Source organism: Notothenia rossii, assembly GCF_949606895.1.
Source record: "Notothenia rossii genome assembly, chromosome: 7".
Taxonomy (NCBI): domain Eukaryota; kingdom Metazoa; phylum Chordata; class Actinopteri; order Perciformes; family Nototheniidae; genus Notothenia; species Notothenia rossii.
In genome coordinates this window covers 18,371,938-18,511,137 of record NC_136905.1, presented here as the reverse complement: position 1 = coordinate 18,511,137, position 139,200 = coordinate 18,371,938, and the positions used below count along the sequence as shown (strand labels likewise).

The 139,200-nt window shown below is 39.6% G+C and overlaps 16 protein-coding genes across 26 annotated transcripts in view; 7 read left to right on the top strand and 9 right to left on the bottom strand.

Moving 5' to 3' along the window:
- nbn (nibrin) overlaps positions 1-7,522 on the bottom strand; it is a 13,257-nt gene extending 5,735 nt beyond the window's left edge. Inside the window, exons 1-10 of one of the 2 annotated variants that reach the window (XM_079641019.1) lie at positions 7,325-7,522; positions 5,988-6,109; positions 4,435-4,562; positions 3,923-4,082; positions 3,730-3,833; positions 3,498-3,615; positions 771-961; positions 538-638; positions 310-442; positions 1-189 (exon numbers count right to left, since the gene is read on the bottom strand). The exon at positions 1-189 is cut by the window's left edge and continues 14 nt beyond it. In XM_079641019.1, the coding sequence (XP_079497145.1) occupies positions 1-189; positions 310-442; positions 538-638; positions 771-961; positions 3,498-3,615; positions 3,730-3,833; positions 3,923-4,082; positions 4,435-4,562; positions 5,988-6,109; positions 7,325-7,355 (1,277 nt within the window). In that variant the 5' untranslated portion in view covers positions 7,356-7,522. The remainder of the gene's footprint in view (positions 190-309; positions 443-537; positions 639-770; positions 962-3,497; positions 3,616-3,729; positions 3,834-3,922; positions 4,083-4,434; positions 4,563-5,987; positions 6,110-7,324) is intronic. The other variant, XM_079641020.1, reaches the window with a different exon arrangement.
- Positions 7,523-8,943: 1,421 nt separating this feature from the next.
- Positions 8,944-9,984, bottom strand: LOC307045966 (prostate-associated microseminoprotein-like; the record flags this gene model as incomplete). The annotated part of the gene is made up of 3 exons (XM_079692046.1): positions 8,944-9,118; positions 9,214-9,322; positions 9,876-9,984. 3 exons carry the CDS (start codon positions 9,982-9,984, stop codon positions 8,944-8,946), a joined length of 393 nt encoding a protein of 130 aa, XP_079548172.1.
- Positions 9,985-16,733: 6,749 nt separating this feature from the next.
- LOC307012952 (uncharacterized protein) lies at positions 16,734-19,644 on the bottom strand. The gene is made up of 4 exons (XM_079640161.1): positions 19,103-19,644; positions 18,395-18,449; positions 18,069-18,183; positions 16,734-17,949 (listed from the first exon to the last, which is right to left on the bottom strand). Exons 1-4 carry the CDS (start codon positions 19,394-19,396, stop codon positions 17,694-17,696), a joined length of 720 nt encoding a protein of 239 aa, XP_079496287.1. The 5' UTR covers positions 19,397-19,644; the 3' UTR covers positions 16,734-17,693.
- A 954-nt stretch (positions 19,645-20,598) lies between these two features.
- Positions 20,599-23,094, top strand: LOC307012953 (uncharacterized protein). The gene is made up of 4 exons (XM_079640162.1): positions 20,599-21,104; positions 21,525-21,579; positions 22,437-22,554; positions 22,677-23,094. Exons 1-4 carry the CDS (start codon positions 20,808-20,810, stop codon positions 22,708-22,710), a joined length of 504 nt encoding a protein of 167 aa, XP_079496288.1. The 5' UTR covers positions 20,599-20,807; the 3' UTR covers positions 22,711-23,094.
- An 11,681-nt stretch (positions 23,095-34,775) lies between these two features.
- On the top strand, positions 34,776-39,087 carry them4 (thioesterase superfamily member 4). Its single transcript, XM_079691631.1, has 7 exons — positions 34,776-34,850; positions 34,984-35,107; positions 36,127-36,316; positions 36,430-36,592; positions 36,958-37,068; positions 37,324-37,448; positions 37,571-39,087. Exons 2-7 carry the CDS (start codon positions 34,991-34,993, stop codon positions 37,612-37,614), a joined length of 750 nt encoding a protein of 249 aa, XP_079547757.1. The 5' UTR covers positions 34,776-34,850; positions 34,984-34,990; the 3' UTR covers positions 37,615-39,087.
- Positions 39,088-40,931: 1,844 nt separating this feature from the next.
- On the top strand, positions 40,932-58,408 carry rorc (RAR-related orphan receptor C). Of its 8 annotated transcripts, none has more exons than XM_079691624.1 (13): positions 40,932-41,243; positions 41,353-41,444; positions 46,408-46,434; positions 53,724-53,809; positions 54,627-54,768; positions 54,853-55,206; positions 55,299-55,400; positions 55,485-55,606; positions 56,015-56,147; positions 56,239-56,346; positions 56,472-56,582; positions 57,170-57,279; positions 57,384-58,408. In XM_079691624.1, the coding sequence occupies exons 1-13, from the start codon at positions 41,197-41,199 to the stop codon at positions 57,546-57,548; spliced, it is 1,599 nt and encodes a 532-aa protein (XP_079547750.1). In that variant the 5' UTR covers positions 40,932-41,196; the 3' UTR covers positions 57,549-58,408. The 8 variants fall into 8 exon arrangements, with proteins under 8 accessions (XP_079547750.1, XP_079547749.1, XP_079547752.1 ...); XM_079691623.1 differs by having other exon boundaries at positions 46,405-46,434; XM_079691626.1 differs by having other exon boundaries at positions 41,349-41,444.
- A 5,112-nt stretch (positions 58,409-63,520) lies between these two features.
- On the top strand, positions 63,521-68,925 carry ecm1b (extracellular matrix protein 1b). The gene is made up of 9 exons (XM_079691336.1): positions 63,521-63,752; positions 64,821-64,883; positions 65,094-65,159; positions 65,253-65,533; positions 66,314-66,519; positions 67,236-67,518; positions 67,607-67,806; positions 68,093-68,180; positions 68,365-68,925. Exons 1-9 carry the CDS (start codon positions 63,683-63,685, stop codon positions 68,536-68,538), a joined length of 1,431 nt encoding a protein of 476 aa, XP_079547462.1. The 5' UTR covers positions 63,521-63,682; the 3' UTR covers positions 68,539-68,925.
- Positions 68,926-69,800: 875 nt separating this feature from the next.
- Positions 69,801-86,195, top strand: LOC307013852 (phosphatidylinositol 4-phosphate 5-kinase type-1 alpha-like). 3 transcript variants are annotated; one of them, XM_079641396.1, is made up of 17 exons: positions 69,801-70,391; positions 72,719-72,757; positions 74,284-74,318; positions 74,495-74,578; positions 74,782-74,912; positions 75,385-75,502; positions 76,324-76,476; positions 76,640-76,939; positions 80,701-80,936; positions 81,034-81,117; positions 81,392-81,440; positions 81,687-81,771; positions 81,869-82,039; positions 82,687-82,819; positions 82,911-82,964; positions 83,044-83,143; positions 83,258-86,195. In XM_079641396.1, exons 1-17 carry the CDS (start codon positions 70,346-70,348, stop codon positions 83,270-83,272), a joined length of 1,833 nt encoding a protein of 610 aa, XP_079497522.1. In that variant the 5' UTR covers positions 69,801-70,345; the 3' UTR covers positions 83,273-86,195. The 3 variants fall into 3 exon arrangements, with proteins under 3 accessions (XP_079497522.1, XP_079497523.1, XP_079497524.1); XM_079641397.1 differs by having other exon boundaries at positions 69,803-70,391; positions 83,255-86,195; XM_079641398.1 differs by lacking the exon at positions 72,719-72,757 and having other exon boundaries at positions 69,804-70,391.
- A 90-nt stretch (positions 86,196-86,285) lies between these two features.
- LOC307013853 (serum amyloid P-component-like) lies at positions 86,286-87,612 on the bottom strand. The gene is made up of 4 exons (XM_079641399.1): positions 87,513-87,612; positions 87,234-87,291; positions 86,975-87,077; positions 86,286-86,881 (listed from the first exon to the last, which is right to left on the bottom strand). Exons 2-4 carry the CDS (start codon positions 87,289-87,291, stop codon positions 86,371-86,373), a joined length of 672 nt encoding a protein of 223 aa, XP_079497525.1. The 5' UTR covers positions 87,513-87,612; the 3' UTR covers positions 86,286-86,370.
- A 2,505-nt stretch (positions 87,613-90,117) lies between these two features.
- Positions 90,118-91,438, bottom strand: LOC307013594 (serum amyloid P-component-like). The gene is made up of 4 exons (XM_079641018.1): positions 91,340-91,438; positions 91,061-91,118; positions 90,802-90,904; positions 90,118-90,708 (listed from the first exon to the last, which is right to left on the bottom strand). Exons 2-4 carry the CDS (start codon positions 91,116-91,118, stop codon positions 90,198-90,200), a joined length of 672 nt encoding a protein of 223 aa, XP_079497144.1. The 5' UTR covers positions 91,340-91,438; the 3' UTR covers positions 90,118-90,197.
- Positions 91,439-93,976: 2,538 nt separating this feature from the next.
- Positions 93,977-95,302, bottom strand: LOC307013593 (serum amyloid P-component-like). Its single transcript, XM_079641017.1, has 4 exons — positions 95,203-95,302; positions 94,924-94,981; positions 94,665-94,767; positions 93,977-94,571 (listed from the first exon to the last, which is right to left on the bottom strand). Exons 2-4 carry the CDS (start codon positions 94,979-94,981, stop codon positions 94,061-94,063), a joined length of 672 nt encoding a protein of 223 aa, XP_079497143.1. The 5' UTR covers positions 95,203-95,302; the 3' UTR covers positions 93,977-94,060.
- Positions 95,303-96,174: 872 nt separating this feature from the next.
- LOC307046858 (26S proteasome non-ATPase regulatory subunit 4-like) lies at positions 96,175-100,175 on the top strand. The gene is made up of 10 exons (XM_079693515.1): positions 96,175-96,270; positions 97,296-97,436; positions 97,525-97,639; positions 97,887-97,973; positions 98,089-98,157; positions 98,278-98,493; positions 98,705-98,813; positions 98,908-99,045; positions 99,574-99,629; positions 99,721-100,175. The coding sequence occupies exons 1-10, from the start codon at positions 96,245-96,247 to the stop codon at positions 99,889-99,891; spliced, it is 1,128 nt and encodes a 375-aa protein (XP_079549641.1). The 5' UTR covers positions 96,175-96,244; the 3' UTR covers positions 99,892-100,175.
- A 585-nt stretch (positions 100,176-100,760) lies between these two features.
- Positions 100,761-108,254, top strand: znf687a (zinc finger protein 687a). Its single transcript, XM_079694596.1, has 11 exons — positions 100,761-100,868; positions 101,386-103,359; positions 103,945-104,197; positions 104,287-104,471; positions 104,585-104,769; positions 104,974-105,150; positions 105,243-105,405; positions 105,516-105,749; positions 105,840-105,952; positions 106,238-106,340; positions 106,428-108,254. Exons 2-11 carry the CDS (start codon positions 101,407-101,409, stop codon positions 107,052-107,054), a joined length of 3,993 nt encoding a protein of 1,330 aa, XP_079550722.1. The 5' UTR covers positions 100,761-100,868; positions 101,386-101,406; the 3' UTR covers positions 107,055-108,254.
- Positions 108,236-120,496, bottom strand: otoa (otoancorin). The gene is made up of 29 exons (XM_079694597.1): positions 120,372-120,496; positions 119,182-119,262; positions 119,001-119,062; positions 118,761-118,782; positions 118,452-118,497; positions 118,105-118,171; positions 117,852-117,902; positions 117,565-117,740; positions 117,348-117,481; positions 116,729-116,847; positions 116,482-116,621; positions 115,977-116,091; positions 115,632-115,844; positions 115,049-115,216; positions 114,328-114,468; positions 114,031-114,080; positions 113,470-113,596; positions 113,261-113,379; positions 113,027-113,168; positions 112,440-112,648; positions 112,269-112,359; positions 112,049-112,172; positions 111,783-111,958; positions 111,352-111,495; positions 111,130-111,272; positions 110,642-110,778; positions 110,249-110,346; positions 109,543-109,696; positions 108,236-108,733 (listed from the first exon to the last, which is right to left on the bottom strand). The coding sequence occupies exons 2-29, from the start codon at positions 119,237-119,239 to the stop codon at positions 108,654-108,656; spliced, it is 3,306 nt and encodes a 1,101-aa protein (XP_079550723.1). The 5' UTR covers positions 119,240-119,262; positions 120,372-120,496; the 3' UTR covers positions 108,236-108,653.
- Positions 120,497-120,677: 181 nt separating this feature from the next.
- On the bottom strand, positions 120,678-123,881 carry riiad1 (regulatory subunit of type II PKA R-subunit domain containing 1). Its single transcript, XM_079693450.1, has 4 exons — positions 122,706-123,881; positions 122,544-122,620; positions 121,957-122,003; positions 120,678-121,518 (listed from the first exon to the last, which is right to left on the bottom strand). Exons 1-4 carry the CDS (start codon positions 122,784-122,786, stop codon positions 121,454-121,456), a joined length of 270 nt encoding a protein of 89 aa, XP_079549576.1. The 5' UTR covers positions 122,787-123,881; the 3' UTR covers positions 120,678-121,453.
- Positions 123,882-124,032: 151 nt separating this feature from the next.
- il6r (interleukin 6 receptor) lies at positions 124,033-138,386 on the bottom strand. The gene is made up of 10 exons (XM_079693449.1): positions 138,136-138,386; positions 128,952-129,491; positions 128,372-128,495; positions 127,187-127,365; positions 126,931-127,097; positions 126,632-126,776; positions 125,549-125,589; positions 125,388-125,436; positions 124,964-125,069; positions 124,033-124,799 (listed from the first exon to the last, which is right to left on the bottom strand). Exons 1-10 carry the CDS (start codon positions 138,215-138,217, stop codon positions 124,493-124,495), a joined length of 1,740 nt encoding a protein of 579 aa, XP_079549575.1. The 5' UTR covers positions 138,218-138,386; the 3' UTR covers positions 124,033-124,492.
- Positions 138,387-139,200: the final 814 nt, after the last annotated feature.

The window sequence follows — 139,200 nt, the reverse complement described above, 5'->3', positions numbered from 1 at the left end:
TCAGGCTTCTTCCTCTCTGAGGCCGTGTTCTCTACAGTGTTGAACGATGATCTCATTGTGTCGGCCACGATGCACTGAGTGGTGTTCTGAGCGGCTTTGGATCCACAGAGCAGACTGATGTTCTGGTTTTGCTTCCTCTCAGGAGTCTCAACTACTAACATCTGCTCCGTTCCTTTAAATACCGTTATCCTGTTAAATAACAACAATTACACACATCAGACAGGCTTCCCAGAACAGGAAGAAGAACCAAACGTTTGGACAACTTTCACACATGATAATAGATGTGTGTTTGCGAGTGTGTGTCAGTACCCTTGTGATGTCTCTGTGTTGACTGCGTAAGCTGTGATGTTCTGAGAGGCTGCAGGCAACACAGTCTCCTCCACCGCCATGCTCTGAGACAGAGAGGCACTCGGGATTCTGGGTTGCACTTTGGGTGCCGACTCTGAAACATAAACAAAGGCAGAAATAAATCAAAGAAAATGTATAACGCCTAAAAAAAAAGAGGCAGCAATCAGTGCTTTTCTATCTAACCCCCACCTGAGTCTGGTGTCAGACAGGATGGATTGCAGTACTTCTCACACGAAGCATAGATGGCAGCCAAACCGATTTCAGACTCTGTGATGACTCGGAGGCCTTTTCTGTCAGCGAAAAAAGGATAAAAGTCAGAGAGAGAGTTTTAAAGTCTTCACAAATCATCCCTTTGACAACTCAATTGCCAAATCACATACTAAAGGGATTTTTTTCATTAAAAAAAACAGCTTGTGTTTTACCTTTGGACAATGTTCTTTGCAGAGTTTGCCCACTCTGCAGCAGAAGTAGGAAGCAGAGGCTGGGAGCTGCCTGAGGTCACGTCCACCACACAGCAGTGAGGACTCTCCAGCAGGCTGCGGGGCAGAGAGCCCGCCTCCAGCATCTGGCTGCGGCCCCCTCCAAAACTCACAGCTGCACTCAGGCGCCTGAGCTGCAAACAACATGGAGAGCAAAACCATGGCTGTTTATCTGGACAGTGACCAGAGAGGCAGGAAAGTACAGACAGTTCATGTCTTCTGATATTTCTCCTCATAAGTCTGATTAAAAGATCACTAAGGGATCAATAAATATTTTAGATATTGTAAAAGCATTTGTTCCAGAGGATATTCTTTAATGTCATAACGTCAGATTAGCCGAGGACAATTCAGATTTCAGATAGGCTCTTACCACGGAAGCAAACGCTTTACAGGTTGAAAGAAAATTGGTTCTCTGCGCCGATTATTCCAAAATGTTTAATATTACCTTACATGGAATGTAAATGTAGTTGAGGGAATCTTGAGTGGGTGCTATTTTTTTGTGTGAGATCATCGATACACCTGCAATACATACTGTGGTCGAGCACAAAAGTATAGGTTGTATTTAAGCACTGTGTTCCAAAATGGTGGAATGAGCTCCCCATTGAAATCAGGACAGCAGAAAGCTTACACATCTTCCGGCGCAGACTGAAAATTCATCTCTTTAGACTCCACTTCGAGCGATAGAATTACTAACAAAGCACTTATATACTAATAAAGGGCTGGCTTATCTAAAGCCAGTTGAGTAGCACTTGAAATGTTTGGCTCTATGAAACCTGATGTACTTATATGATTCTGTTTGCTTCAAGGTTGTATCTTGTTGGTCGAACGCACTTATTGTAAGTCGCTTAGGATAAAAGCCTCAGCTAAAAGCAATGTAATGTAATGTGTTCTCTGTTATGCTGTGAGAGGGTCCTTGTGACTTGAACATCGTCCCTTTTTAAATGACTAGGAGATAAGTGAGTGTAGGAAATGACTCGCAAGCAAAATGCTGGAATTATTTGTAAATTAATTCATTACCATTAATAGCAATTTACCACTTAATTGTTTGATAACAAATGTAGATGTTTCTTTTTATATTAAATGGTTGCTTATTTGCTTGCTGATGACACTATGTAAAATGGAGATACATATGAAATGATAGTGATAGTAACATTAGTTCTACATTTGATTAACTATCATCTTTTTAATTAATCTTGAAAATATCTCATCTCATGGAACATCTTTACTAGGCAAGGCAAGGCAATTTGATTTATATAGCACTTTTCAGAACGTGGCGATTCAAAGTGCTTTACAGATTAAAAGCAAAATACATTTAAGAACAAATACAGCATAAATACTTTATTAAAAAGGCATTTAAAAACAGGCATAAAAAGCAAAGATAATGAAATAAAATAAATAAATAAACACAGCAGGTACAGAATACATCACTAGAAAAGGCATACTGTATTGTGAGTTCACAGCAGCTCAATTAAAAGCAGCGGCAAATAGGTGCGTTTTTAATCTGGATTAAAAAATAGGAAGTGTTTCAGCGGACGTGCACGATTTGGGCAATTTGTTCCAAATTGTTGGGGCATAATAACTAAAAGCTGCTTTTCCATGTTTAGTGGTTATTCTCGGAACAGAGAGCAGACCCGACCCAGAAGACCTGAGACTCCTGGATGCTTCTGATGGAGTAGGTCGTCTATATACCTCGGTCCTAAGCCATTTAGTGATTTGAAAACTAGCAGTAGTATTTTAAAATCAATTCTTTGGCAGACTGGAAGCCAGTGTAAAGACTTCAGAACCGGAGTGATGTGATCCACTTTCTTAGTGTCAGTGAGGACTCGAGCAGCAGCGTTCTGAATCAGCTGCAGCTTTCTGGTAGATCTTTTTAGTGAGCCCTGTGAAGACACTATTGCAGTTGTCGAGTCTACTGAAAATAAAAGCATGGACAAGTTTTTCTAAATCCTTTTGCGACATTAGTTTTTTAATCGTTGATATATTCTTCAGGTGGTAGTATGCAGACCTAATAACTGTTGTAATGTGACTGTTAAATCTCAGGTCTGAGTCCATCACTACACCCAGATGTCTTGCTTTGTGAGTTACTTAGTCTGCCGACTGAAGCTCTGTGATTACTTTTAATCGGTCCTTCTTTGCTCCAAAAACAATGATCTCAGTTTTTTGTTTGTTCAATTGGAGAAAGTTCTGACTCATCCAGTCAGTGATGTGCTCAATGCACTTGCTCAGTGTTCTAATTGGAGAGTAGTCTCCCTGTGTAATTTAAAAATAAATCTGGGTGTCGTCTGCATAGATGTGATAGCTTAGATCGCTGTTTTTAATAATTTCAGCCAGAGGTAGCATATAAATATTAAAAAGCAAAGGTCCTAAGATGGAGCCTACAGTTCTTCACTGGAGCAGTTGGTCTCCCAGAGGATCTCCGTGCTGCTCACTGCCTGCCAACTGATGTTCAGCGGATAAACAAGACGCTGACGAGATCATGTAACCTTCCAATTATTAGCGAAGCTAATGACAGAAAAAACAAGCAGGGTACGACGGAGATCATTTCTTATAAAATCTCATGTGTTTTGTTATCCTTGACTCAAGAGGATAATTGCAGAGCAATAATAACTGATCACCTGCAGCCCTGCTGTTCTGTGACCTAGAATAGCACAAAGGAAAATGTGGACGTACTTGTTTGGCACTGAGGAATATGAAGGTCTTTCCGTTGAAAAGCCGTTTCCGAACTGGATTCGGTCCAAGGTTTACATCCTCTTTACTCAGGCTGGGCTCATCGATCTCAGGGATGAAACTTAAAAACAATGAACGGCACAGTTAGGGAGATAATGTTCAGTGTGGCGTCTGATGGTCAGTTAATCCTCAGTGAGCATGTACAGTATATACATAAAGATGGCTGATTTTGTACCTCTCAGATTTAGGAGGGGGCAACTTCTGCTGAACAGCTCTGCTGAGCTCTGAGAAGAACTCCGGCTTCACGATGGGACGGCAGCACAGCAGAGCAGAGATGGTCTGAATAGGAAATCAGGAAAAACATTAAATACATAATTGGGGCCAAATACACACATGTGCTATTGAGAATAAACAAGTTTGGTCCTGACCTTGATGGTGACCTTAGCAGTGGGCATGGCCAGGTGGGTGCAGTCCTGCGTCCAGGTGTTGACCAGCTTACCCCCCACAGCCACCAGGGCCTGGGAGAGCGACGTCTTGCCATCATTGTCCACACATGAGGAACACACTACGGGCTTCTGATGGTCCAAACTGCAAAGAGATTTGGAATTGAGACCTTTCTAAATGTTGAGGAAATAAAACTAAGCTTGAAAGGAATTCAAGGCTATTTCCTTCAAGTCATAGTTTGTCAACAAATGCATTCACAAAATAAAACAAGACATCTATTGTAGATTTAAATTGACCAAAATATTTTGAGGTTTAGTTAAGTAAAATTGAACTAAAACTATTCATGTGACTTTTTCAAAAGACTTTGACTAAACCTACATCAACATTCATAGTCAAAATTAACACTAGTGCAATAAAACAAGATGAAATCAGACTTATTGATCATGGTTCTGTTATATGAAAAAATAACTAGCCTTGTCTTGTTACAGTTATTTACCTGAATTTGCTGTGAAACACCCCAAATGTAACGTTGTCTCCTGACTTCAGGTTCATTGTTGTGTTCTCCGTCACGCGCTGGCCGTTCACAAATGAACCGTACTTGGAGGTGTCTTTGACAGTCAGGGTCTAAGAAATAAAGAAATAAAGCAACTCATGAAATTGTCCATCAGTCAAACAAATCATCTGGACTGTCTGTTCAATTATTCATGTCTCGACAAGAAGCCCATCCTTTCAAATAAGCGTAAGCTGGAAGTGTATCTTAGGCTTGCAAAATCAATTAAAACTGTTAAGTGTAGGAAGTAATGCACAGGACTACAGCCTGCATGCTAAACGAATGACATCCAAAAGCAGTAACCAAGACGGTTACGAAACTTCCTTAACAGATAGAGAATTACTTTTAGAAACTTTATTGGTACAACAGCATTATGAACAAATAGAAATGCACACATCAAACATAACATACCAAGAAGGTTCTGACAAATACAGAAGAAAAAATAAATCTGAGCTAGAAGTGAGTTGATAATCCCCATAAAAACACAAAAAAAGGTAGGAGCTGGTACTTTACACACTTTTAACCACATACTGTATACCTTCAAAAATAAAAACAAGACTTGCCTCAAAATTTACCTTTGTATTTTAAATGTGACAATAAATACACATGAACTTTGATTGTGTTAAGTCTGATAAAAATAGAGTAATACAGGAAGTATATGAATTTGGGAACCACTACTAATCACTTGAGTTGAGCATCAGCCTGCGACATGTTGGCGAGAGTGTGTCACTTTTTCTGATGTGTGCACTATCACTCGTAAACAACAGAGCTCTGTGAAAGTGTCTCTTGTTGACTAATGCTGCTGCTCATGTTTCCATCAGCCTTTACATCTCTCTGTCTGTAAGTGCTTACTGACGTCAAAACCTCACCCTGTAGATCTTTGTTTTGCAGTTGTGAGGGCATTGTGGTATTTCAGCTTATCGAATAGCCCTAGACAAAAACCTGGACAGTATCAGTAAATATCTTATATATATATATATATATATATATATATATAAAACAAGCTATCAGTGCTGATACAATAACAATCATGTATGTTTAATTGCGTAAGTGTTAACACTCAGCAAAGCCTGCATGGTTTGTTTTTAACCCAGTAAATGAGTGATGGAGACCATTTCATGTTTTATTCGTCATTTTTTGTAAAAAGCTATGTTATTTCACCACTGCAACTCTATTGTTGGTCTCTTATAAGTTAAATCAATACCAATAAGGCTGGCATCTAGAATGAGCATGACATAAATTATATATTTGTACTAAATACAGAATATGTCAAATCTCTGAGAAGTTTTATAAAACTGACTGATGTTACACTTGAAAGTAAGTGACACAATTGAGAATCTGTCCGTCATGCTACACCTCTGCAATAGCACCACCTTCTGTGTAGAAGTGCGACCACACTATTGTACAAATAAAATCAGACTAATCATCTACTGTTACACTGTTAGAAGGAATGCATGATATAGTCAAATGAATATTTTGGTCTTCTAATTCCCTCTCACCTGGTCAGTGGCTGTGAGATGAGCGTGAGCCCGGCTGATGGACTGGTCGTTGGGGAGGAGGATGTCACAGTTCTTGCGTCCTACGACATACTCTTTAGTGGAGAGCAGATAGTGTGTCTCACCTGCGAGTGACAGGAGGCAAGTTATGGTAAACATCCGAAACAGACAACCTAACTCTGGATTTAAAAACTCCCATGACAAGTTGTGAAAGTGCACTTTTAATGCGTGGACGTTCTCTTACAGCAGATAAGATGCAAGATACCGAAGCTCAAACTGTTCTTGATGGTTCTGTTAAGACATACACATTACACAATCTGCAATGTTTCCTACTAGTTTAGGTTTTATTTTTAGCAATTATTTGCAGTGTGATATAATTATAAAGGGAACAAAATAACCTGATCACAAGGCTTATGTTTTGGAGTAAGGCAAAGCTCAGAAACATGGTCAAATCAAAGAGGATTACTAAACTTAACGTTATATAAAATGTAATGTCTGTTTAAACAGAGAGGGCAGTGGTAAAAGATCCGTTAAGAACTGATGTTTTACTACTGGCAACTGAGTGTACTGAGCAACTATGTTTTTTCCTGAAGAGCAGTGTTTGTGTGGGTTTTTCTTGTTATCCTGGTCATGTTCATGACTTTCATTTTGCCTTGCATAGCCCTATGTTCAGTGGCTTGAGGAACGAACGGTTTGGGGAAGAAAATCAGTTGAAGAATCCAAATTGTCTGTGGTTTCCTGAAGGTAAGTTGATTAATGAATTTGTCATAAGATATCAAATGATCCCAAAATGGTGACACTCAATTGTTTATGCAGAAGAGACAAAAAACAAAGGAAATAATGTGAGTGACACATAAATAGTATTAGCAAGATTTTAGAAAATACAGGGCAACTAAGGCCGACCACTACATCCAAATGGTAAGACTTGTGTTGTTATTAGAATTACATGATATTGAACATATTCGTTTTCATATTGTGAAATGATATGTTATGATTGGCCCAGTTTTTTTTGCTGTCCTGTGCCATAAAAGCCTATGTTTAGTGCATGACACTCAACAAAACTAATGAATCAATCTTGGCCCAATTCAATGACATCATAAGAACATTTAAAATGCACATGTACTACATGGTTTGCATGAAAACGAAACTCATGCACAACTTGGCACATGGCTAACCAGGATTTAATACTACTCTAAAAACATATGCACTCTCTTTCGGTCAGTTAAGAAGCTTTAGTTGTTTTTATCATAACTGTATCTACACTGAACAGAGATCTGAATTTAATTTAGCTGTTAGCTGTGTGTTAAGCTATCATTGTCGGCCATTACAGACAAAGTTACCTCCAGGCTCCAGGGCTGTCAGTATCCACATCTTAATGCCTTTTGTTGACTTTTCATATGTTCAAACCTGCATTAAGTCACAAGTAAGCTTATTTCAATATTTTAAGACGAGCAGTCCTGCAAAAGTATCAACAAGGCGGATACCCAGCGCGCCACCGCGTGACGTACAAAGATGCGCCACTGCTCTCTTTTCAAAATAAAAGTATCTCCCAAGATACCTTCATTCATCTAAGGAAGGGGTGTCAAACTCAAGGCCCGGGCGCCAAATACGGCCCGCGACTTCATTTTATGCGGCCCTCAAGAGCTTGCAAAGAATATAATATGTTTATTATACGGTTACATGCCACTTTACAGAAGCACGTTGCCCATAAACTACATGTCCCACAATGCATCTCATTTTGTGACATGCGCACTGAAGAGACTTGCAATTATTTGCCCTAGACTTCTGCTTTCAGGCGTAGGCTAGTTCATTATGAAGTTATTACCCTATCCGATAATAATCCAATTCAGAGGAAATAATGTAATATAATGCATCATTTTATATATTATATATTTATATATGTACATTTATATAGTTACAACCGGCCCTTTGAGTGCAGCCATAATGCTAATGTGCATTGTGAAAAGGTTAGTACATCTTTCACAAATTCGAAATAATCTATGTTATTTAAGTAATGTCATTGATTTCTGAAGAAAGGGAATGGTAAAAGGCTTGTTCGGGATAATAGGCTAGATTTACCAAACTACTAGCCTACTGAAAGACAGTTTGAGGTACTTTTACTTTACATGAGTATTTTTACTTTCTGCTACTTTATTCTTCGACTGCCCTACAATTCAGGGGCAAATCTCGTATATTTTCAAGGGATAACTGTGATGATTAGATAGATACACACTCATACCACAAGGTGTCGCTACAGAGTCGTGATCTATGGTTAAATCCAGATGTAAGGTAAAATACCTGAACAAAGATTATTATTAATAAAGATGGCTGAGAGTTTAGCACGGAGCACGAGTCAGTTCATTAATAGACCAACAAACAAAACATTAACTTTACTTTCAGTTTTGCTATCTAGATATGAATATTGATGCGTTCTGGATACAAACCATGACCTGTGAAAAATGGGACATCTTCTGAAAATAAGATATAAGTACATTCAAAAACTGTTAATGCAACTTCGATAATCCCATAACCCTGCAGATTCACCGTCATGTCTTTGAACATTTGTTTTCAGTATTTTTTTTTAACTGTTTTTGAAACAGCGCAAAATACTGTATATTTTCTGCCAAGCAAGCAAAAACACAATTAAATGTGTGAACCAGATTTGAAAATAAAAAATAACCCATTTGACAATCCCCGAAATTGGACATACATTTATTTTCATTTTAAAATATGAACCAAAAATAATCAAGACATTCAGACAACAAAAAAATACATCCACAACACAAGTCTAAAGTGTGTAATTATGCAGAGTTAACAGATAATCTGTGGGAGTTATTTGCAGATTTGGTTATATCATTCAGTACAGTTTAGACCCTCACAAACTTTTTGATAATGTAAAAATCTGAAATAAACTTCACACATTGCTTAATCCTTATTTTTTTAGTTTAATTGCTTAAACTCAAAATAAAGGATCCTTGTCAGAATTCCACGTTTTGCGTGCATCTGGCCTGAGACGTCCTCTTCCCCAGAGGCAGGGTAGTTTGTGATTGACTCTCATCACGGCAACACTCATACATGAGTCAGGTTTACGGATGACCTCACACCAGTCTGGATAGTCCACAGGTTGAGGTCCGCTGTAGGGTAAGATCACAGTAACAGTAGATTTAATCTACATCCAAATAAGTGAAATACTTCTTGGGGAGGATTGTGAATTTAGAAAGAAACTCACTGGTCACAGCATCCTACTCCAAAAGGCTCCATGCAGACACACTGGTAACAGTCACTGGTTATCCAGCTCTCTCCTATCCCGTACATCTGTCCCATGTGTTCACAGCTAGCTAATAATATAAAAAGAAGAAGAACAAATCAGTGTTCATTTCAAACCTTTATTTATCCAGGTGAATCCCTTGAGATCAATTGATCTGTTTTTCAAGGGAGACCTGCTGTTGATTACATATAAAGAATACATACTTTGTGAAATGTACTCTAATGTAAACATCCTGCATTCAAATGTTTTTAAGTACATGCAAATACAGAGGAGTGGTCATTACGCATAATCCTCGCTTTTATCTAATTATATATATAATATTATACTTTTATCATTCGTGATGCATTACCCAGCATTTCATGGTTTCAGCAGGTGTATACGTTTTATATTCGGATGATATGATTTGAAAAATTCAAAATGTTTAGCATTTACAAATTATAACCAAAATGTTTTGCAGGGTGTAAAGTACACAAATCTAAATATATTGAACAGTTATAAAATACCATAAATGTAATGCAAGTAACGCATATACATAATTTAATTACTTTGTTCTACTGGTCAAGTAGAAATATTACACTGTTGGAAACAATATGTCCGGACACATTTATGTGAACATCCTGCACCTTTGGTATTGAAGAAGCACTCTCCACTGTTATACACAGAGGAACATGGCACACCGGCACTCAGGAACAACAGTAAAGCCAAAAACACTGCTCCTGCTGCGAGGGCCATTTCTGAAAAGAAGCAGCGCACAGGTACACATAGAGAAACAGCAGAACATACTCAGCACATGAAAGAATTTCCAGATGTTTTGCCTTACCTCTTGCAAAGTTTGCTCTTTTACTATAAAAACCTCCTCTTGTTGTCTGGATTTTCCTCTTGCTGTCATTCACTCTCTTGTTATTTTTCGTCTGTCTCGTCTGCGTCTCCTCCTCAGCGCCAGTGAACTGATGCTCTCGCTGCCCGTGGGCTCAGATATTTATACTGAACCAGCTCATCTTTATCTCTAGTTTCTTCTCTGCTAGTAGTCCCCCCTCCACGCTCATTACTTACCTTCGATATCTGCACGCACACATACAGTATGCAGACCCACACAAACAAACACAAACAAGCTTTATTATTACAATGTTCGTCATCCCCTCTTGTGATGCTGCACAGAAATTGCTCTAGAGTATACAGTGTGCTCGCTTTCAGATAACATTTGCCTCAGGTTTGCCATTTGAGCCTATCAGTAGATCTCAGTGGGAGTCTATCCCTCGGACAACCAGCCGGTGGCCTTTTGTCCTCCACACACTGTGTGACCCCTGACCCCTGCTCAACGTCCAGGTGCATCTCAACGTATATTATTGTGACCTCAAATAAAAATAATACTTCAGATGCTTTCTTTTGAAAAATGCAATGTCAATGGTCTTATTATTATCTTTCTTTTGATTTAACTGATTTTAACAGTTTTTTCACTATTTTTATCTTTCTTATTTTTCTAGTTTGATATTTTTTTATCTACTACTATCACTATTTATCAATATAAGCATAATTTGTCGCATAACGTGTTCCTATTTTACATTTACTTATAGAAAATATAAAGTAGATAACTTACAAAGCTTATAATTGCATTTTTTCCTATTTTTATTTTTCTTCTAATGTGCTATTATTTCTACAGCCTTTTCAAATTGTCAGCAAAGGAAAGTAAGGTTGCTTTTTAATTTATTTATCGTTTTTTCTTGAACTTTAAAACTCTGCTATGATGTGCTGATTTTCTCATTTCCAGCGTTATAGTATCATGATGTGTCTTTTGAGATACTTCAATCATTGTACGGTATATTCATTTCCCATTGTTATGTTGTGTATAGAAAACTAATAGTTAAAACTAGAAATAAAAAAGGTAAATGTAGGTTTTATCATGAGCAGGAGAGCTGGCAAGATATTGTAGGGCTTGTAGGGAGAATGGGCTTCAGTATCTTTGTGCTGTAGGTTGTTTGAATAAACCACCCTGAGTCCTTTGATAACATTCGCGTATGTAGACCTACCATTGCACACACACACACACAAAGTTTGTTTGCGTATGTATGTACCAAATGAAAGTTTCCGTCAGAGGACAATTGAGTTTTGTTTTTTTCGTTTACAGTGCAAAGAACAAACTGCTGACGAGTTGATTTCGGCAGAGAATGAAGAGTTGAGATAAGCAATCTATAACCCCCCCCCCACACACACACACACACACACACACACACACACACACACACACACACACACACACACACACACACACACGCACTTTACTCTAATCTTAGTGAATCGGTTCTAAAAATAAACCCTACATTTTTCTTTAAATGTGGCAACGGATCAGATGAGTGACATACTGTGTAGACGCACACAAATGGCCTCTTTAGGCGCGTTCACACCAAGTACTTTTCCCACAAAGGTTCCTGAGAACTTTTTAGTTCTCATGAACTAAGTACAGATCGCGTTCACACCGGAAATTAGTTCCTGGGGGTGGATTAGGCAAATTAAGGCGCTGACGTCACTTCTTCTTCTTCTGCTTTGGATTTACTGGCAGGCCGCAAACAATTTCACGGCGTATACTACTGCCCAAAATCCCCGGCCGGAAGTCCCCGGAGTTAGGGACTGGCTCCCAGCAGCTTCTACTGAGGCCTTCCGAGTAAACGGCCAGAACGCCGACACCTCCTCATCTCCACCGCTCCCATGTTTTAGTTTGTGTTGTCATAAATTAGTCTCTCTGCGTTTCTGGGCTGGGCTAATGCTAATGCTAATAATGCAATGCGAGGATAATAAAATGGCGGCTTCACAAAAGTTTTTGGGAGTTTGACGGGGCGTGGTTTGCATTCCGCCCAACCAATCAGACACAGGAACCTTTTGGAACCTTTCCCACGAAAGTCTCTGCTCTCTAGCAGGGACTGAAAAGGGGGTAAAAAAGGTTCTCTAGAACTAATTTAGTTCCTGGGACTTTTTGGTGTGAACCATAGGTGTGAATGCTACATCGTTGTTCTCAGGAACCTTTGTGGGAAAAGTACTTGGTGTGAACGCGCCTTATGACATCTAGTGTCGTCAGGTGACTTCAATGCACGCCGACCGGCCCATCCAGTTTACTATTGTTTTAAAAATGTTCTTAGAATTTCCCAAGATAATCCTTCCCGCACTACTTAGCTCTGTGAATATAACATGTACTGTTAAACAATTACTCATTTGATTGTTATTTCTCACATGAGTGGAATTTCCAGCCAGTGCTCACACTGCCTTTTATTACGCTTCTTGTACTATAAAATAGTAAAATGCCCTTTGAAGATTTCATTGACTGAGAGAGCGGTCATATCATTAGGACAAAGTCCAAAAGCATTTTCCATGCCGATAAATCAGTTCATTCAAGTATAATGAGTATTTGAAGCATACTGCTCCCCATTTTTGTATGCAACGAGGTGAATCAGAGATGTGGAGAGAGTAATGAATCACTGCAGACGATGTTAACATGCTATCAAGCTTTATTTATATCCTGCATGGAGAAAATCACAGATGATGACAAAAAATATGCTTATTTGTACATTCCTCCTCAAGTGCAGTTAAGGAATACAAATAGTACAGTTAGGGTTACTAACCCTAACCCTTCTCTGCTGAGACAAAGGCTGTTATCAGGTTTGGCATTTTTAAGTCACAAACCTGTTTATAGTGCCGGATTTAACACCGGTTTGCTCACGGAACAGAAAGTACTTGCATACTTAGATCCCATTGGTAAAACAAAAGCTATGTTATCTCAGCTGTCAGTCCTGTAAAAAATATTATTGTCTCACTATATGGGTATGGGTGTCTTTAAGAGAGAGAGAGAGTCAAAGACCATTTCTATAATGACATTTGATACTTAATGACATTATTGTTTACTTTTTAATTTAGTACATAAGGATAATGTTAATAATCATCACACCTTCATGATAAAGGTGCTGCTTCAGAGTTAAATACTGAATGTCCCTATGAATAATATGGCATTCAGTCTTTTGAGTTTACGATAAGATACTACAATAAAACTTGAAGAATGCAAATGAACACAACAATGACATTTCATGATATTTAGCAGTAGATAACAATCCTCTGATTGCAAAAGTTACCATACCCAAACATCTGACTTCAGGGGTCTTTTATCAGAGGTACAAGGATCAGAAGTTTTTGCCAGACTCTGTAGGAATATGTCTGATATTTAGTTGACACAATGAAGCACAAGAACAACCGAATATCAAACATATCACACAGCTTCTAGCCAGTTGGAGCCTCGGCAGACTGGAAAAACCTGTCGACAAGAGAGACAATTCAGTTTGTGTAAATAAGGGAAGGACAGATACAGAGTTAAATAAACATTGTCCGTCAGCTCGTTTCAGATCAGAATCTAAACCACAGACAATAATAGGAGAGAATTACATATGTATAATTTAACACTATGAACAAATAAGTGAAAAAGCTGGGATTTGATGGCCTTGAGGGAGGGAGTCACTCACACAGGGAGTCAGATATCCTGTTAACATCTCGTCTCACCCATCAGTGGATATATTGGCTTCAGGAAAGACAGGTTAAAGGGAAACCGTGTACACAGCAAAGGCATAAAAGAGGAAAACACGAGCCAAAACAAATATGAGGATACTTACCAATTCCTTGTATCCCTTCTCAGCGTCCCTGTGTCCTGCCAGTGAAAATTCTAGTAAAACAAGTGGTTCAAGTAAAAAAAAAAAAAGTTGTTACTCTGAGCAATCAAAAAAGTGATTCCCAACTAATTGTTAAATGTGGGTGTGATCTGTGTGTATGAGCTATTCCTCAGTGGGACAGCATTTATATACACAACCCTGTGAGTTTGGGGGGGAACATACACACAGTCAGTGCCCCATGTAATTAGAGGTATATTGATCAGCTGCTGTGGCCTGAAGCCTTTCCTCCCCACATTAGCCTGATCAATAGATGTGATGTTCATCCTACTGTGAGCCCCCTCACACACGACCGCAGATGCAAAGTCAAATAACTCTCAGTTATCGCCTGTAGGTAGGACATGGCGGTCACTTCACCGCCCCTGTTTGTTTCCTGTTACTCACAATTCAGATATCATACGACTTGTATTCAAATAAAACTACCATCACATAGGGATGCACGCATGCAATAAACATAGTAACACTATATTAATTTGTATAATAGCGCTTTAAAATAATGTTTAATTAAATGTATACGTAGAGAAAAGTAAAAATAAATGTATAAACAAACTGAGAGAATATTACGACTTGCCTAAATCTTATTTTCCTTCGCCATATCTCTCTACTTCACCAAAAGCAATTACTCAAGGGAGTTGTAAAACTGCGTTATTCATAGGTTTTGATATTTTCACACAGTGCAGCAAGTTTTGCATCTGGATGATAACCCCAACATTAGCTCTACACAGGAAACATATATTCTTTGAATCGAAAGACTTTCCCTGAATTTTTGAGGCAAGTGGAAGACCGTCAGGAGATGGTAGGGACTTTGGTCATTTATGGTGGAAAGTAACTAAATACATTTTCTCAAGAACATTTATTCTTTATTGAGGTACTTGAACATTTCCCTTTTTATGCTATACTTTACAATTCCCAACCTCCATATTAAAGGTGTTTTTGTTTTACTATACCATATGTATTTGGCAGCTATAATTATTAATACATTTAAAAGCCACAGTTTTTGATAAAACTATGCAGAAGAACCTACAGTAGTCTTTCAAAGTCATGAAACTAATACTAATCATAACTAATAATTATGTTATTCATCACGGAGTAGTAAGGTAATGTATTGTTAATAAGTCGTTACGTTTGTCCCTCAAAGAACATGCATGGTGCTATATTACGTACAGTATGTAGGCACATTCTACTCTCAATACTTCTTCCACCAGTAGTTGTTGGTATGTGTGTCAGTACCTGTCATATCGTTTATTTCTTTGTTTTGTATGTGTTATGTTGATTAACATGTGTCTGTGTCTGTAAACAGTGTCTCCAACTAGATGAAGAAAATTACAAAATTGAGAAACTCCATTAAAAGTGTAGGGAAATTATACATGTTAACATCAGGGCACTGCTGCCAAGGTGACCTCTGGCTGGTGAGGCTATTATCACTCAATCTGTGTGTTAAGGCCCCCCCCCCCTTAACACACAGAGTGGTCGTAACACGTGTTGACTTCACATCAACTGTCACATATGGTGGATTACAAAGATTAAAAACACTTTCACCTGGTGTTTGAGGCCATATTTTTTGTTTTTAAATCAGCAAGTGTAGCTGATAGTGAGAATTTCAATCCAGAATACATCTTATTATTCCTAGGAACATTCAGCATTTGACTGTTATATATATATAATATCAAAGTCATGTCCTTATTTTATCCACAAACATCAAACGTCATCAGTGACAGATAACAGACTATTTTAAAACAGTGGAACATAAATGCTATGTTTTATGATTAGACAGTAACTTTAATGAACAGCAGCCCTCGCTTGTGACATCAGTGAGACTGAGTGTCCCCCCGTCTCTGTACCCTCGCCGTTACGAGGCTGACCTTGTGAGCCTATTGGGGCGGAATGATAGCCCTCTGATTTCCTAATTGCGAGCCTGGAGGGAGTATTTTAATCTCCAACAGATGGAGGGCAAGTGTGAGGCAAAGTGAGAGATAATGATATAGAGCAGAATGATTCAAAAAGAAACTAAATGTGGATTAAAAAAGGAATCCACTATATTCAGACTAATTCACTTAAGTCATTTTAAGTCCAAGATAAAGGTTTTTAAAGGTTCAAATATTACCCATGCAGATTTTAGTCTATATTCTGCTGATAGCTTCAGTTCAACTGATGTATTTAAATGCTTGTAAGGATACAGCACAAAAAAATCGAATTGAATCAAAGTATGAAAGTATTGCCAGGATTATTCCTTTTTGCGTTCTTCTGCCTAATCTGGGATAAAATAAGGTGCTGTTTAAGGTGTAAAAAAAAAATCGCAGAAAATAAAATGTTCAAATCCACATTTTAATATTAAAATATGGGAAATGACTTGTGAACAACAGCTTGTTCGCACCGGGGATTCGATCTTTACTCTATTGCATCACATAACAAAATAACTATAAACAGAATAATATGAACATATTGAAAATAAAGATAAATTGATCTATGCAGCCCCGTCTAACTATCATGACCAATATGTATTGGTAAGTAATCTGAGACCATCAAGCAGGTAAAAACACCTTCTCCTCCTAAATACAAAACCTTCATCCTGCAATAGAAACTAAGATGAACTTATTAACCCTATAGTTACTTTTCGTTCAAATGTTCCAGAATAATATGCTCAAATATCCACCAGGAACTTTTTACAAAGCTGATTTCTGTTAGTATACAATATGAATCCAAAAAGCACAATTAAACAACATATTCAAATAATGTCTTAAAGTACTTTTCCTCTTATCAAGATTATTCTGTAAACAACAGTTTAGGCAGAACATTTTATTAAAATCTCCAACAGAAATACATGATGAAGCTTGAAGCGAGACCACAGAGTGCACATCCAGAGCCTCATCAGGCTAACAGAGTGAAGCTTATAGAGAGAGACGGACCGAGGCTGTTTGTTCTCTGATTGGTCGGTGCTTTGGTCAGTGCTTTGGTCTCGCCCTCTTTCTCTCCCTCTGTCACACACACACATACACACCCTGAGGCAGGGTCACTCAAAAGACAGAGAGGCAGACAAGGTTAACAACGATTATTCAATACCTATTTCTGTGTTTTCAACATTGTACATGAAGGAGTTATCTAACAGAGGGAGAAAAAACTTAACAGAAAAAATAATCATTTACAGAAGCAAAATAAACATAAAGTACAGCGTTGAAACAGTGCAAATAAAAACAGACCTTTTTCCTGGTTCTTTTGCATTTCTCATCAACCTCTATTTACATGCAGTCCAATCGCATATATAAATATAGATGCATAATTACATATTGTTTTAAGCGCATATAAATATATATTTTAAAAAATCAATTGGGTTTTGAAAAGGAAGAATGGCTGCTTTGTGGCTGATAATTAAGTAAACCTGCATGTTTTCAATGAAAAAAGGACACTTGGCCGCACCATGGGATGTGGTCAACTTATTATTTCTACTTACTGTGTCTCGTATGTCTCAGCCACACAGTTTGCCAACATTAAACATTAAACCTGTGCAACCAGGATACAGTTTAGTGAAGCATTACCCATACCCTGACTGTTGTGTGTTTGAGCAGTGTTAATAACTATCCTTAAACACAAGGGCTGAAATATGCACAGTGGTGATGTGTTCATAACAAAACCACGAGTTCACCGTTCTGTGCTGGAATCTCGTGGAAACGTATCAAGAACAGATTTGGTTTTCTTATAGAGATAATGAGTGAGTGGAGTGAGTGGAAAAACAGGTTTAGCTTCCTATTGTTTAGGGGCAACCGCCTTTGGTTCCTCTGGTTTAGGGGCCTCTGCTTTTGGTTCCTCTGGTTTAGGGGCCTCTGCTTTTGGTTCTTCTGGTTTAGGGGCCTCTGCTTTTGGTTCCTCTGGTTTAGGGGCCTCTGCTTTTGGTTCTTCTGGTTTAGGGGCCTCTGCTTTTGGTTCTTCTGGTTTAGGGGCCTCTGCTTTTGGTTCTTCTGGTTTAGGGACCTCTGCCTTTGGTTCCTCGCCACACAGTTTGCTTCAAGATAAAATGCAGTATATAAATACAGTAGCTATCACCATTAATGTTCCAGTGCAGAAAATGGTATGTGTTATTTTTACCAATATACTCTATCATAAGGTAAGTAGTAACCTTACCTTGCATCTGCTGATCCTGCTTTCAAAAAGTCACACACTGCGCTCTTCGCTGCTAATTGCCGTTTGAGTGTTTCCACCTCGGCTGTCCATCCGGTCTGCATCGTATTGAGCTCAGCTGTAGGTATGAAATAACATGAGGAATTTGTTGTGGTTCATAAATAAAGCCAGGGTCATGACTATTACTTGAAGATCCATTTTTACTATAAAGAGAAATGCATGTAATAGCAATCTGAACACAATATTCTGTATAGATAAAGCAGACCATGTGTTCTGATATTTTATACATTTACACTTTTCAGCATTTAGTCCAATACATTGGCACATACCTTTGAGATTCTTTAATAGCGTCTCGACTGACACCAGCTGATCTGCCACCATTTTCTAAAGTGGAAAAGCAAATGTCCATGACACAAAACAAGTGAGTTTTTTTTGTGGATAAATCTTCTCCACACAGACTGCAACTTGTACACAATTAGGCCTAACTTTAATGCAGCTACTTTTTTCTGACATCCACATTACATTTCTGAGAACTCCTGTCATAAAAGTAACTGGATCTGCACAAAACAGTTTGAGTGTTTATTCTATGTGATACCCATTTTCAAGCATGCCTACGAAATCACTAATGTATGAAAAATTAAACCATTGCAGGAGTGTAGGCTACTCTTGTCTCTGGGCCGATTACCAGCAAGCTCTGAAAGAACAAGGCAAGTGTGATTTTCCTTTAAGCAGGTGAAACCGGTTGTGTGTGTTTTTTGCCCTGTAGGTATTTGTCTTGATACGAGTCAAATCAGAAAAAAGATTAGAGTTACATTACAAAGTCTATTCAAATGGCCATAAGGAGCCAGGTGTTGAATTTACAGCTTGTAAAGAAATGCTAGCATTTTGTTTTGTATAGTTAACCCCTGAAGTTTAACTTCCTCTTTCAACAGTTAAACATTTCATCCCCTTTTAGTATGACACAATCTTCTGTACACTAAATCCAATATAACTTGGTGCTTTCCTCTCTGTGCTTGCAACTTTCAGTTTCTCCCCACCTTTTCTCCATTGCAGGTGTCCGCTTCATTCTTCGCTTTATCTGCGTTGGACTGGAGCGTTTTAATTTCTTCCGTGAGGGCCTTCAAGTCAGCTGTGGTCGTCTCCATGTAGTCTTTCGCCTCGGTCACTTCGCTCTGATACTCTTGCAGCATTTCGTTGGTCACCCTCAGCTTGACATCCTGAAACTTGCTCTGTTTTTCCTCTCTGTCGTGCTCCCTTTTCCGTATTTTCGTGAAGCCCAACAAGGCCACAGACAAGGCTATTGTCACAGGTAGCAGGATTATCACCTTCATGTTTCACGGCAGCTGAGAGACTTCTTGGAGAGAGCTGTTTGTCGGTGGGGATGGGTGTCTGCTCTCCGTGTCGCCCAGGTGATAGCTCTCTTTGTGGGCAGAATTAAAGTCAGTGAGTGGAGGAGGCTGACTCACCTGCACTCTTTGATTGGATATAAACGTGTGCTGTGTGAGAGCTCCGCTGTGTCTCAGCTGTCACTAGAAAACACGCCTTCTTCCTGGATCTGAGAAGAGACAGGTGTCACCGGTCCTGTCCTGCGCACCATGTCCTGCAATATTCCCCTTGCAACAAAAACAAAATGCAAATAGATAGACATCCTGTTTTTACTATCACTTTGTCTCTGTTGGCAGAGAGGGCAAAGTGGAGCTCACAGGACTAATTATTTGCATAGTGTTATAATCTCGTTGAATACAACAACGTACTTTGACTCACGAGAGAATTGCCTATCTTTTTCAATATAAAGCCTGATTCTAATGCTACATTATATCTAGAGACAGTGATGAATAGACTGATATTTACACATCTTCTTAACCCTTAACCCACATATAACCTGGGCTATAGGCCTGTATGGGCTACCAAGGCACCCCAAGAATAAATTATTACAGCAAAATGTTATTTCTTAAACCATTGTAGGGGGAAATGTATTTTTACCACCATTTTAAGAAAGTTACACTTATTGTTGTGTAAAACAAAAAAATAGACACAGCTATTTGGAAATATGTGTCTATCCTTTCAAATGACTGACACTCCCTGAAATGTGTTCTACTTAAAATTAGGATTCATGGTAAACATTTTATCTTATTTAAAAAAAAATCCCAAGGCCACAATACATTTGCTCTGTATTTTTCTTTGTAACAAACAACAAAAGTAAAATGTTTAAATTGGAGTACAGAAGGCACACAAAGTATCAAAAGCCTCTGTTATTTCTAAAGCATTATTGAATACATATAAGTCCCAAACTTGATTCAACAGGACAGTGACAATCAAAACTATCATAAATATGTATTTAAGGAGGAGGTTGTGTTCATTACATTTTAACCAACGAATAACAAGAATATTTATTCTGACATTTTGGAAAATAGCTTTTTTTACAATCATAAAGGCCTATGATCCATGTGGCACATTTTAAAATCAGTATTGTTGCAATCCGGAAGTATAATATAATATAATGCCTAACCATCCAAAGTGTTTGTTTGGCCGCCGCAGGAGAGGGCGAGTCACAGGAGGACATAATTAGGACTGTCACGCCCAGCCTGTTGAGCAGGTAGAACAGGTACAGTAAACAGACAGGTCGTACTGAGGTGAGAGAGCAGGTGGAAACACTGCTGCACGGTGGAAGAATTACCTGGAATGACCAACAAAGGGACCAGCAGCTGTATACACCGCTAATTTACTTATTTCGCCGTCAAGATGAAGATCGCGTACGTTTTGCTCTTGCTGGCTGTGGGTGTCATGTCGGTCGTGCTTTTCCAAGCCGGACACCAGGAGATGAAACTGATTAATTTCAGAGCCCGCATGGTGGACAGCGAGGCGGAGACGGTGAGGGAAGAGCATGCCATCGTCGTGCTGAAAACCGAGATCGAGCAGCTGAAGCAAACGGTGTTGCCAATGAACACCAACATACTAAATATGAGGAAGCAGAAGGGAGACACTGAAAAATTAACACAGGACTTCACCCAAAGTGTTAAGAGCTGTAACAGTGAGAAGGTAAGGCACACACAAACACGCATTTGTAGGTTTGCTGTCTTTTTACATTTTAAATCATACCAACTTTAACAGGGAAGGAGCCTACCACTCTCCAGGATGCACACAAGTGTAATATTGACATTGGGAAGTTCGCATGACAGGATCCTCATTATTTGGTCACATCCAAGTTTTTCATTTATTCTTGTGTAAGAGACCCTCTACACAACTAACATTTCTTTAGTCAATTTGATGTTTTTTCAAACCATCTATGAGCAGGTCTCTGGCAGACACAATACTTAAAGTGGTGCTTTTGCATGATTCTATGTAGGTCAATTCATTTTTTTGAAAGCATTTATTTGGTGAAGGGCAGCCCTTTTCTATTTAACCTTATTTTGTTTCTCATATTTGTATTCAACTGCTGACAAACTTTGCCTTTATTAGGTAGGAGCCGAGAACAAGAAGACAGAAACGGAAGCTGCTATTGAAGGCCTTAAAGGTAAGGCAGCTGATATGTTAAAAGTGTGATTATGTGCATTAATATTGGTCAATCCCAAACTGATCAATATACAGTAAGAGAACAAGACTATCCATAATGAGGACCTACACCCTTTAAAGGTGGAGTTCTGGAGAAATACTAATGCTGCAGTTGAATACCCTCTTTGAAGGAGTGAAATTACCAAAAAGTATAGCCTATTCAGAGGAAGCTGTGATAAGAGCTGGTCGAATTTCTAAAAGGTGAAAGAAAAGTACTTCCTTTCTTATCTTCTTTAATATAGGGTACACTGGATCATCCTTTACCAAAGGGAAGGAGATTTGACACAATGCATAATTGAAAACATCCTTCTAAGGGGGTGTCATTTGGTTTTGGACAGGAATTTTGCTTGAATTACAAGGCGTTTAGTTTAGTCACTTTACCATATTCCTTATTACATTGCTTTTAGTCAAGAGTGCAGTGGGATTTTCCTGCCCCGGACGATGTCTTTTTTTAAGCCTTTATGAATGATCTTTTATTTCTTTTTTTGTCATTGTTGCGTTTTCCAACGAGTTCAAAGAAAAGTAGTAAGGAAGTTTGTTTTTCGACTATTGGACTACAGCCACAGACTGGATTAGAGCTGGTATATCAGCATGTCTTGCATCATGAAACCACACTATGATAAACCAGGTGAACCAGATGTGCCAGCAATGCCTGCAGATACACTATCATTATCATATAATTGGTTTCATTCTCTCATCTGAGCTAGAAAAAAATCCAAAAAATCCTAGCACAGTTGCATCTCCCATTTCACTTATTTATTGTGTATTAAATAAGGACATTCATAAAATGTGTATCCCTCTACTCTGTCTTCTCCTCAGCGGGTCATGGAGAGGCTAAACAGAAGGCAGCACTAGAAATTCAGGCGTTGAAACAACAGATTTTGGACAGAGACAACGCTATTTGTGTCTTTGCAGATACAACCAAAGACGAAGCGAGGTAAAATCCGACTAAGTACTTTTATCTTCAGAAAAAGTGTGTGTGTGTTGAGTAGAACTACAACATTATCTCATCATGAGTCTATTGACTAAACTAACATTTTTTTTTTCTTGAATTTGTAGGTCGCTGTGTGGAATGCCTCAAGCTGTAAAATAAAGTTAACTCAGAAACACTGAACTTTGACTTCTTTAAAAAAGGAAGCTGACCACGCAAAGAAGATTAGACTGTAATATCTCTACAGCTCTGTTCAGTTTCTTATGGGAAAATAAAAACTGTAGATTTAGGAAAACAAAACAACACCAAACATACAGGTACATTCAACCTTGGGTCGACCTTGGGTCCCTTGAAAGGCGCTATATAAATCCAAGCTATTATTATTATTATTATTATTGGACAATCGTGGTAAAATTGGTTACATGATTTTGTAGCATTTTTGTAATATGATTGTTTTAATTAGATCTAGTCATGTCTATTGTATCTGTTAACCTCTTTGTTGCTTATGATTATATTTGTTACACATAAAGGATTTTCAGTATCAAATAGATGTCAGCCTCACATGATTGAACCAGTAAAGCTACATTGTGTTGTACGTTAACCAGGCTGGTATACAGCCTATGTTTGTGTGGCCCTGCCCCCTGATGACTTATGAGTGACTGTCCGGAGCCATAAAAGAACACGTTTTGATTGGTCTCTGAGGCCCTTGTGTGCCTGTGAAGAATTTGTTATCTAAATGTTCTGCACCAAGTTGAACAAAAGGCCTTAATGTCAGGGAATAATTTGCCTTGCATGTCCTGCTTCGCCCTCTGATGCAGATGCCCAACCTTGGGCAGCCGCTATCTCCCTTAAGGAGGGGCTGCCCTAGCATATTGTTGATGTTACCAGTTTACCACCGGGCAACTCTCGGTCAGAGATAGTTATTGTTGTGGGACACCTGGAACACATCCTTCTTGCGGTGTAGATGACTCCCAGCCATAAGCGACAACAAATGTGATTCAGTGTCCTCAGCTGTTTAGTCTATCTATTGAAGAATGTTGATTATTACACTCCAAACTAGTTAAAACCTGGAACCAGGGGCGCTGCCACCAGGGATTTTGGGCCCCATGAAAAGCCCCATTGGGCCCCACCACCAGGCACAGGCCACGCCAACCAAGCACAATTGCTGTAACTACACCTCCAGAACCCAACCGACTCATTTATGCTTTAAATAACTCTACCTGTACAGGCTTGCATCTATCTTGTAGTCCAATACTAACTGCACAATATTTACTGACACTGAGCTGTGAAAATATAACACTGTGCAGACGCGCAACATTCTGCTGCAGTAGAATTCACTATTTGATATAAGACTAACATTCCTGACAATAGATCTCAATAGTCCTCTTTTATGGTGTAAATGCTTTTTTAATAATAAGATTTTTAATGGAACATTCTCAACATGAATGCATAAATCAAAATAAATATAACTTAAATATGTGGAAAAATACTGTGTTTGAAATGTATAATTGAAATTAGATGTTAGCTTTTTGTTTTGATATGTATATTCCAGTCTCCCTTCAGATATGTTAAGTGGCATGTCATTCAACACAATGCTGCTCACCTCCTTCAATTGGGAGAAAAGCTGGTTCAGGTTCAGCATTATGGGGGGACAGGGCTGCTGAGGCTAGATACGTTGGTCCTGGCAGGGACAACTGATTTAGTATGAATAGCTGCTAAAAATGTAGCTGCATTTATAAAATGTCAGCTAAAAGAGCAGTGAAATGAAAAACTTCTGAAGTTTCTGTGATATTAACAGTACTTAATGTCAGCTTAATAAATTATTATGTAAAATGGACTACGCTTAGCTAACAGACTAATTTCCACCACTCATGGACACCCACCTTTTCTTTTGAAAAACTGGGTGACATACTGTTGCCCTTTAGTAGCTCTCTCTTGTCTTTCTCTCTCTTTTCTTTTTTGAAAGCCTGACTTTGTTAGTCGTTGAGACATGCACATAAGTAGCATCCCTCCTCACATGATCTCACTCTCTGCTAGAAAGTGCCGGTGCTGCTCCGCGGTTGGAGGCAGGACCAGGCCATTAAATGTAAATAGAGGGGGGAGTACAGAGGCTTTGGATAATTAACTTTTGGAAGAAAATAAGTTAAATGAATTATAAGTTTAGTGAGTACATTATCAATATAGCGTTCTATTAAAGGTGGGGTAGGTAAGTTTGAGAAACCGGCTCGAGATACACTTTTTGTTATATTACATTACATTGCATTTAGCTGACGCTTTTATCCGAAGCAACTTACAATAAGTACATTCGACCAGGAAGATACAACCTTGAAGAAAACAGAATCATATAAGTACATCAGGTTTCCTAGAGCCAAACATTTCAAGTGCTACTCAACTGGGTTTAGATAAGCAAGTCCTTTATTAGTATATAAGTGCTCTGTTAGCAGTTCTTTGTTAGTAATTCTATCGCTCGAAGTGGAGTCGAAAGAGATGAGTTTTCAGTCTGCGCCGGAAGATGTGCCGGCTATCTGCTGTCCTGATTTCAATGGGGAGCTCATTCCACCATTTTGGAGCCAGGATAGCAAACTCACGTGTTTTTGCTGATGGGAACTTGGGTCCCCCTCGCAGCGAGGGTGCAGCGAGCCGTTTGGCTGATGCAGAGCGAAGTGCACGCGCTGGGGTGTACAGTTTAACCATGTCCTGGATGTAAGAAGGGCCAGATCCATTCGCAGCATGGTATGCAAGTACCATTGTTTTGAAGTGGATTCTAGCAATTACCGGAAGCCAGTGAAGTGAGCGGAGGAGCGGAGTGGTGTGGAAACATTTTGGAAGGTTGAAGACCAGACGAGCCGCTGCATTCTGGATGAGCTGCAGAGGTCGGATGGCACATGCAGGTAGAGCAGCCAGGAGGGAGTTGCAGTAGTCTTGGATTGAGATGACGAGAGCCTGGACCAGAACCTGCGCTGTTTTCTGGGTCAGCTGGGGACGTATCCTCCTGATGTTGTAAAGAGTGTATCTGCAGCAGCGGGTTGTAGCAGCGATGTTTGCAGTGAAGGACAGTTTGTTATCTAGGATCACACCCAGATTCCTTGCAGTCTGAGTCGGGGAAACAACAGAGGTGCCGATGTTGATTGTTAGGTCAAGAGTGGGACAATCTTTTCCCGGAAGGAAAAGCAGTTCAGTTTTGTCAGGGTTGAGCTTGAGGTGGTGAGCAGACATCCACTGAGAGATGTCAGCTAGACAAGCAGAGATGCGTGCGACGACCTGGGTCTCTGAGCGGGGAAAGGACCGAATTAGTTGGGTGTCATCAGCGTAGCAGTGGTATGAAAAACCATGCGGGCTAATGACTGATCCATGGAATGCTCTTAACATCCCGATAGCAATGAATATCTTAAGTGCTTTGACAAAAAATCCATACAAAAATGTAATCTGTGGAAGCCGTAGTACTGTAAAAAGCACGACCAATCATCTGAGCCGGCCCGGCTAAAACAACTGGATAGCCTACCTGCCTGTCAGCCTTCCATCTGTGCACAAACTTATCTCGTGCCCTCATTGGTCATGTGTGCGATTTTTTTCAAAATTACCTACCCGACCTTTAATGTTAATTATTGATGAATGATGAAAGGTTACTTAAACGTTTTTTTCTTAATGTTCTAAAATAGTTTGAGCCCCTGTCAGTCACGGGCCCTTAGAATCGTCCTAACGTTTCACCCCATTACGGCGCCCCTGCCTGAAACTACAGGAGAGTTCTTCAGAATTGGTTTGGCATCTCAACCGTGTGGTCAGATCGTGGCCCATGACATGACTTGTGAATTCTCCGGCTGAAGCTCCAAATAAACCGTCAGTGTTTGCCATCAAAGCTCCAGCTCTCCTCGTGTCTCTCTGAGTCCTGTTTCCAATTGCCTCAGAAGTTTCCTCCACACTTAATATATATGGAGATATATCCCATCAATGACAATGTTGGAGTGCAAAAAGGGTCAGGTGATTGAAGGCTCAATCAAGATTAATGTCATGACATGCAAATACACATTTTAGAATCATTAAAGTCACAATGATCTCATATTTCCCAATTTCTTTTTTTTCTTTTTTACATGATGACATATTTTCTTCAAAGGGATAATGCAGGGCCATAAGCACCACCTTAACTTGGAAATAAACCAAATGTGCACATATTCATCATGACACATTATTACGTTTTATACATAGGTTTTATATCTTATATTTAACAGAACTAATATGATAAATAACACAATGTGAATGGCATGTTCCTCTACCTCCCCCTAGTGCAGAACAAAGATAATATACTGATGGTCTTCATGCAATATTTGTAGTCTGGTTAGAGTCTAATCCCTAAAAGGTGTAGTTTTTGTAATTTGTTTTACCTCTGGCAAAGTTTAAACCAAGATAATCTGTCTTAATCAATTTAACAACTCCAAGTCCTATCTGCTGAAGTTCACTGTTAAAAAAAATATGTGGTTATGTCTTCCACGGTCATATACAATCTAAATGGAGTTGAATGAAAGTGTTTCTTCAGTCATTTTAAATAATTGAATGCATTGTATGCTGAAGTGTGGGCTTGTTATAAACTATGGAGTCATCATTTACTGCTATTGTGCTGACTGTGTGAAGTAAACTCTGATTACGTTAAAACATATATAAATGCTTTGATAGGAATAAAGACAGTTATTTTATGTTGTCATGAGAACCTGGATATCTATCTATCAATCAATCAATCAATCAATCAATCAATCAATCAATGTTTCAATCAATCAATGTTTATTTATAGAGCCCAATATGTTACATTTGTCTCAGTGGACTTCACAGTTTGTACAGAATATCAGTATGACAATACGACACCCTCTGTCCTTAGACCCTCACATCGTACAAGGAAAAACTTCCAAAGAAGGAAAAACCCCACAGTTTAAAGGGGGAAATGGGAGAAACCTCAGGGAGAGCAACAGAGGAGGGATCCCTCTCCCAGGACGGACAGACGTGCAATACATGCCGTGTGTAAATCGAAGAGATAATACATTTGACAGCATAGGTAGACCAAATGTTTGTAAATGCATGTGTCTATAATAAGAAGATGAATCCACGAGGATGTCAACAATTCTGTGGGAGCCATCAGGGAAGTAGTATGATGAGAGTCCGCAGTGACAGGTTCAGCCACGACTCGAAGTCCAGGACTCAAATACAGGACTCAGGATAGAGCAGGGGTCGGCAACCCCTGGCACACGTGCCAGCATTGGCACGCGGCACCGTAACCAGTGGCACACTAGGAATAAGTGGAATAAGTGTGCAAAAATATTTAAATTGTATTTTCGGATCCTGAACGAGACCGCCGCCAGAGCGCGTCTCCCCGTTACCTGCAGAAGGAAGCCATGCACGCAACGCAGCCCCGCTCTCTTTATCTCCAGGTGACATTCTGCCGCTTTCCTCCGTGGTGCATTGCTGATCGCTTCACCACGGAGGAAAAAACTTCACTAATTGCAGTACCCATAAGGAGCTGTACAAATGCCGCAGTTTTTGCGTGGCTGTGTATTTAGTTGAAAGCCCAGTGGTGATCTGCTCATCTCTCATCGAGATAATATGCTACAAAGGGGCGGACTGGCCATCTGTGTGTTGAACTTTCCTGTCGGCTCCCAGACCGTAGTCGAGGAGGGCAGAAGCAACAAGCTTTAGGTTCAATAACCCACTTTAGAGAGAGGCGAGCTCTTCTTGGGAGGCCGTTGTATTTATTTAGCTGTTTTTCTGTTTCACAAAATACATCACAGACCTCTGTTTTTTTGCTTCCTCGTTTCACTTCCAGAAACATACACACGTTCTCTCTATAGGTTTTCTCACTGTCGCTCTACCATCCACAAACACGCATGCACAAGCCACACCCCTCTCTCTCTCTCTCTCTCTTAAAGGGACAGCGATCTCATCTCACTCTGCATGACCCTAATATCATAGCATGTGTGCTCTGGAGAATCACAGAACGGACGATCGTCCTTATTATTATGCCGTTTAAACCAATTATTTAAATGTGTTTGTTAAATTCGGTATCACGTGAGTTGCGCTGACAGGTCCACACACACTGCTTCCCCGCAGCGAGGCTCCCCCGCCCTCCTGCTGATAGTTCTCGATCGTTGGCACGCTGATAACAATTATTTTTTAAAATGGCACTTCATATCAAAAAGGTTGCCGACCCCTGGGATAGAGGATCCAGGACACAGGATCCAGGACTCAGGATGCAGGACTCCGGATCCAGGACTCAGGATGCAGGATCCAGGACACATGACTCAGGATCCAGGACACAAGACCGCAGCAACAGGATCAGCCACGACTCAGGATCCCGGCGTAGATAGACACCAAAAAGAAATTTGGGGGAAGCTGGGTTATTCGGAACATGAGAGTACGTACAGACAGACAGAAGGAAGAAGTAAGATGTCCCCCAACAATCTAAGCCTATAGCAGCAACTAACGTGTCTAGTACGTACATGGACTCCCTTAGGATAGGTTGAGGGAAAGGGGTAGCAAGTAAGAAGTAAGGAACAGCGGTGGAGAGGCACAACGTCCATATCAAGAACAATACAACAGCAAGTTGAAAAGTGCTAGGGGTAAAGATATGGGTTGAAAATATACATAATATTGTGATGGAAACTTCTGAAGCAATAGAGACAGGACTCAGAGAGACACGGGGAGAGCAGGAACTCTGATGGCAAACACTGATGGTTTATTTGGAGCTTCGGCCGGAGAATTCGATGCAAGATCGTTTTGGTTATTTCTGTCCTTGACTATGGAGGAACAACTATTGCTGCTTTGTACCTTCTGTGGAACCCACTCATAGGGAACCCACTCACAGCCACAACGATCATCTCTTCCATCTTTACAACTGATCAACAACAGGACGTCAGAGGGACGTCAGAGGGAATCCCAACGCTGATTGGAACGCACCATGTGAATTTGACGCTCGAGTTGAAAAAATTGAACTCTCGCGTTTGACGCGGTCCCCTTCGCCACGTCCACCGCTTCATGCTCGCCGTCGGAGTGAATTTGCGTCTGTCCGCGTCTCTGCATTGCCTTTACATGCCGCCCCCAAATATTGCATCGCGTCCGATGTGAACGCAGCATAATGCCTTAACTCACTCAAATACAGTCGTTTACTTATTTCGGTGAAACGAATGTGCGTAGAGTTTTAAAGGATGCGGATAGTCTCACCTTGATTCTGGCGCATTGCTTATCGTTTTATAGATCTATTCTCATCCACGATCTTTGTTTGTGACGTAAAGAGTGTAAGAGTCACACAAGAGTTTCTGAATCGGACACTGGATGCAGTAACAGCCAATCGGAGTCTGATTCAGAGGGTTGCCTGTCAGTTCCGTTGCCTGTCAGTTCTGTTGCTATGGTTCCGTTGTTATGTGTACTGAAACGAGAGCCGGTATAATTCCACGCGCGAAAACAAAATAAAAATTGGAATACGTTATTTTAGTGTCTTAAAAGTAGACTGAGGTATGAAGGGTTAAAGTTACATCTTAGGATAATTTTTAGTCATGTTCTGTATACATACTAACATATAAGGGTATACTTAGTGTGGTTACTCCATGTTTACTAGCTATAACATTAATGTTACATCACTCTTTTTCACTTCTTACTCAGTCAGCCAGAGTGCAGATATCACCATTAGATTCACAAACCTGAAACATCATCCATTTCTTCACTGCTGGTGATGACATTGTTGTCAGCTGCTGATACTGCTGCTGCTGCAGCTTGTGCCGCCTGCTTCGATGAAAATAACTTTCTAATATCAATAACTTTATAGGCTATTAGCTTAAAACTCGTCATGCACGGAAGGATCACTTCTTCTTCAGGGCAGGGAAGGCTACGCATTACACAGGCTACTGTCCCGCAGCGGCTGCCTCTCTGGTGGACTCCGGTACTGCACATTACTCCCGAGACGTTTTCAAAAAAATGTCTTGGATGTTTAAGTGAAACATCCGGGGCTTTCAGAAAATATCCGGGGCTTGAGCCCAAGTAGCCACCCCCTAGCGCTGCCACTGTTCAAAGATATGGGCCTAGCTAGGAAAATATTTCCCCAACCGGTGGCGAGCCGTGACTTTTATACCTAGGCCCTCTGACCCAACCCCCCCTTGACTAACCCATCAATGACAGCGACCCTCTACCACACAAAACAACAGCATTTATATAAACACCTATCATGACAGGGCACCCACAGCAAAGTAAGAATTAAAAATGAATTAAGTCGGCACGGCGGCCCACATTGAAAATGACTTAGGCCTACCTTTGATGATCAAATCACTTAAACACAAAGCCCATCCTCCTGTCCTTTTGGGTGACGTACTTGATGGAGGGTCATGCAGCTGATTCTTTGCCACTCCAATTTATCATTGTAAGTCAATCTTGAAAATGACTCGGTTAATAATTTCGCAACGATCTCATCACTATCACTGATATGAGCCATCATGAACGAACTTATGCTAATCATAACTCTATCGATCATAAATCTATCGATTAGATTTATGATTAGAAAATTATAAAAGTAGGGTAGACATGCGGATATTATCTGGCTGAACCAAACGGTGCATTTATCTAACACAGGGGTGGGCAAACTTTTTGGCTTGGGGGCCACTATGAGTTTTAAATTTGACAGGCGGGCCGGGCCAGTAGCAGATCGGTAAAAAAATATTTAGCTGTCCACTCCTCATTATACACTAGGCACATGACTTTTCTTTCTTTGGTCCACTCATTGTCACAGATGCAGGTTCAAAGGTGAATTAGTTTCAAAGGTGAATTATTGCGTCATTGCGTCATCGTTTGCGTCATGACGTAACCGTTTACGTGCCTTCTTATGACACACACAGCGTTTTACATCGCTGATTTTCTCCGCAACACCGCTCACAACAACATCAATAGAGAACTGCGTCAGGTAGTTTTTAATTATACGAAGCCAGATTTAATTAAATAACTACTTCGCCAACCTTATACCTTTCTCCAGAGTGCCGTGGTGCATTGTTTATTAATGTGGTTCAGCTGCATTACCGCCCGCTGCAGTGCTGCTATGAAGGTAGATATGGTGGAAAATGCGAGAGCGTGTAAAACCTGATGTGAGCACTTGCAGAAAAAAATTCTGAGCTTGTGTGCATACATTTACACTTGTATAAAATATCCACATAACTGTGAATCAAATTTGAAGTCACAAAAGAAAAAAAAAAGTTGTGTAGCTTGTAGAAAAAAATGAACTTAGTGATGAAATTTCCTCTTGTGGAAAAATACATATTTTTAAAATATATTTTCCATTACAACTGCAACTTGGTTATTACAACCTCTCAAATCAGTCATTACAACTTGACGAATCTGCTCTGTGGCAGTATAAATCGACGAATCTGCGGTCTTGATTTATGCTACACTTCTTGCGATAAATGTGTCGCAAAAGTAATTTTCACCTGTAGATTTGGGGGGAGGGAGGGGGGTTGGAGCGAAGGGGCGGAGCTATCAGAACGACGAGGCTCGGGTGACTGGAGACTGCGGGGCTAAAGGCCCAGATACACCGGCCAGTCACCTGAGAAGTCATCGTTTCTACAAGCTACACAACTTTTTTTTTTCTTCTGTGACTTCATATTTGGTTCAAGTTACGTGGATATTTTATACAAGTGTAAATGTATGAACACAAGCTCAGATTGTTTTTTCTGCAAGTGCTCACATCAGGTTTTACACACTCTCGCATTTTGCACCATATCTACCTTCATAGCTGCTCGTCTACCGGAGTTTATTCTCCCATTAACTCGCGGCAGCGGCCGCGCTGTAAAGTTTTCATTGTCTGACTGTCACACAAGCAGCTGATAAATATCCCCCATCCCCATAAGTGAATGTGTTTTAGTCTGAAAGCTGTTTGGCATCACAACGCTGTTATGAAAGTTTCTCTGGCATTCTACAGGTGATGTTAGCTAATTAGACTATCTTGACTACTTTTTGTTATCATATTGTGGCATAAGCCGTTTTCTACGCGCATATTTTACCGGCGTAGTTTCGTTATGATTTTACTTGTGATGGCCACATGTAGCCCATGTATTGATTCCATCCAATAGTTGCAATAATACAAAACAAAAGGAAAACGTCTGCCTCTTCACAATGGTCAATAACAGTGAACGGATGGTTATTAAAGTAAGGTCAAATAAACAGAATCACACTCAGCCTGGTTAGTGTTGCCTGACTTTATATAAGTGTTGTTATAAATGTGTGGTCGCGTTCTAGTCACTTTGCTCAGCGCTACTGCTTGTTACAACTTGTATTCGCCGATCTTGCCGGGTTTCCGAGTGGGGCCAGCTGAGAGAATAGACCAGACTCCAGCAAAGGTAAATTGTGTCTAGAGTGCGCCATCTAGTGGGATCAACTAAAATGGCGGGTATTGCAGGAAAAAGGCAAAATGAATGCGGTCTTTACTATAATTTGGACAATTTTGTACCAATATTCGGCGGACCGGATTCAAAAGCCCAATGGGCCGTATATGGCCCGCGGGCCTTAGTTTGCCCATGCCTGATCTAACAGGTTCGTTTTCCAAAGACCTTATTTTGAGCTATTTCTCCAAACCCTATGGCGAAATCCCATTGCCTTTTTGTCGAGGGAACCCAAGCGCAGCTTACTTCCGGGTTTTAGAACTGCACCACTATTATGGCGCATTTCCACAACAGTGCGGAGCGCAGTTTAAGCGTGCCTTGCCGTGCCCGGCCCGTTTTTGGTTGCATTTCCACTAGGCGTAGTTCCGGCTAGCGGGTACTTTTTCACAGTTTTCTGGCTCTCCAAAATCGAGGGTCTTTCCGGGCCAACAACCGGGCTGAGTATGCTAAACTAGTGAGAGAATCACTGGCAACTACAACAAAATGAACATATTTTACCGTGATTTAATTGTAATACACGTTTCAAAATGATGCCGAAGTAACAACATACTGATACCGATTAGTAAAAACCATGAATTAATGCTTTGACAAGTCTGCAGACAAGACGGCAGGCGAAAAAACTTATAAAATGCGTGTTTTCTGAATGGAGATTGGCTAAGCTAATGCAGTATGCTCTGACCGTCCACACTCACTACAACGGCCGAAACAGACATAAATAAACCAGCGACTGTATTCACCATGACAACACAGACAGTCTGTGGTTTGTACTTGTTTAACTTTTGTCAAGTTTCTGAACAGATATGAGGAGCTGTGACCTCTGAGGGCTAACAGCTAACGGCTGATGTTGTTTTTCTGGGGTTCTCATTGAAGATGACGTCACGGCTCCGCCTACACTGCGTTACTATAGCTACCCCAGTTCCTAAACTGTAATGGAAACGCAGCATGATTAAAGTGAGCCTGGCCTATCAAGGTCTAACGAGGCCTAGCCATACCATATAAAGCAGAGCGAGGCCCTGCTGTGGAAAAGCGCCATGCATAAACTTCACAGCGGGCGGAATTTATCATAAAGTCCGCGAAAATAAAGCCTACCCATTTAGAGGGAAGATATGATTGGTCAATTGTACTGTCATTTGACATTACTCTCTCATTGAGTTACTACAGCGGGCCCTCTGTGAATTTACAGCAGGACAGTAACTCGCAGAGAGGGCCGGACGAGCTTCTTTCATTTAACCCTTCACATTCCAACAGAAACTGAACAGGCACATTCGAAGGATTTATTTCTTTGGAAATCTTATTTTAAATACTATCAAATCAAATTATGTTTGGTAAAACTAATGAAAAATATAACTAAACAAATATTTTAAAGAAAAAGTCACACGAAGCAGAGGCTCGCCACTGTCCCCAACACATATGATGAAAATACAAATACATAATGTTGGCCAATATGAACACCAGTATACACGGTACAATTACATATACAATATTAACATGGATAGGGGAGCTTAGAAGATAATACATCACAATTATAAAATAAAAATAAAAAAAGCTTTATTCCGAATATAGTACAAAAACAATAATCACTTTGTGTGTGTGTGTGTGTGTGTGTGTGTGTGTGTGTGTGTGTGTGTGTGTGTGTGTGTGTGTGTGTGTGTGTGTGTGTGTGTGTGTGTGTGTGTGTATGGAACAGGGTTTCGCCTTTTGGAACAGCCAATCACAATGCAAGGTGTAAACCACATGATGTCACTGACGCTGTCGATTGGAGGATTTGACTCCCTCATGTCGGAAGTTCACACAGGCACTAATGTGATCACACAAGAAAGTCACCGGTATACGAGCACAGAGGGCGCATTTTTATTTTTCGAAAACTCTATACAACAGAAACATGAATTACAGTTAAAAATGCTTACGGTATGTTTTATATTATACGGTTTATCACTGTTTACTAACACGACTATCCTTAGATACGTTGCTAGCTTACGTTAGCAACTGCCTATCGTCACTGCGTCTATTATCTAACGTTGCCTCAAAATACAGAAAACAGTCTACAAATGGCAAGGAGCGTCGGTCGAATATGTAAGAGCTTTCAACGCCTAGGCTTACTCTCTAAACAGACTCAACTCGTCCCATTTACCAGAGTTCCAGTTGGGACTGTACGGACCATAGTGGTATGTATAATAATCTCACTGTATTTACTAAAGTGCTTGAAAAATAAATGACAGTTTGGGGTTTCCTCTGTGCGCCACGGGAACTCCTCTCACTCCTTCCAGATGATTCTCAGCCCAGTTAGCTGCTGTGATTCGATGGTGTGTTAACGTCATTCATGTACAAACACTGGGGACGTTAGAGGAAGATATCATAACTGTATATTTTAATCACTAAGTGAAAGAAGTGGGTAACATTTACCCAACTCTGTTTAACAGCATATGCCGTTTATATTGCAAAATGTGTTTATTGGGTAAACCTGTAACACACTTATTACAATCCAATACAAAACACTAGACTACAAATTCTACCCCTTTTTAGGTTTTTTATTTGGGTTGTTGTTTGCAGAGCTGGACTGCATTATATTGAGAGGTATTTCTATTATTTTGCCCAACCAATTTATTGACATGAGGGGCAAGAATATTAAAAACAAATGTTGATATCATGTAGTCCATTGCAACACCAATTCAAACTCAACACAGTAAAACATCCCTGTTCTGTCTCAGATGTCAATTACATGTATTTACTACAGCACTTGTGCCAGCAAGCAAAACCCTATCATGAGATATAATGTTAGAATTCGATTTTGCTCAGGGCTGCTCCAAATGACACACTCACACTTCATTGTTTGGGTCTGCAGAGGCACAAATATTAGGCCGGATATACCCAGGACAACAAGGTCTTAAAGAGGGATGTGTAGGTCATTTTCTTTAAACATGCACACCACAAGAAATGTAGGCACACAAAGGTCTTATAATCTTCAGAAGTGGTCAGTCTGTTAATTATCTCGCATCAGAACAGTTCAATGCTCTATGTGGGTTATTCAATAAAGGATTTACTATAACTGTGATTCATCAATTTACATACTGTACATGCAGGCATATTTTTAACACACGAAAAATGGTGAGTTGTCGGTCTGTTAATTCTGCAGGACAGTCTTAACACACCCACCAACGGTTTAAATAATTTGCCTGTTTTGCAGACACTGCCGTCATTCCTATTCCCCCAGCCCCGGGACTTCAGCCTGCCTAACCCCTCATGGGGCTCAGAAATGACGCGCATGTACGAGCATTATGAAAGCCAGTGTGAGGTGGAGACGGAGGGAGGACAGAAACAGAAAGGGCCGTGGCGGAGACTGCCAAGCTACAATCGCCTCCTCAAATATGCTACAGGTAAAGTGTTTGTCTCTCTGCTTGTTTTTGAACAAATATATTATGTATTATGTTTTATTTCCCAAAGATGCCATGTTAGCTGCTAAAAGTTAACATGTGTGTTTTTCCATCAGGTGGAGTATATCTTAGTAAGATGATCCAGTCAAAGGCTCGCCTGTTTACGCGGAACATCAGAAACCCGGGGGCAGCATTTGAGTATGTTTTGTTTATGAACAAAGAAGAGCAGAAGTGTGTGTGCATACTCCAAGCTGGACACCTTTTGGAGGGGCCACCAGGGTGAGGAAATGTTAATGTTGCAAATGTGTGTGTAAAAATGTGTACATGCTTTTACTACTCCACACTAACATCAACATGTTAAACACATTTGCACACTTTATGGTTTTGAATATTTTATCTTTTTTTGGTCGGAATTTTGCTAGTACGGTGCACCTTAGTATTGGATTTCAGCCACAGATCTGGTTGCAGGTCATACCCCTTACTCCCTGCCCACATTTCCTGTCTGCCTCTATATTACCAGCAAAAGCTAAATTCCATAAACAAATCAAAAGAAGAAAGTCTATTTGTATATCTTCGAACTTTGGAAAACTGCCCTTTTTAAACTTTTTGTTTGATGTCTAATATACGTGTTTGTGTGTTTCCAGACATGTCCATGGGGGGGCAATAGCCACTATGATTGATACTGTCACAGGGACTCATGCTACCTTCCTCTCTGGACCTGTTATGACTGCCAATCTCAACATCAACTACCGCAGGTACAAGAAGAACATCATTTTATAGACATGCAACAGTTGATTGGATGTCAAAAGATTTAGTTTTTTGGCGTCCATAGCCCAACTGAATGACTAATTGAAGCTTTATTTAAATCTTCACCAGTGAGAAATTACAGCCTGGAAATGCTTATTTTTAATCGGCTTGTATGATGATAGACAAACTAACATCTCCATACTATATGGCTATTCATCCTTCATGGTCAGTTTCTTCCTGACAAACCCTTGTGTTGTCCCCAGGCCCATCCCACTGGGAGGCACAGTGTTGCTTGAATCCTCTCTGGAAAAGAAGGAAGGCCGAAAAACATTTATTACATGTAGAGTGACAAGCACAGACGGTTCCAAACTTCACACAGAAACATCAGGTAATGTACATTTTTTATAATCACAACGGGACGTCGTATTAAAGTTTGTGGTTGGTAACACCTCTGCTCTTCCTCCTTTTTTAACGCCACTGTCCTGTTTTCTGTCCTGTTTCCTCGTGCAGCACTGTTCCTGTCAATCACTGCCAGCCATCTACTGGGAGGCTGACACAAACACACCGGCCTACCACAGATCCTAACACTGAGGACACAACGAGCGCGCGTGTGTGTGTGTGTGTGAATGCGTTAGTGGGTGAGTGCGTGTGTCTGTACGTGTGTCATTGGTTTGGAGTATTTTTGGGGAATGTGTACTTACTTGCCAGTTATTTAAGAAATAGCTTCTCTACATATGATATTGTTGAACTGTTATTATATCTTTATATTCATACATCTCCACTGGTCAGTATGTATTTATAAACAAGCTGTGCAGCTTCATGAAAAATACCTTTAGACCTCCAGAGTACATATCTAAACATTATTTATTGAACTGATTGTGTTAGGGGCTATTTATTGTAACTTTTACAGTATTGATTATGATTTTATCTGACAATGAAGCCTTACAGTAACTTTTACAGTATTGATTATGATTTTATCTGACAATGAAGCCTTTGAAAGTGATATTATTGCTCAAAACATAGTGATTATGAAGATTTTCTTTCCTCCAATAAAGCCTTACCTAATGGTACTATATGAACGAGGAAAACCATGTGTTTATTCGTTTGTCAACAAGTGAAGTTGTTTACAACAGGGCAACAGTTTTAACTGCCATTATAACTTAACATAATATAACGTATATTATAAGGTTTAATGACATTCAGGTTTTTTTTGTTAAAAAGCCAGAATAGAGAGTGTCGTGTGCTCTTGTCTGTTTGCCATAAAAGGATTAAGGATTTATATACAGTATAAATAAATTCTGATATTTGAGTATGAGGTGTAGATTTGCAGCCATGAGATTATAATGACTTCAATGGGGAACAAGGGGATCAAACTCAAAATCATCTTGTTCATTGGCTGGTTTTACTCAATCATGCTGATACTGAATGTGTTTCTACAGTCAAAAATGACTGAGCGTGCCACGATACGCCATAATTAGTAACACTGTCCACATCACAGAGACCTGTGCTGCTCCTGCAGCTGCTGCAGCCCACGAGGCTGAAAAAGTGCAGTGAGAGACCTGAGACTATAAAGAGAGCTATTTTGGGTTATGTACTGTACTGAATGTGGGTTGAAGGCATTGCATCCTTTGATTTGTAAATGAAGCTATGAAACATCTGAATTAAATGTCAATATCTCACACTAGTATACTACTATACTAGTAGTGTTTACATTGTACTTGACATGTTGATAACCAGGCGTTACTTGTATGTAACTACTCACTGAGAACAAAGCCCTTCTGCTCTTTATTTTACCCAAACTATAAGTGACATCTTATGTTGATGTTCATGAAACATCGCAATTATTTCAGCTGGAACATTTAAAAAAGGAGCTAATATTTGTATCCATTAATGCTTCCTTTTTTTGTTGTATTAGCATCCTCGTTTTTCTTTATATATAGGCCTACTGTATCTTGTATATATTTATTTTTCTTCACAGCCAACCAGCTCTGAATACCCTTGAAATAAATGTGACAATTAGAATAAAATGACTATTTCGTCCATTTAAAATACAAATACAGGAGTGGCTTATATTAGCAGGTTCTACTCTGAAGGTTCTTTTTGTTTTTATGAAGTAAAATATTGGTTAAGAGTATACAAACCTTGCACACATTTAGCTTCAGTTCTCACAGTTTGGTCTGACGTGTGGTTTTTGAGTGTCTGGGCTCAGAGGCCTGGTGGTCTTCTGAGGGCCCCTCACATCTTTAACCTCAGTACAAGTGCAGATGGAAATGCTATACCTAAGTTTCTAAAAACGTGTGTTAGTTGGTGGATGCAGGACAAATTAACAGTTTTTTCTTCTCCCCTGAAGAGTCATGTGGTCAAGTTGGGTTTGAGGAAACGGGTGGGGGCAGAGTGGGGGTAGTTGTTTTTAACTTTCAGTTAAAACCACCTGCAACAAGCTCTGCCCAATGTAGCACTTCCAAAGACTGATTTTTACTTTAGATATGTTACCCTAAAGTGTATCTTCGACTTTGAAAGGTTCATTTGACCTGTAATCCTTAAAGAAAGAATCAAAGAAGGGCTCAACGTGGAAGCATCTGACAGAATGGCGGTATATTTCACTTACATGAAAATGAACCGTTATTTTTAAGGACTTATTTTTTCTACCAATTGTCATCTTTAAGTGTTAGTGTGGGTAGATTTCTTAAGCAAAATAGGACTAATATAGGATGTCAAGCTGTTACTTAATCATTTAGAAGAGAATGTATCAAAGACAGCTGTGCATGTGAACCAAGTAAAGATAACACCAATTTCTCATTTACAGCCTCTCTCCTATGGATTTGGTAAGGAATGGGCTCTGGTAACGTGCAGGCTACTACTTGTGTTGTTCTTTAAGTGGGTTTTACAGTTAATATTGATTAGTAACTTGAATAAATCATTAGTCTAAACTGGATTTATGTGGGACCTATATGGTTATCAACAGATTTCAACAGACATGCATGTTGTATTGATGCTTGGAAAGGTCTCCCTTGAAAAAGAGATCGAGGATTTCAATGGGACCGCCTGGTTAAATAAAGGTTTAATATATATTTTTTAAATGTGCTGAGCTGAAAGAAGTATAATTTTTTGATCCTTTACTTAAGGATCAAATAACTTAAGTAAACAATGCCACGTGGTATATTTATAATTTAAATCCCATATCAGTATCAGAAGGGATTAAATAGATGTCATATGTGATTAATACATAAACAACAGCATTTTAATGTGGCATGTTGATGTGGAACAGATTTGAAAAAACTTTTAAGAGGATTTGTCTGTAAACACTAATCTCAAAAGTAAATTGCTCCAGCTGTCAGATAAATGCAATTTAATAAAAATAAAAACAACAAAAAATATTACACGAGTAAAATATCTTATCCCATTCCACCATTGGCACAGTCCATCCAGCATGTGATTCTGTAAGCGTCACGTGATGGAGGAACATTTACCACAATGATGTAAACTGAGAAGACATATCGATTATTCATCGTTTTCTTTGTGTCTGAAGTTATTCTCCTACTTCAGATAAAATCAAGTAGCCTATTGCAATTAAAGTAGTCTCTCTGCATACTACAAGTGGTACTTGTAAAGAGTCCTGCAGGTGCTTCCACTTGGTCTATCCAGCATAGGAAGAGGGATATAAATGTGTTTTTTGTTTTTCATGTTGCTGTTACTGTGAACATTGAAGTAAAAGGCCAGACGTGCATTCAAGTGTCTTCTCTATGCATTGTACTTTTTTTCGATTAGTGTGGCGGAAATGTGTGGCAGCACCATGGGATTATATTTCTCCACTGAGCACAACAGAGCAAAACCCGATCCGCTGCTATTACGTAACAACCGGTGACATAACTCTCTCCAGCCCGGGACGGTCAGGGCACACGGAGCGCGCGGGGAGGGGGAGGCCGGGGCGCGCGGCTTGTGAACGGCCGGCCGGTCCAGCTGCACTCTCCCCTCTGCTGCTGCTGCCTCGGGGGGAATTAGATTATTTCAAAAATAACCACACATGAGGAGGTGTACTTTCGAGCAAAAAGGGAGGCTGACAGAGAGGGGTAACAAGATGACGACCGAGTTCTGGGTCCCACTGTAAGGACAGGAAGGAGGCGAGATGGCAGTGCATGTTTTCAAATGCCTGCGCCGGCCCGGGCGCTAGAGCAACCAACAGGTAGTATGAGCTCGAGTTTTGTCACGTTACCGTCTTAGTCTAATGGCGGCAGTGGGTGTTCAAAAATAAACTGACTTGCCAGGGGTTTGTGTGTGTGTCTGTGAGAGAGGAGAGTGTGTAGGACCACCCAGTGTTTTGACAGGAGAGTTATGGAATATGAGGAGCTCGACGTGCCCCCCACTGACAACCCCATCAAAAGAGGTAAGGCCGGGGATCCATCACAGAGGTTTATTCTGCAGCATGTCTGGGCTTTGTGAACTGTTTTGCCCCTGGATGTAGCATATGGTGTTTTAGCGGCTAATAGCTGATTTCTTCTTTTATATTTACACTGCAGTGTTACATTGTGTCTTCATGTCCTCTCTCTTTGACATAAAGCAAGCCTTATCTCCCAGCATGCCATGCTTTGTCCACTCCCACCCACATTTATCTCCTCCTTCTGTATCTCACTTTGCTTACCTTTTCCTAAACTGGCTGGTCGTCCCATGTCTCATTGTTCACTTTCTCTCCACTCACATTCATCTTCACCTGTTTAACCCTCCTCATCCCTCTCACTGCAGTGTGGTTAAGGTGCTGCGAGTGGGTAAGAATGGCAGTAAGCCGGAGTAATCCTTAGGGATTACTTCTTATTTTTGCTTCTGTTTTTGGTCAATGCATTACTATTCAAAGCCTCTCCTCGGCTAAAATCAAACTTGCAGTCACTTGATCAAGACACATTGTCCCTCTTCCAGAAGCCCATTGAACACCTTTCCTATTATAATCTCAAGCATTTGCTAGAGTTTACCTGCAGAGCTTCACCAATGGATGAGAAAGGCACATTGAAGAAAAATAAAGTGTACTTTTTTTTACAGTGTAGTAGCAACATCTAGCTTGAGTTAAGATAGCAGGATCACACTCAATTAAATCGTCCCGCATTCTAGATGTTATTCATTCGACAGTGCACACCAGCAATTACGCTAATTTTCCAGCTTCGTTTGTTCATAAAAAGTCATTTATTTTGACATTAATATAGTGATTTGGTGACACTATAGTACCAAAATATATAGATAAAGAGACAAAAGATTGAGGTTAACAGAGAGAACCAGAGTAAAAAAATATGAACGCATGCAAACCATAAGGAATATTCATTAATATTGTCCAAAGTAATGATTTCACAATCTTGGATTTTCACTGCACAATCATTATGGCCAAAATAATAACAAAAACAACTTTTGAAAAAAACGTGTTTCTTCTTATTTGTATGTGGGGGAGAAAGACAAAGCATGAGCGAAGGGAAACATAAATGAATAAGAGCTGGATTATTTACACGATTTTATCATGTGTATTATTAACATGACAAATATTAAAATGTTTATTATAATGGTTATTGTCAATGCCGCTATATTGCAACACTCCTACTATAGTCCAAAGCATTTTTTTTATCTTGTCAAGTGGTAGAGATTTTACATTTTTTATTAAAATGTGGTTAGATACTCAATTGTACTAGAGGTAAACACAGGTTTGTTTTTATATCATACCTAAATTGCTTTTAAACTCCTTAAACTTAACTGCCCTGCCATGGGTGAGTGATGTCATTGCATTACATTAATTTAGCTGACAATAAGTAGATTCATCCATGAAGAAACCAACTCAAAAGCAAGAATCCTGCAGGTACATTTCCTATCTAAACCCAACCAGATTAAGTTCTACTGCATTATCTCAAAGCCAAACCTTTGTAAGTGCTTTTTTTTTTGTTCAAGCCAAGATCATTTTATTTTAAATTATGAAGATGAGATGTAAGGAATTCCGGTTGTACCAAATATGTCAAATGTCAAATATTTCTTGGCCATTTGATTTTAAATCATGTATAAGACATCCGGAGCTGGAACCACGTTATACAGGATACTGACCCGATACTACGGAAAAAAACATTTGAACAACCTTAGAGCTACACAGGAGGTTGAAGATATTTGTAAAAGAACAGCATCAGCTAATTTATCAGATACTGGAATTGCTGTAATGGCGTTTCAATCTGGTTAAAGTGAAGTTTCAGTGTGGTTGCACAGTTTTCCATTTAGCTGAGATGGCTCTTCTTAAGGTGATTCTTGGTTTTAGTGGCTGTTGTGGGTGTCTGCTCATTTTTCTCGAGCGCTGGGTTTGAATCTCTGGCACTGCTCCACATTGCATTTCCTCCTGTCTGTAGAGTAAACATGCTTCCGTTCATTATTGGATTCCAACTGTCTCTGGTGTCCCTCAGGGATCTATCCTAGGTCTTTTCCTCTTTTATTCTGCAGTGATTTGTAAACTTAATATCCGTGTTCGTTGTGATATCCAGCCTCTAGCCTCTCTAAAAATACTTATTTATCATTCACAATCATGATTTCCTTTCAAATTAATTGGTATAGATGTTTTATCGAACGGTCAGTCATTTTTAGGCCAATAAACGGTGTAATGTTTTCTGCAAGACATTCCACAACATCTATTTCTATTCATTTTAAAACGATGAATCCGGCTTGTATTTCTTCGCACCTGGAGCAGTGTGCTTTAACGTTTTATGGTGGCTTTTCTTCATTTGTAAGTAGTTAGTTCTGAGCTACATTTCTGGCTTCTTAATGATTCAACACCCTCAGACAGCTTTGTTAGTGCCATAGATTTGAGGTTAGTTTCTCTTTTGGTCATCACCCTACCTTTTTTATAAGGCTTGCCCTAAACATAGTTTATATTGATGTCTTTTTTATGTATTCCGTTTGTTGTTTTTATAAACATTTATTATTAACCTTGTTATAGCTTTGACTTCTTCTACACTACTTATGTTACACTGGCATGAAGTTGGAGAGTATTTATAGGATTTTTTAAATATTGTTTATATTATAATATTGTATTGTTCTGTGCTGTATGTCATGGTTTATAATAAGGCCAAGCTGTCGGCCTGCTCTCAGGGTTCAGTGGTCTTCAGCGCTGTTATGTAACGCAGCAACTGTCACTTCAGCAGTCAGCTTAGATGTTAGAGTGTAGAGAAGAGAGTGAGTTTCTGACTGATGAGTGGAGTTGATGTTTGTGGCTCTGTAATCAGCACAGTCGTTTACAGTGAGTATTTGTGTGCGTGCGTGCGTGCGTGCGTGCGTGCGTGTTTATGTGTGTGTTTGTTTGTTAAAACTGTGTGGGGTTGACGGCTTGGCTGACAGGTGTGTCTTGTCACGTGTGCATGCTATGTCACATTTAGTTAGTTTGTTTAAAAGCCGATGCTGCTGATTGCATATGTTTTCCCCCTCACCTCTAGCCACCGACCGCTAACCTTTTTCTGTTCCATTACCATCAACTTTAATAACTAGAAATCATTAACACCACATTTCAGAAATGAGCATTGGCCAAAATTCAGTGTGCTGCGGATTACTTTTAATTATTTTTAGTAAGTGTGTAACTTACCACAGTAAATGCCTATGCATGCAGTTGTGCATTTACATAACTGACTAACACAACTATATGGATGCAAGGCCTTTGAAACTGTTTAAAATAATACCTTTTGAAAGGTTAAAAAAAATTATTGGATTAAAAGAAAATAATAATTAGAGTACGATTTCATCCAACATAAATCTTTTTACTTATCAAACCCTCACTTGGGCTTAACATTTATTTACTTTTTTCCGTGTGTGTGTGCGTGCACTGCTCTGCTTTCTTTCCTTGCTTTCTGCTTATGAAGCAAAACTGATTTGATGAGGGAAGGAAAACAGTGGAAACCACAGAGGGCCTGATGTGACACCAGACAAAGACCGGCTAGCTCTACGTCTTCCATTGATACTTATCTCCACTGCCTTCAAACATCTCTGTCTCACACACACGCAGACGCGCACACACAACTCCTGAAATAAACCCCATAGCTCAGAATTGCCCCTCTGCAAGTTTACTCACACTCACTGCAATTCAGACTTTCTCACAATTGTGGTCAAACAGGTAGACAAAAAAAGAGCACATATTGCTTCACAGACACCCACTTTCCTCTGCCTTTATCTCCTGTGTGTGTGTGTGTGTGTGTGTGTGTGTGTGTGTGTGTGTGTGTGTGTGTGTGTGTGTGTGTGTGTGTGTGTGTGTGTGTGTGTGTGTGTGTGTGTGTGTGTGTGTGTGTGTGTGTGTGTGTGTGTGTGTGTGTGTGTGTGTGTGTGTGTGTGTGTGTGTGTGTGTGTGTGTGTGTGTGTGTGTGTGTGTGTGTGTGTGTGTGTGTGTGTGTGTGGTTGCCAAAGAGTCACACTTTTCATTGTGAAAAGGAATTCTTTAATTGAACCTCTATGTTATCAGTAGGGCTTCTTATCTGTCCACAGGTTTTTTTTACATTGGAAACAAATACAAAGAAAGTAATGCATTCTTAAAACCCTGAGCCAAACTGCCATCAAGCATTTAGTGAGGAGTTTATATATGTATGTTGAAGCAGTTGTGTCAAAACACTTTTCATAGCTAATTTAGTCCCTTGATTCAAATCTAAATCAGTGTATTTCAGGATTTAGATACTCATTTGCAAATGTAATAGGTTTTAATTTATTCTAAAATCACAATAATTTAAACTATTGTAAACATGATGATGTGATGCCAAGCTAACCATGCTACAGTGCATGATTTAGTGGGAGAGAAGTATTCAGAAAATGCAGAAACAAATATTAATACAAAATAACAAAAGATTATGAACAAACTCCAAAAATGTAAAAGTATCATATTCTAAAATAGTAGCAGAGGTTTTGGCAACAATACACACTTCAGAATAAATGGTATTATCGAAACACCCCCTGTTATTGTAATATTATATTATCAAACAACTATTGTGTAGGCACTACTTTTATGCTTTAGATTTGGAGTTTTGGGTATTCATTTCTTCCTGAAATGTTGTGAAATAGTGTAGTGAAATGCAAAGTAGCAAAACACTTTTTTAAATAAATATAGCAAGTACTTCAGTATATAAACCTTGCTTCTTTGTAACATGGACAGATTGAACCCTCTTTATGAACATGTGTGCCATTGAGCCCAGTTTGGGGGTTAGCCTGAATTTAAAGTGTAATCTGTAAAGCTCATAAGTACACTGCATGTTGTGTTTTTGTGTGTCAATTACTCTACTGGATGCTCAGCTTGTAGTTATACTTACATTTACAGTAAGTGTCGTGTAGTTTTAAAGTTACTAACTGAGATGTTTCTCCCTCAGAAGGAGCCGTGTCCAAGAAGACTCATTTGAGTAAGTTCTCTATACATTTTTTGTTATCGTGTGTGTGTGATAGTGACATTGCTTGTGTTTGTGCTAGATATTTGTGCATGCATTTGTGGTTAACTTCGTAGTTACTGAACATACAACATGTTGCACCTGTACAGCAAATAGACGCACTGTGGTGTCGCTGGAGTTGGGCCATTAGCAGCATAGTGTGTGTGCTGTGTGTTGCACCTGTGTTGCCCCCCCCCCCCCCCCCCCCCCCCCCCCCACACACACACACACACACACACACACACACACACACACACACACACACACACACACCTATATACCGCACACACCGGTAAGAACACCAACTTCTATGGCTTTGGCATATTGGCATCCGAATGCAGATGACAGCGATAACATCTTGTCTGTTTTTAACTTCTTTGGTTTAACACTTTCTGCCACAACTTTAGCACACCTGGCTGTGTTATCAAGGGTGGAGACGCTGAGCGTAACACACCACCAACCTTCATGTTAGCTGGTGTGATGATACTAAAAAAATAAGCACAAATTATGATGACTTTATTGATTGTTGCTTGTGAGTTAGAGTATTTGATAAATCGTTTTGGATTTTGTTTCTAGGATAGCAGTTAAGAAGTGGTGTGAGATACACAGCCAGGTTGGCCTTGTGTCATTCAGTCAGCTGCTGTAGATGGAGCGATGATAGAGTGAGAGTAGGCACCTACAAGTATCAGAGTTTTAACTTTTCTGCTACCTTTTACTTCACTGCATTCATCAGGGAAACATGTGTCTGCATTTCTCTCATTACTTAAACAATGTAACATACAAAACATAACCCTCTCAAAAAATATGTTAAATTAGTATTATAAACTACCTAGCTGAACATAAAAAGTAGTTATAATGAGCTCCAAGTCTTTTACTTACATGTTTTACCCGGTCCCCAGTTTATCCTTTTGAAAATGGTTAGATTTCAATTCTCAGGGAGATTCTTAAAGCAGTCAGACATCATGAAGTGGATTTTTTTTTAAAATATGTGGTAAAGACTGAGGGGGTGAAGGATAACAACAAAGGTATAAGGAAAAAGTACCTTGAGAAAAAAAAAAAGCAAGGGTAAGGGACAGTCCCCCCTTTCTTTGTCTTTTATCTCTTCTTTCTCTCATGACACACACACACACACACACACACACACACACACACACACACACACACACACACACACACACACACACACACACACACACACACACACACACACACACACACACACACACACACACACACGCATCACAAGGAAGGTGAGGCGGTGACAGACACTCAAAAGTCTGAATGTGTGTGCTGAAGCTGCAGTGAGCACAGCACCCAACCTGACTCGCAAAAGGACGAACGACAAAGAGAAGAAATACTGAGGGAATAAGTTGCGTGGAAAAAAGTGTGTCAAGTATTGTTAGACAAAGTGAGAGGACAAGTGAGTTGTGAAAGTGGGACAAACGTCTGAACAAGTGGAGGAGTGAGGATGATGCGAGGTAGGGATGAAGTTCTTTGGCTTGTTGTCTGTGTGTGTGTGTGTGTGTGTACGTGTGTGTGTGTGTGTGTATGTGTGTGTTTGTGTGTGTGTGTGGCCGTCCAATCAATATATTTTATTATTTATGTTTTTAGGTCAAAGTTTCTCATCTACCCATCCTCATTTCCTAGTTTATCAAACGTGATTGTATAACTGATGCTTCTAATGCACCATATTGTTATGAAGATGCTTTATATGTTTTATAGTTTCACCTTAAAGTTGAATCCGCTTATCTTTTGTGCTTTTATCAAATCTCTGAAATAACTGGGTAATCTTGCACTTCGAACATGTTGACCTCTTTTAATGTCTTTGTTTCACTTTGCATGGACGTGGGATTAAGCATTTTAATTATGGCTTACGCTTTTCATTTAATTTATCCCTGGGTTGAACTTCATTCAAATGTTCACACATTTTTACATATATTCAGCCCTCTCTGCTTTGTTTTTATTCATTTTTTATTGATTAATCAGACATGTTTTGTATTAGTTCTGTGTCATATTACTTAAAATACACACATGCTTTTGCAATCAGTTCAATTTTCACCTTATGAAGGCCGATGTTTTTATTTGTTTTGAAACTTAACTGAATCTCCAAAGTTCTTGATGCGTTCACATCAATACGTGTTTCAGTTTTATGGTTTGGTAACATGACTCAAACCCTTTGATGGATATAGATTTGAATCATGTCTCAGATATTTCTTCCCTCTGCCTCCCACATACAGCAAGGGCAAGAAGCTGAGCTGCCTCTATATGTTAAGAGACAAGTGTAATAAGTGCATTAAGTTCAAATGTATATACTTTTTATATTGATGTGCAAAACAACTTTTGTTTAGAGTCATCATATATCCATCATAAGTGGTATAATTGAAAAATTACACAAATTAAAATTCAAGTTAAGGTTTGTTAAATGTTGCAAACTCTATAGCGAATACTGAAATCTTACCAAAGTGCAACCGAAAGAAACAGGAAAGCAGGATGCTTCATGACTGCAGTGTGTCAGTTTGAATGGACTGACCTCAGAAACATACAGGATGCAGAGGAAATGCTCATATTATTGTCAAACATTTAGAATGATTTCTTTTGCAATGATTTTTTATTCATAGTCATTTAAAAAAACAAAAACAGGTAGAGAAGATAAGGAAACAAACAATGATACACTCTTTCTGTCTTGCAACATGCGAACACACACACACACACACACACACACACACACACACACGTATAGATACAGAAGCACACACTGATCCGCAGCTGCTTTTTAGATGGCGTCTAGATATAGCATATCTCAGCCCTGCAGCTGTGTGTGAATAGTGTGTGAAAGAGAGGCTCCCATCGCAGACACATTTTAACTTCTGTGTCTTCTCTTCAACAGCAAACATTTCATTATGTAAATGTTACACACTCACAGTGGGCTTGACGCCGTCACAATTTACGCACACACACTTTTCATATGGCTTTGTTGTTGAGTTCGGGGGATTCTTACAGTTTCTTAATCTGAGAGGATTTCCTTGTTCCTCTGCACTTCCAAAGCAGAAGCGGTTGGCTTGAGATCAAAGCTTACATTAAAATCGCAGGTGACACATTCCCCCCAAAATATGGTTAAAGAAATACAACATGAGCTGATTCATACGTGTGTCTCCTTTTAACAGCCCCATGTTCAGCCTGCACTTCAAAGTTAGACATGGTAAGTCTGATGCAAATTGGTGTTAAGATTATAAATCCCCTTCTTTCAGATTCTGTAGGAAGATGCTCTCTTTGTTGTTGTCAAATCATGAAAGAAACTCAGTAGTGAATGAGTTTATATGACAACCAGCCCAGTTTGATAACAACCTAAAGATATTTATCACCCGTATATCTGCAGTCACCGTTGTGATGCAACATGAAATATAAAGTAGCTAAATATTAAATACAGGAGATTTTCAAGAAATACTTTAAATAAAAAAATACCCTTTTAGAAAAAATAATGTATATCTTCTGATAAAAAGTTGTTTTGTCAAAGATCCTTTTGTACTTTTTGCCATTGGTTAAGATATTTCTTATATTAAGGTTTTCCCTTTAAGGAAAAATTATTCTGCCAGAAATATTAAAAAGTTGATTAATTAAGTCAGGGTTCATTTGAAAGATTTTACATATCATTTTCCCTTTTCCACTTCAGAACCAATTCATTTAAATGTAAAGATTTGATACAAAATGTAACTATAATCTGCTATATTTTTAAATGTTAAAAGCATGCGTTTGATGTATTAGTCAAATGTATACCTTTTATATTAAAATGCCACAGCAAGATACTTAACAAAAATCTTAAAATTGTAATTTATATGAATTAAAGTAGCCCATAAAACGTATAAATAACAAAGTGCCTGCGTACGTGCGTGCGTGTCTGAGGATGTGATGTGTGTTTACAAAGTTTGTTTGCGTATTTACCAAATGAAAGTTTCCATCAGAGGAACATTTTTTTTTTTTTTGTTCGTTTACAGTGCAAAGAACTGCTGACGAGTTGATTTTTGCAGAGAATGAAGAGTTGAGATAAGCAATCTATAACCCCCCCCCCACACACACACACACACACACACACACACACACACCCCCACACACACACCAACACACACACACATACACACACACACATACACACACACACACCAACTCACACACACACACACACACACACACACACACACACACACACACACACACATACACATACACATACACATACACACACACACACACACACACACACACACACACACACACACACACACACACACACCAACTCACACAAACTCAAAAGCATGTACTCACACACGCTTTCTAGGATAAAATCCAGACATCAAACCTTTTTCTTTGTTTATCTTTTTTCTCTTATGATTGCCCTATATATTAGAGGTATGCGGCATATAGATTTGTATTGCATTTCAGTTTTATTTGGTGCGATTTGTCATACTTTATCGTCTCATTGAAGTGCTTGAGAATTACAAAAATTGGGAGCCAAAGCGATTGTCCAGCAGGAAGTTGTTCAAGAGTGACCTGTGATTCTTTCATTATCTATATTTGCTGTAATACACAAAAGCTTCTGCTGTTTGTACTACGACTAAACGAGTGTCCTTTTCAAGTCATTGATAACCCAAAAACTAAACTAAATGCTCATCAAAACACGTAAATCGGTCCGTCTCTGTGTAGCAGAGTCTTGCTACACTTTGCATGCGGAAGCGTGGGAGGGCACTCTTTTATTTTGACATCAAACCAGAACATTTCCACCACCGCACACCTACTGTAATCAATCATCTTCTCTTCTTAACAATGTCGATTTTACGAACCCTGAAATTGATTGGATTGGTTGTTTCGTTGAAATCTCATTGCAGAATTTAGTAGATGTTAATACAGATTAGTGTGGCATGTTCATGGTTGGTTTCATACTGTAGAAAGAGCGTTACTGAAACAGAGCGGAAATATAAAATGTTGAGGGTTTAACAAGAGATATTGTAAAACATGACATAATGCCACTGAAACTAAAAGTGTTGCTTGGACATTGGTAGCTAAATGAATCTTCAATATTGTTTGAGTAAATACAATCTACAGAAAAACCTATTTTTACTTCAATAATTAGTTAATGCTGGGTTTACCACATGATGGTAAATCAACATAAACCATTTAGTGCATTCGCAATTTTGGTGAAAAAAGAAATTAAACTTGCATGTAATTGTAAAATAGTGCACCGTTTTTCAGTCATATTGTCTGAAACACACAATAACCCCATTCTTTGTCACAAAAAGAACCCGCTATCAGAAGAAGTAAGGGTGGTTTAGTTATTTTTCAGTATTTCATCACTACACTCACACACTAAGAGATGTTGGCTTTGATTGGTCTGAGTCTGTGGCTGGAGATAACAAGGTGAGACCATGAAAAAAAAGCCCAAAGAAGTTTTGTTCATTTCCACTTACTTTCTAGATAAAGGTGTCTTGATTCTCACAGGCCAATAAAAGGCAGATTCCCTGTGTGTGTCATTTGTAAATCTGATGCTGCTTTACATACTGTGCTGTGTGTGGTTGGGTTGTCATATATTTCATATTTAAGAGCTATGCAAAGTCCATGAATGAGAAATGTATGTGATTGCTGTGTGTGTGTGTTGTTGTTTTTTGTGTGAGTACGTGTGCGATCAGTGAAAGGTTGTGGGTCACTGTGGATTTCCTGTTTTTTTGAGGTTGACAATCAGAACTGAAATTGCGAGAAAAAAAACCCTGCAGAGACCACTCATGCTCCCCTGCACGCAATCATAATCACAAGTCAGCTACTTTTATCGCATGACTTTATTTGATATCTGATTTTTATGATATTAAGATTGCAGGAAGTCTTTCAGCTGAGTTTCTTTTACCCAAATGATCCAGTCACGATTACTGACAGTTGAATTTGTGAAATACTGTAATCCTTATCATGGTGAATCTTGAGGTCAATTAATCAGCTCTGTTTGCAGCAGCAATCTCAAAATCTCAATTGTCATTTCTGCTTCATCACACATGTGTGAACTCTACGTGATATTTAAAAAGTGTATTTCACCCCAGACTGGCTGTCCTCCTGGAGCCTTCAGGTGATCCCTGTGGCACCAGATAAAGAGGGCACACACTGACACACTAACACACACTCGTGAGAAAATCTGACACAGTTATGCACGGAAACAAAAATACTACTACGTACCGTAAAAGCATCAGAGAGTTTGTGTCCTAGAAAATAATCACACCTTCAGTGCTTTTGGGGAAGGAAGAGTGACAGGAATAGATAAAAGGAGATTATTTAAAAAAAAAAAATGAAAATACTGTTTGATGTGTCCCCATATAATGTTAAATGTGTTGTATATTGCAAATACACAGTCCTTATTACTTGAATTGGACATATGATTGTCAGGATATACTAAAAAAAAACTGTTCACACCTGCCCCCAACAATGGTGTCTAGACATGTGTGATTCTTTAATGAATCAAAGGACATCCGATTATGACAAAAATCGCCACTAAGCAAGAGACTGATGGGCGTGAGAGTTGCATAGATCAGGGGCAGGGGGGAGAGGAGGGAGGGCCGTTACTGGCAGTGATGAAGGCAGAGAGAGTTCATTACTGGCAGCTGTAACTTATGAGCGAGATAGAGAAGGATTTTTGAAAGACAGTGAAAGACATGAAAGAGGGACAGTCAGAGTGAAAAAGAAGCCAGTCAACCACTTGAAAGGACTCTGAGGTTGACACCTTCGTCTTCTCCGTCTTTCTCCACTTGCAAATATTCCACGTCCTCAGAAAAATGCTCGCCGTATTTGATGTTATTTTGTTCATTATTATTAATTAAGACAGGAGGTGTTTAAGAGGAAAATACCTTTGGTTCTCGTTGGGCCCACAACAGTTGATAGATGTTTAAGGGGAAGTACAGCCTCACTTAAGTTCTCACGGTAGGAATCGCTTTGCAATGGACCACTTTGGGTACAAAAATGAAGCATTATGATGTTTATTGGCATATTTCACCTCTTTAGAAGCTGTGTGATAAGATAAGATTGGTGATATGTGGGTTTTCAAATTATCTTTGAATCAGAAAACGATCATTTTCAATATTATTTTAAAGAACAAGCTTTTGTGTTGTTTAATTTTATTGAGACATTTTAAGCTTTTTTCAAAATGTTAAGCTGCTGATTAAAATGTAATGTGGGTGTGAGGTGGCTGAACTTTAAAATGTTGACATACAGTAAATGCTTTTTCTTCTGTGTTTCAGCCCAGATTGAAATTATTCCCTGTAAGATCTGTGGGGATAAGTCCTCTGGAGTCCATTATGGAGTCATCACTTGTGAGGGCTGCAAGGTGAGATGAACAACATAGCTACTGTAAACACACAAACACACATACATTTGACATACTAGGAACAACAGTCTAGAGAATTAGATGAGGCCATTAAAAACCATGTTTTTCTGTTGGATATGAAGTTGGATTATTTTACCATAACAACTGTGGATGAAACAGCTAACCTTACAACAATTCACCTGTCAACACCTCGAATACCTCGAACACACCAGCTCCTTAGGTTAATCTGTACACACACCTGAAGTCTGAAAACAACGCCATATGATTTTACAAAGGTTTATGTGTCGTACTATTACTTAACCCAGGGCAGTTACATCTTGGAGTCCTGCTGATTGCCAGATCGGGGTTTGCTATTTCCTCCTTTAGACTTTAGGATGTTGACATTGACAGATGAGAGTCGTATCAATCTTTTTATTTAACTTTCAAAAATACAGAAAAAAAGTCTACTTGCCAAATTGATTTATTCTTTGAAAATGAATCGTTCGAGCTAGCCTGGCGTATCGGCTAATATTATTTGGTGATGTTTTTTAATTCTGCATAGTATATTTGGGATGATAACAAACAAGAAAAGTGAGTAAAGAAATGTCCAAAATGAGTTTGATGTTATTTAGAAACACAGTAATGTTTAACGGTTTCTTCATCAGAAAGTACTTTTTTTTATTTTTATAAAGGGATCATTTTTTATAATGTTTTGCGGAGGTGAAAAACTGTTGGCTGATATATCATATTTTTGTAAATCATGATTATCAATATTTGTATCTGCATCAAAGTTTCTGTTGGGCTCTGTTAACGACTTGGTACCTGGTTCCCTCCTCAGGGGTTCTTCCGGCGCAGCCAGCTGCCCACTGTCTCCTACTCCTGCTCCAGGCAGAACAACTGTCAGATCGACCGGGCCAGCCGCAACCGCTGCCAACACTGCCGCCTGCAGAAGTGCTTGGCACAGGGCATGAGCAGAGATGGTGAGACACACAAATGGACAAACTATCTTCTTCACTCACAGCATTTTTTTTATTTCAATGTGTTCATGTGTTTGTCCTCCTCAGCTGTGAAATTCGGGCGGATGTCCAAACGTCAGCGGGACTCTCTGATAGCTGAAGTGGAGCGGCACCGGCAGCAGCAGCAGCAGCAGCAGCTCCAGGAAGACGCCCCGTCTCTCTTGTCCTTCGCCACCAAGGCCCGTCCAGACCGCTCAGCGCAGCTCCTTCAGCCCATGGCCTCCGCCTACTCCTTCAGCGGGGATTCCGAGCTGCTGTCCTACACCGCTGATGTCCACCCTTACCTGATGTGCCCACCCAACGAGTCCCAGGTGTCTGCTATGATCTACCGAGGCTCCGCTGTGTCCCCCACCTTGAGATCCCAGGGGAGGGGAGACAACAGCGGACACCCTGAGATAAGAGGTGAGACACTTGTGTGTACCAATGTCTCTGTGTTCCGATCCCTTCATCCTCCTGTGCTTATTCCTCGTTTGTCTTTTCCTTTCTCATGTCAGGATTTGACTCCAGACAGCCGCCTCATGATCTGGTGGCGATTCACCCCTACAGCCCTCTGGAGGATCCTTACAGCATCTATCCTCACTCTCTGAGAAACGGCGGTGAGCAAACAGCACAGTGGGCTAATGTGTGTTGACTGTATTGAGTTTTTATATTTATTAGGAGCTTCTTTCTTTGATTTTCAGATGAGCTGTGTGCCAGCATCGTGCGCTCCCACAGAGAGACCACTCAGTTCAGGTTGGAGGAGCTGCAGGCTCTCAGATGGAAAGTGCTCAGCAGAGAGGAGATCCAAGTCTACCAGAGCAAAGTAAACCAGCCTGATGACTGTTTTACAATTCTCAGTTCTGACTCTCGTATCTCAGAACAAAACATGCCATTTAAGAAGGCTTGAGGTTAAAGCTACCTTTGATTCATCAAACAGAAAACTGAGAAAACTTGTACCATTCCTCCCTCTTTGATCACACAGGAGTAGTATGTTCAATTTAATGTTAATTACTTTATTGTCTTTTAAGCACATTTTGTATCATATTTAACAAATACAGAGTAAAAATACTGAAACTTGCTATGCTTGATCAGATCAAAGGACATTAACATTTAGGATGAGTTCAAATCTGAGTCACTTTTTCTTTAGATTGATTTGAATTTTTATCTTGAAATAAACGTACCCTTAAATATTGAACCAACATTTTATTTGATTTATTATCCCCACTCCCAGTCGGTGGATGAGATGTGGCAGTACTGTGCCATCCGACTGACCGATGCCGTGCAGTACGTGGTGGAGTTTGCAAAACACATCCCAGGTTTTCGTATGCTCAGCCAGAACGACCAGATTGCTCTCCTGAAGACCGGTGAGTTTCCCTGACACAAACAAGAAGTCACCTTCACCTTCATCAATATCAGAAATAGATTTAACTTCTCTTTTCTTCTCTCTTCAATCAGGCTCCATGGAGGTGGTTCTAGTCCGGATGTGTCGCTACTTCAACACAGAGAACAACACCGTCTTTTTCGATGGGAAATTTGCTGGACTTGAAGTCTTCAAGTCTCTGGGTGAGTAGTTCCTTACACGCTGCTCAAACCTGAAGCACAAAGGCAGTTCTGAAACCAAATGTGCACTGAACAGAAAATATAAATATTTGGTGATTTATCATGCTCTGTGGTTTCTTATCTTGCAGCATGTGGTGATTTAATCACAGCAGTGTTTGACTTCGCTCATGATATGTGTGCTCTAAAGCTCACTGAGCAGCAGATCGCTCTCTTCAGTGCTCTGGTGCTGATCAACACAGGTAAGACCAACTCCCCTGTCTTTCAATTATGTAGATTGTTATTCCCTCAGATCTGAAACATAGAAAAATGGGAAGACAATACAGAACCTACAGTTGGTTACCAACAGGCAACATCTGGCAACATGTATCCTTCTCTATGTTTTCAGATTAACATGGATGGTCCTTGATGATTCAATGTTGGGGTCATATTTTTGAGATTGTTCAGAATGTAATTTATTGATTTTAGTCTAAATCTATCTAATAACAGACACCATTTTTATCAATATTGCAGAAAATGTGTTTTGTATGAAATTAAATGAAATGTATTCTTGCCAAGTATAATCCAATTGTTAAAGAAGCTTCTCAGCATTCAGGTTTAATTAAAAAAAACTACATCAGAAATAAACCTTTTAGCCTTTATCCACCACATGTGTTTTCGCCTTCATTCATTCCCATACAATCGGCCTCTCTGCCCCCTAGTGGCTTTAAATGGACATGGTAATAATAACAGGCAACATTGGGAACCAGTAATATATGTATGTAGGTCCATTTTAATGTATGTTAAGGGTTTAAAAAACGAAAACAATTTTTTTCGTCTTTCTGTGCAGAGCGTCCGTGTCTGGAGGACAGAAGCAGAGTTCTGCGAGTGCAAAGAAGCGTGGAGTTTGGACTGACACACATTCTTCACCGAGACAACCAAGAAAGTCTAATGCACAAGGTACATGCCTCAGTACCGGGCTGAGTTCTCTTTCTCCTATTCTTCTTCCTGAGTGTTCCTCACTGTAATAGAAATCTGATTGTGTGTGTGTGTCCTCCCTGCAGCTGTACCAGAGGATGGCAGTGCTGCGTTCACTGTGCAGTCTGCACATGGAGAAGCTGCGCTGGTTCACTCAGCGTTACCCACTCACCGCTCACTCTCTGTTCCCTCCTCTCTACAAGGAGCTGTTCGCCTGTGAGGCCGAGCTACTGCCGGGAACCACTCACTGATGATTCACTCGATCATGCAAAGACACACACTTATTGGAAGTTTCTTCTTTACTTCCTGACAGAATCTATTTTTCTAATAATTAAAATAAATGAAAAAAAGCACCGTAATCTTAACTTGTTTAGTACTGTATTTTATGAATTCCTGCAGAGTTTTTTTTGATAGATTGCATCAGATAGAAATATCAATATTTTCATAGTTTAAAAGTATTTTATTATCACAGGGACACATGCGTTTTATTGTTGTTTGACGGTACATGGTCAGAGGGGTCCAGAATTAATTTTCTCTGCTACCATGAGTTACAGTGCATCTGGATACAGACATTTTAAAAAGCAGAACACCTTTCATTGTCAACTGAAGTTTCAAATGCTAGTTCAGAAGATTGAAAGTACGACTGTTTATGTATGTGCTAAATATGTCCGAACAGAGACACAAGGCAAGGAAGCTGATGAAGGTTTATGTTTTTCAATTTTCTCTGATGTTCAGAAGTGACAACCAGTTTCTAATTGGCCAGAGGTACTCTCTCAGTCTTTCATGAGCCTGTAAAAAACCTTCCTTCACATACCACACACACATTTGAAGGTTAATATAGTGCGTAACAACTAGCCCTACAAATAATGAAATATTGGTGTGTGACAATTACATACAGAGTGTTAAATACACCCAGAAAACAGAGACAACCTGCCTTGCTTCTGTCGAGAGATGTCTCTCCTCTTCAGGTTCAGAAGTCCTGCAAAGCAGCCGTACCTCTTAAATGTCACCCTTTGTGTTTGAACAAATCCTAACAGGCTGTTGTTTTTTTCAAGCTTGGAAAAAGATGTTGCATTAACTGTATACATTACATTAAAATGTGAGAGATAAAGTAGTGTTCAAACTTTTGCTTTTTTTCTCAGAACTTGTATATGATTTGTTTACATAAATAAAGCCATGACTAAAGAGGAAATTATGAGAGGTTTCATCATTAAATATTGTATGACCAGATGTGGTTCCAGGAAAGGGGAACTGCCTTTCCTGGAACGACTGAGTTTAAAATTAGGCTAATTCCATGTAAATGAGACAGATGTGGTAACTTCATTTGTCTTTTAGTGGTGTAATAAAAACAGTCTTAGACTTATGCAAGAAAAAGATGCACCACACACACACACACACACACACACACACACACACACACACACACTCACACACACGGTTTGCATGCATCTTAGCTCTGAAGTGATTAGCATGATCTCAGCAGCACAGGCATTGTCGTCATGTTCTTGGGAGTTGCTGCGGCAGCACTCAACACACAGGAAATATTAGTCATTGTGGGTTAGTGGAAAGTTATTAGGTTGTCATGGACAAAAAACAGTTGCTAACGAAGTTGAAAGAAGGTGAATTAAAAGACTCTGAGTCAATTGAATGTCGTAATTATGAAATTTTCCTTCAAAAACATTTCTTTGTCAAATGTACCTACAGTAGTCACATTTTAAAGCTGCTTTTATCTTGTGTGTGTCTGCTAAAATAGATAATTACTACAGCAACATGCAATGATTTTTGTTTTTATATTTCAGTTTGAAAAGACTGAGTAAGCAATTCTTATTGAGATATTCTCATGTTGAATAGAGGACAACACCAGCACAAACTTTTTTGATTTAATCTCGTGTGGATTCTAACATACTTGTCTTGTGCTGTTCTGGACCTGTAAAGTATAATTGAGCAATTCAAATAAACTATCTTATTTACTCTTCAAAGTGAAGGAAAATAGCCTACAAACTTTCAAACAGAAACAGTTTTCAGCAGCCTTAAATAAAGTTGCATTTGTTGGATACAATTGCCTCAATACCACATGTTTCTTTTTCCAGTGTGAGAGAGACAGTATTGCAGCCCTGTGTGAGTCTGTTTTTGCTCTCTGACCTCTCAAGGGAATTTCGAATCGGGACAAACACTTCTGTATACAGTTTCCGGCTCCCGTCCCTCAACTGCACCCTCCAAAATGTTGTGATATCTGCTGTTTATGGTGGGAAAGATCTGCTGCCAGAGCAGCAAAGGCAAGATAATCTTTCCAGTTTAAGCTGTGACCTGTAGAGAGTAAACTGTGGAAACTCATTAAAGGACAGCTGCAGATGGGGTTGTTCTAATTTGTTTAGTTTTTTGTTGTTGACGAGAACATGGCGGGAGGGACTGAGTCTTCCTGACCGGAATCTGTAAGGTCACAATAACCCTGGACTCAAACTCTGTGTGCGAGAAAGAAGAGTTTAAGGCCTTTGATATCTCTCTCGAAAAGCAAACAATGACTCAAAAACAGGGTTGGTGGGATGGACAAAATACAGCCCTAGCTATACATTATTAAATGCTTTTAAATCGTATCCTTTATTCATCCTGTTGAATATTTTTGACATTCGCAAAATAATGATGTGTTACAATCATTAGGTGTAGAGTTTAAAAGACATACATTTTTGAATTGTGGAAAATGTAGGCTCCTGTTTTTTTTCTTCCGTGGTCTTTGTTGGGGAAATATTTTCCAAGGCCCATAACTTTGACCCATGTCATACTCCTGACTGATCACACGCACCTGTAACCTTGGCTGATGTGCTCTCAGTGTTTTGTCTCCCTGTTCCTGCCTGTTGGCGTCAGCTGATTGAGGTGTTATCATTCTATCTTGTTATGCACAATGTTGATTATTCTCTCTGGACTAAATACATGGGTCTGGGGTAGAGTTCTTCATAATTGACGTGGCAACTCTGTCGTGAAGTCAGAACCTCTGACTCTTGTTTTGTGAATTCTCCGGCCGAAGCTCCAAATAAACCCATCAGCGTTTGCCATCAAAGCTCCAGCTCTCCCCGTGTCTCCTTTGAGTCGGTGACTCCTCCTGCATTGCTACACAGAAGTTCCCCCCGCAGCCTTTACTTGAATTATTATATAAGAATTTGAGGCTTTGATTAGAATTATATTTTTGAATCTTACTGTGCAATTAAAAAATGTCAACACACCCTTTAAGGCAGGGGTGGGGAACCTCCGGCCTCCGGGCCGTATACGGCCCGCGAGACCATTTGGTACGGCCCTCGGGGTAATTTATAAACACACGCAAAAAAGAAAAACATTCAAGAAATCTAGACCGCAAAATAATTAAACAAGCTTGTTTTTCCTGGCCAAGGTCAGGGTCCTTGAACACAACATGAGCCTAACGTGTCATCACGTGGTATATGTCTCGTCTGACTGGAGTAGTGATGGGATTTATGGCTCTTTGAAGGGAGCCGGAGCTTATGGCTCCGTTCCTTTCAAAGAGCCGTTCAAAAGAGCCGTTTTTTTTGGCGGGGTTACTTGGTTTGTCTGTGAAATAATCACCAGGATAATGATTGACTGTATTGCCAGACCTAATGTCAATAATCTGCTTTGTAAACACGACACAAGGTGGCGCCATATCCATGTCATTCATGTCCGTGAATGTACTACTTTGAATTTACCCTCCGTATGTGTTAAGTAAATAAAGTTGCCTTGCCTTGAATGAAATTCACGCAACTCTTAATATAGATACTGTGTTTTTAAGTGGCGATGGAGATCATTTGTTGGCCCTGCTTTAAAGGATATTTTGCCTTTACAAATGGTGCGCTTTTTTGGTTGAAGTGCATCAAAATGCTGCTGCGTTTTCGCGTTTGGCTCATTTTCCATCCGAAAAACACGTCGTCTACCTGTCCTGTAGCCTACCACTTGTTATGACTTCTCTCTCTCGCGTATTCCGTTAAGACCCACCCCATCTCACTCCTCCTGCTGAAACCTACTAATCAGAGTAGGGGCGGGTCTTCACAGAATACGTTTGGGGAACAAAATCAAGCTTTTTAACAGGCGAGTGGATTTTGGCAGGCAGTGAGTGCGGACTAACAATTGAACGATAACAAGAACGGCTCTCACCAAGTACGACTCGGTTCCCCTCGTTCATACCAAAGAGCCGTTCAAAAGAATCGGCTCGTTCGCGACCGACACATCACTAGACTGGAGTGTAGTTCTAACGGAGAGCACCAGAATGCGGCTTCGGGCCGGGACTTCACAAATTGCAATACCCATAAGGAGCTGTACACATGCCGCAGTTTTTGCGTGGCTTTGTCTTTAGTTGAAAGCCCAGTGGCGATCTGTCATACTGATCATACAGTCAATAACGTTGTTGTTATTAGCATCTGGTTAGCTAGCTATGCTAACGAATATAAGAAGCTTTTTCTCCAACCAGTGAGGTAAAGGCACATCTTTATATGATCATTATAGTTATAGAAAAATAAGAGAATAAAGTAAACAGTTATACAATACTAATATGACAGTAAAAAAAAGTTGTTATTAATAAACAAGAATACAGTTTAAAAGGGAATTGATTTGTAAAATATCCATAAAGAAACAAATCTGCTTACAGTTCTGTTTCATATGGGTGTTGAGAGATGTATCCATAGATCTCTTCATGTTGCTCTCAAAGTGCACCAGATTGATGCTTTTAACTTCAACATTTAAAAAAAAATCTTCATGGTGGTGCATGCCCCCAAACCCCCCTAGATGAGGTTAGGTCCGCCCACCCCCACCCCACTTAAATCATGTCCACATGGATATGAAACTAAATACATTTGCACACATCTTGTGTCCATATCTTTCTGTTTTGGTGGTCATGCCACGGTACATGAATGCGCGGGTCATGGTCAAATATCTGGATTAAGAGGTTGCTTTTTCTTTGCACAGCATGAAAGAAACGCGAAATGAATGGGCTGTGATTTGAGTTTTTTAAGCAGACGTTGAGTTCAATAATTTGTACGGCCCTCGAAGGATGTTGTACAAATTGAAATGGCCCTTGAGAGGAAAAAGGTTCCCCACCCCTGCTTTAAGGTATCACACTCAGACAGAGAATGGGATCTATATTTTCTTTAGAAGTGTGTCTAACGAAAATATAGATGTGTGTCTAAATCCATATGTTGGACATCAATGCCAAGTTAACTGTCTGTATCTGTTTTATGGTGAATGGTATCAGTTTTATTCAATTTATCTTTTTTTTTTTTTTTATCGGTTGGCGTTACACAAAGGCATTAACCACTTAGGCAGAGTATACAACTGGATTTTTAGTCAAATAGGAATCCAACCATTTGGAATAAAATGTACATTTTTAAAAGTACTCCCTACAATCATTGAATATTTATGATATTTCTATAAATTAAATAAATAATATAAAATATTAGAATTTGTTCATTCATTGTCAATAGCCAAGAGGATAATTAGCTGGGCCTTATGGCAGGGCAATAAGTCTTAAACATTGGCGAAACGCCAGTGTTAAAAAAAGAAGAAGTCATTAACACATGTGCTCATCAGAGTTTGGAGAAGTACTCAGATGTTGTACTAAAGTAAAATAAAAGTACCAGAGTGTAGGAATAGTCAGTTAAAAGTAAGTCCTGGTTCTGCAATCAAAATGTTACTTAAATAAAAGCAAATAAGTATTAGCATCAAAATATACTTAACGAAGTACTAAAAAGTAAAAGTAGCCTACTCATCATGCAGATTGGCCCATTTCAGAAGAATATATTACATGTTTTTATTATAATAATGCATTGATGTCTTCATCAAAGCTGGTAAAGGTGCAGCTAGGCCTATATTAAATAACTTTATACTGCAGGGTATGTGAATTTACTCCAGGTGTAACTAAAGTCTGATTTAAGAGTTGATTATATTTCACATCATTAATCCAAACCTGCAAAGTAACTAAAGTTATTAAATAAATGTAGTGGAGTACACTTAGTATTTACTTCTACATCGTAGTTGGGTAGACGTGCAAAGTAGCATCAAATACTTAAGTAAAGTAGGCCTATCTCCAAATTAGTTCATGTTCACATCACGTCCAACAAAGACGTACCCAGGATTTCAACTGAGTAGGCCTACCTATGAGTCATGTTGTAAAAACTTCCTTCCCTCCCTCTTTTCTTCCTCACCCCTTCTCGCCCCCCTGAAACCCCACAACTATAAAATCTGTTTGTACGGTTGCGCGTTTACGGTCTGACAGACAGCAGGGACGTCTCTGTTCAACCAATTACCGGCCGGTGTGTGTGTGTCTCTGGGCGGCCTTACTCTCTCTCTGCGCGAGGACAGACAAACAGTATCTGCGGGACAAATCGTTCACGACGCTATACTCTGCGCCATGGGGTCTCCTGCGGCTCTAGCCTGCTGCACAGCATTGGTCTTGGTGCTACTGAGCTCAGCATCCGAGGGTTGGTACTGTTACTTCCCCGTTTCTTGTTGTTGTTGTTGTTGTTGTTATTGTTGTTGTTTTCATAGTTGATAGTTGATAGAAGTTGCATCTTGACTCCATTTTTGTTCGTCTAAGCTGCTCTGCGTTCATTTCGCAGACCAGCTGACATTAATCCTCCTGTCGCAATAAGGACTTGTATATCACAGTAGCCTACACGCAGAGCTGGCAAAAGTACTCAGACCTTGTACTTGAAAGTACCAGTGTGTAGGAATACTCGGTTACTAAGTCCTGCAATCAAACATTTTATTAAAGTAAAATAGTGCAAACGTTTTAGCATAAAAATATACTTAAGTAGGCTAACAAAAGTAAAATAAGTCATTATGCAGAAAGGTCCATTTCAGAATAATATTGTATGTTTTGATAATTATTGATGCATTAAAGTGTTATAAAAGCTTGTAAAGGTGCAGCTAGCTTTAATGACTGTGTATACTGCAGGGCAGTTTGTGAATTTACTCCAGGTGTAACTAAAGTCTAATTTAAGTGTTGATTATATTTCACATCATTAATCAAAATCTGTAAAGTATAACTCATATTAAATAAATGTGGTGGAGTAAAAGTACACCATTTACCTCTTAGTTTTAGTGGAGTATAAGTACAAAGTAGCATACAATGGAAATACTCAAGTATAAGTACAAGTACCTAACATTTTTACTTAAGTACAGTACTTGAGTAAATGTACTTAGTTACTTCCCACCAGTAAAACGTAGTCCAAGCACTTTAGTGCAACTTGAATATTATAAATGGCAATTCTAATTTATTCAGTGTCAATATTAAATGATGAGTCACTGACTAAATAAAGTGTTGTAATTAACATTACTCATCACATTGTCAATGATTCAGTACATGTCTCTGATGTTACATACAAAACTTTACTTTAGTAACATTTGAAAGACTTTTGAATATAATGGTCACCACTGGTTCTCAGTATAATTTGTGCAATAACGGTTGCATAACTTTTGGCTTTCTGCCTCTTTCTCTTTCCCTCTCTCCCTTTCCCTCTTTCTCTCCTTCTCTTTGTGTTTACAAGTTCCAGAAGAGAAAGACTTCGAGCAACGCGAGGTCACCTTCGACATTGACGAATTCATGCAGGGTGCGAGTTCACAATACTAGTGCAGTATCTATCTAATCAAAATAATCTTAGATGTTCAGAGCGGATTTTTTCCAGCTCTTTAAAACATAAATCATATACCACATCATTATTTCTGTCCCTCTGGTGCCCTAATATAGGTTGACACTGGCAAATATATATATACTGTATATATTTTGTAAATACTTGTTTTAAAATCGTTTTGTCTTTCAGAAATGCAACATCACAGTTCCTCAAATACCTGGCAGGTCAAGGAGCTAGGCTTGACATCTAGAGGAGGTTCGTATGTATTTTCCTCCCTTGACTTTTAATTGAATTCACCTGTCGCTGTATTTGTATCAAATAACAGTAATTCCTGTCTTTTCCACTAAGGTCAACCAAGTTTTGGGCCCCGTTCCGCTGGTGGTCCTCCACGGCTGGAATATCCTGTTGAGTTCCCCCTCGGCCAACCGACTTTCGACAATATCCAAGCCATCTGTATCAATGGAGACCATCGTCCCCGCTACCCAGACTCGTACTTTCCTGTCAGTGGTTATGGGAAGTTGAAGCGAATGGCCAGTTCTGTCAACGAGTTAGAGTACCTCTTAAATGCATGCTGCGGAAGCAACCACACGTGGGGGACAGAGGTGACGTTGTGTTGCGCCTCAAGGGCGGTGAGTCACCTTCAGCCAATTCAGCAATTTCTTCAACTCAGTATAAAAGTGACATTATAGGATATCCTGCATCTTTTAACTTTAATTGTGCTACAATTTTTGTACTCCACCTTGTTGATAATGTTTTTGCATTATCTTGTCATTAGACTCAAGATATTGGGATCAACCGAAGCTTGATCCCAATTCGTGTTGATTTATAATAAAAAAACAAGATCATTTTAATGTTATCCACTTAATACTTTATGTGGAGGAATGCTCTCATAAATATGATCTTAATTGCCAACTTCAGTAACTTTATATTTATATTACCTTAGTTTCTGAACCTTTGTTTTATCATTTCTATAGCGTATAGTACTCCAAACACATTTTTGTGCGTGTTTTTGTTCTACCCTGGACAGAAAAAGGGCACAACACATTCTTCACATTGCTGAGATGATGGTACTTGCTTTTTGGAACGAGGATAAAGGCCTTGGGTGTTTTCAGTTGATAAGCCCATTATATGCAGCCCAGCCTGGCATAACAGACAAGCCTTGGCATGAGAACCAGAGGATCGGTCTGAAGGCCAAGCAACAAACATGCCTCCAATTCTTTAGTGAAAAAAGCCTTTTCTTAATCTTTTCGCCTAATATTTGTTTTTGAGATTTGTGTAATTGTGTCTTAAAAGATACTCTATATATTGCAGCTGGCCCATTCACTTAAAATACAGTCGCATGCAGACTTCATGTCACTATTAAAAGACGAATGCAGAATGAACTGTCTGTGGTTTTGTTCCAACTACAGTGGAAGTTTGCAATAGATTCCTACTGTGAGGAGGACGCAACCATAAAGGACCATCAATCTGAATGCTGCAGGCCGAGGGGCAGCGACAGGCTAAAGTGCTTCCATAACCAGGCTCCGAACCCAAACTACACGGCGACACAGGAGCTGCCGGTGCCACGGATTCCCTCCACTGAAACCTTTTACTTTACCCCCATGGATTGTCCGCGGTATGAATCGAATTTGATAAAATAACCACCAGTAAACAGTTGATTTTGAATGTTAACAAGTTAAACCTTCTTAAACATCATGTATGCTCCTATGCATAGGATCAAATCAGAAATCAGTTTCAGCTTTTACAATGTTGTGAAAACATTTCTCAATATTTTCTAAATAATTTACATCCCATGAAAAGACACACATTTGGACACATTTCTGTCTATAAAACTATTTATATAACTTATATTAAATAGGCTCTTCAGACGCCAAAACACATCAAATTGTTTTATAATAGGCCTAGTATGAGGAAGGATTTTACTGCTCTGGAAAGTTATGTTTACGGCAATCATTTTACATTGTACACTTGGCGGTATAGTTCCTTGAACAATGCAGGGCTTTGTCCGAGAATGCTTCATTTTGATCTAGCAGTTGAGCTAGGTTTTATTGTTTTTGCTGAACAACCCTCTGTCTATTTAGCCTGAGCCATCTGTATAAAACCCACGCTGCATGAGTGGACTGGTCCCATTCTTATGAATGACAGGGTGGCTATTTTACTACAAGGCTTAACTCACTCTGAAAGCAGCCTAACACATTTGTTTGAATCTTTTTATGGAATTTCAATACAAATGAATTGTTTCATTGCAAAACACACTTAGTTTGGATAAATACACCCTAGAGGTAGAAGGAGGTCCGGTTTCACTCTGACCATGTGCCTCATACTTTACAGGAAAATACAGAGTCCGCACGTTCCCAGAGCACCCAGAGGACAAACAAATGTTATACAATCTCCTAAAAAAGACTTCAACTTTCCTCCCGGACGACCCTCTGCTGACAACATTGAATCACTGTGTCGCGACCAGAAACTACGCCCCCTCTACAAAGTCAATTGCCTCCGAAATTCAGGCTATGAATTGATGTCCCGTCAGGCAAAGACCATTAATCGTGTAGAGAAGGGATTCAAACAGTGCTGCAAAAAGAAGCAGGGTGTGCTCGAGTGTGCTGACCAGAAGGTAAACCAAAAAACCTACAAACATAAATATTTTCCTTAATTTAGTAATGTTCCTGCCTTCTCATGACCTTTCTCTATTTGTGTTTAAGTGGCGTGAGGAGCTTAGCAAGTTTTGCTTGAACAAGAACGGTGAACCAGTGGATTTCGAGTGTTGTTTTGACAACGTGGAAGATAGCCGATACACCTGTTTCAAAAACATTTCTCCTGACCCATATTATAATCTGACCTCCGCTGCTAAAGAGCTCTCCCTTCACAACCTCTGTGACACTCACCAGATCATCACTAAGAAGTAAGAACATTCTTCCTACATCTGGCCTTGGATCTGTTATTATCTTTGTCTTCTTTATCATCCTCTTTCATGGTGCTTTTTTTTTGTGGCAATGGTAGTTCCTTTCTTTCAGTTTCTTTTGATGCTTTTGGTCATTTCTTGTCAAAGAAAATACATTGGTACCAAGCAGCCTCATCTGCTAAAATATATTTGATGTTGAAATGTGCTAATACCACCTATCTACAGTATGTTTTTGGTGTGTCTGCATTATGTACAGAAACAAAGTAATAGCTTCATTGTGTTTTAGGTTCCCTGTTGGTTTTCCTCTCAAGAGCTTTGTGAACCAATGCTGCCCCCTGTCTGAAGAAGAGAGGGTCCTTTGTTTTGCGCAGGAGGTGAGTCAAACAAGGAAGGGTGTCAGTACAAAATCTAGCAAAAAAAAATCAGATGACAAAGCCTGAGCAGTGAAAATGTAAATGAAACATTTGAAAACAAAAGTTTTGGAGCTATTAAACAAAATGTCAGATTTTCAATTGGCTTTTTATCATTTGTCTGATCTTGTACTCTCCATCAAAACAGCTCATCGCAGTAACAAAGCAATGTTGGAATTCTCCTCCATCTCTCCGTGATTGTTGCCGCATGTCTTCACACGAGCGGCCGCAGTGTATCTCCAAAATTCTTGTGAATGCCATCACCAAAGCAACCAAAGCCTCGAGTGAAAAGAAAAAGTGCCCTCTCCACTCTATACTCTGATGACCTTTGGCTGCTGATCCTATGGCACTGGACCATTCAGGGAAACATCAAGCTAGCAGCTGAGATGACCTCTGATCATAAACAGGACATATTTGAAGTCTGTAAGGGAATGTGGACCACATTCTAGCTTCTGCCAGTTTTCTTTTCATCTTTTTATCTGAGATCAAATTAGAAGCTTTGTTATCACAAGAATACATTTAAAAAGAAACATACAACATTGTTTAATTCTTGTTTTACTGTACAACTATTTTTTATGGCTACGCTTTACATATTTGATTATGGATGCATTTTATTGATTGATTTGGAAATGCAAAATCAGTTTTCATCCTTGTTTTGTGTGTAGAGATCATATCTACAACAGTTATAATAAAAACGTATTGAAATGTACCATTTGTGTGGTCTACTGTCTTCTTACATGCAAGGTTAGGTTGTGTGGGTCCTTTGTCTTGCCTTACTTGTAAATGTCTGCCTGGCTAAACTAGATTTAAATTGGCAGTAATAACAACGCTTGTCAATTGAATAGTTTGAACTGCTTTTCACCTGTTACAAACCCTTGTAAAAGTAATCTAGTTATATGTAGTTCAATTATATTTTACTTTGTCACTAATGACACACACAAACATAAGAGAAGAACTTGCAAAGACTTAAGACATAATGAAACAAACATTAAATAACATGTGACTCAAAGAAGGTGTTGAGGCATGATAAACACAAAATCAGCCCTTTATGAATGTAAAAATATTTCAACAACATTGCACATATTTAGTTAATTTGGAAACTATGTCTGATATACTCTCAGCAGTTGAATTATACTAAAGTACCAAGAGTAAAAGTACTCATATATATGTTTTGGTGATAATTATTGAGGTATTGATCAAGCTAGATAGATATTGTTTAAACTAATTGTGAATTTAAACCAGGTAGCCTATGTCTAAAGTATTGAGGGTTAATCCTATTGTTTAACATTTACCTCGAATTGCAAAGTAACTAAAGGTAGGCTACTGCATAAATGTAGTGGAGTACAAGTACAATATTTCACTGCCTTCCAGTAAATGCTAGAATCCACTTCAAGACACTGGTAATTGCGTACCATGCTGCGAATGGGTCTGGCCCCTCCTACATCCAGGACATGGTTAAACTGTACACCCCAGCACGTGCAACCGCACTGCGAGGGGGACCCAAGTTCCCATCAGCAAAAACTCGTGGGTTTGCTATCCTGGCTCCAAAATGGTGGAATGAGCTCCCCATTGAAATCAGGACAGCAGAAAGCTTACACATCTTCCGGCGCAGACTGAAAACTCATCTCTTTAGACTCCACTTCGAGCGATTGAATTACTAACAAAGCACTTATATACTAATAAAGGGCTGGCTTATCTAAAGCCAGTTGAGTAGCACTTTAAATGTTTGGCTCTATGAAACCTGATGTAGTTATATGATTCTGTTTTCTTCAAGGTTGTATCTTCCTGGTCGAATGCACTTATTTTAAGTCGCTTTGGATAAAAGCGTCAGCTAAATGCAATGTAATGTAATATTTACCTCTGAATAGAAGTAGCATAAATGGAAATACTCGAGTAAAGTACCTCAAAATTTCAGTCAAGTACAGTACTTGAGTAAATGTACTTAGTTAGTGAACACCAAGGTTATTCTAAACTTTTAAACTTGAGGTACATGAATATGAAGTGGAGTAAAAGTGAAAGTGAAGCGGTTCCTCTTCGGTCTGCTGGCGGCGCTGTGGCGCAGCTGCGAGCCGAGCATCAGAGCCCTCTGTGTCGGCTCTACAGTCTGGGATGAGAACAGGCAGACCGTAATGGCGACTGCTGGGACGGCAGACTCGGGATCAACAGCCCCGACAGGTATCTAGTGTATAAATACTCCTCCTTTTGTCGTCTTCAAACGAACATAAAAACATAACCGTGTGTCATTTTATAGCGATATTAACCGTGGGACTCGGGGACTGTGGCTTTCTCACGTCCCGGTTAGCCACTTAGCCAGTTAGCATCGAGGCTCTCAACCTAACAAATGAAACAAGCAATGTGTAGCCTGTTAAACTGCCTTAGATAAACCCCAGTCTGGTGCTAATAAGCTTTAGCCAGCGAGCGGACAGTATTTATATATAATTGTCTATTAGGATGCATTAAAAAAATAATTCCCTGGACCACGTTGGCTCAAGTGGTCTGTTTTGTTATCAAGCCGGTGATTTGTTAACGCTGTTTGAATGCTAATGAGTTAGCTGGAAGCAGGAGGATAATTGCAAGGTTTATTACACTTATTTTGTAAATGTATAAGAAGCTGCTGTTTGAATAGGGTCTGTCCATCCATGGGAAACTACCCTGTTATAGCCCGTTACACCCCTCCCTTTCCTCTATCTGTCAGGGTCTGTGGTATACAGATAATTCATCCCAAATTGGGAAATCCTTTTGTTATAGCAGCAGTATATTCAGGCATTCAAATATACACATATTCAAAAGGTGGATTAAACTACAAACGTGATAAAAAAATAAACAGCAAATATTAACATATCTACAGTAGAAAATACATTTATCACAAATGATACACAATATAACATTTCTGGATACATTTAAATGTTCTATAAAAGGCCAACAGAAATATAGATGTTTACTACAGGAGCAGAGTAGCAACAGATCCATTTGTCATTTATTTCACTCAACACCAGCCCCCTGTCAGTTAGCGTTAGTGTCCAAAGATTCATAGTGATATATTATCGGAAAAAATATTGATCTTATTGATTTCCTACAAGTTTGTCATGCTAACCCAGATAATGAACAGTCATGTCCCTGTTAAGTGTATGAAATGTTTGTCCATCTCTCTTGATTTCACATTTTTGTATGATGAATCGCTCATGAATTGGTCTTTCTCAGTTTTCAGTGACCACAAAGAAACATATGGGTCTTATTCTCTAGACAGGACAGATGATGGGGAGGTTGCATCTTGCTAATCCATTTAGTTTAGTGTGTCACTTATTATCTTTCCTGTCTAGAGAGGAGTTGCTTTTGCTGTGGTAACCACCCAGTCTGAATCAGTGAATAAAAATAGTGCCTTCAAATGACTCTTGTGGCTCCCACATGGCTGAGAGCATAGACATTCACAAATACAAGACACAGCAATCTGTGAAATACACACTCACAGACATTTGAGTGACAGTAACATCATGTAATATCCAGTGTAGGAGCCTTGATTTGCCTTGTTTCCTCATCAGGGCAAGATCCTGTAGATTCATGTAGCTATGATAAGAAGACAATTATGTTAGGAAACTGTGCGTGTCCCATATTATTGCTTTGTGTATGCTGCGGGCTACATGTGAACAAGGCTGGCAGGGAGTTGTTTAGTATACAGAGAGGAACAGATGGTTTGCTTATTGTCGTAAGGCCTCTAACTGAAGAGCTAAAGTCATTCTTAAGTAATTGGGTTGAGTTGGGGTGGGTAATTACTACCCTGAATCTTATGCTCAGTGTCGGTTTTTATCGGTGTCTGGCTGCAACTAAAAGGTATTTTCATTAATGTAATGATTATAATCTAGTTTCATTGTTTCTTTGGTATGTCAAAAAAAAAAAAACATGTGTTAAATGTCCATCACAGTTTCGATAAAGACCAACTGGTTTATATAAAGAGTCCATTCTGTTAAATATAAGGTAATGCAGGAAAATGTAGGGCATGTTCATATTTTATAGGCTGAAAACAGTACTTTTTTGTACATGTAAATGTACTTTTACAATGAATTGGTTATAAAAGAGTTGGTTATTATTTTTCTATTGATCTAATAATTGATTACTGCAGTGTGTGTTATTACCAGGGCCAGTTTCATATTAACTCTTGAAAACATTGCAATGTGATAAAGTTAGGGTAGTTGATGGTTATGTATGTTCCTAATACATTTTGCTGCTAATTATTCCAAATTAATGAATCAATAAATAAGCTATTCTGTGTATAAGATGGGTGGAAAATAATTAAAGTACTCATTATGATTTTCCAGATCATTTTCCAACTATCAGTCCAATACCCAGAGATATTACTTAGCACTAATATTCGTATTAAATTGAGTAATCATTCCAGCTTTACATGGTACATTTCCTCGTACCTAAACACGGTCAGTACATGTGTTGTTCAGTGCAGCTCCGTTTCTGGGTTAAGCTTTTAAGGCTGCCTCTGTCCTGCTCCACAGATATTAGGACTCAGTTCTGGAGGAGAGCATTTCAGCGAGGTACTCGCGGCATGGGTGTGCGTGATCAGAAACTGCACGAGTAGTGATGAAGATATAGTGTGTGGTTGTGTTACATAATGAGAGTTGGGAATGTGTGCAGAATGATGCTGATTGTTTCCCGGTGGATTGCAGTGTGTCCCTCCTTGTTAACTGAGAAGACGTGCATGGCATTCAGTGAGTCTGCCTTATTATTAACACACCTACCTTTCCTGGGTTGCAGTGTCCACTTACTGTGCATCTCCTGGATTCATGCTGGGCGTAGATGCATTTTCACACACAGGAAAGGTTGTTTAATCTACCCAACATCCTCTGTATATATTGACCTGTGGCACTGCAGCATTGAAGTACATATTGCCATTGGTTACAGGCTAGAGGTGCTTGCAAAGTGGGTGAGAAGTAGGTTCGGACAGCAAGTTTACGTAAGGACATAGGAAATCATGTATTTCTTTGTTTCTACTGGACATATCTTACAAAACTGTTATGTGCTGTGATTGTTACCATGCTTATCCAGGAGGATATGTTTATTTGTTTGGGGCATGTTTTTAACCTACCTTACATTTTGCTTCTTGAGGTCTATAACTCTCAATATGTGTTTTACTGTACCTTAACGATACTAATCCTCTGCTATCAGTACGCGCAATAGCTCAATTCAACAAACAATAGTTACGACGGCATTAATCAAAAATAAGAAATGCAAAGTTAAAGTCAGAAGCAAAGTAGGCTGTTGCAGAAAGAGCTAGGAATGGCAGATTTTTTGAAAGGAGGCTGTGACTGTAGATATACCTCTTCAGGGAGCAGATGAATCTGGAGCAGCCAGCTCAGGGGAGAAGTAGTTCCAGTTCACATTGAGCGGAGGTATCGAGGGCAGCGTGACTGCAGCCACATTTAGGCCTGGGCTCATCATTGGCCTCATAGCCGTCCGCCGCTGCTGGAAATAGCCCTCCTAATTAACCAGCAGAGGGTTTCTTAAAACAGTCTTTAACAAACTCTTTTTAAAAAGCATCACATTTACACTGACCGTACTGGTTGACATTTACAAGAGTTGCATTGAAGGGATGGTTATTCACCTTCAAGAAAGACCCCTTGAGTAGAAAAGCAACTCCGATGTTCTGCACTTTAAAATAAAATGTAAGGAGTTTGAGTTTGAAGAGAGCCTAGATAACTGCTTCAGTTCACAGTCGGAAAGGACTGTAGAGGTGATGTAAAGAGGTATAAAAGAGCATAAAATAGAAAGGTGACAAAATAACGTTTTGCTTCTTCCTGTGTCCACAGCAGTACAGTGCTTTGCTTGTGTGCGTCATTCTGATTCTCCAAACTGGGGGCGTGCAAACCTCCATTTACTCTAGATGATAAACTGACTATGGACAGAGTATTTCATACAAAACAACCTAACTTTCCCTTTAGGTTGAGTCTAAACAAGGGGACTAGCCGCCCCTAAAGGTTTTACTGCCTTTTCACATTTTGTTCTCAAGTGTTTGTGTCTTTGTCCCACTGTAACTCCTAATTGAACCTTTTTGTGTCCTTAGGGACCAGTGGCATCCGAAAAATGGCCCCTTCAGAGGTATGGATGTCAAAGAATGTGTTAATAATTTGCTTCTCTATTATGTACCATCCGAAGTCAAGTAAATGTTGATCCAGCAAACCCATCTACATATCGGATTCAGCTCGATCTTCTGTGTTCACTAACACACTCACCAGACTATATTTAAATGTTTTCCTCTCTGCCCCTCTCATCAGTTGCCTGGCACAACTCAGAGTATGAAGAAGACCATCGGACACCGGGGGGTGGAGACCACCACCGGAGAGACCACCTATAAAAAGGTCAGAACAGGGTGGGGGTTGGCCACACCAGTGGGTTGTTTTATTACATGTAGCAGAGTTGAAAAGTGTAAAAGGTGGTCATACTTTCAAATTAGTTTGGGACTTTCTCTCATTAGATGTACCAAGAATAGGGACGAGTGAGTCATGGGGGAATATTTAGTTTGTTCTGGGGTTTACTATCTTTCCCTCTCCGACCCCTCTAGACTACGTCATCTGCCCTGAAAGGTGCCATCCAGTTGGGCATCACTCACACCGTTGGCAGCTTAAGCCAGAAGGCGGAGAGGGACGTTCTCATGCAGGACTTTGTTGTGGTCGAAAGCATCTTCTTCCCCAGGTTGATAACCGAAGTTGTTGTTGTTGAATAACCTTTGAAAATAACAGTGAACAATTAGACGTTAATAATGAGTATTGATTTGGTAATATCATGTTGATTGACTTTAAAATCATCAATTAAATTACATTTAGTAAACTTTTGTAAAGTTATTGTTACGGACTCTCTCTCCAATTCCGTGCACCCATATTTGAAGTGTAATTCATTTGTAAAAGAGAGCACCTTTCAGTAGAAATCCAGTATATTCTAAGATAAAGATACATTTAATTTAGCTTTACTGGTATTTGTTTGTATTTAAAATGTATTTGTTTGTATTAAAAAGCTTTACTAGTGTTTGTTTGTATTTAAAATGTTCTATTGATATTGCGATAATATTGTTATTATATCATTATTTTGGCAGGGAAAATCATTCACTGAATATTTTGTGAATGTTTAATTGTGAATTTGTGCTCTCCTCTCTTTGATGTGTTTTCAGTGAAGGCAGTAACCTGACTCCTGCTCATCACTATAGTGACTTTCGCTTTAAGACCTACGCTCCAATTGCCTTTCGTTATTTCAGGGAACTCTTTGGCATTCGACCAGATGACTACCTGGTCAGTACTTGCACAAACACACACTTCCATGTTTACAGGAACTGCTCTGCTGATAGCTTTAGTCACTGGCCGTTTCTCAAACGCGAGGAAACTGGCTTCCAAGCCAATATTTCAAGGATACTACGTCATCGAGTGCCGCCGAAGGACTGTTCCAATCTCCAGCATACTTGGAATTCCACAGAGGCTGCGTCCTTAGTTTGGGGGTAATTTCAAGGCTGCACATGGGTAGACTTCGCGTCCTTCAAATCCCCACAATGCTTTGCGCACGGACCAATTTCCCCAAATCTGTGCCGAAAATGTAAGGCACAGATTTGACGCATACCTGCACACTTGCAAGCCTGTTCCACTCTTCGTTTCCGAATGCCAGGAAGGATTCTTGCCTAGCTTCTGAAGGAAGTGACTCGAAAGACATGTGCTACCAAGCAAGCATCCTCGCGATTGAGAAACGGCCACTGCCCTTGTATTCAGTGGTTTTAACCTGTGCCCCTTGTTGAAGACAAATTATGAGACTCAGTTCCAATGAGAGATAATAAACCTTAACATATCTTTTCAAAGCTGAATGTTTTAACCAATCAACAAACAAGACAACCAAAAACTGCAGACTGTTTCTACAATAATTTGTGTGTGGACACTGTGGTCACTTTTATTTTAATCATATTTCGTGCTTTTATGTTTTTGTCACAACTAAATTATTTTTCTACTAGCTGTTTTTTTAAATAAAAAAAATAAAAACACTGTTTTAGTTGATAAGATTTTTGGAAATGCCAACGTGTTTGCCTTGTTTCAATTGGTCACTGATGCAGACTCCTCTTCCTCTGTAGTATTCTCTGTGTAATGATGGTCTGATCGAGCTGTCTAACCCCGGAGCCAGCGGATCCCTCTTCTATGTCTCCAGTGATGACGAGTTCATCATCAAGACTGTTCAACACAAAGAGGCAGAGTTCCTACAGAAACTCCTGCCTGGATACTTCATGGTGAGCCTGACAAATACATACAACAGGAAGTGGGAGGCTGTTCCATATAAGAGATTTCAGTAACTGTGAGAGTATGAGGCTTAAATGAGAGCAAGCGCTAATGAAGTCTCTCTAAAATAAAGTGTGCCATATATCTCTTTTTCATTACCCTCTTTCCTTACAGAACATTAACCAAAACAAGCGCACCTTGCTACCCAAGTTCTACGGGCTGTATTGCGTTCAGGCAGGAGGAAAAAACATCCGTATTGTTGTGATGAACAATCTTCTTCCTCGGATCATCCCCATGCACCTTAAATACGACCTGAAGGGCTCCACCTATAAGAGGCGAGCGTCCCCTAAAGAGAGGGAGAAGGCCGTTCCCATTCACAAAGACCTGGACTTCATCCAGGACTTGCCGGACGGGCTGCTGCTGGAAGCCGACAATTTCAATGCCATGTGCAAGACTATACAGAGGGACTGCCTGGTGAGTCACAGACTGGTTTTTAATTGGTCCATTCATTTTTACTCAAGCTTTTCAGCCTACATGGGAGTACAGGACACATCTGTTACATTACATATAAGTTTATTAAAGTACCTAATCAAACTCATGATATATACGCCAGCTGAATACATTATCATCTTGCCCTTACATAAACCATACTGCATTTTCTTCAAAATACGTGCATTTAATATGACTTAAAAATCCAAGTTTGAATTATCTTTTCAAAAATATTGAGATTTAAAACCAAAGTTAAAGGGGACCTATCATGCAAAATGCACTTGTTGATGTCTTTTATGCATAAATATGTGTCTCCAGTGTGTCGGGGAACTCACGCAGCGTCAGAAAATAAAACCCTCTGTTTCCTCCGTATCCAGTCAGCCATAAAACACTTGAAGACGTTATATTCCATCTAAAAACAACTACATGTAGTCTTGATAGTCTTCCGACAAACTTCTTTAAACATTTCTATTGCTATATTGCCTCAGATGTACTTCAGATTGTGAACATGTCGCTCCATTCAGGTTACTTCCCTAAGGGCTTGAAAACTGCAGTTATTAAGCCACTGCTAAAAAAGAACACCCTCGATACACTGACAATCAGTAATTACAGGCCAATTTCAAATTTACCATTTTTAAGCAAAATAATTGAAAAGGTTGTCTACCTTCAACTTAACAGCTTTTGACCTCCAATAACATTTTAGACACCTTCCAATCTGGTTTTAGGTCTCATCATAGCACAGAGACGGTTTTATTAAAGATTTTAAATGACATTCATTGTAATACCGACTGTGGGAAATCCACAGTTTTAGTTCTATTAGACCTCAGTGCGGCGTTTGACACCGTAGATCACAACATTTTAATAGAAAGACTAGAGAAATGGGTGGATCTGTCTGGCACTGTCCTAAAATGGTTTACATCCTATGTTGAAAACCGAGAGTATTTTGTTTCAATTGGTAGCTGTACATCGGACAGAACCAAAATGACATGTGGAGTTCCCCCAGGGGTCGATCCTCGGGCCCCTTCTATTCAATCTGTACATGCTGCCACTTGCTCAAATAATTAGAAATAACAACATTTCTTATCATAATTACGCGGATGACACCCAAATCTACATATCACTTTCCATAGATGAATACGGTCCTACTGATTTATTGATCCCATGTCTTAAACAAATACATGACTGGATGTGCCGTAATTTCTTACAGCTCAACACAAAAAAACTGAAGTAATTGTTTTTGGAACCAAAGAAGAAAGAATTAAAGTCTCTGCACACCTGGAATCACTATTACTCGAACCGAAAAGTCAAGCAAGAAACTTAGGTATAATTTTAGACTCTGACCTCAATTTTAACAGCCACATCAGGGCAATCAACAGATCAGCCTACTACCATCTAAAAAATATCTCGCGTATTAAAGACCTTATGTCCAAGGAAGACCTTGAAAAACTTGTCCATGCATTTGTTTTTAGCAAGCTTGACTACTGCAACAGCATCTTCACAGGCCTCACAAAAAAATCGCTCCGTAAACTCCAACTAATTCAAAATACTGCTGCCAGAGTCTTAACCCGGACAAAGAAAACGGATCACATCACTCCAGTGCTGAGATCGCTGCATTGGCTTCCAGTTAGTGAGAGAATTTACTTTAAGATTTTAGTGCACACATATAAAGCACTAAACGGGCTAGGACCCAAATATATCAAGGACCTCCTTCAGTGGTACGAACCCAGCAGACCCCTTAGGTCTTCAGGCGCAGGCCAGCTCACTGTTCCATTTGTGAGATCAAAGCGTGGGAAAGCAGCCTTCTGCGTCTATGCTCCTAATGCATGGAACAAACTCCCAGAACATCTGAGAATGGCTAGCACTTTAGAATCATTTAAAACAGGTCTAAAAACATTTCTTTTTAATATGGCTTTTCAAATTTAAATGTTCTAATTTTCGAACTGTTAAACATGGTTCTTTTTCTTTTAATTAATTATTTTGTATTTCTTCTCAATGTATTGTGTTTTCTCTGTTTGATCCTGTAAAGCACTTTGAATTGCATCACTGTATGAATTTTGCTATACAAATAAATTTGCCTTGCCTTGCCTTACCCAAATCTCTAAAAACGGGGCTACAACGGAGCTGATCCAGATTTGCGTCCGATATGACGTAATATCGGAAATGTAGGCTGGCTTTACACCCACAGCCCTATCAGAAACGTTGCTATCAGAAACAATGCCCGACTGTTTTGGACGTAATATGGTCGGTGCATGTTTACATTAGCATCGCTAACACTCAGAGCTGACCTGTACTGGAGAGCATGTGTGTGAAGAAGCAGGAAATAAAAAGGAACTCACCTTGTGGTATAACCGGCAAGAGAGAAAGCCTTTGAGCTCCATACTGTTTCAGAAAAAATCCTTGATAATCCAGGATATGGCGTTTCATCACCGCAGTATCTGCCGGTAGATTCTCCCGCAAAGCTTTACTTCCCAAATCAGCACTTTTCAAACAGGAAGTGAAATAGAGGGCTATGAGGCACGGCTAGAATGGGTGATTTGTTTGGTATTTTGAGCAAAACACTTCATAGACATGTTTTTCATATATTTGTATATATCTGAAATCTATGCCTAACAATAGCATGATAGGAGACCTTTAATTTGGGAATCAGATTTTTTATATATGTGTATATATACTTTTGTATTAATAATTTAGTGGATATTTTTAGTTCTGTGAGGCACCAACAAGTAGAATGATTACATTTCTGTGATTGTCTAGACACAATAAGCAGCATGTTCGATAGCATTTGAGGAGAATTTCTTTTTTTTTTACGTTCAACTCAATGTTATTTACAGAGACATCTATACTTTCTCTCAAGGCAGTCATTCAGTGTTGTTTGTCTCTTAGTGTCGAGCCTCTCCACCGCTGACATCCCCAACAGTCTAGTGTTGCAGAAATGATTCAAGCTTGCATGACATTGCAATCTAATACTTTGTTTACTTTGAGGGACGATTCCTTTTTAAAAGATGAAAGAGACAGGTGGCATTATTGTTCCAGATAATACAGGATGTCATTTTGTGATGTATAATGTTGGCTTGTCTGACTTGAGAAAGCCAAACGAGTTATAAAACAAAGGCTCACATCATTTATTCATCAAAATAACTCTGTGGTTGCTTTGTGGTCACGGCTACTTAGCTTCTCATGCCCACTTAAATGTATGTTCCAGTGGTAGAAATCAACTTCTCACTACACATTTATTGTTTACGATGGTTTCTCAATCGCCATGACCATATCTTTCAATTGGTTTTTTCCATTGTGTATACACTGCTGTGTTTATTGTTTATTGTTGCCGTTGGATTTGCTGTTGATGCTGTATGTTACTCACCTTAATTTTATTGTATAAATTGTTGTTTAAGTATATTTTAATTTTGTTCCAGCAATTTATACAGTACATTATACATCATTTCTGACTGCTATTTTTCCTTTTTTCCTCTAATCTTATCAATACGGTTTACAGAAAACTAAAATAAAAAAAGGTATAAAAACATAACAGATTAATAAGTAATAGTAAAACTGGTTAAAAAAGACAAATATAAGAAGGATTAAGTTGCATTTTTTTCATAATAACGATGATTTGATTACGTCCAGCCCCAATAACTGCAGGGTTGTCCTGAGCATGTGGAGTGTTGCCTATGAGAGTGCACGTGTGAACATGAAAACAGCAGGACTGATTGATGCTCATGTTAATTGTATTTCTCTGTGTCGTGAAGCTCTTGCAGAGTTTTAAGATCATGGATTACAGTCTGTTGATGGGCATCCACAACATGGACCAGGCCAGTCGGGACCGGGAGCGTAGCGGGGGCAACTCTGGTGACAGTGGGGGGTCGGAGGGAGCAGTGACCCCAGATCAGCGCCGGCCACAAATTCAGAAAAGTCTTTACTGTACGGCCATGGAGTCCATTCAGGGGGAGGCCCGAGGGAAGGGTGCTTTGGATTCAGAGGACCAGTGAGTCTTATTGCTCAATGTGAACATATGTTTGATTATCATTTAATCTGTGACTGGGACATGACAATGATATGTTGTTGTTACTCTGTCTCTCCAGCATGGGCGGTATTCCATCTCGTAATAGTAAAGGAGAGAGGTTGCTGATCTACATCGGCATCATCGACATTCTGCAGTCCTACAGGTTTGTTCAGCAGCAGTTTGCCTTGAAGCCATACATTTGAGTAATCTCATCCTGATCATAGAATACAGTCCGTTTCCCTCTTTGTGTTTTGTTTGGGTAGCCGGGCCAACCAACCAGGCAGTTTAGTGCTTATTAGTCCTGTGTGTGGCCTGGGAGACAATCCCTATGCTCCGAGTCCTTCACTGAAAGCTTTGAATTCATGAGAAAGCTTCATTCCTACATAACTCATTTATTTAACTTCCAGTAAATTGTTTAATTATGTCTTATTATTTAGGTTTATTAAGAAGTTGGAGCATTCCTGGAAGGCCTTGGTCCATGATGGGGTAAGAGCTTACACACTGAATGTTCTGGAGAGCTAAACAAAGCCTCATCTGGAGCGGACACAGTTTTTATAATAGAAAATTGAGAAACCAAGACCCTTTATAGATGTAATCTTGGGCTCAAAGAAAAATTGGTTTCACTAGTTTTAAATTGATTACTAAATGGCAGATTTATAGATAGTTGTTAATAAATGGATCATTCTGAACAGAAAGTATTAAATGGCTCTGTTTTTGTTTTTGATACTTTAGGACACAGTTTCAGTTCACAGACCTGGCTTCTATGCAGATCGTTTCCAGCAATTCATGTGCAACACAGTGTTCAAGAAAATTCCACGTAAGCATAAATATGCATTTATTCAGAAATCCCATGGGTGACTTGTCTTGGTTCCCTTAGTGACCATATGCTCTTTTATATCCTCCATCTTTACCAGTAAAACTTTCACCTTCTAAGAAGAGTCGTGGTGGGGGTCAGGGCGGCCTCCGGAGGGCCCCCACCCTGGGCGCTCCCCCCCCGCTCTCCAACGCTACGGGACAGTCAGCAGTCGACTCCAGACTGGTCTACCACAGCCACTTCAAGAGCACCGACTCAGAGGCCGACAGCGGTGAGACTGACACCTCACGAGCAGTGTGGACATTATTCTACAACCACTCTTACAAACAGCTCTCTTCTTAAACACACTTACAGTTTGAATAATGTTTCCTTTTTAAGGATTTGATCTTATATTTACTTTGGATTGGGTATTAAAAAAACAAATCAATGCTGACTCAAGGGCGTGCTAGGACACGATTGAGTGCTGACGTTATTGTCCAATTCTACAGTTTTATGTAAAAAGATTTGAATTACATGATATATTTTTATTATTAAAACAATTGATTCAATTATAACCCAATGAAACGGTAAACTACACACTAGCATCCTTAACTCAATCCTTTCAAATGTATTTGAACTACTGTGTGTGCTCATGGCCCTTCAGTCTCTGCAGACATTTAAATATTCAATTGCAGAATTACTGTCGTGACTTTCTATTTCTTTTGGCTTCTTTATAAAGACAGAGTTAAGAGCAATTATGTGGTTTAAGTACACATCATGAATCTGATGTAGACCTTTCTTAAGACCTTTTACAAGAACACATTTTTGTTTGAACTTGAAGATGTTGGTGAATGAGGCAGATATATAATTGTCACGTCTGTGCTCTGATTGGAGAAAGTGTTGTTGAGATCTGGTTTCTTAATGATACTTTGTTTACAGGCGTGCTGTTCGGCAGACCAGATCTTGTTCCGAGGACGCCTCCGCTTGGAGAAAACCCTGCGGACTACGAGGCCAACCTGTCCACCTCTTCACTCGGCAGCACAGGACTTGCTTCCACCTCTCCACCACTACGGTAAAGCCTATCAAAGATCATTTATTACCTTTATTCTCACACCTCACCTTCCTACTCGGTTAATGTATTTCGTGTTTACCTTTATCCGTAGGTCTGTAGGGGTCGAAGTGCACAAATCAGCCAACACAGACCTGGACCATCACAGGTACAGAAGGCAATGATACATGTTTTTTGTTTATTTATTGTCTTAGGTGTTTCCTAATTAAATCTTATCTCTGTTCCAGTTTTGGGGACGAAGGGGCTATGGATAATTCAGGCAACATGTCTGGGAATGAAGATGTGATTTCACTCTCAGACATCGTCCCGGAGACCAACATCTGCTTTGTAAGTCTAAAAAATGGCATTATACTTGGTAATAAAATATTATTTATAATTGTATCGTTGACGTGGTTATAGTCTTACATTTCTCGATTGACATTCATTTCATCTTCCCAGTAGATAACAGACATCTGAGGATGACGTGTTTCTGAGCGAGGTTATGTGGGTGGAAGATTAAAGAGAGTGAAAGTCATCCATCCTCCACGGACCCTCCATTGCACCTCAGTTCTTATCAACCGTACCGAGTATACAGGGATCGCTGGATGAAGCAGTGAGGTGCAGTGGAGGTTGTGACAATGAAATAGCAATGGTGGAAAGTTCAAGAAGAAGCCGGTGAGCGGTAGGTTTTACCCTTCCCAGTCTTCAGCCTCCCAAAGCCCAATTGACTTTGATTTACACCTGGAAGAAAAAGGTGTATGACCCTGAAATTGTCAGAATGACATTGTTTGAACAAAGATTTTCTGTCATGCTCACAACATGAAGGAAGCTTCAATGACATCATAAACTAAACGATTAGTTGTACATTGCTAAAAGTCCATGCCCCAGTCACCAGTGGATGGTGAGGGCAGTTACATTTCCCATGAAGAGACAGTCGTGGTTCTTTGAGATGGCACCAACAGCCTTTCAGCAGGAACATGCACATCAAGGGCAAAGCCTGCATTTGTAAGAGTGAATGTTTCCTGCAGAGTCTGGATTCACATTTCCATGGTTCACACCTAAGTGTTCCATTACCGCACATCCATACCCCCTTTTATAAATCATCATGACCAGGTGCACTCTGAGCAATTAACACTCCTTTTTTTAATCAACATGTGCTGCTGTTGACTCTGTAAACATGAATGCATTTCTTTTAATCGATTGTCGATGTACATTATTTGTTTGAATTTGGATTTTGGATCAATGGGTTTGAACCTAAAGGGGTCATTTTGTTTCACGTTTTGTTCTAAGTTATTCTGCTGGAGGCCACGGTGGTGATGCAGAGGTCCAGCTAGATCTTGCCACTGCTGAATGTACATTACAATGTTTTTCTTACATAGAATGTGTCTTATTAACATGGCAGACCACATTTGTACAACCCTGAAATCTCCCTCTCTGAAGTGACCATATGTGCTCATGAAGAGAAAATAGCTGCTGCAGAGAGAATACTGTAGCATTGCTGTTACATGTAGTCATGGTATTGAGCTAGTAGAAGAGTCATAATTCCCAGCTACTGTCCTCCATCTGTCTGTGCCTTTACATGTATCCCCCTCCTGGACATGTGATATATAACTCACATTTCTTACAGGTTAGTGTTGGAAAAACCTGCCTTATCACTACAACTAAGGTCGTCAAACTGCCATTTGTATGTCTGGACCAACAAACAGGGCATCAAATAATTTCAGATTGTATTGCAACCACTAGTACAATCCCTCTTTTATTATGTGATAAGTCTAATCACATTAGAGTGGTTAATCTAATCCTTTTAAGTTAGAATATCTTCTATTTTTCATTCCTGCTGGTTACAGAAATGACCCATGCCCACATCCACTCTTGGACCAATATTAATAACCATGTGTTTAACTAATATTAGTTGTTTTAATATGTAGTCTTACTCAGATTTGATGTGGCTGTTGATCTAAAAACATATGCTTTGTTTTCACTTAATATATTGTGTTTATGTTGTTGAGCTTTGTACCACCAAGAGATGTTTCTGATACAGAAATGTGAATAGCTACATAGTTGCTGTAGCACCACTCAAGATCTTAGACATCTCACTGAAGGAGTTACTGTGTGTGTTTGGTAGGCACATTTGGTCTATGAAGCAGAGAGGGAGAGGGAGAAGGGGAAATGTGATTTGTGAATATGGAAGAAAAGAAAACTACTTTCTGTTCATCAATGCACAGTTGAAGATTTAGGACTGAGTCTTTTGTTGTTTAAGCCAGTCGCGGCACCAAAGAGAGGAGAAGGGGGAGTTCCTGCAAATGTTCAGGATCCAGTACCGTTATCATGAAAATGAAATCAGACGCTCCTCATTACCTGCATGGACTGATATTTTGTACATGGTAATAACACTGGGTTAACCTGTGTTTTAAGGATCTGTTATTACTGGAACTGGATATTTGTTTTTTTTTGCTAAATAACTTAATGTCTGATAAGATGTATCTGACATACATGTATTGTTTATCAAAGATTTAGATTACTTTGTGGCCTGAGATATTTCAAGATGCAACCTCCACATTCCTGTTAAATTAAGTACAATTGTGGTAGCTCTTAGACACCATTATTTAACACCTTTACATAGTAAGGATAATGTTCTTGAAATCAATCATGTTTCATATGCTAAACATGTAAGATATTGATTATTTCCAAAAGATCAGTTTAAAATTGTATTCAGTTGGAGTCAAACGGCCAACAAAGAAAACACTCCGAAAATGTTTCTCACAGGAAATCCAGATTATGTTTTGTCACACCTGGGTTTTGACTTGACTGGCACTGTGTTGCTGGATGCATGTTCTACACCATGGCACAAGACGAACATGATCCTCCTTCCTAAAGGGCGGTGTACTCATTGTAGACACTACAGGTTATTTGAATTAATGCAATATGAACCACAATTTCTGCCACCTTTCAGCTCTAAGAAATATATTTATTGACATGGTTGATTGCTGCAGGCTGAAATGATAAAAGTTGTGTATTGTAACTTTTAGATTGTACGTATACTGACAGAAGGATGTCTGAAACTTTATAGCGTGTATTGCCTTTGAAGGGGGGCTATTTGACAATTTTATACTTCATGTTTAGATTGTGCTATGATGGATGTATTAGCTCCATGATTCTGGGTTGTTGATCGCCCGTGCTTTTTCTACATGAATGTTTCACACGGTGTGCGAGCCAACGTTGCTGGTTGTTGCTTCAATTACTATATTTTTTACTGTGTATACAAATGTGTATATGTACATAGGAGTCACAGAAATGCCTTCTCATGCAATATGTGCTGCCTGTCCTTCCTGCCATGTTTCAGTTATGTGGTGGTGATGTTTTCATGTCTGATTTTAAAGGATTAAAAATATTTTCTAAATCTTGGTTTTGGTCCCTTTCTTCATTATCTACATGTTCATAGTTGCTTTTGAAAATAGTGTATGCAAAATAAGGGAAAAGAGCACTGCCATCATGTAATTCTCTGAAGATACTTTAATCTTCTTGAGAGAATCAAACATTTGTTTTACTTGTGATTTATTCAGTTATACACCATGTTACATAACTTCAGATGCCAGTTCCATCAAAACCTGCCCTTTGACTTGAAAGTCCAGGGCTTTCCAGCTGAACACATTGCCTTGGCTGAAGTGCTTATCTTCCATATAGCGTCTGATCTCACAGGTGGGGATGACAGTGTCCCACATGTGGAAGTCACTAATCATACCTATGAATGATTGCTTCGCATCGAAGCCTCCGCCATAGGTGTCCTGCTCTTGGCCCAGGATGGCGATGGGAGCTCCAGTGATGGCCCCAGTATGGACAAATTTCTTGGTGCTCGCCTTGCCGTCCACCCACAGCTGAGCCAACCCAGTGGAGGAGTCCCAGGTAACGCACATAGAGTGCCAGGTATTGGCATCAAGTTTCAGTGACGTGAAGTCTGCTTTCCCATCCCGAGCACTCAGTTCGATGTCACTCTCTGCATTGCTCTTGTAGATGAGAAAGTCATTGTTGAAACTGGGTGTAGCCAAAGAGAAGATTCCATATGTCCTGCTGAGATCTGATTGATATCTGAAAAGATGTGTAGGCATTGAGAAAATCTGACAAACCGTTCTTCAAACTTAACCACAAATAATGAAGCTTTCTGATTACAACACCAGTTACCTGAGACAGGTGGTCACAGAGTTGAATCTGTTTTTAGGTGTCATGAGTACTACACGATCAGTGTTGGTCTCCTTGGGAAAGACAAACACTTTACCTGAAAGATCTGCACAGGTGGAAAACAACATTATTTTTACGGAAGGAGAGCAAACAAAATATCGTTAACTAAAATGTTTAGAAACAAAAGTATTAAAGCGATCGTATTCAAATGCTTCTCCATAAACAAACTTCTCTGCAATGTTGTCGGTCGAAGTTTACAAACCTTGGGGTGCTGCACAACATGTTCCAAAGATCACCATCAAAAGCATGAGTTTCTCCATCTAAGATTTCAACAAGTCAATGTTTTAGTATCAATGAAAATAATTAATCACCATTATCTGCGAGATCTAAGCAAGAACATTTAGACATATTTACCAACTAAAACAGGTTATTTTAAAATCTGACATCAAATCTAAGGATTAAATAGTTAATGACACATAAGTAGTAAATGACCCAACTTGATTAATTAAATTAATTGAAAGCTATAAGTAGTATTTTTTACCTTCTCGCTTGGCTGTGTACTCTTCTTGTCCGTGACTACCCCGTTTCAGGATGTCTCTCCTGCTTTTATTCTTCAGACATGATGTTGAGCAATGTTTATTATGAAGGACTGTGGACTATTTCCTAACCACAAAGTAAATCAAACGGAAGGGACATACCAGGACACTTGCATATATTTTTTTCATTACAGGTCACCTTATGCTCACATGTGCAACCCTTTATAAGTATTTGTATTTAAACTTGTATATTTTCCACATGTGTATATATTTTTTATATTTTATAAACTAAACCTTAACTTTTTTAAATTGTAATGCTATTTTGTTTCTATTTCTGAAATATTTTGGACTGTTTATTTCTTGTGTCTTAATTTCTCTTATTGCCTTGTGTTTTTTATGCCACTGCAACGCAAACATTTCCCAGATTTGGATCAATAAAGTATCTATCTATCTATCTATCTATCTATCTATCTATCTATCTATCTATCTATCTATCCATCTATCCATCTATCTATCTATCTATCTATCTATCTATCTATCTATCTATCTATCTATCCATCTATCCATCTATCTATCTATCTATCTTTCTATCCATCTATCTATCTATCTATCTATCTATCTATCTATCCATCTATCTATCTACTGTAAGTATACATATGCACGAATTTGTGTTTGTTTGTGTGCCTTAACTATTTGACAGTGCCCCTGTAGAAGCATCTGCTTTATTGAGAGTTCTTGTCACGTTACACATCCTATTGCAGCAGCATAAAAAACACAAGGCAGTGCCCATTTTAATCTTTGCCCCTGGATTTTTTGTAATCTTCATGTAACTGGTTCAAAGAAGATTAAAGGTCAGTGTTCCTAATCGAGCTATGATTCGACCCAATGATTTTTTTTTTCTCCTGATTTTCTTTTGGACATATTTTGTAGCAATGTTTGTTATGGAGTACTGTGGACTATTTCGCAACTATAAACTAAATCAAACAGCTTTGTATCAAGGGACATACTGGGACACTCGCATCATTGTTGCAGTAGTAAAGAAGGCCTATTTTTATTACAGGGCACCTTCTGCTCACATGATTCAACCCAATGATTGCATTTTTATTATAAATCATCATTCAAGTTGTTTTTTTCATATATCTGAGTTTACCTTTATCCGTAGGTCTGTAGGGGTCGAAGTGCACAAATCAGCAAACACAAACCTGGACCATCACAGGTACAGAAGGCAATGATAAATGTTTATTTATTGTCTTAGTTGTTTCGTAATTAAATCTTATCTCTGTTCCAGTTTTGGGGACGAAGGGGCTATGGATAATTCAGGCAACCTGTCTGGGAATTAAGATGTGATTTCACTCTCAGACATCGTCCCGGAAACCAACATCTGCTTTGTAAGTCTAAAAAATGGCATTATACTTGGTAATAAAATATTATTTATAATTGTTTCGTTCCTCGACGCTCCTCATTACATGCATGGACTGATATTTTGTACATGGTAATAACACTGGGTTAACCTATGTTTTAAGGATCTGTTATTACTGGAACTGGATATTTGTTTTTTTTTGCTAAATAACTTAATGTCTGATAAGATGTATCTTACATACATGTATTGTTTATCAAAGATTTAGATTACTTTGTGGCCTGAGATATTTCAAGATGCAACCTCCACATTCCTGTTAAATTAAGTACAATTGTGGTAGCTCTTAGACACCATTATTTAACACCTTTACATAGTAAGGATAATGTTCTTGAAATCAATCATGTTTCATATGCTAAAAATGTAAGATATTGATTATTTCCAAAAGATCAGTTTAAAATTGTATTCAGTTGGAGTCAAACGGCCAAAAAAGAAAACACTCCGAAAATGTTTCTCACAGGAAATCCAGATTATGTTTTATCACACCAGGGTTTTGACTTGACTGGCACTGTGTAATTGATGGATGCAGTTATGTTCTACACCATGGCACAAGACGAACATGATCCTCCTTCCTAAAGGGTGGTGTACTCATTGTAGACACTACAGGTTATTTGAATTAATGCAATATGAACCACAATTTCTGCCACCTTTCAGCTCTAAGAAATATATTTATTGACATGGTTGATTGCTGCAGGCTGAAATGATAAAAGTTGTGTATTGTAACTTTTAGATTGTACGTATACTGACAGAAGGATGTCTGAAACTTTATAGCGTGTATTGCCTTTGAAGGGGGGCTATTTGACAATTTTATACTTCATGTTTAGATTGTGCTATGATGGATGTATTAGCTCCATGATTCTGGGTTGTTGATCGCCCGTGCTTTTTCTACATGAATGTTTCACACGGTGTGCGAGCCAACGTTGCTGGTTGTTGCTTCAATTACTATATTTTTTACTGTGTATACAAATGTGTATATGTACATAGGAGTCACAGAAATGCCTTCTCATGCAATATGTGCTGCTTGTCCCTCCTGCCATGTTTCAGTTATGTGGTGGTGATGTTTTCATGTCTGATTTTAAAGGATTACAAATATTTTCTAAATCTTGGTTTTGGTCCCTTTCTTCATTATCTACATGTTCATAGTTGCTTTTGAAAATAGTGTATGCAAAATAAGGGAAAAGAGCACTGCCATCATGTAATTCTCTGAAGATACTTTAATCTTCTTGAGAGAATCAAACATTTGTTTTACTTGTGATTTATTCATTTATACACCATGTTACATAACTTCAGATGCCAGTTCCATCAAAACCTGCCCTTTGACTTGAAAGTCCAGGGCTTTCCAGCTGAACACATTGCCTGGGCTGAAGTGCTTATCTTCCATATAGCGTCTGATCTCACAGGTGGGGATGACAGTGTCCCACATGTGGAAGTCACTAATCATACCTATGAATGATTGCTTTGCATCGAAGCCTCCGCCATAGGTGTCCTGCTCTTGGCCCAGGATGGCGATGGGAGCTCCAGTGATGGCCCCAGTATGGACAAATCTCTTGGTGCTCGCCTTGCCGTCCACCCACAGCTGAGCCAACCCAGTGGAGGAGTCCCAGGTAGCGCACATAGAGTGCCAGGTATTGGCATCAAGTTTCAGTGACGTGAAGTCTGCTTTCCCATCCCGAGCACTCAGTTCGATGTCACTCTCTGCATTGCTCTTGTAGATGAGAAAGTCATTGTTGAAACTGGGTGTAGCCAAAGAGAAGATTCCATATGTCCTGCTGAGATCTGATTGATATCTGAAAAGATGTGTAGGCATTGAGAAAATCTGACAAACCGTTCTTCAAACTTAACCACAAATAATGAAGCTTTCTGATTACAACACCAGTTACCTGAGACAGGTGGTCACAGAGTTGAATCTGTTTTTAGGTGTCATGAGTACTACACGATCAGTGTTGGTCTTCTTGGGAAAGACAAACACTTTACCTGAAAGATCTGCACAGGTGGAAAACAACATTATTTTTAGGGAAGGAGAGCAAACAAAATATCGTTAACTAAAATGTTTAGAAACAAAAGTATTAAAGCGATCGTATTCAAATGCTTCTCCATAAACAAACTTCTCTGCAATGTTTTCGGTCGAAGTTTACAAACCTTGGGGTGCTGCACAACATGTTCCAAAGATCACCATCAAAAGCATGAGTTTCTCCATCTAAGATTTCAACAAGTCAATGTTTTAGTATCAATGAAAATAATTAATCACCATTATCTGCGAGATCTAAGCAAGAAGATTTAGACATATTTACCAACTAAAACAGGTTATTTTAAAATCTGACATCAAATCTAAGGATTAAATAGTTAATGACACATAAATAGTAAATGACCCAACTTGATTAATTAAATTAATTGAAAGCTATAAGTAGTATTTTTTACCTTCTCGCTTGGCTGTGTACTCTTCTTGTCCGTGACTACCCCGTTTCAGGATGTCTCTCCTGCTTTTATTCTTCAGACATGATGTTGAGCAATGTTTATTATGAAGGACTGTGGACTATTTCCTAACCACAAAGTAAATCAAACTGAAGGGACATACCAGGACACTTGCATATATTTTTTTCATTACAGGGCACCTTATGCTCACTGTGTGCAACCCTTTATAAGTATTTGTATTTAAACTTGTATATTTTCCACATATGTATATATTTTTTATATTTTATAAACTAAACTTTAACTTTTTTAAATTGTAATGCTATTTTGTTTCTATTTCTGAAATATTTTGGACTGTTTATTTCTTGTGTCTTAATTTCTCTTATTGCCTTGTGTTTTTTATGCTGCTGCAACGCAAACATTTCCCAAATTGGGATCAATAAAGTATCTATCTATCTATCTATCTATCTATCTATCTATCTATCTATCTATCTATCTATCTATCTATCTATCTATCTATCTATCTATCCATATATCTATCTATCTATCTATCTATCTATCTTTCTATCCATCTATCCATCTATCTATCTATCTATCTTTCTATCTTTCTATCCATCTATCTATCTATCTATCTATCTATCCATCTATCTATCTATCTATCTATCTATCTATCTATCTATCTACTGTAAGTATACATATGCACGAATTTGTGTTTGTTTGTGTGCCTTAACTATTTGACAGTGCCCCTGTAGAAGCATCTGCTTTATTGAGAGTTCTTGTCACGTTACACATCCTATTGCAGCAGCATAAAAAACACAAGGCAGTGCCCATTTTAATCTTTGCCCCTGGATTTTTTGTAATCTTCATGTAACTGGTTCAAAGAAGATTAAAGGTCAGTGTTCCTAATCGAGCTATGATTCGACCCAATGATTTTTTTTTTCTCCTGATTTTCTTTTGGACATATTTTGTAGCAATGTTTGTTATGGAGTACTGTGGACTATTTCGCAACTATAAACTAAATCAAACAGCTTTGTATCAAGGGACATACTGGGACACTCGCATCATTGTTGCAGTAGTAAAGAAGGCCTATTTTTATTACAGGGCACCTTCTGCTCACATGATTCAACCCAATGATTGCATTTTTATTATAAATCATCATTCAAGTTGTTTTTTTCATATATCTGAGTTTACCTTTATCCGTAGGTCTGTAGGGGTCGAAGTGCACAAATCAGCAAACACAAACCTGGACCATCACAGGTACAGAAGGCAATGATAAATGTTTATTTATTGTCTTAGTTGTTTCGTAATTAAATCTTATCTCTGTTCCAGTTTTGGGGACGAAGGGGCTATGGATAATTCAGGCAACCTGTCTGGGAATTAAGATGTGATTTCACTCTCAGACATCGTCCCGGAAACCAACATCTGCTTTGTAAGTCTAAAAAATGGCATTATACTTGGTAATAAAATATTATTTATAATTGTTTCGTTCCTCGACGCTCCTCATTACCTGCATGGACTGATATTTTGTACATGGTAATAACACTGGGTTAACCTATGTTTTAAGGATCTGTTATTACTGGAACTGGATATTTGTTTTTTTTTGCTAAATAACTTAATGTCTGATAAGATGTATCTTACATACATGTATTGTTTATCAAAGATTTAAATTACTTTGTGGCCTGAGATATTTCAAGATGCAACCTCCACATTCCTGTTAAATTAAGTACAATTGTGGTAGCTCTTAGACACCATTATTTAACACCTTTACATAGTAAGGATAATTTTCTTGAAATCAATCATGTTTCATATGCTAAAAATGTAAGATATTGATTATTTCCAAAAGATCAGTTTAAAATTGTATTCAGTTGGAGTCAAACGGCCAAAAAAGAAAACACTCCGAAAATGTTTCTCACAGGAAATCCAGATTATGTTTTATCACACCAGGGTTTTGACTTGACTGGCACTGTGTAATTGATGGATGCAGTTATGTTCTACACCATGGCACAAGACGAACATGATCCTCCTTCCTAAAGGGTGGTGTACTCATTGTAGACACTACAGGTTATTTGAATTAATGCAATATGAACCACAATTTCTGCCACCTTTCAGCTCTAAGAAATATATTTATTGACATGGTTGATTGCTGCAGGCTGAAATGATAAAAGTTGTGTATTGTAACTTTTAGATTGTACGTATACTGACAGAAGGATGTCTGAAACTTTATAGCGTGTATTGCCTTTGAAGGGGGGCTATTTGACAATTTTATACTTCATGTTTAGATTGTGCTATGATGGATGTATTAGCTCCATGATTCTGGGTTGTTGATCGCCCGTGCTTTTTCTACATGAATGTTTCACACGGTGTGCGAGCCAACGTTGCTGGTTGTTGCTTCAATTACTATATTTTTTACTGTGTATACAAATGTGTATATGTACATAGGAGTCACAGAAATGCCTTCTCATGCAATATGTGCTGCCTGTCCTTCCTGCCATGTTTCAGTTATGTGGTGGTGATGTTTTCATGTCTGATTTTAAAGGATTACAAATATTTTCTAAATCTTGGTTTTGGTCCCTTTCTTCATTATCTACATGTTCATAGTTGCTTTTGAAAATAGTGTATGCAAAATAAGGGAAAAGAGCACTGCCATCATGTAATTCTCTGAAGATACTTTAATCTTCTTGAGAGAATCAAAAAAAGGTTTACTTGTGATTTATTCATTTATACACCATGTTACATAACTTCAGATGCCAGTTCCATCAAAACCTGCCCTTTGACTTGAAAGTCCAGGGCTTTCCAGCTGAACACATTGCCTGGGCTGAAGTGCTTATCTTCCATATAGCGTCTGATCTCACAGGTGGGGATGACAGTGTCCCACATGTGGAAGTCACTAACCATACCTATGAATGATTGCTTTGCATCGAAGCCACCGCCATAGGTGTCCTGCTCTTGGCCCAGGATGGCGATGGGAGCTCCAGTGATGGCCCCAGTTCGGACAAATTTCTTGGTGCTCGCCTTGCCGTCCACCCACAGCTGAGCCAACCCAGTGGAGGAGTCCCAGGTAGCGCACATAGAGTGCCAGGTATTGGCATCAAGTTTCAGTGACGTGAAGCCTGCGTTCTCACCCCGAGCATGCAGATTGATGTCACTCTCTGCATTACTCTTGAAGATGAGAAAGTCATTGTTGAAACTGGGTGTAGCCAAAGAGAAGATTGCATATGTCCTGCTGAGATCTGATTGATATCTGAAAAGATGTGTAGGCATTGAGAAAATCTGACAAACCGTTCTTCAAACTTAACCACAAATAATGAAGCTTTCTGATTACAACACCAGTTACCTGAGACAGGTGGTCACAGAGTTGAATCTGTTTTTAGGTGTCATGAGTACTACACGATCAGTGTTGGTCTCCTTGGGAAAGACAAACACTTTACCTGAAAGATCTGCACAGGTGGAAAACAACATTATTTTTAGGGAAGGAGAGCAAACAAAATATTATTAATTAAAATATTTAGAAACAAAAGTATTAAAGCGATCGTATTCAAATGCTTCTCCATAAACAAACTTCTCCGCAATGTTGTCGGTCGAAGTTTACAAACCTTGGGGTGCTGCACAACATGTTCCAAAGATCACCATCAAAAGCATGAGTTTCTCCATCTGAGATTTCAACAAGTCAATGTTTTAGTATCAATGAAAATAATTAATCACCATTATCTGCGAGATCTAAGCAAGAACATTTAGACATATTTACCAACTAAAACAGGTTATTTTACAATCTGACATCAAATCTAAGGATTAAATAGTTAATGACACATAAATAGTAAATGACCCAACTTGATTAATTAAATTGATTGAAAGCTATAAGTAGTATTTTTTACCTTCTCGCTTGTCCGTGAACGCTTCTTGTCCGTGACTACCCCGTTTCAGGATGTCTCTCCTGCTTTTATTCTTCAGACATGATGTTGAGCAATGTTTACCAGGACTGTGGACTATTTCCTAACCACAAAGTAAATCAAACTGAAAGGACATACCAGGACACTTGCATATATTTTTTTCATTACAGGGCACCTCACATGTGCAACCCTTTATAAGTATTTATATTTAAACTTGTATATTTTCCACATGTGTATATCTTTTTTATATTTTATATACTAAACCTTAACTTTTTTTAATTGTTTCTATTTCTGAAATATTTTGGACTGTTTATTTCTTGTGTCTTAATTTCTCTTATTGCCTTGTGTTTTTTATGCTGCTGCAACGCAAACATTTCCCATTATCTATCTATCTAAGTCTACATATGCAATATATGCATGAATTTGTGTTTGTTTGTGTGCCTTAACTATTTGACAGTGCCCCTGTAGAAGTAGGCTATCCAATAATTATCATTGAGTAGGCATACATTCTCTTTGAACATCCATCTGCTTCATTGAGAGTTCTTGTCACGTTACACATCCTATTGCTCAAATAAGTGCCCATTTTAATCTTTGCCCCTGGCTTTTTTGTAATTTTCACACAACTGGTTCAAAGAAGATTAAAGGTCAGTGTTCCTAATCGAGCTATGATTCGACCCAATGATTGCATTTTTCTCCTGATTTTTTTTGAACATATTTTGTAGCAATATTTATTATGGAGTACTGTGGACTATTTCCCAACTATAAACTCAATCAAACAGCTCAAATCAAACAACAATCAATCAAATGTAATGTTGGCAATGCTCAAGGGACATAGCCTGGGACACTCACATCATTTTTGCAGTAGTAAAGAAGGCCTTTTTTCATTACAGGGCACCTTCTGCTAACATGATTCAACCCAATGATTGCATTTTTATTATAAATCATCATTCAAGTTGTTTCTTTCATTATGAAAAAACACCATTACCCATAAACCCACCCGATGACGTAGTAAACCACAGACTTCAAGATGGTGCTTGAAAGTACTATGGTCTGGTAAGAAATTATAAATATGTTTTGAGTTAAATATTAAGACTGCTAACTTTATTCAAAAAACGGTCGGTAACTAAATAAGTATGTTTTGATATAGTTTGCCTGAACTGTACAGGTTTGCTTGTTTTGTTTATGATTTAAGGTGCTTAAGCTATTTCCTGAGTCACTATAACCTAGCTAACGTTAGTCAGTTGCAGCTTCCAGCACACAAAACGACTTGTTATCTACGTTATTTGACAAGTTATACTTAAAAAAACGAGAAAACAATGTAGTGTCGCTAACTCAGGTTGATGTGACGCAACTTTAAAGTAAATAGTGTGCTTCAAATTAAATAACATGGCTTTAAAGCCTTAGCATTAGCTAGCTAACAACAATACTACCTACTGTCTTTGTCATAACATGCATCGCTCTGTTGTTTCAGTTTCTTTGTCCAACCATGCTGCCGTGTTATCCAGTTATCCTAAATACATTCTCTCTGTCAATGTTGCATGATGTTAAACGCAAGACACAACATGAAATACCTTGTTTTATTAAACAATGTCAATAAAACGTTTCATAGGCAGCAGTACTGCAGAGCTTTTTGCATTGATTTCCATTCAATGAAATGACCCGTTGTGTTCACTCGGGCTATAACAATAAACGTGTCCTTCATTTTTTAATATAATGTTGTTTTCTTCTCTTTAAATTCCCAAAAAAGTGACAATCATATTTCCCGAAACAATGTGTTCACAATGCTTGTCTTTGTCCAACATTAATCCAAGACTCTCAAATGTACAACGTAAAGCTGCAAATCCTCACTTTTAGAGAAGCTGAAACTATTGAATGGTTGTCATTTCCTGTTTTGCTAAATTAATTCATTGAAAACTGCTATTATAACGAACTGTTTCAGTGTCTGCCCCTTAAAACACTTAAACAGTGTTCTTTTTAGAGACTTGTCGTATTAATTGTGGTCTGTAATGTACAAATATTTGTCAAATCAATGGAATATACATCTTTAACAATGCTTATTTTTTCTTATCATTTGTTAGTGTGGACAACAGTGAGTATATGCGCAATGGAGACTTTCTGCCCACCAGACTACAGGCCCAGCAGGATGCAGTTAATATGGTTTGTCACTCCAAGACTCGCACCAACCCTGAAAACAACGTGGGCCTCATCACCATGGCAAAGTAAGAGGCACTGTGTTTTAAATGAGCTTAGTGACATTAACATATGTAACTGTGAAATTAATTACAAAAGTGTTATTTCCCCATTCAGCAACTGTGAGGTGCTGACTACGCTGACACCAGACACAGGCAGGATACTGTCAAAGCTACATGCTGTGCAGCCTATCGGGAACATTAGCTTCTGCACCGGCATCAGGGTGGCACATGTGAGTTTATGAACTTCATTACACACTGCGTTCATCCTGAACCGAAAAAGTAGCTAAAAAAGATGTGCAAGGTGAAATTTTAGGAACATATGTATATGCATAAATATAATGCAACCGTCATTATGTAATAACACCTGTGCTTTTCTTGCATCAAATGGAAACATTTCTTTGTTGAAAAATATATTTTGTCCTATTTGTCACTTAAACGCATTTTGTCAGTTAATATTTTGTATGGTTCTCTCTCTAGTTGGCGCTGAAGCACAGACAGGGCAAAAACCACAGGATGCGCATTATTGCTTTTGTTGGCAGCCCGGTGGAGGACAATGACAAAGATGTGAGCGGCATTCTGACATTAGTCAACATGTTACGCATGCTTTGATACTGACAACCAGGTAGAAGACTTTTACAGAATGTGTATCTGTCACTTACGTATTTTTATTTTCTTGTAGATGGTCAAAATGGCAAAGCGTCTAAAGAAGGAAAAGGTCAATGTGGATATCATTAACTTTGGAGAGGAGGTATTTTTCCATTCATATTTGACCCACACTCAATCATAATATAATGTGCTGTATTGTTCTTGGTTTCTCTGATACCTTGTCTAGTCCTCATGCTAACTTTCTTCTTTCTCACCGATGTAGGAGATGAACACAGAGAAGCTAACGTCCTTCATAAACACACTGAATGGCAAAGAGGGAGCTGGCTCCCACCTGGTCACAGTGCCTCCAGGGCCCAGTCTGGCTGATGCCCTGCTGTCCTCACCCATCCTGGCTGGAGAGGGGGGGGCTGCGTTGGGCCTGGGCGCCGGAGACTTTGAGTTTGGAGTGGATCCCAGTGCAGACCCGGAGCTGGCCTTGGTAAGAGAGCAGGGAAAGATGCTGTTGTGTTTATTGTAATCCAAACTCTTCTTGCATGTTGTGTCTAAAATCCTTAGGACTAGTCATCCCTTTTGCTGTTTTCTTTACAACTGCCTTCAACACCAACATTTTGTTCTGTCTTCATTGTATATTTGTGTGTTGTAATGCTACTTGTTTTGTATTAGACTGTTTCTTCCTCTCTTATCGTCAGGCTTTGAGGGTGTCTATGGAGGAGCAGAGACAACGACAGGAGGATGAAGCTCGCAGAGTCGCTGTTGCATCCGCTGCTGAAGCTGGCATTCCCTCTCCTGCTGCTGATGGTGAGAACATTCTGCCAATATTACTTCAGAAGAGACATTTTACCCCGAGCGGGAGTGTGTTCACACAGTGTGTTTTCCCCTCTTTCTGTTCCAGAGTCTGAGGATGCCCTGTTGAAAATGTCTGTTCCTCAAACAGAATCATCCACACCAGCTATCCCAGACTTCAGCCGCATGACAGAGGACGAACAGATCGCCTACGCTCTGCAGATGTCCATGCAGGGAGATGGAGCAGGTTAATCATAGATTTCTAGTTTTCCCTAAAACAAGCTGAGACTTAGTACGCATCACATCCACAATATAATACAATGTTTAAGGCGGAATGGAGGAAGAATCAGTTGATGTAGCTGGTGTCCTGTATATATTTTACATGTATACTTTGTATTTTCTTATCTAAAATAAGCCACAGCCAAACTTAAATAAATATTACCTTGACTTGCTGACATTACAGTGATTGGTTTGCCTGTAGTGGCCCTGGCCAGGTGGATACTTTGGAGCCTAGAAAAACATATCCACATATTTTACATGTGATAAATGACTCATCAACAATTGGCTAAAACAGTTTGTACTGGTCTTGGGTCAACATTTACAAATTTGAATGCAATGTGTGTACTCAATGAAGCATTACAGAACAAATATGCAATACTTTTAGTTATATCTAGATATTAGACGCAGTTTGAAATGTTCCTATTTTTGCATTGCAGTTCATTAAAAAGCCCAGACCAAAAATGACGGCAACATTTCTGTTTCATTTATCTTGCAGAGTTTGGTGCTGAGGACATGGACACAGGAGCTGACATGGACTCCAGTAAGGCTAAGGTAAGGACAAGTCTTTATTTATTCTCATTTCTCATTTTCATCAGTTGGAAGTGTGTGATAACAGATAAAATGTGTAATTTTCTGTGTCCAGGATGAAGAGGACTACGATGTAATGCAGGATCCTGAGTTCCTTCAGAGCGTCCTGGAAAACCTTCCTGGCGTAGACCCTAATAACGAGGCCATCCGAAATGCCATGGGCTCTCTGGCATCTCAGACAGGCTCCAAATCTGACACCAAGAAGGATGAGGAAAAGAAGAAATGAACATCCAAAGAGACAACCTTAATATATTAAAAAAAACTAAAAAACAGAAGATTGCACGTCATGTGTCATTAGCAGTACTCTCCTCAGTACAGGAACCAATTAGTTACATTTCTGTTTATATAGCTCTGTTAACTGTACAAATATTTGCCTTTTTCCAACTTTAAGTTAAAGGACTGTTGTGATTTCATTGTTTTGTGTCAAGCAGATATGGTTACTTTTGAATATTTTGTAATATAAGCACTGAGTAAATGAGCAGATTTCCTCAATAAATGTACAGAATACAATGGGGCTTTTCATCTGATGCAGAAAATGTATTAACTAATACACAATACCCAAACATATCAAGTTAAAGACGCCACTGGTATATAACGCAGCTAGCAACCAGTTACACATGCATTTAAAGATGAAAGATGGGAATAATTCATATGACTGAGTTTTAACGAGTGTCAATACGAGATGCATAAACCGCTGAGGGATGTAAAACGTCATGTTACTTACGGAAGCTACTACTACTAATAATAATAATAATCATTTATATATATTTTTTTTGTTTGTTTTTCTAGAAGAAAAAAAATATGGTCATAGATAATCATCTTTACTTATCATATTTCGAAAACAGTTTGTAAACTTATAGATCAATACACATATGATACAAATATATTCTTATAAAATGGGCCATTTTACAAAAATTGGAATATACTTTTGTACAAGTAACATTTTCAATGCACAACTTTTATCTGTATTTAAAAAAAAAAGAAGTTTTGTAAAGATCACTGCAGTAACTATTATTAGTTAAATATTACTGAGATTGAGCTTGAAATGGTAAAAATTACAAATGCTTTTGCATCTTCAATTTTGTAAACAACACGTGAACATGTGGGAGGCGCCTCACCTGGGAAGTCTCTGTCGCACGATTTGGTGACGTCGAACTAATGCGTCCAAGAGGAAAGTCAGGAACCAACTTCGCCAACTAGCAGGTAATTCGCATCAAATGCAATAAGTGCTAATGCTAGCTTTATCTGCAGCACAAAACACATTAAACATAGCGTAAGAGAAGCACGTTAGTTGAGTGTTACACTGATACAGCTAAAGGTAGTTTTTGGCGACGTGTAGAAAGTTGGCTGGTTGACGTTAGCTGCTAACATGTAGCATGTCGTTAGCAGCAGGACCCACTTGTTGCAACATGACAGTGAAGTTTGACACTTCAATCGGCAACTTTATTGTTTCTTTAGACATGTTTACTTTCATTACTTAAGTCTGGTAAACAAAATAACACACACAAACATGTTTGACAATTTCTAATGATACCAGCTGTCAAAAAAGTAATTTTGGTATTTTTGCTGCGTCCAGTGTTAGTACAACAGTTTATAAAGGATTATCAAATGAGTTCAGCTTAAAAGTATGCAGCCGAAAATGAAACACATCCTTCTTTCTTCATGTCAACGTTTTTAGATTGAACTGACATAATATCTGACTGATCTGTTGCCATTATAGGTTTTGAGCCTTGTGCTGGCAATGGGGGACATGAAGACCCCAGACTTTGACGATTTGCTAGCAGCTTTTGACATTCCTGACATCGATGCCAAAGAAGCCATTCAATCCAGTCCAGAGGATGAGCGAGATGAGGTGGGAACTAATGCAGAGGAGAGAGAGAGCGGGTCTCCTTCCTGCTTTCCCCGCCCTCCTGCCTCACATAGTGAACCTCCTGTGGTCAGTGTTATTGTGAAGAACACAGTACGGTCCGAGTCTTTTGAAGAGGAGGAGAAGTCTGCCAGGGACAGAACAGACAATGCCTCAAACAGTGGCTTAAACTCTCAGGTTCAGGTCAAGGTGGGGGACATCACCTCACAGCTTGGCCTCAAAAGGTCTGCTGAAGCCCCTGTGGAGCCCCAGGCTGCCAATGGCTTTGAAGGATCTGTCCCCAGGGATCAAGGACAGTCCACCACAGAGCCATGGCTCCCTCATTCCCCATTCAGGTCTACACTGAATTCAAATGAGGGTGAAAGTGATACAAAAGCTGAGGTTGGATCGGTTCAGCACAAGACTGATGTCATGAACAGTTTGAAGCCCCTCCTCTTCTCCCAGTCTTCGACTAGTGCTGGTCCTAACTCCTCAACTCCTCCCTACCCACACTTAGTCAGCCCTCCGCACTCTCCTCAAAAGGAAGAAATGAGTAAATCATCATCCTCTCCTTTACCGCAAAACGGTGGTATTAAGGCTGCAATTAGACATGTTATGCAGTCAGATGATGATGACTCAGAGCCAGATTTAGGAAGTCCACTTGTGATCCAGGAGAGCCCAGAATCTGTCATGTCCTCCCCCCCCAAATTTAGACACAGAGCAAGACTACGGTCTGAGGCCATTGGGACTCCTGATACTGCAGCCTGTCTTGTTCCACATCCTCGCCCGCCGCCTTCTCTTGCCCCTGCAAATCCTAAACCCCAACACAAGGGGAAGGGTAAACCTACCACTCACCAATCTCCCTCCACCGCTCCTCAACTACAGAGCCTCCCCTCTCTCACCTCTAGCTCTGCATCAGTCCAAGAGGAGACATACCCAGAGCATGTGATCGATGATAGGGACTCACCTGAGAGCCCACCGCCCAGTGAGATGGGTCTGGTTGTCTCCAAGAAAAGCAGCTGCTCTGAATCGGCCATAACCGCAGAGAACCACAAGGACTCCAGTCTCCAAGAGGAGCTCATGGAAACTGAGTGCAGAGAAGAGGACAGGCAGGGTGACGCTGAGGGGCAGAGCGACAAGATGGCTGGAGATGAAGACAATTTAAATGAGGAGAGCTGTGGTGCTGGCACTGAGGATCCTGTGTCTGTGTGTGCTTCAGAAACAGTTTCATCTCCATCGCGTCCCCTCAAAGTTAAAATCAAAATGCCTAAAGGTAGCATCAAAAGGACCGTGACTGGTGTTACCCCTAAAAGAAGGGGAAGAGCAACCACCAAGAATGTGAACAGTTCAAAATCTTCCCCAGAACCTAAAAACACAAGATCTAAGAAGGAGTTATCACAGCAACCTCAGTTGCCTGCGATGACGATGCTGCAGAATGCCTGTGCCGCAACGCTGGAAGGTGCCCGTCTGGTCAAAGACAAAACCGTGCTGGACACCAAGCCTAAACTTTCTACAACAGCTGTGAGCATCACTAAAGCTTCCACCCTGCCCTCCATCTCTGTCTCCACTCCCAGAGTCAGCCCGGGTGGGGTCAACCCTCGCAGCCTGGGTCAGAAAACCACCAACAGTGGGATGACACTTTCTTCACCTTCACCTCTGCTGACGCCCCAGAGTAGCAGCAGACCAGCCTCCATAGTGAACAGCACCGGGGCGATCATTTCCAAAACTCAGACCAACCTCGTGGAAGCTTTCAACAAGATCCTCAACAACAAGAACCTGCTGCCCAGTTATAAACCAGACCTGAGCTCGCCTCTTCCTGCAGAGTGGGGCCTTCCTCTTCCTGCACAGGTGAACTGTCACTGTTTAGACAGCTGTTGGATATATGATCATTTATGATATTATACTGAATGCTTTGGGTTTTTAGACTAGTGGTCTCTGAACAAACAAGTGATTTAAGAATGCAACATTGAGCTTTGGCTTAGTTTGACTTTCTATGGACAAAACAATAACAATTGAACCGAAAATGTATAGTTTGACTCTTAATCAAAAGAATCCTTAGTCGCAGCTCTAGTTGTGTTAACTGCAACTAGGTACGCCTGCCACAAACCCATACATAGATTATTAGGTAGAACCAGCTGCTTTGGCACTTAAAGTTAAATCTGATAAGGACAAGCAGCCAAACTGTATCCGTTAGATGATAACTTGTTTTAAGAAAAAGTATATATGCAGGAAGAGGATGTGTGTGTGGTATAACTCATCTGATATTGCATTATGAACAGTGTCATGTGTAAAACATTTTCAGTATAACATTCCACTTCCAGAAGGAGTAATTGGTTTTGATACCATAATCATGACATCATGACAATCTCACAGCACATGGCTTTATTTCCAATGAAGTGATTATCGAAGAAGATGAATGTCTGATCCCTGCAGGGTTACCGCTGTTTGGAGTGTGGAGATGCCTTTGCCCTGGAGCAGAGTTTAGCCCGGCACTACGACCGGCGCTCGCTGAGGATCGAGGTGACCTGTAACCACTGTGCCAAGCGGCTAGCCTTCTACAACAAGTGCAGCCTGCTTTTCCACGCCAGAGAGCACAAGGAGAAAGGCCTGATCATGCAGTGTTCACACCTGGTGATGAAACCCGTTCCTGTGGAGCAGATGATTGGCCAGCAGGAACCCACAGCTGGTTGGTCAACGTTATCGCTGTCTCAGAATATATTTTCATTTGCCTGTATGCAATCTCTATTATTAGGTCTCTTTTGTCTCCCTCTTCAGGGCCGTCACCATTAAAAGGCCAGGCCACTCCAAACACAAAACCCCAGCCACATCAAACGGTATCCAAGAAGAAAGCAGAGGCATTGCAGTTCATCAGTAATAAATGTCCTGAGTGCCAGGCTCAGTTTAGCAGCAAAGAAGAGGTGGCCGAGCATTTCCAAGAAATCAAACCAGCACAAACCTCTGTGAGTCTTTTGAGCGGGAGGATAAAGAGAACATACATAAACTGTGTTGATCGATGGTATGAAAGTTAACTCTAACTCCATTTGTTGGCCTTTCTTCTTCTGTTGTTCTCTAGCCTTGCACAGAGTGTTCTCCTCCCATGCTGCTGCCCAACAGCTGCAGCGCCGCGGCTCATCAGCGCATCCACCAAGGCTGCCCCCCCCACGTCTGCCCTGACTGTGGGGGCACGGCCAAGCAGCCGCTGTTTCAGACACACCTTGACGAGATCTGTTTACATTTTGCACGCCGCATCGGATACAGGTGTGACATCATTGTTATACCCATCAATTCTGTTTATATGGCTATGTTGATCTCTTTTCTCTGCCATTGTTTGGGGCCATTTACGATGTAAACAATTGGCCAAGTTTGATACTATCTGAAGCATATTGTTTAGCTAAGGATGGATTCACGTCATGTACCACAACATTTTCAATACATTTAAATAAACTCTTTCTCTCTCTGCAGATGTTCCAGTTGCCTGGTGGTGTTTGGAGGACTCAACTCAGTGAAGGCTCACATCCAACAGGCTCATTGTGATATGTTCCACAAATGCCCCAGCTGTCCCATGGCTTTCAAATCTGAGCCCAGCACACAAAACCACATCAACACCCAACATCCAACCCTCACCGAAGGACAGACCATGTATATATACACACTCGCATATACACAAAGATGTGCTTATGAAAACAAATGTTTCCTTTTCAATAATCAACCTGGCTTTTATCCTTTCACAGGTCAATCTATAAATGTGTCATGTGTGACACAGTTTTCACCAACAAGTCCCTGCTTTACGTCCATTTTGACACGCATTTAACCAATCAGAAGGTCCATGTGTTTAAATGCCCTGAGTGCACCAAGCTGTTTTCTCAGAGGAAATCCCTTCTGGACCATTACAAGGTAGATGCATGATTTTATAGGAATCATTGAAATAGTATCAATTAAGTAAAAAAAGAAAGTAAAATATATCCCCCTCGTAATTTCATTCTCTTTTCGTTCCTGTTCCTCAGACTCATAACACTCCACCATTAAAACAAGAGCTGCCTTCACCTCCAGTCCCCTCCTCTTGTTCCCGGCCGTCAGTGAAGATGGAGAGCTCAGATGGAGAGGAATGGATGGATGAAGATAAAGAAGAGACAGCAGAAAAGATGAAGACCCCCACAGGATGGAAGTGTGCGCCTTGCCATTCCCGCTTCACCGACCGGCAAGACTACATTTCCCATATGGCTGAGCAACATAGCAAGGTCTGGATGCATCCCCTGCTGTTTAAGATGTCAAAAGAAAAGGTTTTTAGAGCTATAAATGAATATGCCATATGTTGTTGTGTTGTGTAGAATCTGAAGAAGTTTCCTTGCAACAAGTGTGAGAGCTCCTTCACCACCACCTCCAGCATGAGACGACACCTCAGAGACAAACACAAAGCCGGGAGTCGTAGCTTTCGCTGCAAGTGAGTCACACACATTCTGCAGAGTAAAAAACACTATGTTGTTGAAGTGGAAAGACTATACCAAGTCCAAGTTAATCATTGCAAAAAAGCCAAGATATGTTCTTTGTTTTTGGTAAACTGTTGAAAAGCTTCGGACTTTTAAACAATTGCTTGGTAACAATCCAGGTGTAACTGTGATTCTTAATATATAAGTAAACTAACAATATGAAACCTACTCAGATCTTCACTGCCCTTACTCGACCATAGAAGTACATTATTATATTTAAGTGGTGTGTGTGTTTGTAGGTTTTGTATTGAGAGTAAGAAAACCTTCAGCAGCAGAGCGTTGTTGGAGAGGCATGTTCAGCTGAGACACAAAGCGGAGCCCGGCAGCCAGGACACACTGATGGTGAGTCACTCTTTATGTTAACAAGTCAAACGGGAAACACTTGAACAAGATGTAAACGGCAGTATTGGTGATTTCCTCCGGTCACAGGGGGGCACAGATGAGGCGGACAGTTCCTCAGAGCAGGAGGGCAGTGTGGGGGCCGGCCGCAGAGCGAGGGGAGCTGTGAGGATGGAGCAGGACGAAGAGTCCACAGATGGGGTGACTCCAGTGAAGAAGTCGCGGTCGTCCTCCTCTGCTCCGGCCCCCTACTCCCACCCCGAGTCTGGATTCCGCTGCGCCCCCTGCGGCTTCACCGCGGCGGACCAGGCTGTGTTCCTGCAGCACATTAGCAAGCACCGGCGAGGGGGGGCGGAGGGGGGAGGGGGCAGTCAGCAGTGTTTACAGTGTGGCGCCTGCTTCACATCCCTCTCCTCCCTGTCGCGCCACCGCTTCATCTCCCACAAAGTGAGAGAAGCTGAGCAGCAGTCCCTCGGTGCCCACCCAGCCCCCCCCCCAGGTAACAACAGGAGCCACGATGATAAGAGCTCCCTGGATGGTTCCGCCCCAGCGTCCCCCTCCTCTCAATCCTCCAACGCTCTGGGGAGGGAGGAGGAGGGCACGCTGGCCTGTAGGGTTTGCGGCAAACGTTTTGAAAAGGCAACGGATCTGAATACTCATTTCAGAACTCACGGTATGGCTTTTATCAACGCAAGGAACTCTGGAAAAACTCCGTAAGACGGAAAATACATGAGGAAGAGCATTGTGGGTATGTGATCGCAAGTGCCTTAATTACTGTCATCTACACTCACTTTTGCACTGACCAAAGAACAGTGGTAGAACTGAGGCTGTCCTCTGTATGTGAACAGTTTGTAAAACATTCACGTGTGATTTTCACTGGTGGAGATTCAACTCTACTTGTGACCCTCAGGATCTAATGCTGCATTTGTGTGTTCATCAATGATACTGCTCACATGAAAGCCTCTTCCTGGTCCGTAAACAGGTAGTCTGACTGCTGTGACCGCATCACATAATAATGTGCCAGCGATGGCTGTTTTATTTAATGTTGATGGACAGAAATTGAATGTGTCTGTCTTGATTTCAATGGTTCACATCCTCTTGAGGAGACATTTCAAACCTGTGTAATTCTCTGTGAAGTCCTTTTCAATAACTTTTAAAGAATCTTGGCAGCAGTTTAGTGTCGGTTAACTCGGTTACAATTAATGTTTATATTCTCTCATTGCCAGCCATTTTCAGAAACATACATGTTAGTTTGTTTGTTGGTTCCCACCTCTAAACGGAGCCATTAGCTCCCATACATTTCTGTGTATATGAAAACTAAATTACAGGGACTTGCTTAAAGTAGTTAACCCATCATATTTCCTTTTTGAGTTTCTTTAGTGTTTCCTTGGTGAGCTGCAATAGAGGGACACTAACACAAAGAGGAAATATTGTTGAATTACTATGACATATTTTGAAGTGGAATTTACTATTAAACATTTAACTATTAACATTAAAGGAGGTATTCCTTCTTTGTGAGCAACAGTTGGAAGTAAAATAATGTATGTTAGCATTTGGTTGTGGGACGCGTGTGTCTAAATGTAGTTTTATGAGATTACTGTAAACAAAAGATCCAATGTGTGTCATTATGTTTATTCCTTGTGCTTTGCAAAGAAATGTTGAACATGAAGATCATAGCCATTTTTATTTTTATTTAGTCTTTCGCACTGCAAAAAGAGAAATCATTGTTGCGTTTCTTAAATAATTACCCCTTCAATGTTCTGCAGCCTTCACTGACCTGTTTGCTTGTGTTTACTTCCTCAGGAGACTATCCAATGCTTTTACACACCATGTTGCATTTAATGTTTTTGCATTGATACAACTATTTTTAACCTATTGTTTCTAAAAAAATAAAAAAATGCCACATGATCTCTTTAATTTTCTTTTTCGTTGTCTTTAAATACCCTTTCAACTGTACCCCAGAACGTATGTTACTATTCTTTATTGATATATGCACTTGTCATTCTTACAGTACAAAGACATCCTACAACGAGATCACCTGAGTGACACACATTAACTTTCATCCTATTAAAATATACTTTCTTATAGAGACAGAATATTTAAAAGCAATAATAAAGATTCCTCACACAGTTAAATATATCCTGAGTATGTAATTGTTGTTGTTTAGTACAGCCTGCACTCACAAATTATATCAGAAAATCTAAAAGAAACCATAGTCCTCACAATAAGAGAGACATCCCTATAACATAAAGAGGCTGCATGTTGGTGGGTAGGAGCTCCTGCTTGTGTTGCAGCGGGATGTGCAGCTCTCAGTTCTCACAGCAACAGCAAACCCATGAGGAACAGCAGCGGCATCATGAAGGCTGAGATCCCCTCGACGCTCATTGATGGAGCTCCTGAAAGACAGCCACATGAAGATGGATGTAATGAACTCCGCACTGTGAGTGATGTACTTAAGCAATAGCTCACGACAGGCCGTGGTATATGCTCATTATATCACCGCTAAGGGGCGTGGTCCGGCCCGACGCGAAGCAAACTGCCTTCGCGTCGGGCCGGACCACGCCTCTTAGCTGCGTAGCTAACTAGTAGCGCTAGCTTTAGCTAACGTTAGCTAACGAAACGAGCTGCCGAGTAAAATTGGAAAACACTGGTAATTAATTATTCTATCATTTGTAAAACTACGGTGTTAAAAACGACAATTTCAAAAATACCGATTCTAATGGTCAGATATAGATATACAGATACTAAAGATAGGCATGCACTTGCTTTCAAGCAGAACACAGGGGAAAACAAATTTAGCGGGAGTGTTTACGTGTTCGGCGCAATGACGTACAACGGCCTCGACCATTTCTGTAGTCCTATTCAGCCACTCGGTAACAACCATCGTTTTTCAGACACGTAAACTGTTCAAAAATCACCAGTGGGATCACTGCTGATATATTTAATGTCGTAGAACAAAACGTGATTTATCTCTTAAATTTGTGTCAACCACAGACCTTATTTCGAGCTATTTTCCAAAACCCTATGGAAAAAATGCATTGCTTTTTGAGGAAGGAACCGGAAGTGCTAAAAATGCTAACTTACTTCCGGGTTTTTGGACGCGTCACTGCGGTTCTCTATGAGCATATACCACGGCCTGTCGTGAGCTATTGCTTAAATAAACCATGCTAAGACAATTTTCAGCAGTGTCCATGTTTGTTTTTACCTGAACGGTCAATTCTTTGCTCTTGGTCAGTTGACCCGGTCGCGGCTCTTTCAAGAGCGGCCAGCTGCTCGTCTTTCATCTCCGCTTTCTGTCCACTGGTTACCATGGCAGCGTTGTCAGGTCCAAGAGACAACAGCTGATCAACATTGAGACTCTGGGGGTAAACAAAATCAACATCTCCTTTATTGGCCATTATGAGTTTTTTCAATTACACTCAATGTACACAAAGTGGACATAACAAATAGACAAATGCAGAGAAGAACAAAAGAGTGCAGTATCAGCGCTGCCATCTGCAGCACCACAGGAAGACAATCCCTCAGGTAAAATCATTTATAAATACCTTGCTAGAAGAAATAGTGTAGCATTGTTATGTAAGTATTAAGTCAGCAAAAATGAATAAAAACACTTAATGTACTTGTTATGACAAATGCCCTCTTTCATGCTGTGATACTGTACATGTATACCTTGTATTATGACTGATGCATTAACAATGTATTTTAGGACCATTTCAATTTTTTAACAGATTTACTTACAGAAATTCAAAGTTGATGGAGTCGGTTGATTTTGAATTTTTTTGAGGCAGAATTATTAAGCGTTATATAATGGGAATATATGCGTTAAAACGAAAATACCTAAAGTAAAGTACTTGTGTAGATTTGACTTCCAGCTGATATACACATGACAATAGTGACCATAAGTGACTCACAGCAAAGATGCTTTGTGGTATGAGCGCGATGCAGGGCTTGCTGATGAATGAGAAGACTGACGATTTTAAAGAAGCAAACTCAGTTACGTCCAGCCCAGCTGAGGAAGACACAAACAGAAGTAGCTGATTACAAAACGAGAACCAAAACTAGTTTCTGCAGTAGATTCAAGATTCAAAGGTTTTAATGTCAAATGCTCATAAGTAGAAATGGCAATGAAAATGTTATGACCAGAGCTCCCCCATCGATTTAATATATATAATAAAATACAATAAAAAATAGTGTAAGAAGTCTTAATAGTCAGTAGGCAACAGTTAAAAGCACTTCTGATGAATAGCTAAGACAGTGGGGTTAAGTTTCCTAGAGACAACTGAAAGTAGAGGGGATTATCTAACCGGCGATGTTGCCCAGCTCAGATACTTGTGCTTCATCCCAGCTTTTAGGATTTCCAAATGCAGACACAGCGAGACGTTTCAACTCCTGTGATTTACTGTAGGAGCAGGCAACACTTCCCACTGAGCCCACAGCGTCCCTGCGACACACAAACAAACATTAGAAACTAGTCCGAGTTCTTAATTCTGCTCTTGACCAGGTGATGCATACTTTGTAAACTTAAATTAAAGTATTGATAATAGTTACATTTGATACCGAACTAATTCAGCATTCAGAGGTATCATTTATTTAAATAAAATAATGAAGGCAGATAATAATAATAATAATCATAATAATAATAATAATAATAATAGGGGAAAGTCATCAGAGACATAGATAGTGGAAGTTAAGAGGATATGTTTAGCTGCATAAGATAAAGACAGAGTTGTGGTCTTTTTCCTCCTTCTCTTGAACAATTGAATGACTAGTTATTTCTGTATGGTGCACTAACTTGAAGGCGTCAATGTTCAGCTGTCTGATCTCAGTGGAGTCGAGGCCACAGATGAACCTGCTCAGCATCACCATGTCTGCTGCTTTCAGCTGCTTCGCCGTCAGGCTGTTATATTTTGAAGCACCCTTCCACACCGACTCCATCTAATGAGACCATAAATCTGGATTAGTGAACGCTACGATGATCAGTAAATTAGTATATGAAGCGGCTTCTATACTTCACCTGGGACTCATTCCAGCCACAGTTGGCAGTTTCCTCCAGAGTGTCCAATGGGAAAGGGAGCTTCTCGAGGTCTTCATTGGAGAATCCCCGAGTTAAACATCCCAACTGCTTCACCTCACTCTCAGTTATCTCTGGAACCAAGTTCTGTGAAAAACACACAAACACCTACATGTTTTACACCTTTACCCAGAGAGTGATAGTGCTGAACAAAGGTTTATGATCCCTATTTTGAAGGAGTTCTGTACTTGGATTATTCCGGATGTTGACGTTTTAAATCTTATGTAGATCAAGTAAAAGTTGTTTAAAAGGAAGACACCAGATTCATAATATATCATGTTGACCTTTGACTGAAGAGGGAGTTTGAGCATTTGCTTAGTTTAACTGAGTTACTGTAGACAGTGGTAATTCCTTTTTGTCTACAAGCACTGTACCTTATCTATTTTGCTTTTGAGCACGGCCAGTTGATCTGCATTGTAGTCAGGGACATCTCCAAGAGTTTCTATAGTAGCAAGGAAGGTTTTGTCTGACATCCCATCCAGCTGTTCGACTGACCAGTAGATGTTATTCATTCCCAGTTCTTCAATCATCTCCGTAGTGACTTGTTCGACTATGAGAGACAAGAAAGAAACAAATAGAGGTTGAGAAAAGGAGCATTCAGTAGAAGAATGCACCAAACACCTGTGTGTGATGTCCTCACCTGCTCTCTTTTTACGTGCTGCTTTTGATGCGGTTGTGGTGAGATCAAAGATTTTCTTTCCCAGGGCTTTGGAGGTGTGTTTGTGTTTCGACTTCAAGAAATACAGAACATCCTTCAACCAAGGCTGCCCGATAGAGAGAGAAAGAGAGAGAACATAGGTCAGAAGGTGTCATGAGAATTACATTCACAAATAATAGTGAAGGAGAAGACCCAATAACACCTTATTGGGCAGAGTAGATGTCTTATTGTCATCCAAAAGGACCAAAGCACCAAGTTCTTCCATAGTCTCAGCTGACCAATTAGATGGATCCCTGCAGGAGATTTAAAACATGCATCATCGAAAAAGCTTTTTTTTGCAATAATTTAGGCTTTCACAGGGATTATTTCTTACCCAAAAGTCTCGCTGACCAGCTGAACCAAACCTGCCACGTGGCGACGGGGAATATGCTGACAGGAAGCCATGGCACGGAGGCTGGATTTGAGGACTTCAGGGGCCTTGAGGGGGCCTCTCATGAGTTTCAGTTGGGCAGGCGAAAGCTCACACAAAAAAGGTCCAAGCCTGGACACGTCCTCCTTGGTCAACATGGATAAGTCTGTCCCCTGCAGATACACAGCAAATATCTCAAATCATTGCTGCGCAAACGGGACTCAAGTGATAATGCGTGTGGGGAACCGGCAGGTGACAATTCAAAGAAAAAACCTGAACAATAAGTAAGCAGAGAAACACATGCTTCCACGCAGGGCTCATTTTAAGGCTTGTTGGGTTTATTATGTGGTCTTCAGTCAGACCTCAACTCAAAAACACCAATCAAACTTTTGAGACCAGTGTGTTACACTGACATCACTATCAAAACACCAAATGAGGAAATGTCTTTTGTACTAGAGACTTGGACAAATGTATGCTAAGGAGCCATTTATGTTGCTCTCTTGAGTGTTTAGGCTTTTCCTTTAAGTTGTCTGTATCCTTGTTGTGTGTACATTAGCCAGGCAACGCAGAGCTCTCTCGGTGAATGTGGGGCGAGACAGGGAACGTGGAGGTAATGAGCTCAGGTCGGCCTCTTCTATCTTGTCGAGTAAGGTGGGACACACAGAGTCAGGCAAATCCTCCACCTTCAAAGGCCTGTAAGAAAAAGATAGAGGGATAGAGACCAGTAATATTTCATTACTTACTCCTTCAAACAAAGTGAAATAAATAAAAGACTGTTTATTTACGGCAGCCGAAGGAGTAAGCATGTGGAGATGTTTTTCATCTCCTCCTCAGTGATGTTTTTGAAGTAGTCAGGTCTCTCTTTCTCCAAAGAAGCAAACAGCTTTCGGGCAGCGCATCCTGCCTGGAAACAGATATTCGTAATCCATTGGTATACCCCACACATGTTTTATTCACATATGTGTGTAGTACTTTGTATGACGTAAATACACACCTGGCGTTTGGAAAGCCACTGCGGATCCTCTGTTACAGCCTGACCCATGTCCCCAGTATCACTGTCTGATACGTCGTCGATCATCTCACAGGTTATTCCCTGCATCACTGAGCGCAGCTTCTTAACTCTGTCAAGTGAATGTAAGTCATTGCAAACACTGTTACAAGAACACACAGATAAAATAACCAAGTAATATGTCTTTGTAAAGGTTTTCTTATAATATTTTTATTGTGGATACTCAGAAGTGAGGATTTAAGTCAAGGGTCATTTGCTTACAACATGAAGACAGTGTTTTCTGCTAATGTAAGAACCACTATTTCAATATATAATGATAACGACATTTATGATAATCGAAGATTTGAGAGGATTATAGTTGTTACTTGTTTATTTTAATATTTAATGTTACTTCAATGTTATAAGACCTACCAGGTGTTTAAATTCTTGAATGTCCTTGAAAGTCTCTCAGTAGAAACCCATGTTAGCTTTGTCAGATGTTCATATAGCAAGCTTTTGTATTGCATTGTATTAAATATGGTTTGTTCACAGCTGTTTATATCTCACCTATACCAAAACGTATTTCCATTAAGTATCTTTTTTGCCAGGAAAGCTGCCTAAAGAACAGGAAAAAAAAGACAAAAACAATTCACAACAAATTCACCATATTTTTTGTAAATACATTCAACTAACTTCATAAGTGATACATGTATGAAAGCTATTGTACTCCAGCTTAGTTAATTAATCAGGAACAGTTACATGGAAGAAGCCAGATAATTCAGAGTGTGTTAAAAATATAAAAACATAATAAAATGTGATAACAATTGTGTGCTTTTGGAGCAAGGAGGTTTGCAGGGGCTTCACCTGTGAGCGACTCCATGTTTTATCCCCCACTTGATCCAAAGAGACGATGTTTGCTTCAACTAGCGTGCTTAGGGGAAGACTGCCGAGCAAACGGCCGGACAGCCTCTGCACCAGCAGTGAGGGAGCCACGTCTTCAAGCAGCTGAAGGCAAGCACTCAATTACTTTTCATAATATATAAACAGTAATTATAAATGGTATTAGTCGGAGATGGGAAGTAAGTACATTAATTATGTACTTAATTACAATTTTGAGATTTTACTTAGTTTACTTTTCTTTACTTGAGTATTTCCATTGTATGCTACTTTGTACTTCTACTCCACTACAATAATTATAATCAAAAAATATCATATATATTATTCGGAAATGTACCAATCGGCATACTGAGTACTTTTACTTTTTGTACTTTAAGTATATTCTTTAAGTATATTTTGAAGCCAATACTTTTGTACTTTACCTGAGTAACATTTTGAATGCAGGACTTTTACTTGTAACAGAGTATTCCTACACTCTGGTACTTTTACTTTTACTTAAGTACAAGGTCTGAGTACTTCTCCCACCTCTTATTACAGTAAACAAAACATACTTTTTTTTATTTGACATTACAATTTAAGATTTTTTTCATTTTATACATTTACATTTTCCTCAACAGGCAGTACTCATCAGATTTAGAGTTTGTCTTAATCCTAAATTTAGCTTTATTTCCTGCTTCTCCTTCCTCACCTCCTGCAGAATGTCCATCCGCTGCCCCTTCCTCATCCTCTGGGCGATGTTCTTCATCCCCTCTGTGTCATTCAGGATCTCCTTGACATGCTTAAATGCACATCTTGGCAAACCTTCTGCAACTGACTTTAAGGCCAACAGATCCTTACCGGACATCATTTTGTTACACTAAGACAAAGCAGAAGGAGATAGAACGAGAGCATGAGATACTAAATTAAAAACAAACATCCCAAAAAATACCAATCCTTTTAGGAGAGGTCACAGAGAGCTGCAGTCTGGCAACATAATATGATTTTACCTGCCGCACGCACACACACACACACGCACGCACGCACGCACGCACGCACGCACGCACACACACACACACACACACACACATACACACACACACACACACACACACACACACACACACACACACACACACACACACACAGTTACCCCACTATGCTAGGCAGGTCACACACACACATTGTGCGACATGTATTATTAACATGTATGTTTCTTGTTACTTTTTTGTATATATGGTCATGCCAATAAAGCTCATTTGAAAAGACTATCTTCCAGCAGCAGGCAGGCTCACCTTCTTGTCCTGCAGTTTATTTCCTATGGCGCGCATCTGGGCTCGTGTCCATTGGACGCTGAATCCCAGATCTTTGATGATGTCTTTGAGAACTGCTTTAGAAATATTAGAAAGATCTGAGGGAGTCAAGAAGGTAAGACTCTTGTTCAACTTTTCTAGTCCTTTAATGCCGGTTGCTGTCGAAAAAACTGCCTTGACAAGACGCTTCTTCATCTGGAGTCAGGGGAGGACAATAGAAACAAAGTATTAAAGAGATTACTCTTACTTGAAATGTTACCATTGTCCCATCTGGGGGGGGGGGGGTCATCATTAATAACCCCCTCAGTAATTAGGAGCGGGGTATACCTGCTTGATTCTGGGGTTGCCGTCGTCACAGCTGTCGAGCTCAGAGAGAAGTTCTTGGCTGATGTCAGGATCCAAATCTAGAGCATTGGAAACATGACAGGCCAGTATGCCGAGCCTGATGAGATAAAAAGCAAAACAGTAGTGATTAATCCAACCTTGAAATCAGCCCTTTATAATATCAGCTACTTTAATTTGTATAACAAATAATGATGATACATGTATTGTTCTCTCTGTCATATTGAGTGTCTGTCTGTTATAATGATATCTCTCTTGTCTGTTAAAACATTCCTTCCTTACAAAACTCCAAAAGCTCCCTCATTCAGAGTAATCACTGAGTAGGAATCAATGACAAATGTCCATCTGCCCTCTTCAGTTTCACCACATGATAGAGGTTCTATCCTTCAAGATTTACCTTTGTAACTTTGTTTATTTTAGGCACTAAATAAATACATTCTATGACTTTGGTTCAACACTAATCGACACACATTCATGCATGAATACACACTTGTCCACATTCTTAGAAAACCCCTCTTTCTCGAAGCAGTCTTCAAATCTTTTGAAAAACTTCCTTCCCAGGCTGGGATTCATGTTGCTGACCATTTTCGTGGCTTCTTTAAACTTTTGTGAGCTGAAGAATTCACACAGCTAGAAGAGAAAGTGAAGGAAAACGAATCAGCAAAGATACAAATACAAAATGGCTCATTTTTTCTTTTTAAAGTTAATTGGCTTTTCTTCTTTGCAGACCCCCCCACCTCTTTCTCGGGAGCAGAATCAACATCCATTGGTGCTAATTTGGCGATGTAAGGTCCCATCATTTTCAATGTTTTCAAGTTCAGCCATTTCCTTTTAGGGTTGCAGCGCTCCATCGAACCTGCAGATGAAACATTCATACTAAAAACAAAAGTACTGGAAAGAGGTCATGTTCTGTGATTTGCATGATTTTCCATGTTGTCCTTTCCAGTTTTATTATTAGTTGTTCAATGACATGATTCTCCACCTGCTTTGTATGATTTGCATATAAGAGGCTTGTCCAGCTCCCACTCAAACACACCCTGCCTGTCTATTGTTGTCATCCTTTCTTTCATTTCAGATGCTTGGTTCGCCTTGCTTTTTGTTCTCTACCTCCATCTTTCTTCCCCTCTGATTGCGTTTCCCTCTGTGCTGCCACTTCTACTTTATTAGGTACTACCCTCTGTCCCTTTCACTTCGTGCCACCTATATTATCTTACTTCTCTGCCCTCTTTCTTTCCTCTTTCTATTTAACATAAGAGAGTGACATTTTCTCCACTTCTTAGCGAATGGATTGTATTGAAATGTTTGATTATTGTGAAAAAAGGTTACTGAATCCATTGGCTTTATCACTTTTCTTACTTGATCTTTGATCAGCTTCTGGCCTTGTTGTACAGTTGAAGTACTTCTCCATGATCTGCTCTTTCTCCCATTTTACCACCTGAGTCGTTTGGTCTTCAGACATGCCAACAAATGCCCCCTTCAGCATGTCAATCCTGGAACAAATTACCAATTTTGCACTTTTAAGAAAAGCTGATGAGAGACAGTGGAGAAGACAGTTGCATAAATCCAAACTCACCACTTTTTCAGGTTTTGGCGCTCTCCTACATCACTAGGAAGTTTCATTCCTAGAGCAGGTTTGTAGGCCTCCAACAGTGTGTCATATTCCTCTGACGTCATGTTCTCACTCTGTTTGGTCAACATGTCCCAGGAGATAGAGGCCACAATCGCTTGAGTGTGACATGAAGATGCCATCTGAGGGAATAAGAGAGATGGTAGGATTTATTAGACTACCATAGAGCTGCACTTGTTAATGCATCATGTTTTATTTTTTACAAGATCTTGGCATTAGTGGGGAATACTGACGGAGGAGTTCCGCATCTGCTCAATTGTGGCTAGAAGACATTTCTTGTTTGTCTAAAATGAGAGAAACAAAAAGTTGAACAACACATACACAAAATGATGAATACAATTACTCATCAACCGTTAAGATAGCAATTTTAAAGATTAAAATAAATAATAACAGTAATCCTTTTTGTTGTCTGAATAAATCTTTTGTGGTTTAAGTGATCCTATGTTTGTTTATTCTTATTATATGTTGTCCATGGTTTATTCACACCATTACATCCACTTGTGGGTCTTTGTTGGAAGAGCCTGAAACCATGCTGTCCGCCTTTGCCAAGTCACTGAGAGAAATGAGAGTAAAAAAAAAATGTGGTGAGTAAGAAACAGTTTAAAATACTTGGTTTTGTGTTTTACTGCTGATTAATGTCTGTCATTACTTTGCTTCATATACATTCTGCACAGTCAACCATAGTCTTCCACTTTTCAACTCTAATGTCATGATTATTCAGATTATTTTGTAGCCAAATAGTTTGGAAAAATAAAAAGGCAGCTCAGCATTTGAACAGGTCCAGGAAATGAACCGAACACACAGCAGGGACACACACAGACACACAGAATTACCAATTCTTGAAGGGAGTTATGGGCAGCATCTTAGGCTCCGGATACCCTGTAAAACAGCATCCCCCATAATGAGATGTTGCACAGTTAAAACACATCAGGACTCGGCCAGTGTTGAGTATTTGCCATGTATTCGCTTTGACTCGGGTTACAGAGGGCACTTTGCATGCAAACATACACTACCTTTGTTCAGTGAATCAGCATTGTCTAATGTGACACGCATACACACACACACACACACACACACACACACACACACACACACACACACACGTTCATTTAACAATTATAGTGTATTGAGTGTTCCCTCACCATTTTTCAGGCACTTCTTCATCTGATGAAACAAAGACAGACATAACATCCTCAAATGTTAAAGGTTAGAAATGATTAACTAAAACAATGTTTATTAAGAATAAACTTATTTAAATATGACTCTTTTGACTAAAGCTTTTCACAGTCTTAATGTGATGATGCAATATTCTCTTTTTAAGAAGAAAAAACGGCGACTATAAAGATAATGTGTGGGACTTGATGAAGAGAGAAATGACTTACCAGTTTCCTGGAAATGTCTTTGATGTCAGATTTAGTATCAGGATTCCCATCTGGTGGCTTAGCTGAAAATGTAGTAATAAATAGTTATATAAAAACACAAGTTTTTTTTGTACACATAAATAAAATGCATGCCTGTGGCCATGCACCTGGAGAAGTTGCAGGTGATGGTGTTGATGCTTACCCAAGGCTGCACATGCCAAGATGAGAAGAAAGCAACATGTTCCTCCTTTAGGAGCCATGGTGAAAAGACCTGCCAGCCTGTCTGTTGAACACAAGTAAACAATTCAATGAGAGCATTAATAGAAACGAATATTAAAAGGGAATCGTTTGGACTCCTTTTACTTTGTGGTGATACACTTTTTTCCCTAAACAGTAGGTTAATTGGTTTTGTAATTATGTCTCTCTTTGTTATGGAACCTGTCTCCATGACTCCCCCTCCAGTTTTCTGATTTCCTCCTTTGAGGATTTGTGATGTAGTTACCACTTGTGTTTCTCCTCTTCAGGGAAGCTTATTGGACTTCAGAGAATGACATGCTGTGAAAAACATGTTTGGTAATTTACAAGATGTTCCTCTCTTTCTCCCCTCTTACTCGATCACTTCTGCACTCACTTAAACGTTATGTTCCTCATTTCTCTTTCTCACGCGTTGGTGATAACTATCACACATTTGCATGATGCTATTTCGACTCCATTTGTATACTTTCCCTTGATTTGACTTCTCATTAAATGTGGCAAATGATGACAAGGCATTGTTAGAGTTAACAAATATTACACAAAAGATTGTAATACAATATTATTATTTTGCTTGGTAATCATAGATATAAATCTTTCATCAAGGATTAAAAAATAACTATTAAAACATACAAAAATAAGTGTAGTATACATGTAAATCTAACAGAAATGTCACAGCTTCAACGTAAAAAGTTTGCAATCCAGGGTTAACGTATATATTTAATATTCTATCTGTCACATACTTATGTATATATAATACCTTGCTTTATTATCATTGTTAATTTGTAAATTCAACATGTATATTTTCTACTTCCTTGTTTATTTCTTGTCTTTTAATTTGTATTGTACAATGCCATGTCTTTTTATGCTGCTGCAACATAAACATTTCCCAAATTGGGATCAATAAAGTAATATCTTATCTTATATAGACTTCTTGCATTATTTTTCATTTGTATTTTATGATATATTTTGCATCGTTGGAGGAGCTCGGGTCATAAGATTTTCATTGCCATTTATACACTGTAGCTTATGTGCATATGACATTAAAACCTTTGAATCTGAATCTTTGAAAACAGAGTTATGTCTCTCAAAGGAAACGAAAAACGAAATTCATAAATGTATACATTAGTTTTTACTTACCAAATCTATGTCAGCTCCCAGGATGATTTCAGAATCAATGCAAAAAAAACAAGATTTAGAGAAAAATGAGAGATGTTGATCGTCCTCTCTCTCCTGTCTGATGTGGGTTGGCTCGATGGTTACCTGTCCTCAACTGAGGCAAAGCAGGTGCGTGCTTTTAGGAGATGCTCTGTGTGTGCATGTGCGTGCGTGTGTGTGTGCGTGTGTTTACATTATTTTAAATGAAAGCAGGAAAAGATGGACACACTTATAAAACCACAAACAACAACCATATAAAGAGTTTAAAGGAAACAAAGGAAAGGTAACCGCACGGTAAAGGCTTTATTTACACAATCCATAAAGCAAGTGGGCAAACATAAGCTCCTGAATACAGAGATGTGACAACCGAAACCGAGCACATTTGAATATTAAGGTCGTTGTAGAAGTAGGATTAGGTGAAACGGTGGAGTATAATAGAAACATTTATCTGAAAGAAAAAATCCATAAATTGTTCACTTCTTTAATATTTTTGCAATCTATAACTTTTCTTTTTCCTTACTTTCAATGGCACAAACACAAACATATGTTTAAAAAATGAACAAGAGATGTAAAAACTCAAGAGAAAGACTTTAAGACAGATTTAAAAATTAGAAAGACAAAAACTAAATAAATCAGTGTTGACTGGCCCGTATCCAGATCAATGCGGACTATAACAGCTGTGTGCCCACAACGCGGGCCACATAGATGGTTCTGGTGAAATAGTTGTTGAAAGGAGTAAACACAAAATGCAGCCTTGATATTTCCCTTCCTAATCATATTGGTGACGTGGCCAACAGCACAGTGTGTCAACGTATGTGTGAGACCCACAGGACATCTTCTCCTCTTTCTAACCTTTTAATCACTCTTATTAGGAAATGCAGTTAGCATCTTCCCCATCTGTTGGCTTCCTGCATGTGTATGATGGGGAATCGGACAATTGCGCTATCAAGTGGACTGACGTAAATGTATTTGTGTCTTTGTTTTGACTGAAGATAGAGTCCATGCATGTGTTGCTCTTAACAGAGAAGGCAAAAAGGGGAAGCACTGTGACTGTTGGGTGTCTTTCACTCCATGTTTCCTTCCATTTTGGAGCCGATTAACACATGAAGGTCTGGATTGGTGAAGTGATCTGGCATGAAAGCATTGACAGGTATTAGTGGTTTAAAATGAGCTTGTATATCTTGACATTATTGTTAATTTGGATTGTGATAACCATGGCAGCAACTATTCCTGGGGTACATTTAACGCTAACATCACAAGGCTAACAACATCTCATATTTTCTACAGTGCTTTTTAGTCCATTCCTTATAATTTCTCCTCAGCCATATTCCTATTCCTTCAAATTACATTCGAGCATGTCTTTACAAATGCCTCACAAAGTATTTATGAGCATTTATTTATTTTTTCAACCCATTAGATGCACTTTTTGATGCATACCAAGAGTCGTTTTGACATCTTTTCATGGGTCAACACATGGTGTGTGTGTGTGTGTGTGTGTGTGTGTGTGTGTGTGTGTAAGTGTGTGTGTGTGTGTGTGTGTGTGTGTGTGTGTGTGTGTGTGCCTCACCTGCAGCGAAATCCCGGATGTCCGCAGGCCTTTTTAGAAGCACATCTCTGTGAGAGGAGGATGTGATTAGTAACTTTACAACTGCAGTACAAAGAATATTGAGGAGACTGTGCCCTTTGAGTGTTTGAAATAAAGAGTTCACCTTAAAATGTGATCAACTGATATTAGTCAGATACACTCAATGTCAGAGGCAGATTCTAAAGTATCTTAAAATACTTTCTTTCAAATAAGCTGCAAGATACATTAATACAAGGTTCGTATTCGTTTGAAGTTACTTTGTATAGCATCTGATATAAATCATAAAAAGTCAGTATGTCATAATAATCATAAAAATGTATATTATAATTTATTATAAAAATAATAACAAATAAAAGTCATTGTTGGTTATAAGAACCAGAAAAAACATGATATTATAGCATATCAGAAAGACCCTTTAACCCTGACGAGAAGATAGAAGTCCCTGCATAAAGGCAGTACCTGACACTCATTTGTGATATACAATTAATTGTTCAGTCTCTATCCCAAATAGGCTACTACCAGCAGACACAGAGAGCAAAGAACAGTTGGTTTAATGTAAGTTAACTAACCTTAAAAAGTCACCTATCAATACCTCCACTTCTGGATGTGATCCCAAATACTTCTCATTGTTAATTCTCGTCTTGATCTAAAAAGAAAAAGCATTTCAGGTTAGTCAACATCATACAAATCCAGCTGCGGGTTGTGGCTGTGTGTGAGTGAGACACTGTTACCTTGAACTGTCGAAGTTTCTCCTGCTGATCAGCAGTTAATACACCAACGTCCAGTTTAGCTAAATCCCCTTTTCCTGACATATTTTCTCTACAAATGTTGGTCTAATGTATCACCTTACAGACCGGAGACATGTCACGCTCAGATCTGTCCACCTGTTACTGACATGGCTGCTGCTAACAACTGTTACTATGGAAACAACCTCCAACAACAAACGGCTGCGTCCGCTAGGCGGCAGCAGAAGACAAAAAAAAGACTAACATTTCTGCAAATGTGTGAGTTTTCAGTCACACGCCCTTTTTTTCAATACAAGGACGGACTGTTGTATCCTCGCTGAAGATTTATGGGATTTTTATTTTATTATTAATAAATGCTGTAATTATTGTTGTATGTTACTAACCAAAAAGTAATGTATCGCTTTCTGTGTGGGAGGGATTGTGGGGTTTGTATTGTAAGGACTTTGGGTTGCATTTTACTTTGATCAATCACACAATTCAACATTATAGAATGAGCAACCATGGGGATAAACGGTGTGCCAACACCAGGCTTCAGCCATCATCACACAAAAATGTAATCTATTCACTTTAGCAAAAATAATTATGATATGCTAAAATCGGCAACACCCCCCTCCCTACGACTAGAAAGCTGTTCTATAGCCTGAATTGTTGCATTATGAGCTTGTTGCTATATTAAGAAATATCTAGGCTGTATTCAATGTGTGTATTGTTTCTTGACAGTCTTTCTAATATGTCTTTAACTTGTAGGACAACATTCATTTGTGCTATTGAATCCTTTTCTGGAAGCTCAAGCACCTTCACTGTCTGACAGGGTGACAGGGTTTTTTTGTTCTCTCTTTTCTGTCGGTTTCAGAAATACATCATATGAAAACTGCAGTGTTATGTCAGCTTAGACCTTTTTTAAAGTTACATTTTTGACTTCTGTAATATTGCAGTAAAACACCATGGCAGCTGAAATGCGGTTTCAACACTGACGTTCACAATTCAACTTTTTAAATGTATAACACCACAACAAGTCCTATAAGATGGGGTTTTGCCTGAAGAAAACATTTAAGAGGCTGGGTGATTAGGGAACTGTTCTAGGTTCAGTATATTGAGACTGAAAACTATTTAAAAATGCTTTTTGACTTTCAGTATCCCAGCATGGCTGTATTCAGCTGCTATTTGGGGCCTCAAGGCTAAAATGAGCCTCTGGGCCTGAATAAAAACTCTGTCCCTCCTCCTCTCTGTGGATTTATATTGTGCTTCGGTAAAATATTCCTAAACCCGTAAACAGTTCTGCAGCTGACTGAATTGATACTTGTATGCCATGACCTTTTTCCGGTCATCAGACCATATTTATTCAAAAATAAAAGAAAACAAATCCACTTTGCAATCGCTTTTAAATATCTTGTAAAAAAATATGTGGAAACTGAAAAGACATGAAGCAAGTAATATAGTCGATAAAGCTTATTAAAAGTGTTTATCAACAGAACAGGAGTTGGTCGGCTATAGAGCTTTAGAATTAGACGACATAGCCTGCTGTTTTATCAGGTCTTTCAATTGCCACAGATAAATGAGAGAGTATCTTTACTGCTCTTCATATCACAAATACAACAAATAAAAGTCTTTCAGAGGTATTCAAGGCATCAGATAGAGATAGAAAAATACTATACAAGCTGAGTTGAGTGCAACACAAGCTCCTTGGAGAACCATCAACGTTTTAAGTCCACTATCCTTTCCATAATATATCACACTGGATATGGATTTTTTATTCCCCTTTTGCCTGTTCATCAATCCCTTTGGAGAAATAAATAACTTGGGTTGTTGAAATGAAAGGCGTCTATCCTCTCCTTCAAGCACCGTTTCTCTTCTTCACTTTCTTCTTCACTTTCTTCTTCATTTTCTTCTTTACTTTCTTCTTCATTTTCTTCTTTGCTTTCTTCGATTTCGCTCGGTGGTGGTTCTTTGTTACAAGGAGGGGCAAAGGTCACCAGAGCATGTCCTTCTGGAGGTCTTTGAGTGGAGGGTGCAGGCCGTGGAGAGTCACCGTACGGGGTGCTAACACTCATACTCTTGAGTTTAGACATCAACCTATCCCTGTGTCCGAAATGGGAACAAAGAAAAGAAAAGTTAACTGAAAGGATTTGCTGAAGTTTTAAATCAAATGACTCCCATCCATTTGGGATTATTTAGCTTTTGTTATAAATGTATCCATGTTTGTTTTACAGTAGGAACAACTATTTTAAACATATATTCATTACCTGAATATGTAAAGAGCCAAAATGACCGACAAGAAAGCAAATGAACCACAGGAGATCCACAGGATATGATGTGACCTCTCGTCTCCACCTGGCACAGGTTCAGGAACTGCAGGAAAGACGGGAAGACTGTGAGAAATCCAAATGGAGATCGATAACATACATGCAAGTACGTTTGGGTGGGACTAAATGTCTGTGTATGTGAGGTAGTGTGTTGAGCCATGCTTCCTGTGGCTTGTTTCGCTGTCGTGCCTTAGTTATTATGAAGACATGGCTTCCTGTTGAAACCCAGTGGGGCACAGGGGGTTTTCAACACTAACAACATTTTAGAGTTCCCTTTCTCCCACTCTCTCTGCCCCCCTCCTCTCTTTCTCCCAAACACAATAAGCTAATTAAAACATGTTTTACATTCTGCTATATGTCTTACCATCAGACAGATCCTCATCTGCACCAGAGCCTTCAGTGTATACTGAAAACTGTTAGAGAAGGTAACATAAGAGACGGTGTGAGATACTGGAGGCAGGACAACAACTAGCATCAAAGTGTTAGGAGAGCATTAATGATCAAAAGACACATTTAGACTGTTACCGTTGTGGCAGTGAGATCCTCATACTCCACTGGCCGTTTTGCTGAGGAGAGAAACATCGATACAGATGAAATCAGAAAAACATATTGTACTGTAGAGGGTATTATTGCAGTGCATTCCCAAAAAATCAGACATATCAAATAGATACGTATGAAGGACTTCAAGTTAAAAGAAAAGAAGGATATGAGAGAATATCCCGATAAAACCTTTTCTTAAGAGGTTTCACTTCGATCGTTCAATTTCATTTAATGGGGTTTATTTAATTTGCAAAATGATTTGAAAAAGCATTTATTCTTTTAAAATAACTTCAACACTACATGTATCCAGGATCCATAATACTGCACTCAAGCTGTGTACAAAGATTTCACTTATTCAGAGGGATAAAAAAACGTGACGGAAAGAGGTGAAAGTATGTACAACTTTAAAGGAAGGAAACGGGAAGCTTTCCTCTACGGGTTGTCCTAACTTCTTTTGTTTCCAGGGAGGATCAAGTATTACTGAAGCGATAAAGGACAATGATTTAAAGGTCCACCTAATTAGCACCACTTCCATGTTTCTAAAGCAATATGTTATAATGATATCATACGTGTCCTCTAATAGAAGAGAACTAACATCCACACAATAACCTCAGTTTATACTGTAGCAGCCAGAGAGGCAAGAGAGAAAATGAACATTTAAGGTATTTGTTTGTTGTTCTTGGATCTATTTTATTTTTCTCTTCTGTGTTTATAACTAAAGCCAAGGTGACAAAGTGTAAAAAGCAGCTGGCAGGTGAGGCTGAAGTTCACCACCGCTTGTTCCAAAAAGACTTAAAGCAATCAGGTCCTCTTCTTGCAGGTGAGTTTCCACATGCACTCTTAACACAAGGTATATACAGTATATTGATATGTTGGTTGTTTTCAAAGGTGGGAAAAACGTTTTATAGAAAAATTGAACTGGGAAAGCACAAATATGAACAATTATCCTATAAAAAAAATGCTCACTTGCGTCCCAGGATTTTCCGTATCAGCTAATGGGAGGATCTAATTTTGAAATGGTTTGACTCAATGCTTTTATTCCTACAGTGGATGTGTGTGTGTGTTTACCTGTCCAGCTACTTTCATAGACGGGTGCGCTCCATTCACTCCAGTGACCATCATACTCTTCCCTAGTCCTGAGCTGTATGAGGTATTCAACACCAGGCATTGCATCCATTATAGTATATGAGTGTGTGTCCTTAATCATCTGTATCTACAAAGCCAATTACAGAAAGAAAAAAAACAGATAAATAAACAATGTCTTCACCTGAGTATTAACTAGCCAGAAGGCTAACAGTATATTGATCTACTAAACTGTAACAAGCAAACAAACAAACACACAACATATGAAAAACTCCACCATGCACCTGCCAATGATCAAAGGACTTGAGAGGTCGGTATTTGATCTCGTAGATTAGTTTATAAAAGCTGTCTTGAGACTTCCAAGAGATCGGAAGACTCCAGATGACCATCATCCTCATCTCCTGTCCCTCCTCCTGTCGGACTGACACCCCTGATGGAGGGTCGGGCTTCACTGAGGGAGCAGGAAGGAATAGAATGAGTGCTTTAATTACCCATACATTTCACCAAAAACACATATTGCGTCGACACACACAAACCTACATATGCTCAGAGGCATGAATGAAAGCAGGGAGCTGGTGGCGTTGCCTGCCATGCTTGTGACGCACAAGTAGGCCATGTAATTGCTTCTCAGCTCGTCGTCATTGTGATCCAGAGCACACCAACAGCGGGAGTGCTTAGAGGAGTATGAGCACTGCAAATGAAGAAAGGACTTTGTCGCGCTGCGAGCAAAAAATTAAAAAGAAGGAAAGAAAAAAACCAGCTTCACACACACATATAAAGGCATAAATAACACAACTTCCTGTGGTATTATGACATTTTTGTTTTGCTGTGGTTTAACATCATCCAGTGTGAAGTAATTGGTAGCTGGTAAATCTACACAGTGTAAACCTGCTTATAGTGGTTTGGAAATTCAACTTTAACCTAATTTTCATTCCATTTAGGATTTTTATTTAATTTGTTACTTCATTCAGTGCCTACTCCGAAACTCCTCAAAGCACTTTCGCTTCAACTGTTTGAACAGCAACATTTCAGCAAGCTAAGACTTTCATTATTAAGTGTCACCATTTCTGGTTAACCTTTAATCTTATTCTAATAGATTAAACAATGATACAAATTATTACTGTGGATATCACTTGAAAAGATCTCCAAGCGGGATACATTCCCAATTATTTATAGCTCGTCATATGTGTACCTGCTTACTCACCTAATGTGATCTACAGGTTAGTTCAGGGGTGTCAAACTCATATAGACAGTGGGCCAACATTTAAAAATCGGTACTAGTCGAGGGCCGGACTGGTTCAATGTTTATTGCAAAACTTATTGAAATTAATTATTGCACATATTAAACCTGGAACTAACAAGCTTAAATAATTGCCTATAAAAACAACATTAAACATTAAATAAATGAAAAATCAGTTGCATGAATTCCTTTCTTTTCCGGAGTCATTTCTTATGATTACATTTTTCATTGTCGCATTGTTTTCATTGTTGCAAGAAAAAAAGTGTAAGAAGGAAACATCCATTTAAACTCAGTTTGCTGCTATGATGCTAGTTCAAGCCAGATACTTGGCATCTAATCTTGGACCACCATGGGCCGGATTTGGCCCGCTGGCCTTGAGTTTGACATGTATGAGTTAGGTGATACAGGGTCTAAATATAAACTTTACTATTTTCTAACACATGTACAAGTTATTCAATATGAAATTATACTGTAAGTTTATTTACCTTTTACTGAGGAAGAGGGAGCAGTTAGGGAAGATAGTGAAGGGCTTCTGAGGGGCCCACTCACAGCGAATCTTACTGCTGGGGGACTTTTTGTAGCACGACAGCTGGGGGGTCTCTGGAGGATCTAACAGAAGAGGGGCAATGATATTGTACATTATTCAAGTCATTCAGTCAGTTCATTGTTTCCTAATTATATGTTCATCGAAAATATGGTTAATCCCCTCATCTGCTGGTACGCTAATACTATTTCTGCTCAGCTAGAATGAATAATTCCCAGAGTCCAACATTAGACTTGTGTAAAACCAACAAGCAAAAGCAAAAAAGTACCCATCAAAAGGGAAAATAAAAAGAGAACCAAAACCAAAAACCTATTTAAAGATGTTTTAAATAATTGACCTTACATCCTTATGCAGAAAGTATGCCATGTTGCAATGTCTTACTCACACTGTATTGTGTATAGAAAACCGCCACTAAGGTTAAACTTTTTGTTTTGTGTTTTCTCAATTAAGACAAATGGAAGGGTAAATTTGGCATGGATAAAATTGACACTCATTACAGCTTCATTGACGTTGTGACCCACCTGCGACCTTGACCTTTAGGGAGAACCTCTCTCTGCCTCTGTGGTAACACGTGAACCTGCCGGAGTCGGACAGTCTCACTGAGGACAGAGACAGTGAAGACCCTCTCCTCTCAAAGCTGATTTCACCCCAGTCCCTGTCTCCCTTTCCCACGATCCTCCCATTCCACTTCCAGTGTAGCCTCGGCTTTATGCTCCTTGTTACTCTGCTCCCATCCTCACCTTCCTCCTCCTCATAATCTCCAGTCTCCCAGACCGTGGGAGTGCTCGGAGAAGTTGTGTAAGCTGTTGCTGAATGTTTGAGACTCTTGCTTTCTCCTGCCTCAGTCGTGTTAGAGTGGTATCCTTCACCCACAGTATTCTCCACAGTAGGTTTGGCACTTTTCATCAAAGCTTCAATGTTCCTTATATTGTTAACAGAGGTTCGATTTTCATCAGAAGAACTCCCTCCTCTGACCTTTACTCCATCCGCCTCCACATGACCGCTGCAGCTCAAAACCAAGTTACTGCCTGGAGATAAAACCAACACACCAGGGGGAGGGTCTGCAAAAAAAAAAAAAAAAACACGATTACAGAGCTAATATAAACTATGTGTGCTGGCTGTCTTGAATTGTGAATGGCTGAACTCGCTTAACGGAAGCCCTGAGAGGCAAATGCGAAAAATGAAACCATCGTTTTTCCTTAAGTCTAATAAAAATTATTTTGAGACTTCAGAGCAGGGGGGAAATGTTTGGCCAGGACAATCTAAATTTGAGGAAAGAACATTTGCAGGGTACTTTTTTCCTGTGTGTTATTGTAATACAAATTTTAGCCAAAAGAGGCTAAAGTGCTCATCAGTAAGATTCACACATGCCTTGTATAGTGTGAAACCAGTCCGAGACCTCTTAAGTGAACTAAACAACCGGACTCTGGTCCGCTAAAATAGGTGGTTTCGGAGCGCTTGCTTGCGAAGTCTGGAGCGGTTCATTGCTGTTGTGAACCGGTGTGAACGCAGTCCGCACAAGAACGTGGATATCTTCAAAAATCTTTAACGAAAGAGTCTTTCAAGACATCCGTGGTTGTTTAGTTAAAGAGTGAAGCAGAATGAAGTGTTGAACAGTGTCGTGTAAAGTAAAGATTCTCCGTCAGCTACATAAAAGTAAGAACACCTGTCGTCGGTGAAACGCCCCTCCTTACTGCAGAACGTCTCTCATTGTATGTGTTATAATGTTTTTTAACGGACGTTGTCTGATTATATAATCATATGCGCGGGCCGCGAGATTCTGTTGATCTCCAGATTAACAGCAGCATGAGAATAACCTGCTGAAAGTACCGGTGCTCCATGGCGGAGGCTCCGGTAGAAATTGCCGGGATTTGCGTTTTTACCCCCTTAATGTCTGACCAATGGTTGAACAGCATTTCCGTGCACATGACTTGTGTTTAAAGTGTTTAGTCCGTTTGAGTTTTGCTCGTGTGAACGCAAACCGAACCTTCTGAAAAATGAAACAATGTAAACTGTCGTCTGGTGCGCATCAGAAAACGGACTATTAGGTGTGAATCTTTATATATACAGTCTATGGTGTGAATGCACCCTAACAGAGTGCATGAATATGGGCTCAGGACAGTCTCATACACACATGCACACAGAAGGATTCACACTTGTATTTCATGATCCGCAAAAGGATTACACTTGTATTTCCGGATCCACACTTGTGTTTTTCAATGCACACACAAATGGGTTCCGTTTCATATACATGTAAATACAATCAAAATACAGAAACAAGTTTTACATTTTGATCCTCACATATTTATTTTCCGTTTAAAACCTCTGAACCTGCAAACACAAACCGCTTTCTGTGCATGGATCGCTGTGCATTCGTGTGTGGGTCTTTTGAGACTCCCCTGACGGTCAGCCGATTCGTACTTGTAATTGTTTCTATCTATAGCCAATCAGATGTCTCCTCAATTCTAATCCAATCACATGAGCGCGCCCTGCACGAGGGTAGATTTCTTGCGTTCATGACGTAGCGCTTCATGTACGCATTTTGCGCAGTCCGGAGCTGACAGGTCCATGGAGCCTGCCTGCAGGCGCTAATCTCAGGACACCTTCAGGCTGCAGTCGAATAGTCCATTTAGTTTAGGAACCTTCCTAACGGAGTGAAATTACCCGGAAGTCCCTCAGTGGCAGCCATGATAAGTGCCGTTCGAATCCTCTAGATCAGGGGTCTCGGACTCAATTTACCTGTTGGCCGCTGGACGTAGAGTCTGGGCAAGTCTGGGCCGCTTCAAGTATTCCGCAAAACATTTATTAAAAAATACAACATTAACAGTTCTTCAACATCTTCTTAACATGAACTGTTCTTCACAACTATGTACAGTTGCTCTTTCTTGCCTACTCCTTGCTGGTAGAGACCTGGCAGCGCTTCCTCTCACACAGCTGAGCCACATTTGGTTTGAGGGAGGAAGCAGTTGAAACCCTCAGTATGGCTTGAAGATGTGCATCTGTAAGTCTGGACCTGTACTTTGACTTATTGAAGTTCATGGTGGAGAAGAGCTGTTCACACATATATGTGCTCCCAAAAAGGCACATGGTCTGCTTGAACATCCTGGAAATCTCAGGGAAGGAGGGGGCAATTCTCTCATGAACTGTCCAAGCTTGTCTGCTTTCCCATTCACTTCCCTGAACTTGGCTTTGAGCTCAGAATTGCACTGCAGGTCGATGAGCTCCATTTGAAGCACACCAGGGGCATTTTCCACATCAAAGGAGAAGGGGTCTGCAAACATTTGGAAAGTGGCTCTGTGTGTCTTGAAGTCTGCAAACCGCTGATCGAATTCCTCCTGTAGCTTCACAATGGCATCAATATACTTCTCACCACTGAATGCTGTGCCCCTGTCCATGAGAGCCTTGCATGCTGGGAAATGGCAGAGGTTTTTCTGAGGGAGCTGGGCTTTCCATAACATCAGTTTTGTAGAGAATGCTCTGACATTGTCTTATGCTGCACTAACAAGCTGGCCCTGGCCCTGCAACTTCTTATTCAGAGCATTCAGCTCCTGCGGGATGTCAACAAGAAAAGCTAAGTCCATGAGCCATTTGGGATCACTCTGCTCGGGAACAGCCATCCCACCCTTCTCCAGCATGAATACTTTCAGTTCTGTTCTCAACTCAAAAAACCTCTTCAGGACGTTACCCCTGCTTAGCCAACGTACCTCTGTGAAGTAGAGCACATCCTCATATTCTGACTCAATTTCCTCCAAAAAAGCACGGAACTGGCGGTGCTTTAAGCCCCTGGATCTGATATGGTTGATGCATTTCACAACGACAGACATCACATTGTCAAACTTCAAGCATTTGCTGCAAAGGGCCTGCTGATGGATAAGGCAGTGCAGAGCAATAGCCTCCTCCACACCCTCCTCCTCCAGTTTTCTTTGAACAAGTGCCAACAGCCCGTTTTTTCTCCCTGTCATTGATGGCGCTCCGTCCGTCGTAATTCCAACAAACCTCTTCCATGGCAGACCGATATCCGCAATGGCATCACACAGTTGCTGAAATATCTCCTGAGCGGTGGTCTAGCCATGCATTGGTTTCACTGTAAGCAACTCCTCTGTCACTTCAAAATTGTCATCAACACCACGGACATACATTGCGAGCTGAGCGGTGTCAGTGATGTCTGTGCTCTCATCAAGAGCCACAGAGTATGCACGGAAAAGTTTGGCTTTGTCACACAGCTGTTCATATATGTCACTTGATAAGTCAGAAATGCGCTCTGCCACTGTGTTAGCTGACAGGCTGATGTTGTTGAACTGACCCTTCTTTTCCGGACAGACTATACTTGCAGCCTGCAACATGCATTTTTTTACAAACTGGCCTTCCGTAAACGGCTTTCCCGCCGTAGCAATCATCTCACTCACCACATAGCTAGCTTCGACTGCTAAATCAGCCTCATTGCTTCCTTTCTTGAAGAGATTTAGTTGCTTCCATATAATTTTTTTTTAGCTCTGTGACTTTTTTCTCTCTCTCATCTCCCTGGTATTTTGCATACTCTGCATGTTTAGTTGAGTAGTGACGTTTGACGTTATACTCTTTGTATACAGCGATTTTCTCTGTGCATATAAGGCACGTTGCGTTTCCCCTGTACTCAACAAAAAAAAATTCATTCTCCCACTTCTCCTGAGATGTTCTGTGGTCATCATCGATTTTTCTTTCCCCTGAAAGTTTTGATGAAGACATGGCGATATATTTTGCTTCCACTCTGTGTCGCTTTTGGATCACTCTGGATTGATTCCGCTGCGCGCATTTGATTGACGTGTGGCGGAGTTCCCTCGGAGGGGGGAGGGGCGAGGGAACTCTGCGCAGCAGTTCCCTGCCAGGAGCAGCAGCAGCAGCAGCAGCGGAAAAAAAAAGTTGGAAATATAAAGCGCAAACGTAAACGCGCGGGCCAGATTAACACTATTACATGATATCAACAAAGGGGCCATGAGAAACTGTCTCGCGGGCCACGTCTGGCCCGCGGGCCTGGAGTCTGAGACACCTGCTCTAGATGAATGATAGGAAAAGAGATTTCAAACTTCCTTTAGTTTAGAAACCACTGGACCTCCCTAACCGAAAGGAGAGGAGAAAATGCTGCCCCACAATGCCTTGCAGCCGCAGCATTTGACGTCACACAACAGTCGGCCGTTCACGGACACAAACGATTATGACGGAGAAATTATATCATGAAAGTCACGGTGCTTATTAAGAATTTAAAACGTATGTGGTAAATTGCCAAAGTGCTTCTTTTTTTTTTTTTTTAACGTTCATCAGTATTATAATCAAAAAGAGAAATATGAACTTTAGTTTTTACTGAAATGATCAAATAAAGTCAACATTTCACTGAGCTGTGTGGGGTTTGTTCAACTTTTAAAAGATGTTTGAATGGTGATATAGGTGTTAAAGACTAACGTTTATAATAAATACATTTGTATTGATTTTAAGATCTTTTCATAGCTCATACAATCATACGTATTGGGATCATTTGTATTAATGTGGACTGGAGGGAGAGGGTGATGAGCATAAGTTTCACTTTTTTATTTCAATTCCAACTTTGGTCATGAAGAATATGTTTCTCTGTTGTTCATAAAGCATAAAGCAACAGCATCAGAGCACGGTGCAGTCTCTAGATGAGTCCGTCGTTCTTATTATACATCCATGTTGCAGTCCGCTGTATAGAAAACTGTAGTTTCCATAGTTTCCGCACAGCAGCAGACGCACAAAATGACGTCCGCTGGCGCATCATAAACACGTCAGATAGTGAAAGTGCATTAGGATTCTCTAAAGTACCGCAGTCTCTTCTCCTAAATCCTTTTGAATTCTCCTATCCACTAGCCCTTAACCCCGTGACGTTTCACTCAGAGGTCAAGGAATAGGAGATAGGGTTAGAACTTAGGAGCTGATTTTTAAACTATCCGAACGCAACCCCACTCTCAGTACATTGCCACTTTCCGAACAGGACATGCACGCAAATACAAGCCTTTATATTATGAAGTAGACCCTCCAGAAAAACGCGATTCTGCGATCGCGAAATTGACCACATAATCAGCAAAATGGCACAGATTTTCCAAAGGCCGCACATTTATCAAAAGGCCGCATAATCCCCGCATTTTTCCACAAAAAGTTGAGAAGAAAAAAAGTTAACTCGTCTTGACGTGAAGTAGTGATGATGATGACGTGACGTCATCAGCTCGCGCATCACAGAAGGTAAACAACACCGTAGAGTGAACGTGTGGAACTCACACGAGAGAGAAAACACCAAGGTGAAAAAATCTGATCCATCTCATTTACCGACGAACATTTCTGCTAAAGACCGGGCAAAGCAGTACCCCGATGTCTTTCACGAAAGTGGGGGGAAACTATTCTGCACCCCTCGCAACTGTGTGTTGGAGCATACGTCTTAGAGAAAGTCGACGGCGACGACCCACTTTGATTCATTCAAACATTCGAAAATGCTTTCTGCTGCTGCGGACAAGAAAGCCAAACAACTCACGTTCACCGAGGCATCAACCTCCAAAACCCTTTCGAGGGCTACAAGAATAGTACCCTACAAGATTGAAGCTGGTCAGATAACGAACGACTAAATGAAAACAGAATGAGGTGGAGAAGTGTGTGTGTGTGTGTGTGTGTGTGTGTGTGTGTGTGTGTGTGTGTGTGTGTGTGTGTGGGGGGGTGTGTGTGTGTGTGTGTGTGTGTGTGTGTGTGTGTGTGTGTGTGTGTGTGTGTGTGTGTGTGTGTGTGTGTGTGTGTGTGTGTGTGTGTGTGTGTAAGAGAGAGAGAGCGAGAGAGAGAGTGTGTGATTAAAATAGCCCCATTGCTTTCACAATAGATAAACATTGAATGTGTTTAATTGAATAGGAAAGGGGTTTAACGTTAGTGGCAGGTTGTGTGTGAGAGAGAATAAATAAGACAGCCCAATATTTAAAAAAAAATCTATTCTTTTTCGCAACTTTCCGCATATTTCACAACTTCCCGCAATTTCACCGCATAAAATCACATAAAAACCCTGCATGTTTAATTGCATAATCAAGGATTTTAGCCCGCATAATCAAGAATTTTAGCCCGCATAATCAAGGATTTTTGCCCGCGTTTTTCTGGAGGGTCTAATTGAGGTACATCGCCATTTTCCGAACCATTGATGAATGCTTGTGAACACAAAAACGGCAGGCAAAACCGTTTTAAATGTGTGTTTCCTGTATGGCGAATACAGCTGCTTTATTTATGTCTGTATGAAGTTGTTGTGAGTGTGGAGGGAGCAGCTACAGGTTAGCTTAGCCTAATCGATCAGTGCACTACGAAGCCAGTGCTAGACAGTGAACTGTCAACGGGGGGAGCCCCGCCGGTCATTATCGGCCGATATTCACTCTTAATAGTTTGATCGGTGCTCTCTATAAAGGTCGATCAGGAGAGCTGGAACTGATCGATATGGACATAAACGCAAGTGAAGTATAACCGGACGCGAGAGAGATCAGATCAGCTGCTGAGTCTGACGGAGACACGCAGCTGCATGATCACCTGATGCTCCGCCCTCTGTTTAGCGAGCTGACCGGACAGCACAAAATGGGTACATGAATCGCTACGTCATGAACGCAATAAATCATACCCTCGTGGGGGCGCGCTCATGTGATTGGCTTAGAATTTAGGAAACATCTGAGTGGCTATAGATAGAAAAATTACACGAATCGGCTGACCGTCAGGGGAGTCTCAAAAAACCCACACACGAATGCACAGCGATTGATGCACAGAAAGCGGTTTGTGTTTGCAGGTTCAGGGGATTTCAACGGAAAATAAATATGTGAGGATCAAAAATACATCTGTAAAACTTTTTTCTGTGTTTGGATTTTATTTACATGTATATGAAACGGAACACATTTTTGTGTGCATTGAAAAACACAAGTGTGGATCAGGAAATACAAGTGTGAATCATTTTGCGGATCATGAAATACAAGTGTGAATCCTTCTGTGTGCATGTGTGTATTATGAGACTGTTCTGAGCCCATACATGGAGCAATGAAAACTATTTGTATACCTGTGCCTCAGCTATTAACAAAGAAGAGAAAATCATTTGGATCCGTCTTAAAAATAGATTTGCAGATTTCGCCTCTAAGGGCTTCCTTAATCTTTTGCACATAAAAAAAGTGCTTCTGCCATGAGTATTGGTCGGCACAGCAAAGATATGATGCATTGTTGCATAACCAAAACTACCAACTCCTTTTGAACTTCCTCTTTTAAAGGGTCTTTTCTTTATGGTTTCTTTTTCTGTCCCTGATCATGTATCGGGTCATATCTCACATTTACATCTCTGACATCCCCTAAATATGCAGATTTTGTGATTGCTCTCAAACTCAGTCATTTGCTCCTTCAGAAAGGCTATGCTGTATCTGTGTGTGTAAAGCCTCCAGATTGAACTCGACTGCAGTGTTTAGCAACTCATTCTCTTTGTTTTCTCTGACCTTTGTGAAAGTGTGTGTGTTGAGAGGTGGAGGAGTTAGGTAAGTCTGGGGTACCCTGTACATTTCTCATCACGTAGGTAACTAATGTTAAGACACACTAGGTTAGCGGATTGTTGCCACCCCTGTATTCTGTTTTGTCCAATTCTGAGTAGTTTAGTTATTGAGGGTTTTTGTTTGAGTTTTGGTTTCAAAGGATAGATGTAGAGATAGGTCTGGTTTTCTTATCCTTGTTTCTTTTGTTTGGCACAATCTCTTTTGACTCCTCCTCCTCCTCCTCACACACAGAGTATTTCTGTTCAATTTCTGTTCAGTTCAAGGGTTACAAGAAATAAACCTTTTGTCAACCTTTACGCTGACTCCCTCATTTTTATTGGTTGTAGTGTGTTATTGTCTCCAGGTCCCCAATACCTTAGTGGGGACATAACACAAATACGAGAGTAGTTCATTGGCCTCTTGTCCTTTACTCTGATTTGTTTGCCTTTTGCCTGTAAATCAGATATTTTAGAATAGAAGCTTACAGACAAGGCAGAAAAGCAAATTCACTAATGTATAAGTAGTGTTTAGGTTTATATATTCAGACTATAACATTGAATTTGCCTGATCAGCAATTAGGATCATTTGAGTGAAGATATGTTTAAAAAAAGTTAAACCAACTCCCCTCCTTCCTCCAGTTTGAGTGCAGCTTAACAAACACAACCAAGGTTGTGAAAGCACATTTATAGTGCAGGTAGGTGTGCAGAGTGTTGGCAGCACAATTATTGGTACATGCTGCTAATAGAGTTATTCCCTGAATTTAGAAAAAAAAACTTCTGAAGAAAACTAAAACGTATTAATAAGTCTAAAACAAGGAAGAGTAGTGTAGATTGAATGATTTATAAATATGTTCATGTTCTGTGATCTGAAATCGACCTGTCGAATAAATAAAACGTTTGCTAATCTGCACTTTATGCTCAAGCGAAATCAAAGCAGGCTACTACAGAGTTCAGTTTAATCTGTCTAATCTTATCAAAATCAAATCAACACATAATGACAGTCTCAAGAGCTCCTGTGGGTTACATTGATGTAAGCAAACAAAAACACACAAACATTGTTTTCAACACTAAAAAGGTTAATTAGTGAGTTAGTAAAATGTTCCACTTTTCAAAGTATTTACCACAGTGTTTTTGACGTCCCGCCGATACCGTACAACATGTTTTTTTGGCTGTATAAAGGAAATCTGGTAGCTTACCTTTTTTGGGACAGGTCCCGTCGAAGATACCGTGGACCGGTGTGGCGCACAGGGCACACAGTAAAGGGAGAAAAATCCGCATTTTTGCGCACAAGTCTCCCTTCACCGAGTCCTCACACCATCACTCACAAGCATCGGAGACCGTTGTGACTCCCATCTAACTTCACAAGATCAACATCTGACGGTCCTCCTCTGGCTTCTCAAAGCAGTTACCGGCCGCCTCTGGTTTCAGCAGTCCGCTGTCAGTAAGATCCGTTATTGTGAAATCCCAGCTCTCTTCCCCTTGTTCAGCCTGTTGCACAGAGGAAATCCTCCTGAGTGTCAAAAATAAAACCCCAATGAAAGCTGAATATAGCCCTGCTATTATAATATTCATACTCAAGTGGTAATCAGTGTTTTTTTTTAAATTCTTTTTTTATAAAACACTTTCTTCTAATTCTAATCAACAGACTATATTGTTTACGTTTTTTACAGTCATGAAAATGTTGCATTTTTTTTTTTTTTATTTCAATTTAAAATGTCCCCTCCACCAGTGATAGTTTACTTTGAGTTAAATTAAATACATTTTGATGTGGTTAAACTTCTGTTGTTGAAAATAATCTCAAATTACAAGTTATTTTGGTGTCACACCAGAGGTACAGTTGTCATTTCTTTCTTGCACTTTGATTTCTTCTTTAAAAAACATTTGCATGGACACAGTTGGTTCCTCTTATTTGAAAGAGAGCTGACATTGACCACCGTTCAATAGCTGACCCGTGCTTTGACAATCCATGGGGCCAAATACTGTTCAGCACATTCATTTCTGGCCTTCGTTTTGCAGATCATGTTTGCATTCTGTTGTATTTACACTAAGGAGATGATTTATCGAAGACTGTGTAGGTACAAATCCTGGCACAAGTTCACATTGTTCATATGGTTACTTTACTTATAATCTCACCCAGGGGCGTTTCCTGGACCTGGAATCATTCAGGGTTTAGCCCACAGTTCATTAAGGTACGCTACATTGAGGTACCGGGCGCTACAGTGGACATTTCTACTGCAACACTCCCCACATGCACATACAGT

Coding starts and splice junctions, on each gene's coding strand:
- ecm1b (XM_079691336.1), top strand. CDS start 63,683: ATGGGGTCTCCTGCGGCTCTAGCCTGCTGCACAGCATTGGTCTTGGTG. Junction 67,519..67,606: donor TCGAGTGTGCTGACCAGAAG/GTAAACCAAAAA, acceptor TTTGTGTTTAAG/TGGCGTGAGGAGCTTAGCAA. Junction 67,807..68,092: donor CACCAGATCATCACTAAGAA/GTAAGAACATTC, acceptor ATTGTGTTTTAG/GTTCCCTGTTGGTTTTCCTC.
- znf687a (XM_079694596.1), top strand. CDS start 101,407: ATGGGGGACATGAAGACCCCAGACTTTGACGATTTGCTAGCAGCTTTT. Junction 105,953..106,237: donor AGTCGTAGCTTTCGCTGCAA/GTGAGTCACACA, acceptor GTGTGTTTGTAG/GTTTTGTATTGAGAGTAAGA. Junction 106,341..106,427: donor GCAGCCAGGACACACTGATG/GTGAGTCACTCT, acceptor CTCCGGTCACAG/GGGGGCACAGATGAGGCGGA.
- rorc (XM_079691623.1), top strand. CDS start 41,197: ATGTTTTCAAATGCCTGCGCCGGCCCGGGCGCTAGAGCAACCAACAG. Junction 55,207..55,298: donor CGGACACCCTGAGATAAGAG/GTGAGACACTTG, acceptor TTCTCATGTCAG/GATTTGACTCCAGACAGCCG. Junction 57,280..57,383: donor AAGAAAGTCTAATGCACAAG/GTACATGCCTCA, acceptor TCCTCCCTGCAG/CTGTACCAGAGGATGGCAGT.
- LOC307012952 (XM_079640161.1), bottom strand. CDS start 19,396: ATGAAGGTGATAATCCTGCTACCTGTGACAATAGCCTTGTCTGTGGCC. Junction 18,184..18,394: donor GCTATTAAAGAATCTCAAAG/GTATGTGCCAAT, acceptor TCATACCTACAG/CTGAGCTCAATACGATGCAG. Junction 17,950..18,068: donor GCAGGATCAGCAGATGCAAG/GTAAGGTTACTA, acceptor TTTATCTTGAAG/CAAACTGTGTGGCGAGGAAC.
- LOC307046858 (XM_079693515.1), top strand. CDS start 96,245: ATGGTGCTTGAAAGTACTATGGTCTG. Junction 96,271..97,295: donor CTTGAAAGTACTATGGTCTG/GTAAGAAATTAT, acceptor ATCATTTGTTAG/TGTGGACAACAGTGAGTATA. Junction 98,814..98,907: donor TCCCTCTCCTGCTGCTGATG/GTGAGAACATTC, acceptor TTTCTGTTCCAG/AGTCTGAGGATGCCCTGTTG.
- LOC307013593 (XM_079641017.1), bottom strand. CDS start 94,981: ATGGAGAAACTCATGCTTTTGATGGTGATCTTTGGAACATGTTGTGCA. Junction 94,768..94,923: donor ATGTTGTGCAGCACCCCAAG/GTTTGTAAACTT, acceptor CCACCTGTGCAG/ATCTTTCAGGTAAAGTGTTT. Junction 94,572..94,664: donor TCTGTGACCACCTGTCTCAG/GTAACTGGTGTT, acceptor ACATCTTTTCAG/ATATCAATCAGATCTCAGCA.
- LOC307013852 (XM_079641396.1), top strand. CDS start 70,346: ATGGCGACTGCTGGGACGGCAGACTCGGGATCAACAGCCCCGACAG. Junction 76,477..76,639: donor TCCTGCCTGGATACTTCATG/GTGAGCCTGACA, acceptor CTTTCCTTACAG/AACATTAACCAAAACAAGCG. Junction 80,937..81,033: donor GCTTTGGATTCAGAGGACCA/GTGAGTCTTATT, acceptor CTGTCTCTCCAG/CATGGGCGGTATTCCATCTC.
- LOC307013853 (XM_079641399.1), bottom strand. CDS start 87,291: ATGGAGAAACTCATGCTTTTGATGGTGATCTTTGGAACATGTTGTGCA. Junction 87,078..87,233: donor ATGTTGTGCAGCACCCCAAG/GTTTGTAAACTT, acceptor CCACCTGTGCAG/ATCTTTCAGGTAAAGTGTTT. Junction 86,882..86,974: donor TCTGTGACCACCTGTCTCAG/GTAACTGGTGTT, acceptor ACATCTTTTCAG/ATATCAATCAGATCTCAGCA.
- them4 (XM_079691631.1), top strand. CDS start 34,991: ATGGCAAGGAGCGTCGGTCGAATATGTAAGAGCTTTCAACGCCTAGGC. Junction 35,108..36,126: donor GGACTGTACGGACCATAGTG/GTATGTATAATA, acceptor CCTGTTTTGCAG/ACACTGCCGTCATTCCTATT. Junction 36,317..36,429: donor CCTCCTCAAATATGCTACAG/GTAAAGTGTTTG, acceptor TTTTTCCATCAG/GTGGAGTATATCTTAGTAAG.
- il6r (XM_079693449.1), bottom strand. CDS start 138,217: ATGCGGATTTTTCTCCCTTTACTGTGTGCCCTGTGCGCCACACCGGTC. Junction 126,777..126,930: donor AGTCCTTTGATCATTGGCAG/GTGCATGGTGGA, acceptor TTGGCTTTGTAG/ATACAGATGATTAAGGACAC. Junction 124,800..124,963: donor TTGGCTCTTTACATATTCAG/GTAATGAATATA, acceptor TTTCGGACACAG/GGATAGGTTGATGTCTAAAC.
- riiad1 (XM_079693450.1), bottom strand. CDS start 122,786: ATGTCAGGAAAAGGGGATTTAGCTAAACTGGACGTTGGTGTATTAACT. Junction 122,621..122,705: donor AGAAACTTCGACAGTTCAAG/GTAACAGTGTCT, acceptor TTTTCTTTTTAG/ATCAAGACGAGAATTAACAA. Junction 121,519..121,956: donor CATCCGGGATTTCGCTGCAG/GTGAGGCACACA, acceptor CTTTCATGCCAG/ATCACTTCACCAATCCAGAC.
- otoa (XM_079694597.1), bottom strand. CDS start 119,239: ATGGCTCCTAAAGGAGGAACATGTTGCTTTCTTCTCATCTTGGCATGT. Junction 114,469..115,048: donor GGATGGACATTCTGCAGGAG/GTGAGGAAGGAG, acceptor GCTTGCCTTCAG/CTGCTTGAAGACGTGGCTCC. Junction 113,169..113,260: donor TGCTTACTCCTTCGGCTGCC/GTAAATAAACAG, acceptor TTTTTCTTACAG/GCCTTTGAAGGTGGAGGATT.
- LOC307012953 (XM_079640162.1), top strand. CDS start 20,808: ATGAAGATCGCGTACGTTTTGCTCTTGCTGGCTGTGGGTGTCATGTCG. Junction 21,105..21,524: donor AGAGCTGTAACAGTGAGAAG/GTAAGGCACACA, acceptor TGCCTTTATTAG/GTAGGAGCCGAGAACAAGAA. Junction 22,555..22,676: donor ACAACCAAAGACGAAGCGAG/GTAAAATCCGAC, acceptor TTGAATTTGTAG/GTCGCTGTGTGGAATGCCTC.
- LOC307013594 (XM_079641018.1), bottom strand. CDS start 91,118: ATGGAGAAACTCATGCTTTTGATGGTGATCTTTGGAACATGTTGTGCA. Junction 90,905..91,060: donor ATGTTGTGCAGCACCCCAAG/GTTTGTAAACTT, acceptor CCACCTGTGCAG/ATCTTTCAGGTAAAGTGTTT. Junction 90,709..90,801: donor TCTGTGACCACCTGTCTCAG/GTAACTGGTGTT, acceptor ACATCTTTTCAG/ATATCAATCAGATCTCAGCA.